Below are 127,248 nucleotides of genomic sequence, written 5' to 3'. Positions count from 1 at the left end.
CCGTTAAAATTCGTTGGTTTGGCAACGATTTCTTTTTACTTTTGCAGTTTTTTTAACAGTGCCAAATTGCCGGTGTTTAACTCTACTTTTGATTTTTGGGTTATCAAAATCTGAACATAAACTTTTCGCAGAGGATTCTCAGAATGGAATAAAGATTGGTAAAAGGCCTAAGGTGTCCAAATTTCAGCATACGTTTTACGATTTCCTCTTTTACGTCACGTTGTCATCATTAGAGATTGCTGCCTTCTGGTTGAAGACGTGAAAGTACCCGACATCAGGGACTGTCCTCTATGGGCCAACCTTTGGGCAACGTGACTATTTGCCATCATTCGCATCTGAAGAAAATTTTACGTTGTTTTCTCCTCCGTACGATCTGATGACTAAGCTGTGGATCATAGAGAAGAAGGAGGGTACGTGAATTATAGATTTGTTACTCCATTGCCTCCCTTTCCGAGCTTTGCTAATAATATGAAATTTGGGTTTACGATTACTGAGCCGGTTGTGCCGACATTTGTTTTGTTTCTTTCTTCGGGCCTCTTATTGGACCGAGGAGTAAGCCGTGAGCAATTCCGAATATGAGCGGCTATTAGGCTGAACGATGTCGTCTGTCGTGGTGAACGGATATTGTACAAGAGCCTCTCGGTGGTTTAGTTTTGTGCATGGTCATGGGTTGGCAGCACTGCCTTTTATGGCACAGGGCAGATTTTTCCTGGTTATTGAACTATTTTTGTTCTTTGCATCGCATGTTTTTCAACAATTCTTAGTTTTGATGTTCTTAAACTATATTTTCTGATTTGAGCAATTCTCTACGAAATCGGCCGATTCAGACCATCTTTACTTTCTGTATTTTTTATTTAGCTCAAACTTTGTATGGGCCTTCCTATGGCCAAAAAGCTATTTTGTGTAATTGGTTTACCCATACAAGTCTCCATACAATTTTGGCAGCTGTCCATACAAACATGGTACGTAAATATTCGTAAATCTGTAACTTTTCTAGGCATTTTTGATTGATTTTGTGTCTTCGGAAAAGTTGTAGGTATTGTTGAGGACTATTGAGAAAAAATAGGTACACGGGAAAAATATTTGCCAGTTTTTTTTATTTCCTATTTTACAAAAACTTAATTTCGCAAAATACGTTTACTTTCGTGTTTTTTATATGTTTTAGGGTGCAAGAACCCACAACTTTTGAGCCATAGCTAACAATTTTTGAAAAAATAGTAATTTTGCGAAAAATTCGAATTTCATACATATATTTTGTTGACCTTAATTATTAATGTATTGAATATACAATCGAAAAGTACTTCACAGATTTTTGATACAGGGCCCTGTTTTCAAGGTATATTCTCTAAAAGACATTGAGGATTGGACCTCTAGTTGCTGAGATACAGCGGCATAAACAAAGAAACAGGAAAACTGAAGTTTTCTAAGTCTCACCCAAAAGACCTATAATTTTCTTATGTCGATATCTCAGCAACTAATGGACAGATTTTCAATGTTAAAATATGAAACATTTGATCTCTTTGAAAACAATATTTTAGACTTTTTAAATCAAGACTAACATTTGAAAAGGGCATAACATAGAATATTTGGCCCTTCTGAAATGGTCTCTCATTGTCAATATTTAAAAAAATCGAAAAACTGCAGATATTCCGCTGAAATCCAACTTTTGATGGCTAGAAAACAGGTCCTATATAAAAAAATCTGTAAAGTACTTTTTGATTGGAAATTCAATTTTGAATTAAAAATTTTGGTCAGAAAAATTATATGTATGAAATCTGATTTTTTCCAAAAATCACGATTTTATCAAAAATTGATAACTCGGCAGCCGAACTTTTGACCATACTTCTTAATGGCTCAAAATTGCTGGTTTTGGTTCCTTAAACATATCAAAAATCTCGAAGATAAAAAATACGTATTTTGGGAAATTGAGTTTTGTGCAAAAATTAATTAAAATCGGCAATTTTTTTAACGTGTGCCTATTTTTTCTGGATATTCCTCAACAAAACCTCAACAAATTGATCAGAAAATTCTTTTTTTTTTCGAATATTTACGTACCATTTTTGTATGGACAGATGCAAAAATTGTATGGAGACTTGTATGGATGAATCAATGACACAAAATTTCTTCTTTGGTTATAGGAAGGACTTTGTGGGGGCCAAATCAAAAATACAAATATAATCCATTTCCGGTTTTGGTAGAGAATTGCTCATTTGAATTTTGTCTTTGTATTAACTAACCCTTTCAAGCTTGATGGGTCATATATGAACCAAAAATCAAAATTTACACTACCCTTAATTTTGTGTGGGGTTCATCAGTTCATCACTTTTTAGTAAAACCATCAAGGGTTCAAACGAAAAAGTGATTGAAAACCGGGTTTGAGTGTACACTAGGGTGACAATAAAAAAAATCGACATCAGAGATACCATCTGACTCGATTCCTAATGCAAAAATAAGTATCTGTGCCAATTTTGAGCCAAATCGGTTAAGGCTAAGGGGTCGCTTTTCATCGTTGAAGTTTATATGGGGAAAATCACGAAAATGTATGGGGAAAAACATCGTTTCAGTAATTTTCTGCTAGGTGGCGCAGGTCTCGCCCAAAATTTTCCAAGTGTGAGATTCTTGTAGAAAATTGAATTCCCTACAACTTTGTCGAAGGGTGCAAAATGATCCGAGTTGATCCTGATTTTTGGTGGTTTTTCTAGAAAAAAAAATATTTTCTTATATACTTCCTATATACCCCTTGTATACTTTCAAGTATATAAGCCGATTTCTTTTCATCGCATTGCAAATAACTCATCAGGATCAACTCGGATCGTCTTGCGTCCTTCTACAAAGTTGTAGGTAATTAAATTTCCTACAAGAATCTCACACTTGGACAATTTTGGGCGAGACCTACGCCACCTGCTGCAAAAATCCTGAAGCGATGTTTTTCCCCATACATTTTTGCGATTTTCCCCATATGAACTTCAACGATGAAAAGCAACCCCTTAGCCTTAACCGATTTGGCTCAAAATTGGCACAGTTACTTGTTTTTGCCTAAAGAATCGATCCAGGGGGTATCTCTTGCGATTTTCCGAAATTTTCATTTTTTCTTGTCACCCTAGTGTACACTCAACCCCCGGTGGTTGGTCTCTTTTTCTTTTGACACTTTTAGTTTGTACCAATTGATTTGACAAAGTCAAACTAAAAAGTGACGAACGCGGTTCGTTTGACATCAATTGGTGTCAAACCATCGAGGTTTCAGTGTTTACAGTGTTACAGTGTGTTTACAGTTCAAATTGTATTTATTCCAGTAATGTACTTATCGCAAACTTAATCCCACTCCATGTCATGTTATCTGACACTTGACATGAGTTTGACATGCGTGGCTGCCTGGCGTGATAAATGTTGTGAATCCAAACATTCTTCGCGTTGCCTTGCTTCTCGCAGGAGGCCAGATTTTTGCAAACAGACAACACATCCAGACAACTCGTCGACTGACATCGAAAACAACAACAATGACCTACCAGGAAAAAACGCCACGTTAGGCCATGCTATATGGAAGAGCAGCTTGGGCCCAAAAGCTCGCTTAGCTAAATCAACAGTTTTGCGACCCACAACAGCAAGGCAACCAACCCAGCAGAGTCGTTATGATAGAGTGAATCAGATAAGAGAATGTTTACTTCTATCGACGCGGGTGCAAAACAGAAACACGGAACATGACGTACGCGCACAGCACAAAAGCTTGTCTGATGAGAACATCCTTTTGTCTGCACACGGAAAAGAGTGGTTCAAATTTGACTTTTCGCCTTTTATTACTGGGCGTAATTTTCTGGGTATTTAATTTTAATGGGAGTTAATCCTTATGGAGACATTTTTCAGAAAAGACACTTTTAAGGCATTCCATCTTAAAAAATTCCGTTTGAAAACAGAGCAAAAATTACTCAAATTGAATTCAATATTTCTGCAGAAAGCGAAGCGCTCTCTCGTTACAACGCAAAAAACAATACAAAAAGCACGAGTGACAAGTATGCAAAATTACGACGCATCGATCGAATCTATTAGGTTGAAATCGTCCTTTCTTAGTTTGTAGCACAAACTCCTTTAATGAATCCCAGTGTTTTTTCTCTCTCTCTCTATCTTCGGCACGAAAACTTCAGTCGAGCAGTCAAATTCAAGTTTATCCAAGAACTTTGCCCCAGTTTCGGGCAGAATCTTCTCCTGCGACGCAAAAACTATTCCCACCACCTCCCCACCAAATATGCGAGCGACCTCGTCTCAGCTCATTCAATATTACCCACCATCATGCGCTCAATCATCATTCCCCGGAATATCCGGATGAAAAAGGTTAAAAGGAAAAAAAACCCGGGGGTTGTCCTTCCTTGTTTCAGTAATGTGCGAAATCTGTCTCCTGTCTTCTCGACGACATCGAATCGCTGACTGTCTTGTTATTGGTTTTCGAGACTTTTTCTCCTAAGCTTCTTCGAGGTTCTGATTTCTTACTCAACTAGGTACTGGCACGCATCGGATCCGGAATCCGATTTGTCGTCGTTATAAAGAATACAGAATGGAACCGGAATCGTTTCACGGAAACGATTCCGGAAGGAGGAAATGTAATCAAATTATCGAAGCAATGAGTTGTGTGCGAAGAAAAAGAAGAAACATCCAAGAAATGAGAAGGGCGATGCTGGAGACCTCCCCCCTTTGGAACCACGTGGCCAGGATGGAGAACGAGCCACGTGAATGCTCGTAAAAAAGATGATTGTGGATTTAATTTGTCGTGCACTATTCCTCCGCCTTAGTGTGCAACTATTCATCGCGTTGTAATCTGAAAGTGGATCCGAAATTTCAACCGGAAGTGATGCTTCAAAAGAAAAGGAAGAAATGACGCACGTTGCACGGATGCAAGGACCTGGTCTCAGAGGCGGAAAATGAGGTGATAAAAACGTGTCGGGTCGAATAATAGGTCGGACGTGTTTGGGAAATGCACAGGACATTCCCCACTATCCTTTTTGAAAGGGCATTGTTTTGCCGGAAATGTTAATGTTATGAAAAGGTGCTTTTAATTCAGTAAATTGAGCTACAATTTTAAATATTTTTAATGTTTTAGATTCATACCTTTTGGGAGGTTTAGAACATATTTAATATGGAACAAAACAGCAGTGAGAATGTATTTACCTGAAAAGAAATAGAATGAAATCAGAATTAGAAATTTTGAAATTAACGATTTTGATGTTTGAGTTTGAATAGCGGTGAATCGGGACAATAGTTTTAGAGCACTCAAAAGTTTCAAATTTTAAAATCATTGTGCTATTTTGTTGTTTTGTACCACTTCTTTCCAGAATCAATGAAAATAAATTTGCAGATATAAGGTAGAAACTAATAAGAAACACTTTACCAAAACATTCTTGAATTAAAATGTGTTCTGATGGAATAAAATGCACAGAAAGATTGTGTTCTGCATAGTAAAAACATGGTAATACTACATCTGGGAATGAGTACATCGTTTAGGTCAGAAAAAAGTGTAATTTCGTTTAGAAAAATGTGTAAATTTACCCCTTTTTCGCTGTAATGGAACTTTTTCAGCCAAATTGGGTACTAAAGCCCTATGTAAATTTTTATGTACAACGGTAAAAAACACGATTAAAAACCATTTTTGATCACTTTTTTGCATTTTAAAGCAATTTTTTTTTGACAAGACAATATTTTTTCGATGGATCAACTATGGTCCTCTTGGAACAAGCTGTCAAGTAGGAGCTTTTCTGTCAAGAAGGACCGCGAGGTAAATTTTTCAAAATTGATTTAAAAATCCATTTTAAATGCTTTGTGGTCGTACAAAGGGCCATTGTACTCAGAAAAATAAGCTTTATCGCTGTAAACAATAATATCAGCAATCTAAGCTTCATTTTAGGACCCAATTGAGGTAATAGAACATCATAAAAGAGGCTATTTCAAATCAGCCAAATTTACACATTTTTTTACTATGTGGACAAAATTCATGAAAAGCGAAAAATAAGGGTTGTATTAAAAAGGATAGGGTTGTCTGATTTGAAAAAATCACGTATTTTGGTTATTCTGATGATAAAAACTTGCAAACTAAATTTGCGCTTTACAGCCAAACAATGTATTGATTTGGAAGGTGTAAAATTAGAAGGATTAAAATTATTTCTTTTATGATGTAATATGTGTGATACACAATCTAGACTGGCATTAAAACGAAAAAGTTGTAAATTTACACATTTTTAAAGGTAAAATTGCAATTTTTTCTGACATAAAAGATGTACTCATTCTGTTGCCGACGCTGTAGAGCTGTGCCAAACAAACAGACAGATCGGCGGCGATGGACGACCCACGACTTGTCAACGTGGAGCGAGACGTCAAACGCCGGAAGTAAAGGAGAGGGGGAAAAAAGCTTGATCGATTGGAAAAAGACGTGGTTCTCCTGCGGGGAACTAGGAGATTCATTATTTGAGAGTTTTTTTTTTGAATGTCTTTTCGTTCGCTGCTGTTAAGTGAGTAGGTTAATTGAAGAAACAATTTGTTTTCGTTTATTTGATTTTCGCTTAATTTTGCATAGGAAAAGCAAGCACACGAGGTGCGATCAATTACAGATTGATTGTTGGAATCGTCAACAATCAAAAGGCCGTAGGCCGGGTTATTGTAAGTTAGTCAAATAAATTACTCCTAAATCATTACTAATCGCATCTAATCTCCCAGTTATTTTGCGATCATTATTTTTCAAAATATCCAAGTATTTTTGCGGTGCTGTACATTGGTTGTTGTGGTTTATTTTATTAACGTGACTTTAAGCTAGAGAGGTCATTCGTCACTTGCTGAACACTGGAATTCCACAAAAATTGAAAATATTTCTGATCGATTTCAGACATGCTAAATATGATAACGCGTGGAATTGCATTTAAAATTGTTTTCAGTTGATTAGATATATGTTTCCTTTTAAATTTTGAAGTTTTTTTGAAAAAAAAATTGTCCCTCGATTTTTTGGAGCGATTTTAAAGGGAAAGGCGAAGGGGGGGGGGGGGGGCATAAACTTTGAAAGATATTTGCAACGGTCTAACTGAAGTTAAAAAAAAATAAATTATCCTTAAAATGGTAAAATTACACAAAAATATGCATTTTCTGAAGCAACAAGACATCTGGAAATAAATTCATCTTTCCTGGAATTTTGAATCAAAAATGATTCGCCCAGTCCAAGTTGTTATTTTATTTCAGAACATGTTAAAATTACACATTTATGTGTTTTTTCTACATTTTAAAATTAGTATTTTAACTGTTCTTATTATTAAGGAATCATTATACATACAACAAGGAGCTTAAAATTATACACCTTCCACCAAGTTGACTTTTTGTAACTGTGAAGTTTTTGAACTGATATAGCCGATGTTTTAGTTTGCATCATCAAACTCTATTTTTTAAAGCATCATTCTTCTACTTGAACTGTAACAATTATTGAAAAAACAAGATTTATATTTTGAAAGAACTTACAAACTTATCAAGGTTTTTTTCAAAACAATTTATTTTTTGCATGATGGACTGCTTGTTTACCCTTCTTCTTTAGCGCAATTACATAATTTTGCTTTAGTTATTTGGCACTTTCAGCCAATTTCATGCATGTTCGTTTATTTTATTCTGATTTACCAAAATAGAGCAGCTTAACAAAAGTCCTCTTATTAAGTTTTATTTTCGCTTCAATGTTTTTGAATGCAACACGCGGAATTGCGAGTTAAATTTATTTTACTCCTTGACAAGCCCGGCTAGCTCAGTCGGTAGAGCATGAGACTCTTAATCTCAGGGTCGTGGGTTCGAGCCCCACGTTGGGCGGATATTTTTGCTCTTGTTTTATTGCTACACGATCGTGATGCAGAAAACATAAAATTTAAGTAATTATTACACTAATACCATGGTATAAAAAAAACTTCCCGCCCAACGTGGGGCTCGAACCCACGACCCTGAGATTAAGAGTCTCATGCTCTACCGACTGAGCTAGCCGGGCACACGTACGATTCATTATCATTATGTTATGCGGCTCATCCCAAGATTCCTCGCACACGATCCTAACTCTAATTAAGTCGACCGGCGGCGTTGCGTGAAAAATTGCTCACCACAGGTCCGGTGATTAAATTCCACGTATCAACTAAGCGCCAGAGACTAGGCCAGAGCTCGAAATGCTAGAGTTTAATTCATGCCTGTGCCCGGTGAGTGTGTGATATTTTGGGTGAAACTTGAAAAAAATAGAAGGTGATTAATTTTACACACCGACGCAATATGTTCTCATCACGACTTTTGATGGCTAGCCAAAATATTCGTGGCACTGCAAGCAGAAATTAAACAACATTTTGGATGTAACATTCGAAAAAAAATATGTGTAGATCTGGACTAGCAGCCGCTTGAAGTTTGAAGTGCGCCGTTGAAAGACGATGATTTATTTCGGACGAAACGCAGACGGGATGGACTTTAAAAGGAAAGCGTAGATAATTGGACGTTTGATTAGGAAATCTGTACTCGCAGACAAGTGTGTCTTGTAGGGTGAGTGCAGCTTTACTTGAACTTGATCATATCTCGAAAGAATAATTTACATTTTAATTTGATTTAGTTCTTATGAATAGAACATGATTCTGATAAATGGTAGAAAAATATAATAAAAATTGAAAAGGTAATTCAAAAATAGGCCCACATATCCAACAACCATCTCCATCTGTTTGGCCGCTGGATCGCCTCTGTCTGGGACTGAATCTTGATGTCTGCCTAGAGGAGCTTCGCAGGGTGGGGCTGGGGTCAGCGAATGCTGAACTGGGAGGAGTGATTTGTTGGCACTTTAAACAGGCCCAAAGTGCCACCGCTGCTGGGGGGAAGAACGTTTCAATTTATTATGTTGGGTAATTTAGTTAAACGTAATTTAGTGTTGCGAGATAATACAGATGTCAATTGGGTTCATTTGTCAGATTCATTTCAGATGGCTTGTTGACTTGATTGTTGTTTGAATATTCTTGTTACTTTGGGCCCGAAAAGTGTCAAGTATCATTTGAATCCTTAATGACCCACTTCGATGGATCAAAAAGGAAAAAATGAGGATGTTCCAAATTCATGCTGTAATAAATTAAGGAACATTTCTGAATCTATCTTTTTGTAGTATAAGCGTCTAGATCTACGTTGGCAGCTGGAATTAATAGACTCCCCGTAGTCAGTGTAATTCTCTCTTGATGTAATCGCCAATTTGTTGAATGACGTTTAATAATTCCACTAATTCAACAGAACAAGAATTACATCTAAACAATCCCAATCCCAATCCCAATCCAAATCCCAATCCCAATCCCAATCCCAATCCAAATCCAAATCCCAATCCCAATCCCAATCCCAATCCCAATCCCAATCCCAATCCCAATCCCAATCCCAATCCAAATCCCAATCCCAATCCCAATCCCAATCCCAATCCCAATCCCAATCCCAATCCCAATCCCAATCCCAATCCCAATCCCAATCCCAATCCCAATCCCAATCCCAATCCCAATCCCAATCCCAATCCCAATCCCAATCCCAATCCCAATCCCAATCCCAATCCCAATCCCAATCCCAATCCCAATCCCAATCCCAATCCCAATCCCAATCCCAATCCCAATCCCAATCCCAATCCCAATCCCAATCCCAATCCCAATCCCAATCCCAATCCCAATCCCAATCCCAATCCCAATCCCAATCCCAATCCCAATCCCAAAATGTCAAATGCATTACGAGAGCACACGTCAACATCCAAATTTCAAATTCACAGCCAGAGTCGAATTTAAATACGCCTACGCCGCCGCGCCCAATTGCTGTTGTTTGTGGACCGACACCCTCCTCGGCAGAATCAAGCTGAGAGCGTTTTGTTTTGGCGATTTGTTTGAAAACATTCGTCACTTTGACGCCGGACTATAAATTACACATGTCGACGCGGGGATATCACTTTTCAACAGCTGGGCGATTTGGAGCAGGGACAGAGAGCCAGGGCTTGGAGCTAATTAAAAGTGGGCAGAAAGGCGACGAGTGGATTGGTGGAGTGCGAGCGGAATGTCAAGCGGTGAAATGGAGAAATGGGGCAACATTTATGTTTCACGTGGTTTAGGATTTTTGTTTAGTTTTTCTTTGAAATGCTGGACATGATATATCTGAAAAATTATAAATAACATTTTAATTTTCGGTCATAATATCAATATGAATGATATTCAGAAAGTTCAAATAAAATAATCATATCATATCTAATGATTTCGAAATGTCAATCCTTTTGAAACAAATGAAAATTTCAAAATTGTTCAGTAATCATAAAAAAATGTGTTTTGACGCAACTCTGTAGGGAGGTTTTTAAAATTGTGTCAATATTTTGCGAATTATCGTGATTTTATTCGAGTTTTAGAAAATTTGATGATTTTGACTTTGTTGACAAATTTTTTAGGCTTTCACCTCTTAAACTCAATCTACGCACATGAACATGGTTTCAAACAAATTGAGATCAATTGAATTCTGCTGCATGTTTGCTTTTTTAAATATTTATTAATTTTTAAAGTTAATTTGTTGACGGTCTTCAACTAGTGATAATATGGTATCATTATTTGAACCAGATAATTTATAAACATTGTTATGCCTTTATTCATTAATCATTGAATAACATATTCCATTAGCTCCGATCATCAGCATAGGGTAGAGTAGTCATCAATGAGACACGGGGAACAATGATAAAATGGCTCTAACAAGTCGTAGTTTCAACCAATCAGGCTCATATTTGGGGGAAAGGTGTGTCTACTGGATACACGTCTGCCATTATAGTGGCTTTGGTTATGGACGCTCCCTTGAAAAGTTATTCATAAATGTTTGATTCTGGGGTGTAAAAGTAAATTATGGACAAAAATTATTTTTTCGCTCGTAGGCTGCCATTAACACCAAAACTAATATTTCTTCAAATTTCTTTCGACGTTCCATAGGGATTGAGTTGGGCTACAATGTCCTTTCATTAGGTTTGGCCTAAATTTAGAATATACCCAATATCCAGGACTGTCTCATTGTTCCCCACTCATTTCAGCTCATGGGTAACAATGAGACACTTTGATTTTTCTTCATTAAACTTTTCAAAATCTATGGAAATCTTTCAAAACATGAATTAAAAGTGATTTTTGGCATATTTAAAGAGTTTTAACTTCAATTAACCAAAAATACAAAGTTATTTGGTATAAATATAAGAAATTTTACAAAATTTAAATACTTTTTAGTATAACTTTTGTTAATTAAAGTTTCTTGTTGGCAAAATTGCTCTAAAATGTTCAAGGCAAGTCACCTGTAATAGAACAATACAGAAACATGATGTTTTACTAGAAAAGTAATGATTTTCGTAGAGTGTCTCATTGTTCCCCAGCTGTCTCATTGTTCCTGCCAAGTGCGTCTACAATGAGACAGTTGAATAACTCTGGCTGTAGATGTCGGATCGATCTCATATTTTGGTCAATGTTAGAACCCATTAAAAGAAAGAAAATGCAACAATAAGCTCATTAAAACATGCTGATGAAAAAATGAGAAAAATCTTTGAAAGTTGAAAACCAAAAGTGTCTCATTGATGACTACCCTACCCTACTTTTCCACGCGGCTCGTTTTCTGGTGCTCACTCACAGGCAACCGTTCACATTCGATTAGCCCCGACAAGTTAAGCCCGAGTTATACCTTTCTTCACCTGTGCGCGCGCTGTTCACTTTTTCCACACTTGTTGTGAATAGTACAACGCACAAAAAGATTTACTCCTAAGCAGCGACACACTGAAAAAAGTGTCCACGGCCAAACCGGTCCTCACGGATCGATCCACATTCCAAACTAGGCCACCACGAGACGACAAATACCGAGCTTTATGAGCCTGGCCTGGCCTGGGGACACCTCCCGGCGCAAAATTTTCTTGTCCACCACAATCTGCTCAATCACAGCGACGACGACGACGAGTCTTGTAAAATGCGTATCCAGTAATGCCATAAATTTCCCAAACCTGGCCATTCCCATATTTTCCACCACGCGGTATGTCATTGATAGACTTGGTTCCTTTTTTACCTACAGTAAAACATTGTTGGGTAGACAAGGAGTTTTTAAATTTACACTCTCTTTAAACAATGCAAGAGGTTAGCCAAATGCATCACTTCCAGGATTTCATTTGTATGACAAGTGGCAATAATGCATCAAGTTTTAAAGTTTCAATTGTATATCTCAAATTAAACCGTTTTTTAGTACAACGTATAACCTACAAACTGAAAGGTGTCCCACCATCCAGGTTTCACTGTACGGCGCAAAAGCCGTACGTGTGCGTTCATCACTCATGTCCAAGAGAATTCATAATCGTACAAAAAGCGCGATGGAAAATCGTTGACGGACACACTTCAATTCAGTTCCACTTCATTGCGAATGCGAATATTTCTCTGCGTGCCAGAAAAGCTATTTTTATGCATCAAAGCATCATCGTCGGTTCATATTAAGCGAATGATGATGATTATTCATGAATTGTGCGAGTGAGCTTTCGATTGGCGCAGAACTGTTTTCCAATTATGGAACAGAGGTAGATGCAGGCAGGTACACATCGTGGAATTGCTGGCAAGATTTGCCCAGCGAATTTCCGGGGGGTTCCAAGCGCCATAAAAACAGTGACTGTTTGGACAACCTGAGAGAGTACATTTATCATTCGGGAACATTGTTCGTTTCTTTTGGGTAACACAAAAACATTTAGGAGAAGGATGTATTTTCTTATGATATTTAAGTTTGGCTTTTTCTATACATCGTTAAGGTGACGACTAACATCATTGTGATTATATTGTGTTTGATGATATAAATTTAGCTTCGTTTACAATATGTTTACCAAATTATTTGTACAATAGTCCATTATACTGCGGATCATTGAAAAAAAATCTAATTGAAAGACGCAACTTTTGGTATCCAAACATGTATAGGTCATCGCTAAAATTTGCAAGTTTTCGCAATTTTAGTGAAAAAAAGTTGATTTCTGCCGATTTCGTCATTTTCCCGTCGAAAAACACGGATTTTATTTTTAAAAAATCATATCTCGGACTCCTGTTAATGAACTCCTCCCATTTTTTAGTATATTATGTAAAATTGTCCGAGGAATCTGATAAAAATATTTCCAGACATAGGCTTTTTGGTCCCGTCACCGTCAAAACAACTTATTATAGACCTTTTCATACGCTAGGCTAGATTTTTGAGACTTCACACTATTTTTCTATGAAAATCCAACTTGCGTATAAGACAGTCAAAATCGGTTGACCACTTTTTTCAAGAAAACATAACTCTCCGCCATGAGTTATGTTTTCTTGAAAAAAGTGGTTTTCACTAAAATCTACGAAAATGGCAATTTTTCGGACTACCCTAAAACGGCGTAGGTCACCCTTATGGCCAAACAAAAAAAAAATAGGGGTCTAATTATTTCGGCCATGTAACCCCCCGAAAAATTTTGAGCCCCACCCGAGCACTTTTGTTTTTTTCTTGCTGTTTTCGTGGGGAATTGCTGTAAACAACCCACCTAAGGTCGATGTCTCAGCAACTAATAGTCCGATTTTCAAAGTTAAAGTATTAAACATTCGTGAAATTTTTCGATTTACAATGTTAAAATATGAAACATTTGTGAAATTTTCCGATCTTTTCGAAAAAAATATTTTCAAAATTTTCAAATCAAGACTAACATTTTAAAAGGGCGTAATACTGAATGTTTGGCCTTTTTGAAATGTTTGTCTTGATTTGAAAATTTTGAAAATATTGTTTTCGAAATGATCGGAAAATTTCACAAATGTTTCATATTTTAACATTGAATATCGGACCTTTAGTTGCTGAGATATCGACATTGAAAAATGGTGGGCTGTGGGGTGAGACTTAGAAAACTTTAATTTTCCTGTTTTTAAACCTTTGCATTGCAATATCTCAGCAACTAAAGGTCGTATCAACAAAGACCGAAGAAGCAAAATATAGAGAATTTTCTTGGCTTTTCAAAAATATTTTTTTCAAAAGTGGGCAAACATTTGCACTAATTTAAAAAAATGAAAAACTGCGAATATTTTAAAAAAAGTCACTTAAAAATGGATTTAACTTGAAAACGGTGCACTTTATCAAAATTTCACTAAAGTATTTTTTGATTGCAAATTTGATTTTACATCGAAAAATGAGGTTGAAAAATTTTTGCGACCAGAATTTCGATTTTTTCAAAAAATCAGTTTTGATTAAAAAAATCATAACTCGGTCAATGATTTTTTGCACAACCTGGAAATTTCTGAAAAGTTGGCATTTTATGTTCTCTAAAACATATCAAAAAATAAAAGAATTAAAAATAGTGTTTTTTTGCAAATCAAGCTTTTGTGATAAAAAGTCAAATAAAAAAATCACCAAATATTTTTTACCGTGTATCATTTTTTTCCAGTGTAGTCCGTATCCATGCCTACAACTTTGCCGAAGACACCAAATTGATCAAAAAATCCCTTCAAATGATACAGATTTTTGAATTTTCATACATCATTTTTGTATGGACAGCTGCCAAATTTGTATGGAAAATCATATGGACAAACTAATGATGCAAAATGGCTTCTTTGGGAATACCGAAGGCACCAAAAAAGTTTCAGCCGGATTAAAAAATACAAAAAAAAAAATCGAATGACTGAAATCCTAGAGAACTGCTCTTCTGTGGGCTACCGAAGGCACGAAAAAAATTTCAGCTGGATTAAAAAACAACAAAAATCTAATATCCGAAATCTCAGAGAATTGCTCATGAAAGAAGTTTCAATCTTGACGTGCTATCTTGATACATCCTGAACATTGCTGTAAGTCCGAAAACTGACCAAATGAATTTCATGTCAGAACGCGTTTGACACACGTACATGCCCGACTACCGTAAACAATTGTAATTACACTCAAAAAACTGTTCACCACAATGCTGCATGAAAAGGTATGTGGATTTTTTCCAAACCTTTTCTCATGCGATTGTGTCATGAAATTCATGCATACCGAAAACCAGCTGACACACACATTGAAAGCAAGTTTGCATGCGCCTATGATGAATTTCACCGGACTTTCATGTAGCTTCCACCGCATTGTCCTGTGCTTTTTATTGGATTTTAACGTGATCCTCATGTGCAGTAGAATGTATTCGCTTGATTTTCATGCGTTTTTATTCGAGTGTCTTGTGATTTGTTCTAGGATTTGTTAGTAGTAATCTTTTTTGCGTTTTGTGATTACTTATCAAAGAAAAAAAAGGTTGCTCTTTTGACATTTTTTTATTTACCAAATTTAATAACACTTCAACATAAAATCTTGTTCACTTCACATAAAACACTATAAATCACAACATACTTTTCTGCTATTTTCTGGTTCAGGAAACATTTTCAAAGAATAATTTCACACAGCACTCTTGGTTCTTGTTTCGGTTTATCACTTGCGGAACGCGGATCCAGGGAGGCTTTCTTAGCGATCCTCACCTTCTGCCGCACGCGACCAGTGCCTTTATTACCTTCTTAGCTTGTTTGACTCCCATGTCCTGGACCGGGTGAGCCTAGCTCACCTCCGGCTTCAAGTTGCGCTTGGCTTTGTTGTCGGTGATTTGCACCGACGTTGTTGCTCTGGAACTTCGGTTTTCGTGGCCTAGAAAATAAACAAATAATATAAAAAGTTAAGCAAAACACGATGGCATTGTGGGCAAAATACTTACTATTGCACTTCATAATCTCACTTCGAAAAAACAGCGCTAGATTGTTCCGGCACAAACAGAAAAAAAAACTGAAACCATGTTCAGTTGATGACAATCAGCAGCTAACTGACTGTCCCAGACTTGCACGCCCGACTCAAAATTTGCAGACAGAATTTTCACGCAAATTCATTCATCACCATGAATTTTCACTTCAATGTTGCATGAAAATGCTAGTGATTTTTTTTCCAAAGCATTTTCCACGTGGATATAACAAGAATTTCATGCAAACCAAGAAACAGATGACTGCATGCCACGCCCCCGATTTTTCAGGCATGAGTTTCACGCAGCATTTGGTTGTGTGGGTGAAGGCTGCGTGCAAATCAAGTTGGGTTGACATGAATGCACTGCGACAGTTGCATGATTCATGTAAACCGTTGTTTCGGACTGAAAATTATCTGCCACCGGAATTTTCATGCAGCATTGTGGTGAATAGTATTTTGAAACTTGAATATACCTAAAATGTTTTGATGGAGAAAGTTGGTTAAAATGTCCCCTTTCGGAGGAGTAGGCCGCTTGTTTACATCTATGGATATGCCCTATTGAAAAGTTAAATCTTTTTTTTGCGTTACGTAATGAAAGAACGCTCCCTTACATTTTTAAGAACTTTTTTTAAAAACTACTTTTCAAATTCATCTTGAAACCATGTGGCATACGCAACTTGAAAGTAACTTTCTTTGTTTAGATTGATATTTTCGGGTAATAATAACACGATTTTTCAACCCAACAGGAGGAGTAGCAGCTGGAAGAAGGGTTTTAAGATTCTGATGATGGCCGAAAGGAGAAAAGTAGGCCGAAACGTAAGAAAAACTTTTAAAAATCGTGTTATTATTCGCCGAAAAATATCAATCTAAACAAAGAAAGTAAAAATACTCAGCGATCAAAAATAGAAAAATAACTTGAAAGTAATGATGAAGTTTTGAGGGACGATGAGCACAAACAACAGATAATAATTCAAACCATGTTAAGGAAAGGTTAAAGACGGTAAAGATGACTAATATCAATCTAAACATTAGAGAAACGTAGATTAAATCTGTGATCGTTTTCATAAACTCTGCCCCATGAATCGTATTAAACAAAAAAACGATCTAAATTCATGCCATATTTTTTCAACCATGCCTTGCAGGAGGTTAAATTAAGGCCATTTTTCAATGTTGTCCTTCATAAAATCAGTCAAAACTCTATTACGACATTTGGCAAAAATAGACGGTCCAAATTAAAAGAACAAATAGTTATGGAAATTATGTTTCTTTCAAACGTGAGCAAAAAGATTAGTAAAAAAACAAATAAAACTATAAAATTGACAACATCTGTCTACCTTCCAGCTTCGCTTTGTATCTTTCAATCAAAAGTATCTTACATAATCGCTCAACTACGGTGGCGGTTGCTTGTAAATTATACGGTTATTTATTTGCAGAGTAAAAAATAAAACTCGATCCCAACTGCACCAGTCGAACTCACGTGTGCGTGTAATTTGTTTAATAATTCATTAGGCTTGGCCACAATATTTATCGTATTTGTCCATATTTTTTGCCTCGACTTTAAGGCCCGGCGTGGTCCGCACAAAAAAGCGTCTTTTATTGCTTTATTAATACCACATTAAAAACGGGTGGAAAACCTCTCCGGCGGCGTCCAAGCGTCCGACCCGCGCCGTGTCATTTTGCGCTGCTGCTGGCAAAAAAGTGATTTTTAAATTATACATAAATCTCCACTCGCGAAACGAAACGCGTCGATGATTTTTACTCTTTTTTTTTTTGCTGCATGGGACAGCTGATCCCGGGCGGGCGGCGCGGCAGGTTCGGAACATGCGATGTGGCCAATTGACCGACGCAGTCAGCTCAAATTGCACACAATTTGCAACATTTCGCACCCTGATGTTCGTTGTTGGTTGGGTCGAGAGTGCAAGTGCTTAAACGATAAGTTATAAATTAAATAAATAAAATATAAATAAAAGCCATTTTTTTCTGCAGGGAAAAAGTACCTTACTGGTCCATGGAGCACACGAGGGAGTGGGGAAAGCTTTGTCACGGTGGGCTTAAATTTGTTTTCTTGAACAAACATATAAGGCTTTAAAGTCAGAAATTTACCAACACATTCAAAGTATGTTTACATGTCAGCTGCGGGTTTGTTTGCAACCACGGCGTGTTTTCTGGGCAACCTTAAGGAGAAAAAATAGTCATCACTACTTTCAAAAGTGTCTCATAGGAAATTTTCTCAGCTTTCCAATGCTTCTAAGTGCGAAATGTTTCATCGGGAAATTTCTGAGATATCTCTATTTTAAGTTTTTTCTTTTAAAATCCTTGATCATTTATTGGAAACTTTTAAATAACAGTCCAGGAAACTTGTCAAATGATGTGTTTCATGTGTATTTTACTGACCAAAATGTGCAAAATAAGACAAGAAACAACTTTGTAGAAGGTTGCAAACCGATAAACATTTTTAAAATTTAGTTTTAACCGAATTTTTGAATATGTGGGATTTATTCAAATAATAAAATAATAAAACCGTATTGAAATATTATTTTTACAAGAACAAATAGATTATTACATCATTGTTGTGTACAAATAACATTGATCTGCTCTGATTCAGCTTGGAATTAGCTGATACAACCGAAATTTCTACAGGTTTGAGATTGATAGGGTATTACAAGAATTTTAAGAATAAATATCATATTTCCTTAAGTGGTTACATACATATAAATAGACAAAAAAGTCAGAGGTTGTTGTGAGCACACATTTAAGTTAATTTAAAATCTGTTTTCAGGGCATTAAAATATACATTTTCACCTATTATCAAAACAAATTTGAAGATGTTTGGTTGTATAATTGTTGAGATATAGCTATTTTAAGCTAGCAGTTTCAAAAAACGGGTGCCATAATATCTCAACACTGCCTTGACCAAATCGGCTCATAATTTTAGTGAAGACTTTTTAAACCGGTCCTGTGTGCATGACGAAGGCCGATTTGCAAAAAACTTATTAAAAAAAAGATAAAAATATGTTTGTGTTTTTTATATACAAAATTGTCAGTTTTTGATTTTTGTATTTTTTATAAAAGCAAAATTTCAAAATCGGGCTTCGTTACGCACACGGGATATGTCTTGAGAGTCTTCATCCCAAATTTCAACCATATTGGTCCATCCGATCTTGAGATATCGTGGCACCCGTAAATCAACTCGGTGTTTCGAGAAAAACGCTAAGAAAGTATAGCAGTCCGCTTTGCGCACGGCAAAATGTTGAGCTTAAAATCGTCTCTAACTCAGTTTAAGCTTGTAATATCTTCATGAAACTTTCAGGAGTGATTGAAAATATTCTTTTTAGTGGATTCAATAAATTTTCTGTAATATAAAATTTTGTGATTTTCTACATGTATGTTACTCCTTAATAAAACACTAACTAGTTGCATGGATACAAAACATGTTTTATACTCGAAATTATACTGCAAATTACTGTAGCTCAGTTTTTTTTGTATTAAATGATCAAGGAAATAGCAATATTTTAGAAGTTTATAAGACTCTCATCTTCAATCTCATCTTAAAAAAATATATGTGTCTTGATTTTTGTTCAAATAGTTTGGAAATAAAGTTTCTGTAAGATTTTTTTTGTTAAAATACTATTTATTAATAATTTCGAGAAAAATTAGAATCCTGCGCTTCAATTAATCGCCGCAGAAAGATATCGTCGCAATGGGAAAGCCCTGGAAAACCTAGAGATGGCAGGAAAGTAGGCCTAGACAAATTTTTAAAATAATTGTTGACTGTCAATCTGAGATGTTCGTAGGGACTTTTTCTACTGGCTGACGGTTGCTGGTTGGTTTTGGCTGCGGTTGTCTGGTTTCCGGTGGCGGAATCTACGGTTCTGAGACCTTTCGGACGGCTTTATGGAACCGGGTACCGGGTCGGATGGACGCACAGCGGCCATTGTTGGCTCCGTCGGGCAGGTTTCCCCATCGTTGCAAAACTTGGTGCCCACTCATACGCTAATCCGGGCATGCTTAGAAGGGACACTTCCTGACGGTTAAGGTCAGCGGCCTGAGAGATGTCGGCCTAGATTTTGATGACGCTAAATGGCGCAAGACGATGGGTAAATGTGAAAATGACCAAAAATTTACCGAAACATTCTACCAAAGTGTGCGTCTCTCTGGTTCCACGTAAACCATCAAAAACTATCAAAAGCAGGATCTGATGAAAAATCACCACACAGACCGGTGGCCGGAGACGGTCCACCAAATGGTCCAGATTTGTCAAAATTTTGACTTCATTTTTATATCTTTTAACATGAAATCTCATGCAAAACTATCCTAGAATAGCAAAAATAAATCCATGAGATTGAGCATCGGAACCGGTTCCACGGTCTTCGGTGGTCACATCAGAACCTTATCTAAGAAACAGCGTTAACTCGTCGGTTAACTGGCTATGCGACGTATAAAACTTGTTGATTTTGAATTCTTTAGTGTATAAATTCGGCTCCTGGCCGGTTCCCATATTCCCGGTGGTCACATTCGGAATCCGTTTTTGGCAAACAAAAAGTAACTAAGTCTAACTGCGTTTCATAATAAAAAGAACGCTATTGTGATGAAGCCTCTAGATGGAAATACAATTTCATATCAAGAATGATCCCTGCAATAAAAGGAAAAAGTTATATTTTTATATAAAATATTTTTATTTCCATTAAAAACGCTCACCATATTTGAAAAAAATCTAAACGAAAAAATAGCATAAACAGTTGAGCTGAACTGACAACGATATAAAGCGAAAATCAAAACGATTGCTGCGATTAATTGAAAAACTCTTTGCGCTCCTATATTTGAAACCCCCTCAAGATAATCACCAAAACTGATTATTTCTCAATACGCGCAATAATTTTTGTTCAAACAAAAATAAATTTTTGTTATGGTGTTTTCAGAATTCTGAATTGGAAGACTCGAGTTTTATTGCTACTTTTAAGTGCATTTTCTACAGAAAACATTTTATAAAATTTTATCTTTATTTTATACTCATGAAAATATGACTTTTGAAGCTTGCTACAGTAATATGTAGTACATTTTCGATTTCAAATCATAGTTGTATTTATGTTCCTGGTTAATGTTTGCTTAAGAAAATATCAAATTTATTCATTAAAATTCAATAATACCATTAACAATCACAAACCTGCAATTTTCGGTTGAACAAGCTAAATCAGAGTAGACACGTGATATTTGTACACAAAAAATATGTAATTATCAAATAATTCTTGTAAAAAATACATTTTTACACTGTTTTATGATTTTAATTTCTGAATAAATCCCATATATTCAAAAACTTAGACAAAACATAATTTTCAAAATGTTTAGCGGTTTGTAACCTTCTACAAAGTTGTTTCTTGTCTTACTCATCAAAATGTGCAAACATTTTGATGAGTAAATGACTCATGAAACACATCATTTGATAAGTTTTCGGAACTGTTAGTATAAAGTTTCCAATAAATAATAAAGGAATTTAAAACCAAAAAACTTAAAATAGAGATATCTCAGAAATTTCCCAATGAAACATTTCGCTTTTAGAAGCATTGGAAAGCTTAGAAAATTTCCTATAAGACACATTTGAAAGTAGCGATGACTATTTTTTCCTGATAAGGTTGTTCTAGAAAACACGCCGTGCAACAGATCTGCTATTTCTTTCTAGCAAATGTTTTTTTTGTCATGCGACTTCTAGCTTGTTTTTTGACTGACCGTCCGATATGTCAGTCAACATATTTCGCAAGGACTGTGAGAGCTCGATCGATGTTTGCATTAGGAGTTATTAATTTTTGAGTTAAATTATATTTTTCTACACTGGGCCTAGATTACTGAATTTCATTTGCAGATGCACGTGGATTTTGGGCAAAACTTAGTTATAGTCCTCATAACTAGTATTTCAACACACTCAAGGGTGCGTAAAGCTTTTCAAACAGTAGATTACCTACACATTTTTTTTTCAAAATGAACGATTTTGAAACACCGTGACCGTTGAAACAACGCCAGCGAGATGGCAAAAAAGTGCAACTTGTTGTGATTTATCGCCGGTCTGCTCTCTTGCTCACAGCCCCGGGGTGGACAAGCCCGGCGGTGGCTGTACGGGAGTTTTATGAGTGAATGGACAGCATAAAGGGATGACTAATCAAACGGTTGGCCGGAGCCTTTTTCTCCACGTCCTCCTCCGGAACGGGCATCTGCAGGTACTACATTGGTAATTATGGACTTGCTGGGTGCAACTTTTTTGCCCTCTTCCCTTCCCTCCTCGCAGGGCGATAACTGATATTTTTAATTGAATCATTTTCATCATAATGTGTTCATTAGTTATGACACACCGTTACGTGTACGGGATGAAGTGTTTGCTGTTAATTTCATTGCATTGCCAATGAGATATTACACTTTTTGATGCTGTTTTTTTACGCAGGTTTAGCACAGATGCAACATGCATTTTCTTTTTAAAATGTTAGTTGCAAGTTTGTTTAATATTTTTTCGAAAATATTTGACAATTTTACAATTGATTGTAAAAAATTGTATCAATTCAATTGTAAAAAAAATCTGGGGTTGCTGAATTTGTAAATTTTGAAATGTTTCCAAAAACCTCAACATTTGTTTCAATTTTGGACGTTATGTTGTCGACTTAGGAAAATAGATAGAGCTACCGGATTTGTTTACAGGATTTCTATCCGTGTAAAGACACCAAATCGATCTGAAAATACAGATTTTAGAATATTTGCACGTCCTTTTTTGTATGGACAGCTTCTTAAATTGTATGAAAACTAGGGCGTCCAATTTTCCCGGGTTTTGAATTTCCCGGGAAACGGGAAAAATATTATTAAAATCCCGGGAATTCCCGTGATCTCGGGAAATTTTCAAAATAGTTATAAAATCTATGTTTTCATAATATTTGTTATATTTTTCAAGCTTAAAATCATAGAATTGGCTCAATAATATTTATTGATGATAATCTAAACAAGGATGACAGTTTATAAACTGCTTTAAAGAAATTAATAATGGTTGTTTTTGTTCTTTGTTGTGCATTGGATTTTTAATTCCAATCTGATTCAAATTAAAAAAAGTCTTTCATAGATATATTTCATTTACAGTCCAGACTCGAGTTTAAGTATAACACCTAAATTACTCTAAAGTGATTCAACATTTTTAAATACAACATGGCGACCCGAATGGCTGTGATGAAATATTAAAAATATGCTATTTTTCAATTTAATTCTTTGAAAATGTCTACAAAAAACAAGAAGCAACAACAAATAAAATGACACCAGTCAATGTAAAATTTTAAACATATTTTACAAATTATCTTAACGTGAAGACTTCCATCATTTTCATGATTTTTCGTTCAGAGATATAAATTTTGCGTCGCTTTCAATATTTTGACAAAATTCCTTCAACAAGTTGTTTAGAATAGTGCCCTACACATGCTGATTCCTTTTGGTAACAATTATTCCATTCCAATCAATGATTGCCAACTAGGATGTCAATGATTGTACCACAAAATTATATAAATTTTGAAACACAATTGGTTTAGATCAAAAATTCTTTCAGTGGCTTCAAGAAGGCAACAACCAGCACATGCTGATTCATTTTGGGGCTGAAATTCGTTAAATTGAATTTGATACAGAATATTTTATAGTGATGATCAGATCGAGAGAGAATCATGGCGGCGGTGCGGACGCTTGTCATTTTCGTCATTTTAATTCGGCTTTTTCAAGGTGTTTTCGTGGTGTTTCGGGAAGGAAAAATGCGTCTTCTATTAGAAAAACTAAGTGACTACCCGGGAAAAGTGAAATTTCAATGGTTTCTGTCCCAGAAGTGAATTTCCGTCAAAACAGATTTTGCGACCGGAATATTTTGGAGGTCAAACGTCATTTTCTGCCATGATGTAAATTCTCAGAGAGAACTGGCAGGAGAAGATTAGAATATTTTATAGTGATGATCAATTTTCTTCGAAAATAATCAACGGCTTCACCTTAAAACTACTACCGCCAACTGGGGACTACAGTCTGAATAGGTCTGGAGATTTTAGAGCAGTAAATTTGGAAATTGGTGTACTACTGTACTGATTTGTTATGTTCCTGTTTAAATCAAACGAATTCAAAACATTATTAAAAAAAATGGCTTTAACAGGTACAGAAAACATGATGGTAATATTCATCAGGGAATGGTGAAAGATTTTGTGTCAAAAATATTGTAGGGTAGAGTAGTCTTCAATGAGACACGGGGAACAATGATAAAATGGCTCTCACAAGTCGTAGTTTCAAACAATCAGGCTCATATTTGGGGGAAAGGTGTGTCTACTGGATACACGTCTGCCATATAAGTGGCTTTGGTTATGGACGCTCCCTTGAAAAGTAATTCATGAATGTTTGATTCTGGGTTGTAAAAGTAAATCATGGACAAAAAATACTTTTTCGCTCGTAGGCTGCCATTTACACCAAAACTAACACTTCTTCAAATGTCTTTCGACGTTCCATAGGGATTAAGTTGGGCTACAATGTCCTTTCATTAGATTTGGCCAAAATTTAGAATACACTCAGAATCCAGGACTGTCTCATTGTTCCCCACTCATTTCAGCCCATGGGTAACAATGAGACACTTTGATTTTTCTTCAATCAACTTTTAAAAATCGATGGAAATCTTTAAAACACGAATTAAAAGTGATTTTTGGCATATTTATAGAGTTTAAACTTCATTTAACCAAAAATACAAAGTTATTTGGTATTAATATATGGATTTTACAAAATTTAAATACTTTTTAGTGTAACTTTTGTTATTAAAAGTTTCATGTTGGAAAAATTGCTCTAAAATGTTCAAGGCAAGTCACCTGCAATGGAACAATACAAAAACATGATGTTTTGCTAGAAAAATGTTGATTTTCGTAGAGTGTCTCATTGTTCCCCAGCTGTCTCATTGTTCCTGTCAAGTGCGTCTACAATGAGACAGTTGAATAACTCTGGCTGTAGATGTCGGATCGATCTCATATTTTGGTCAATGGTAGAACACATTAAAAGAAAGATAATGCAACTAAAAGCTCATTAAGACATGCTGATGAAAAAATTAGAAAAATCGTTGAAAGTTGAAAACCAAAAGTGTCTCATTGATGACTACCCTACCCTAATATTTAGCTTAGCTTAGCTGGGTTGACCGTAGTCGAGCATAAAGCTCGCAATAACTAGGTTGGCGCCGATAAGGAAAATAAATGTGTCAGGAATGTGCCGAATGACACATCACCATTCATTTGTCCTTTTGGTTGACTCCTCACGATCAACGGGGGAAGTGGGGGAGGGATGTGATGATTGGATACCCTATAGAGATGCCTAAGAACTTAGACGACCTCCAAGATATCCGGATTTGGAAAGGAAAAGGGTTTGAAGGGATACTTCACCGACGAATGAAGTAGTGGGCATTGGTTGGTACATATCAGTAATTTGAAAAGCAGTAATAAATAAGTACGAAATCAAGACGGGCTCACCAAATTGGAATCAAGTCCTGGTCCATTTCAGTTTTCAAGAAATTTGAAACACGAACTTCCGGCTTTCATTGTAAAGATTTCATCGTCTGTGACTTGAACCGCTTCCAACGACGGTTGTCTTCTCCTGTTGCTGCTGGGTTGAGGGATTCCGTGTTTCCTCCAAAAAAGGTAAATCATCCCAGGATCTTGGCATGCATTCAGATCTATCGAGAACTGTTCTTTAAACTCTTCACTGATTAGATCCGGAACCACTTTTAAGGTGAAGCCGTTGATCATTTTCGAAGAAAATTGATCATCACTATAAAATATTCTGTATTAAATTCAATTCAACAAATTTCAGCACCAAAAGGAATCAGCGTGTGCCGGTTGTTGCCTTCTTGAAGCCACTGAAAGAATTTTTGATCTAAATCAATTGTGTTTCAAAATTTATATAATTTTGTGGCACAGTCATTGACGTCCTAGTTGGCAATCATTGATTAATGACGATTTCCATAACTTCACAAGTAATGGGATAATCGTTACCAAAAGGAATCAGCATGTGTAGGGCACTATTGTAAACAACTTGTTGAAGAAATTTTGTCAAAATATTGAAAGCGACGCAAAATTTATATCTTTGAACGAAAAGTCATGACAATGATGGAAGTCTTCACGTTAACTTTTGGAACGAAAAAAATCAATGGCAAAAGCAGCAGCGAAAATTTTGACGTCTTTCTCCCCACTGAGAAGTTTGGCCCGAGCCTCGACTCGATTCAAGCTCGATCTCGAGCCAGATCGACTCGAGGCTCAAGCCAAAATTCTCAGTGGGTCTGATCGTAGACTACTTCGATCCCGTCACTCAAAAAAAAAATGTGTAATATTTCTTCAGGAAATGGTAATTTTTTATCAGTTTTTGGAAAATTTTCATCAGATTCACATTTTTAATCGTTACATTTGTCCTGATTTGCCCAAGATGCCGGTGTTTGATGAAAAATAATTTAATATGATATTTTTTTAAAATTAAGAATTATAAATATACGTAAATCCCAGTCTTTAATCAAAATATATATAAAACAAATAGACAAAATACCAAACAATGTATTGTTTGGATTATATATAATTAATCAGATTATCAGGAATTATGATATCAGAATTATTTCTAATAATATTAATTTTTGAAGCAACTGGGAAAAGGTCTTGCTTAATGAGTATTAAATTATTACAATTAGGTAAGCATTAAACAGATTGATGTTATTTCATCAAAACAATATAATCTCCTTACCTCCAAATTATAATTGAGATTTTTTACGTTTTTGTTTACCGTGATCAAATGAGATGAAAATCGAATTTGTGCAAAAATAATTAATTCAATTGGTTGAATACCTAGTACTAAAGTAATTAAAGTTAAATGTTACAAAATAGAGGACTTTTTGTGGAATGATGTTAATTTATCGTATGATTTAAATCATGTTGCATAATAACACAAAAAAAATCATTGAAAAATTACTTTCTATTGTTTGTTCTAAAAAAATGCAAAAACATATTCAAAGTTTGCTTCAAATATTTGAAAACATTGGGTTGTTTGGAGTGAAACCAACACTAAAAAGCTTTACCATTTGTTCAAGAGCAGAAACCAGTATTTGTCATGAAAAACATAATTTCTGCATGTTTTTTTTCTCATTTCAATAAACTGGTCACAGAGGCTAGTTTGGATTCATTTTACTCACAGTTTAAACACATTGATAAAAAATATTTCTCATCAAAAAATACCAAAATACATTTTCTTGTAGTTGAATGATTTTTTACATGCAGTCAAGCTGTTAATTGATCTTCACACATATTTAAACCATTAATGTTGACGTCCTTTACAACTTGTTGCATAATATTAGTTAAAACCAAGATCATAACAATTTTCAGAAAAAAAAATCCCGATTTTCGTAACCCCGGGAAATTGGACGCTCTATTCCGAATACAAATTTTAATGCTTTAAATTTCCTATCGATTAATCGGTTAATTGTGCTTACTATGTATGTAGACCATAATTTGTTTTTTTTTTTCAGTTTCGGGAATTTCCGGGACAAATTTAAATAAAAATTCCGGGATTCAGGAATTCCCGGTTTTGGAAAAATCCTGAGAATTTTGTCCCGGGAATTCCCGGGATGTACGCACTCATGGAAACTTTTGTTTACGAATCAATGGTGCAAAATGACTTCTTTTGCCAAATTTAAAAAAATATATAAAAAATAAAATCTAATAGAATCGTCTGACTTCGCGCAGAAATGCTTCAGCGCCATTGTTAACTTTTTAGATAATTTATAATATTTTAGTATAAGATTATTCAAAAAATATACATTTTTCAAAAGTTACAGGTCTATTGCTATGCTCATTTTAGGCTTTTCTCACCGACAAGTAGCAGCTCAAATTGACGTTTGCCAGGATTATATCTCGTATACGGAGGCAAAACGATGTTCACGCGCCATCAAGCACGACTAATGGCCTCCTTCGATAGAGCCTTGGGTAGCATTACAGTACTGTTCGAGGCTTGTGGATCAATTTCATTCGGCACAAACGGAATCGCGAATTGTTACTTCATAATTATTAGATATCAATACAAGGTTTGTTTCTGGGATAATATTCTAGTGATTCGTTACTTATAATTTATTGTAACATTTTCCACCACAGCATTTTGCTGCCTACTGTAGGCACAAGCATCACTCACTCGAAAACCAAGTCCTGTCGAGCTGTCAATGAAATGGCTTGACACTGATGAAGGGTTTTATTTGCATCCATCGTGTCTCCCATTCCACCCCGAGAATTGTATGCCCGATACACACAATTATTGACTGTCGTCAACTTTGCTGAGGCGTTGCGGTAGGATCAAGAAAACCCGACAGGAACTTTTTGAGCTGTGCCGATTCGGTCTACTTTTTTGTCCATTGGAAAATGCTAAATCACCGGTTTAAGAGTTGAAGTTTTTAGAAGGGGGAAATTTTGACGATGCTGGGAATTTACTGATGTTCATTTTCAACTCAGTTTACATCGACTTGCCTTAATTATTTTTTTTAAAGATAAGGTTTGTCAATATTGAATCTCTTTGGACCACATTTATGGGATATTCCGGGTCGTCGAAAAAAAAACTGTTCATGAATACAGATTGGGAGTCTATCGTCTAAACAACATGATTCTACCAAAGTCGCAATTGTGATTCCTATTCAGTGATGTCCCTAAGAGTACTGGAAGACCCAGAACTTCACAAAAGTGGTCCAAAGAGTTCATAGCGTTGTATAATGCAGAATCCTCTTTTAAAATCTTGGTATAATCATGTTGTTATGGCGGTAGACTCCGAGATCTGTACTCTAGGATTTTGAGGACCGATAACGTTTCGAAAGTGTTCAAATGTTTTCAAAAGTTCATCGAAATGAAATCATTCAAGTTCTAAATATTTGTTTTATACTTTCAGGATTGATAAATAAATTAGGAAATTTATAATAATATTGTTTTTGTCAGTTTTTTCTTCTTTTCAAAATTTAGCCAACATGTTCCGAATTATTTTGGCATCAAAAACCTAAACGAATCAAGCTGTAAAACCGATTTCCTCTTCCAGTACCCAAGAGCTAATCTAGTGAACATTAGTCAAATAAATTGATCTAAATGGCTCGATAAAGGCACCGCCATTGGTCGGGTTTTTGATGTAGCACTGTTTTTTGCTCTCCTCCTAATACCACATGATGTCTGGCTTCTGGTTTGATGCTCTTGTTTCGCTAAATCTGGCCGTTCGAAGCTGCTCCGTTTTGGCGCGCGCGCGCCCGTTTGCTTGATGTTTGTTTAACATTATAAAGCTCATTTCTCGGTTTTGAATAATTCATGAATTATTCAGGCGCTGCTCGTCGGTTGGCCACCGGGCTGAAATGTTTTGCACTTGTGGATTTGTGAGTGGAGGATGTGTTTTTAAAAATGTTTGTTTTCGTAAAAGTGTGATTTGCAGAAGGTAGGAAAAGATATTGCTGTTTACTTTGTGTAAAATATTTACATTTTTGAGTACCGTAAATAAATCATGAACATTTCACTTATTCTAATATTTATGTTAATAAAACCTCCCAATTTTAAGCAGTTTATGTTTGTTATACGATGAGTAGTTAAAAAGTACAGCGGATGTTCCACTTTTGTAATTCAAATTCTCATTTATCCATCGTAGCCCGAAATTAAATGTCCGTCAAGATTTATGACCATTTAGAATCCATATACTGTGGGGGTCACAGAGGTGGTCCAATGCCACGTGACTGCAGGCGGTCCGCATATTGACCACGCGATGCAGCAAAATGCAGCCAGCCATTTTCATTGTGTTGTCGAGCAACCGTGCAAAATCGCTGTCATCGTTGCAAATGAAACGGTTTTATACTGGAGCCAACGGTGATGTATGCTCTTTGACCCGTTATTCAGTGTGTGTGTGTGTCAGAGAGCGGGCACAATTTATTGACGTTTACATGGGTGGTGTTTAATGATTAACAATAAATTTTCTAGGGTAGATTTTATCCACAAGATTAGAATTTGTTGATGGAACTTCAATCTTTTTTTCTCGGTAATTATTATTAGAAACCAAAATACAAGTGAAACCTGTCAGACTTTTTGAGAGATGGTTTGATATACACGCCAACCTCAAAATATACCCAAACTTAGGCAGCCAACCGTGTGATTGGAGCAAAATATTATTGAATTTTTTTTTTGATTTCTTGTACGGATTATTAACTAACCTGGCCTTATCTTTAATCATAAAATATTTTTATAAAATAGATTTGTAGAGAAAATTCTTACTTTTGAAATCATTTTTAAGATTTGTTGATACATTTTGATTGTCAAAAGATATTTCAATTGAAACACAGCCATATTTAAGCATTTGAGTGACATAGGGGAAATATAAATACCTATCTTCGTCATATGCTCGATTAATGGTCTAAAAATACTATTTAGGCTATAAACTTACCAGCAACAGCACCGCCACGAGTAAGTACGCAAATTTATACCATTTACTGGTCAAAAAGATCAAATTAAATACACTTTTGATCACAATTTCAATTTTGCGAGACCATTTTTCATCATTTTGTTTGCACACACATCCACACGCAAGATGAGAGCTTAACGAAAGTCGCCATCAATATCTTTTTACTTGCGCTAACGTTTTCATAGCGCCTAAGATATGAAATTGCTTCCAACTAGCGGCAACATGTTCTTTTGCACATTAGTTGGTGACTCACTTGAAAAATAATCCCGAAACATGTAACTTATTTGCAAGCGCTATCGAAAAAACAAACGCGCCGAGCTTTTTGACGTTTATACCCTTTCAAATCGAAGGCTGAAGAAAACCGAGCGAGAGGCGAAGGCAAATAAATAACAAAGGTTGGCTACCAACACCACCACCCAGTTAACTCAATCCGAATTCTGAAACGGAATCTAATTAGAATCGTATACAAATGTCGCTTAAACGCAACAACCGGTTCCGAGTTCGAACCGGTTGTTGCGTTTTAAACGGAATTTGTGTTCGATTCTAATTAGATTCCGTTTCAGAATTCGGATTGATTTGACTGGGCAGCAGCGCCTGTTGGAGTGAGGCAGTGATGCCAGGAAACTTTTCTATAAATGATACTTCTCGTGAGTGTTCGATTAAAATTTCGTCACAAATGGCAGCATTAAGAAGACCCAAAAGAGCGCTGAAAGAAAACAGAACTAAGCTGAAAATTGATAAATGGCATGGCCCAGTGCATTCTCATTCGATTAGAATAATCCTGGGAAATATTTTTTTAAGTACTTGTAGAAGGAATAGAATATTTTTTAGTAAAAGTGAAAATATACAGAAATGTTCACAAAAAGTTGCTCTACTCTATGGTAATCTTGGTTTTAGTAAGTTTCAAGGAACACTCCAGATTATCCAGCATCATTCAAACACAATCGCTTATTAGGCTTAAAATGGGTATATTTCCCCTACATAATCTCAGAGGATTCAGGACAAAGTGGACTATCATTTGTCAATCAAATTCTTTGAAAAGGGTTTTAGAGATACGCATTTTTGTCAAGATTTATCCACCTACAAGGCCAGGTCAATTAAAAATACTTACAAAAAATCAAACACCTATTTTTTCAAAACGCATTTTTTACTGACAAAATATTTTAATAGGGACCAATACCTCTCAAAACTAAAAAATAGGGTGATTCTATTCATATTAAAGTGATCCAAAAATTGCATATTTTCGGCGATTTTCCCCAAAACGGTCTATCCTATTTTATATTTTTATCAGTTTATTTTTTCTGTGCACAAAAAAATGTCACTAATTATACACTTTTTTAGGCCGGATTTCTGATATTTGGATGAAAGTGATGTCCGGATCTACCTTTTAAATCTGCCTCAATGATTGAAGATCTGACAACCTTTTTGTGTTTGTACTTTATCATTTGTACATCTGAAAACTCTTATGAAAACTTCGCACAAGTGTAGGAACTCTTGTCAAAACAGTTATGTTACACATACTGCCGTTCTATAGACGTATACGCATAATTGTCTCATGTCATTTTTGGATGATTTTGACTTTTTTGTATTGCGCGTATTCCCGAAAGGGACACGCGGCATACCAGCCTCGAAAAAACGCGCCGCACTTTCGGCAAATGCGCGCTGTCAAATCCCATACTGTGCGTTTTGTTTTTTTTATCTTCTTCTTCAAATTGCATGGCATTGTTACCGGGAATGTTTTTGATTGCACCAAAAGTGGAGAAAATCGTTGAGAAAATCTTTGAGAGAAATGGACAATAATTTTTCAATTTGGTTTGACATATACTTTTAGAAAAACACATGAGATCCTGTACAGTAGTTGTTCGGTAACGTAGCCCAGTCACCGAATGCCGTTCGCTAACTGGGCTGAACGAAAAATAACGGGGGGACTACCGATGCATAATATTTTTTTGATGAAGTAAAAAAATAAAAGTTACTCAAACTTAATTACAATGATTACTTTTCATATTTCTCTAATTGTGACTTGAAATGACATAAAAGTATGAAAAAAGTTTTTTTTTATTTGTTGAACATGATTTTTGCATCCATTAACCCCTCGGTGATTTCGGTTTGTTTTGGTTTTTGACTTTTGTCTGCTATTTAACTGGGCTACGGCTCAGTTATCGAGCCCCCAGTTAAAAAGCAGCCCAGTTAAACAACGCCCAGTTACCGAACAATTACTGTACTTTGTTCGGAAACTCATTAAAAACAACACCAAGTCTGTTTGTCCTATCGTTGCATTTCTACGCATAATTGTCCCGCCAAGTATTTTCTATCACGAAATCAATAGTTTGGCGAAGCATTATGTCTTGTTTACCAGTTGTTTTGCAAGATAATTACAAATGAGAGTGATAAACTGCTAACTGGGGTGATTAGGGACACATGGGGCGAATAGGGACCCCCGGGACAATTATGCGTAGAATCGCAGAAATCAGTCGAAAAATTTCAATCGCGTTTTTCTCAGCTGCACTTTTTTGAACATGAGACATTTATGCGTAGAACGGCAGCATAGTAGTAAAAAGTTAAAAACTTACTTTAACATATTAGGTATGTGTACAAATTGTAAAAGAGAAATTTCAACTTTGCAACATTGTGACTTTTTTTTAAACAATTCAGACCACGATTTTTTTCATAAAAATAAATAAATAAATCAAACCTACCTGCTGCGACTGGTTGCTGGCGAAAGATGGCGGCCATTTCCATCATAAACACCCCCGCCGACAGGTGCAACCCGTGGCAGATGCAGTGGATCGTAAATCCGATCACCGTGAGCAACCATCCCCAGCCTCCCTCCGGGTAGTAGTGCTGCCGGAGGGTCATCAACTGGCGCAGATCGGCCACCAGCCGGGTTCCGTACGGAATCTTCACCTCGTTCCGGTAGTGCCGGTGGTGGTGGTGCCGATGGTGCCGATGGTGATGCCCTCCGGAACCGGCCGACGACTCGTAGCCGATGTTGTTGATTCCGCTGCACGACCCGGTCCCGCTGAGGCCCACGCCCGAGTCTTCCCGGGAGTTGAGCTGGGGCAACGACTGGGACCGCTGCAGGGCCAGTGGCCGCATCGTGTCGTTCGACGAGAAGGACATTATTTTCTTCGATTTTTTATCTTCACTTGAACACTTTGGAATTTCACTTAAACCGGAAGTGCGATCCGGAATTGGAACCGTTTTTCACTGACACTATTCATGTTGGACTTTCAGTAACGTCCTCTTCTTCGTTTTCTCTTCCGATCTTCAGGTGCTACGGCAAAATGATGTATTCATGGTAATTTTATAGCCATGTAGCCACGACTGACGATAATTATTTTCGCGTTGTTTTAAATTGCCTCGTGATTGCACCGCAACACAGTGTTGCCGTTAAAATGGAAATTATTTCTTCAGGCGTTTAACCTTATCATACGCAGGACCTTGGTGTTCGGTGCGTTGTTTCATGCTTATTTTCAATTATTCAAAATGTGTGCCCCAAGGAACAAAAATATGTGATTTCATGCTGCACAGGTTGAGATTTGTACCGTTACTGAAACGGGTGGCCACTCAGTTGCACGTGATACTTATAGATTTTAATCTCGAGATAATTATAAATATAAATGTTCAAATTTCAAGAAAAACGTGTATGGTTCCACCTTATCCACGATATTTAGAATTATCATTTCGACGCTGTCGTGCTATTTTGTCGTTTGTCACTTATTGACGTTTCGAGAAAAACGCGTTTTAATGTTTGACCTTGAATAAGCAAAAACAAGAGCACGCAATGTAAACAATAACAAACACGTTTTGTTTGGTTGACCATTTGGTCGAGCTTGTACCTGTGTCAAACGCGTTCTGACCTATAATCTCTTTGGCCAATTGTCGCACTTACATCAATTTTCTTGCTGTTTCAAGATAGCACGACAATATTGAAACTTCTTTCATATGAAGAGCGTCAACAATGCACGAAGTTTTTTTGGTTTTTATTGAATATCTCAGGATTGAAATCGAATTTTGGGGATCTGTGAAGGTCAAAAGGCGAGGCATTGTGAGCTGCACAAAATGGCGTACTTAACACAAGTTGACCCAAAATGCACGTACGACAAGTTAACACGACAGCGACGATTTGTCAATTCTAGATTAAATTTTCAAAAGGAAACTAATGACTTATAGGTTGTTTTGAAAATTTACTGTAGAATTATATTTTTTCCTTCCAATTTTGTTTGATGAATCTCTCACAATCAAATTTCTGTGTTTGCAATATAAAATGTAAATTTTTTGAAATTTTCCGTATCGTCGCCATCGTGCTAACTTGTCGTACGTGCATTTTGGGCCAAATTGAGTTAAGAACGCCATATTGTGCAGCTCACAATGCCTCACCTTTTGACCTTCACAGATCCTCAAAATTCGATTTCAATCATGAGATATTCAACAAAAACCGAAAAAAACTCCGTGCATTTTTGTCACTTTATATATGAAAGTAGTTTCAATCTTGTCACTCCATGAAAATTGATGTAAGTGCGACAAAAGGCCAAAGGGATTTCAGGCCATGGCCTGCAGGAAAGTCAGGATGCGTTTGTCGCACGTACAAGCTAGACTACCGTAAACATTTGTATTTATAACTCAGGACTCCAGCAACCAACTTCAACCAAACTTTGGGACAATGCACAGAATGGTCAGCCAAACAAAACGTGTTTGTTATTGTTTACATTGCGTGCTCTCGTTTTTGTATATTCAAGGTCAAACATTAAAACGCGTCGGAACGTCGAAATGGCGGGTGCGACAAGATAGCACGACGACGTCGGTATGTTGATGAAAAGGAGATTTGACATTTTCAATGCTAGTTAGCTAGAGTCTTTATCATAGAGTTTTTCAGCCATAAACGCTGGTTCGGCTCGGATATTTTTAATCGACTGAGTGTAGTTTGATGTGTTTGTTGTTAAATCTGAGGTATGAGAAGTTATTTCAGATTTTGCAAAAGTTCTGCCCATGGAACGAATTCAATTGCAACCCAAAAAACAATGATCAATTTCACAGTCACCATATCTGATAAGATTCCACTCGAAAATAGCGATGGAAACCGAACTAAATTTAGCCCAAGTGTTGAAAGGACAAGCCAAAAAAAAAACTTCAACCCGTTAAGTAAAAGCGCGAGGTAATTTGAGCCTAAAGTAAGCAATTTAGCTTTTTTTTTCTGCTGCGCCGTGGCGTCAAATTTCGCCTCCAAAACTGATCAAAGGATGGCCACTTTTTTGCTGTGCTATGTCAAACCTCCATAGTTTCTTCCTCCGCCCCTCTCGTCGTGGTCTCGGTTTTGGGATGAAATATAATGGATCCAAAAGTATTGGCGTGTTGACAGCAGCGCGCCCCGGTCGCTCCGGAGTCCAAGTCAATCATTTTAATGATATTGATGGTGCTACTTTCATTCCGGGCAACCGTTTTTATTTTGCTGGGTAGGAGAAATTCGGAAATTTTTAAATTTACACTTAAAAAAATCTGGTTACAAAATATTTCTAACGCGGAATTTGCTTCAATATATAATAATTTAATCATTAGTAAACTTTGAAATTTAAGTCTTAATTGAAAAAAATGCATGATAAATGAACCAATTTTCAATCAAAATGTAGCAAAAATACATAAATACATACAGATGAGATTCCATTTAATGTGAAAATTGAGTTTATGAACATTCATTAGTGTTATTTTAATAAACCATGCAGTTAAAACAAATGCCCCAGGATCTCCTATGGTGCGAGTTTTTTTTTGGGGGAAAGGCGATGAAAAAGGGAAATTCGATGCCAGTCAGTATCTTCGATATGATTAATTGATCTTCGGTAAAGGAACACTCTTCCTTGCTGGCGATGCTGGGTCGTGAAATGGTACTGGGTAATTTTTCTTCTCCACTTTTTGTGCGAGGGATAAATTGGTATCGTTGTGCTCCAATTAATTACATGGCTAATCTTCGTAATCTTCTTCGGAAACTGTGATCGGCAAGGTCAACTTTTTTGCATGTCATTTATAAAAAGATAGGCAAAAGTGGATTATTAACTAAGATTATCAATACTTTACAAGTTTTACAAAATATTGATGATTACTTGAAAATTTTGTAAATAAAATATTTTATTCAAAATTTTAAAGTTTTCAGCCCGTTTTAAATACAAATATTAACGATGTGTATTCTATTCCACATGCGCAAAATCAATTTATCGTTCAACTTGTACCTTTATAAAAATCAATTTATCCTTTGATTTGAACTTGCAAGTCCCAGAAATGTCTTCGGGACAATCGGTAACTCATCGTCGTCGTGCTATCTTGTCGCACCCGCCATTTCGACGTTTCGAGAAAAACGCGTTTTAATGTTTGACCTTGACTAAACAAAAACGAAAGCACGCAATGTAAACAATAACAAACACGTTTTGTTTGGTTGACCATTCTGTGCATTGCCCCGAAGTTTGTTTGTATTTGGTTGCCGGAGTCCCGAGTTATAATTATAAATGTTTACGGTAGTCTAACTTGTACGTGCGTCAAACGTGTTCTGACCTGAAATCCCTCTGCCCTTTGTCGCACTTACATCAATTTTCAGGGAGTGACAAGATAGCACGACAAGATTGAAACTTCTTTCATATGAAAAGTGACAAAAATATGTGAAGGTCAAAAGACGAGGCATTGTGAGCTGCAAAAAATGGCGTTCTTAACTCAATTTGGCCCAAAATGCACGTACGACAAGTTAGCACGACGGCAACGAACTGATGAAGTCGGCATGATCTTAGATCAGGGGTGACTTAAGTAAGGCCCGCGGGCCAAAATGAATCAACATGTGCCTTCTTGAAGCCACCGAAGGACGACGATTTCCATAACTTTGCAAGGATAATCGTTACCAAAAGGAATCAGCATGTGTAGAGCACTATTCTAAACAACTTGTAGAAGGAATTTTGTCAAAATATTGATAGGGACGCAAAATGTATATCTTTGAACGAAAAATCATGGCAACGATGGAAGTCTTCACATTAAGTGATTTTATAATTCCTGGAAATTAAGGTTAAGTTTATGCCACGTTTCGTAACAGGTTTAAATGTGGTTAAAAAGAGGAAAAATTTTGTTTTTCATCAAATATTTATTGAAATTTTACTACCATTGGAGGAATAATTTTCGATAAATTCTTAAGCAAATATTTATAATTAAGATTGCACAAAATTTAAAAACTAAATTGCACACTTTTACAAAGTTTTTGTCACCCCTTTTAAAATATTATTGAAAAAATAAATTTAAAAAAATCAATTTAAATAAAACTTTAAAATTTTCATTATATTTGTGAAATCACGATTTTAACCATCGTGATTTCACAAATATAACGAAAGTTGCAATGAAAAGCAGATGAATAATGTTCATGCTGGTATTTTTTTATTTCTGATTTTAATCAAAAAATCCAATTGATTGGAGGCTTTTTTGTTCAAAAGTGTTTTTTTTGTTTTCTTATATTTTGTTTTTAGTTTTACAGATTTAAATTGCAGGCCAAGGATTGATACCTAAGAGCATGCAATGGCACTGACCTTGTTGCGTGCTCTTCGGTTGACGTCCACGTAAGGAACATCCTGGAAGGAGCGTAACTAACTACATCCGTAGTTCTGTTAGATCATCCGAATCATCTTGATCAGAACAGTATATCTCTGGTTCCTTGCGAGTGTCCTATTTTCTTACCTCCACGTTGGCTTGGTTTTCATGATGACCTAGCTGGTGGCCTGTGGAAACGGATCGTAAACCTTTAACCATCGCGGGTCAGAGTCGAGACGGCTAAAAGAAAGGGGCGCGACAATGTGGGAAAGGGAAGTAATTTGTGATTGTAGACGGTATTGTTTTGATTCGCAGTATGTTGAGTCAACTGCTGTGGATGTACCTGAAACATCGCACAACGGGGTTTCTCTTCTCTTCATTCTCAGCTACCACCTATCTCCTATTTTTATTTTGCTCTTCTGATTCCCAATTCTTCACTGATTCTTTTATTTAATATCCAACATTTGATTTTAATTTTACTAACTTTTGATTCTCTTATCTCTCAAAGATTTTCCACTCTTTTCTATCAATTGATACTGCTGTAACAAACTTTGTTTTGTTTTTTTTTCCTTAAAAATATACTTTTCCTTAATGTACTAGTAATATCAAGTCTATTTATCATTCGCCTAATCTTTTTTGATTTTATTGCGAATTTATTTATTTGAATAATTCTTTATCTTTCCTATAAATTATCATTACTATAATCTAAGCTTGTTTTGTATCTCTATTTATTAACTATTGTCTAATTTTACGTCTAATACATCTAGCTTCTCATTTTATTCTTCAAAATACGCTCATCATTCTCTTACTATTGATACTTGATTTTTATAAAATAAATTCTCTTTTACTGTCTATTGTTTTCAATTTTCACCCTTTTTTTCAAACAAGTGAGGTTTGAGCCCTTACTCAATTTATGGAATGGTTAAAGGATTAACACAAATATTACTATTGTATTTTTGGTAAACTTTTATAACATGCTTAGGACCAAAAATTGTAACAAAACACCGCGACAAAAGAAATAGCAACAGATAAACACGACTTAACAATAGGGAAGATTTCAGGAGAAAACAATACACAGTAAATAACAATTAGTTTTTGAATTCAAACTAAAAATAAAACAGTTTTTGCTTTAATGAAAGTTGATAGGCACACTATAAATGGTTAGGCGCTTATACTTACATCAAACCCTACTTAATGTACCACCCCCGGCCGAGTTAAAATGCGTAACCGGAAAAGAAGGTGTGCATGCCTGGCACGAACACTCAAAGCGTGTTCTAGCGTGCTGCTCGTACTGACTCAGAGCAAGGGTGAGATGTAGGTGTAAGGGCAGTGCGTGTTCGTCGGGAACCTAGTGCATAAGATCGGTCAAGGCCCGTTCTTACACTGAAAATTGCGAATTGCGAATTTAGTTTTACAGATTTAAATTGAAGAAAAATCATTTTTTTCTCATATGACCCGCAAGCTCATGTGAGCTTCAAATTTGGCCCGCCATTCAAAAACTTTGAGCACCCCTGTCTTAGATAGTCATACAGCCCAGACTCGATTATCCGAAGCCTCGATTATCCGGAGTTTCGATTGTTCAAAGTTTGATTATCCAAAGGTTTGTATGAGACTCCGGATAATCGAATCACGAACAAACAAAAAAAAAACGTTTTTTTCTTTTTCTTGTTTTTAACATCAAATTCAAGTTCTGCGACCCCACTTTAGTCAAATTTGAACAGTCGATTGCCTATTAAAAAATAAAATATATTTTTTCAATATTTCGTCACCGCCATATTGGCCGCCATCTTAGATTTTGCCAGTCGCAGTTTTTCTCATAGTTTTTCAATTTTTCTATTACAAAAATTTTACAACGTTAGTTTTTGCCCTGTAGGCTTCCATAGAGGCACTTTTTGGTCTCAATCTCAATCTTCGGAATCCTCGGAAAATTTCACGTTAGTTAGAAGTATTGGAGTTGTAAATTTGATTAAAATCACAACTCCAATACTTCAAAATTGATCAAATTTATAACTTCAATACTTCTTACTAACGTGAAATTTTCTGAGGATTCCGAAGATGACAAAATTGAGACCAAAAAGTGCCTCTATGGAAGCCTACAGGGCAAAAACTAACGTTGTAAAATGTTTGTTATAGAAAAATCGAAAAACTATGAGAAAAACTGCGATTGGCCAAAAAGTTAATACCATAGGCTTATAGTCCATAAAATTCCCTAACTTTCGACCGATAGGAGTATAAGTGTTGGAGGCTGCTGCAAAAAGATATTAAGGTTTAAAAAAATCAATTTTGAGCAGTAATTTGCAAAAAATATGAGAAAAAGTTAAACCAATCCTGTATGTCCATGGCACATTTTAAAGGGTTTCAAAAGACCTTTCGAATGCATCTAATAGAGTTGGAATTGATGAAGTTTTACGGAAATGCGAGCAATTTAAAGTTTTTTCATGTTTTTTGGACCTCAAACTTCAATGCCCGTTTTACCCCACTTCCCTTTGTCGTAGAGGACTCATATTTCACATGAGTTCATCTCATCTATAGACATTAGACAAACAAACGCTGAAAGTTTCATCCAAATCGGAGCACCTCGATACGACTTCTAGAACAAAACGAGCAATATTTACAAAAACTGCCTCTTAAGCGCCGTTTAGGGGTCAGCAAGCTCGACAACCAATAATAAGACAACGAAAAAAAAAATTGATTATCCGAAGTTTCGATTATCCGAAGTGAAATTTTTCCATGGCCTTAGGATAATCAAGTCAAGACTGCACGGAGAAAAAACCGTTCCGAAAATCGTGAACAATGTACCACGAAATCGGGAACAACGTGATATTCCATGGTACGCGAACGTACCATGAACACTTTCCATGAACAAATCGCAAATCGTGAACGTTTGTTCACGCGGTTTAGAAATTGAAGCACTCTAGCGGATAAAAATGGTACTACGTTTTGGGTTGGTGTCAGTGGTGTAGTATTTCTTTGATGACTCTGCCATCTGGTGGCCATTTTTGGGCTCAGGGAAATGCGTTGCCATCTGGTGGCCAGTAACCAAACTACAAAAATCATCATGGCGTTGAAATTAATTAATTTTTTATTGACAAAAACACATCACTTTACAAAAAAAACACTTTTTTTTTCGCTACCTGCAGTAAGAAATCACACATGGCTGGACCTGCAGTGGTTCAATCTGGTGGCCATCCCGATTTTTGTTGCACCGATGAAGACGGGAAGGTTAGAAGATGCCAGTGGCCGCCTGGAAGAATCTGACGCGGGAACATCTGTAAAGTATGTTTTTGTTAACAAAATTTTCAGCATCAAACATATAAAAACTTACCGAAATACTTGATAAGATGGCAATCCGGACAGAAAATTCTGTAGGATCTTCGCCGATGGCCCAAAACAGCGGTCATAATCTGTAGAATCGGATGGTTTCGTCGAAACTGTAAAGTAAGGAAACTAATCAACTTATATCAAAGAAAACATTCTAAAATTTACTTACCTCAATAATTTGCCACATCCGCTTGCCAGCCCCAACACCTAGTTTTTGTTTTCTCCGGGATTCCGGAACAATTTGGTTCCTCCCGCTGCTGCGGTTTTGTTTTCAAGCACGCTCTGACGTTTGAAATGGAACGAGCCGTGGGCGCATTCACAAATGGCGCAGTGTCAAATGAAACATGGGTAGTTCAGATATTACGTTTTCAAAAAGTATTAATATTTGATAAATATTTTTCTCCAACTATAAAGTTTATGTTTATTATGATTCGATATTTTTGCGAAAAAAGTTTTTGCGGTGCTGTACATTGTAATTTCATGTAAGTTGAAAATATTTTAAACTAGTCCAAACATGTTAAATGTGGTTATCAATGCTGAAAAAGGCATTTAAGATTGTTCTCAGTTGAATAGACTTCTATTTCCATTGAAATTTAGATATTTTTTTGAAAAAAATTCTTTTTGCCCCCTTATTTTTCCGACCAATTTTGAAAGGGGGGGGGGGGTGACATAAGCTTTGTTGTTTAATGATTAAATGGTTAAATGTTTAAATGTTTAAATGTTTAAATATTTAAATGTTTAAATGTTTAAATGTTTAAATGTTTAAATGTTTAAATGTTTAAATGTTTAAATGTTTAAATGTTTAAATGTTTAAATGTTTAAATGTTTAAATGTTTAAATGTTTAAATGTTTAAATGTTTAAATGTTTAAATGTTTAAATGTTTAAATGTTTAAATGTTTAAATGTTTAAATGTTTAAATGTTTAAATGTTTAAATGTTTAAATGTTTAAATGTTTAAATGTTTAAATGTTTAAATGTTTAAATGTTTAAATGTTTAAATGTTTAAATGTTTAAATGTTTAAATGTTTAAATGTTTAAATGTTTAAATGTTTAAATGTTTAAATGTTTAAATGTTTAAATGTTTAAATGTTTGAATGTTTAAATGTTTAAATGTTTAAATGTTTAAATGTTTAAATGTTTAAATGTTTAAATGTTTAAATGTTTAAATGTTTAAATGTTTAAATGTTTAAATGTTTCAATGAATAAATGTTTAAATGTTTAAATGTTTAAATGTTTAAATGTTTAAATGTTTAAATGTTTAAATGTTTAAATGTTTAAATGTTTAAATGTTTAAATGTTTAAATGTTTAAATGTTAAAATGTATAAATGTTTAAATGTTTAAATGTTTAAATGTTTAAATGTTTAAATGTTTAAATGTTTAAATGTTTAAATGTTTAAATGTTTAAATGTTTAAATGTTTAAATGTTTAAATGTTTAAATGTTTAAATGTTTAAATGTTTAAATGTTTAAATGTTTAAATGTTTAAATGTTTAAATGTTTAAATGTTTAAATGTTTAAATGTTTAAATGTTTAAATGTTTAAATGTTTAAATGTTTAAATGTTTAAATGTTTAAATGTTTAAATGTTTAAATGTTTAAATGTTTAAATGTTTAAATGTTTAAATGTTTAAATGTTTAAATGTTTAAATGTTTAAATGTTTAAATGTTTAAATGTTTAAATGTTTTAATGTTTAAATGTTTAAATGTTTAAATGTTTAAATGTTTAAATGTTTAAATGTTTAAATGTTTAAATGTTTAAATGTTTGAATGTTTTAATGTTTAAATGTTTAAACAATTTAACAATTTTACAATTTAACAATTTAACAATTTAACAATTTTACAATTTTACAATTTTACAATTTTACAATTTTACAATTTTACAATTTTACAATTTTACAATTTTACAATTTAACAATTTTACAATTTTACAATTTTACAATTTTACAATTTTACAATTTTACAATTTTACAATTTTACAATTTTACAATTCTACAATTTTACAATTTTACAATTTTACAATTTTACAATTTTACAATTTTACAATTTTACAATTTTACAATTTTACAATTTTACAATTTTACAATTTTACAATTTTACAATTTTACAATTTTACAATTTTACAATTTTACAATTTTACAATTTTACAATTTTACAATTTTACAATTTACAATTTTACAATTGTACAATTTTAATTTTACAATTTTACAATTTTACAATTTTACAATTTTACAATTTTACAATTTTACAATTTTACAATTTTACAATTTTACAATGTTACAATTTTATAATTTTATAATTTTACAATTTTACAATTTTACAATTTTACAATTTTACAATTTTACAATTTTACAATTTTACAATTTTACAATTTTACAATTTTACAATTTTACAATTTTACAATTTTACAATTTTACAATTTTACAATTTTACAATTTTACAATTTTACAATTTTACAATTTTACAATTTTACAATTTTACAATTTTACAATTTTACAATTTTACAATTTTACAATTTTACAATTTTACAATTTTACAATTTTACAATTTTACAATTTTAAATTTTACAATTTTACAATTTTACAATTTAACAATTTTACAATTTTACAATTTTACAATTTTACAATTTTACAATTTTACAATTTTACAATTTTACAATTTTACAATTTTACAATTTTACAATTTTACAATTTTACAATTTTACAATTTTACAATTTTACAATTTTACAATTTTACAATTTTACAATTTTACAATTTTACAATTTTACAATTTTACAATTTTACAATTTTACAATTTTACAATTTTACAATTTTACAATTTAAATTGATTTGCTTGAATGTTAAAATTATTGAAAAAATAACTAAATTCATTTATGTTTGATTTATTTGAATTTATCTTAATGACCCAATTTGCTTAGGGACCCTATTTGGATTCACTTCTTTGACGTCATCCGAAGGCCAAAGTCGGGCGCAACGAAACATGTCTGTGCGTGATTTCGTTTGCTCCTTCGCATGCAGCCGACGAAATTCCACCTGCAGATAGCGCTGATTCCTTGACACAAACTCTGGTACACAACGCCATCTAACGAAAACAATGTGTAAACTTCTAAACATAAAATGTGTTCCCGATTTTGTGAACACTGTTCACGATATCGTAAACATTTCAACATGATTTCGTGATCAAGTTCATGATTTCATGAACATTTAATGTACGCGAAAACATGAACATTTTTTCACGAATTTCGGAACGGTTTTTTCTCCGTGTGTAGTTATAAATTTCATGAAGTTTGATTTGTCACATGATATGGTTTCTTGCTTATTCCGGAAATGTCCCCACCCTCTGAGAAATGTAACGACCAGATGAGTCTGATTGTAGAACAAAATCGGTCTTACAAGGTCTGATCGGGGCGTTAAATTTCTCAGTGGGCAGGTGTCCACCGGTAACATGTTCCGGATCAACCGGGCTGGGTAAAATGACGTAGGCATGGCCTGAGACGGTCAATGTCAATGCACTCAAGTGTATGCTGAAAGTTACTTTTTAGTACTGTTATTATTGGTCAAGAAAAGAAGGTTGTTTCGTTTTCCTAAAAAGACAAGAAAAGTAGGTAGTTTCACATCGAAGTTGCAAAAAGATCCTTTTTTTTACTGGCTTTCCTCAGTGACGAAGGCAAAACTGTTATCAAAAAGGTCCTTCCCCCAAAAATCCTTCGCTTAGACATTGTTCTAGCAAATTAGAATTTTACGAACCGGAAACCGCTTTTCCACTTCACCGGCTAATCCGGTGAGAGTTTTTCTACGGCCTCCGGAAGGAAAATCCCGTCCGTCCTTCCGAAACCAAAAACTGTCACAATCCCGGCGAAGGCTTCCACAAACCAAAAGCCGTCATAAAAACTAAAACAATAATAAAATAATCTGGCGGCAGTGCTGCCAGCACGTGAGTAACACAAAAAAGGACTCCGCTGTCCAAACCATGCCAAAGTAGGTCAAATTAAACCCGCCACGCGGACAAGTGGAACCGACGACGACGTCAGGCCCGCGAGCGATCGACACAAACAAGCCAAAACCGCACAAATTTATTGGCAGCTTGCTTCTAGTGGATATGTTTTATGGGATGTTGTCGACGTTCCGAACTTTGTTTCCCCCCTTTTCGGGGGACAGCCGGTGGACAAACAAACCGATCTTTTGTGAGGAGCTTTTTTTAGGGTGGCAAGTTTAACTTTAAAAAAATTAATATTACCGTCACCAAGCATGTAAATTTCAATCTTTTCGACGTACTTTGATCTACAATAATTTTGCTTTTTTAAGTATTTCAAGTATTTTTAGTAGTTTTAGGAATATCAATTCAATGTAAGCTTGCAAATGCTCTCAATGACCACCCTATTGCTTAACTTTTCCCACTTTTTTGTTTGCTCTCGAAAGCGTCAGCTTTGATCCAGCTTCCGCCGTAAACTTACTTTTTAATAGCACTTGCCACGAGTGTGTGTGTGCTCAGGAGCAATAAGATTAAGTGCGATTCAGCTCCTGAGCGTGCGCCGCCACCAAGAGACTCTCAGAACCAATATCGTCGTCGTCGTGTGATTGCAGATGATGGCTGTTTATGGGCCGAACCGGTACGTTTCTGTCGCTATATTAATTTATATTTTCGTTCGGAATTGTCAGCGGGTCCAACTTTTATGGACACCTCTCACGTCGAACGCCATGTCGATGGGGCCAGGCCACGTTTTTCCCCCTGTTGCAGGAGGCAATCAAATTCTCAACCTGATAACGCTCACATGTGGGCTGCCGTAAAAGAAGTGATATTTATGTTATGATTATCGCATCTGGATATGGCATGATGATGGGATGGGATCGACCGCGGCCGGATACCTTTATTAGCTATTAACTTGGTGTGGCTCGGTTTGATCCGCCGATTTCACCGAGGGAAATTGTTGCATTCATTTTTGTTAGAGGGAGTTTAGAAAATCAGAGCTCAATCGCATCATGCTAAACTAGTTGCTCTGAAAAATAAACTGGTTTAAAGGTTTTGGTGTCACATTCAGCGATATACTGAATGCAGGTTTTATAAGTAATTTAAGAAAAAATCATCCTTCAGTATTTACACCTATTTTTTTATATGTTCATCTCAGACTTATTATCTCAAGGCATTGTTTCCATAACATTAAACCAAAATTTTAGTTTTTGCTTTTTGGGTGCTTTTTACTCAAGGCTGTTTAAAAACTCCAGAATTGCTATTTTGATAAAAGTGGTGTTTTTTCGAGTCTTTTAGGATAATTTCTGACTATTTAGTTGTTTTCCTGAAAAAAAAGTCTGTGGGGGTGACTAAGGGTCAAAAAACGATACACTTCTCGTAATTTCTTAATAACAAAATCAATTTAAATAACATCGAAAATCTTTCAACGTAGATTTGTTCTTAGATAGTTTACTTAGAGAGCCTATGTAGGTCCCTAAGTTTACTAACATTTTCCCAAAATATGGTGGATTTCGATGAACACTAAATTAAATGCTCCTTAGAGGGGGTGACATTGGGTCAAATGAAACTAAAATGATGCTCAAATACAATGATATGGTAAAAACAAGTCATCTAACAGTGTTTCTTCTTCTTCGAGGGAATCGTATTGACATGCTACAATGTTTGAAGTGAAGATTTTCAAACATTTGGGTAGTTTTCGATCAATTCGAACAAAAATATTAGAAAAATGATTTTTCGAGAGGTAATTTTTGGCCAAAAACGTACCTCAACTTTAGACAGCTGCCAAAATAACAGGATTTTGTCTAGGAACGAGATTTTTTCAGCGAAGTCATCTTAAGATGTCCCCTATAAAACCCTTTTAACAGATTTCAATTTCATTGAGAAGAACCTGAGAAATCGACGTCGTCGTGCTATCTTGTCGCACCCGCCATTTTGACGTTCCGAGAAAAACGCGTTTTAATGTTTGACCTTGAATATTCAAAAACGAGAGCACGCAATGTAAACAATAACAAACACGTTTTGTTTGGCTCACCATTCTGTGCATTGTCCCAAAGTTTGGTTGATGTTGGTTGCTGGAGTCCGAGTTATAATTACAAATGTTTACGGTAGTCTAGCTTGTACGTGCGACAAACGCATCCTGACTTTCCTGGCCTGAAATCCCTTTGGCCTTTTGTCGCACTTACATCAATTTTCATGGAGTGACAAGATAGCACGACAAGATTGAAACTACTTTCATATGTAAAGTGACAAAAATGCACGGAGTTTTTTCGGTTTTGTTGAATATCTCAGGATTGAAATCGAATTTTGGGGATCTGTGAAGGTCAAAAGGTGAGGCATTGTGAGCTGCACAAAATGACGTTCTTAACTCAATTTGGCCCAAAATGCACGTACGACAAGTTAGCACGATGGCAACGAATTGTTGATAATTATTTCGACGTCATCGTGCTATCTTGTCGCACCCGCCATTTCGACGTTCCGAGAAAAACGCGTTTTGATGTTTGACCTTGAATAAACAAAAACGAAAGCACACAATGTAAACAATAACAAACACGTTTTGTTTGGCTGACCATTCTGTGCATTGTCCCAATGTTTGGTTAAAGTTGGTTGCTGGAGTCCGTAATTATAATTACAAATGTTTACGGTTGACTTGTACGTGCGTCAAACGCGTTCTGACCTGAAATCCTTTTGCCCTTTGTCGCACTTACATCAATTTTCAGGGAGTGACAAGATAGCACGACAAGTTAGAAACTTCTTTCATATGAAAAGTGACAAAAAATTTCGGAGCTCTTTTGGTTTTCATTGAATATCTCAGGATTGAAATCGAATTTTGGGGATCTGTGAAGGTCAAAAGGCGAGGCATTGTGAGCTGCACAAAATGGCGATTCAATTTGGCCCAAAATGCACGTACGACAAGTTTGCACGACGGCGACGATTTAGCAGTAGTAAATATTTCAAGCAGTAGTAAATATTTCAAAATATTTCATCCCATTTTCATGAGTTAAATTTGTAAAATTGTGCAGCAATTTCAACAACTTAATTTAAGATTCAGCTGTACTAATTCAACTTAGATTTTAGAAATTTTGATAGCAAAATAATTTGCAAAAATATCGTCAAAACTAATTATATTCATTTAAGGATGCACAGCAATCAAAGAAGTTGCTGTCTTCTTATTCTATAATTGTCAAATTTACGGACCAAATCCTGCAAACATCTGATTGTAAAAATAATCAAACTTTGGTATAAATTATATTGTAGACAGTACTTTAGGGGATGAATAAAAAAATATAGTTCCCGTAGTTTTAAAGATACTGAAAAACCAAAACCACTTCAACGAATTGTCTCTGCAGTAAACTTTACGCAGTAGGCCTGGCCGCATTAACGTTCGTGCTGTTTCAATGCATTTTCACGCAGAAAAATGTTTTGTTGAACCAGCCTGTACGAGGTTTGATTCAACAAAATTTGTGTTGAATATAATCAACGCCGATTTTGCGTTAACACAAACCTTGATTTTCTAAATTCCACAAAAATCTTTTGTTGTTTTGAAAAAGTTGATATGACGTTTACTTTGATTCAACAAAAATCTTGATTTTCGAATCAACAAAACGTTTTGTTGATTCGAATATGCCTAATTTTTCTGCGTGTTAATGCAATGGCACACTGTAAATCGATGCCTCTGTGCTCTCTTGTACTTAGGTTGCTAAGATTCCTATCAAGTTAGCATGAGAGAGCAACGAGGCATCGAAATCTTAATAATTTACTAGAAGAGGGCTAGGCGTAATCTAACCTAAGACTCTTTCCAGGATCTCTTCGAAAGATTGGATGCACTAGGGTTTGATTTGATAAGGTTAAAAGAATGAGTTTTACAGCTTCCGGATGTTCGACAAAGTTTCAGAGCATTAAATTTCCATTGAGAACCTCACTTTTGGGAATATTTGGATGGAAGCAGTGCATCCTGCAGACAAAACCGTAAGGAAATTGGATTATTCATTCATCTTGTAGAGATTTGAAAAAAAAAGTCCCTTATTCTGGGCATTCTGGGTGTCCTTACAAAGTGTGTACAAAGTACACGTACGCGTCTGCCAAAGGGTTAAAAAGCTTAACAAACGTGCGTGTTATTTTAAACCAAATTGGGTACTAAAGCCCTATGTCAATTTTTATGTACAACGGTAAATAACACGATTAAAAACAATTTCTGATCACTTTTTTTCATTTTAATGCAAAAATTTTTTTTGACTAGACAACATTTTTTCGATGGATCAACTATGGTCCCCTTGGAACGAGCTGTCAAGTAGGAACTTTTCTGTCAAGAAGGACTGCGAGGTTAATTTTTCAAAATTGATTTAAAAATCCATTTTAAACTCTTTGTGGTCGTACAAAGGTTCATTGTACTCAGAAAAATAAGCTTTATCGCTGTAAACAATAATATCAGCAATCTAAGCTTCATTTTAGGACCCAATTGAACAAAAAACTTAATTACCAGCTAAAACATTCAAATCTTTTTTTTAACTCCTCACGTTATAAGAAATTTGTTTATCGTTATGGTTATAACTGCTCTTCGCTTGAGACTGTTTGATGTGTTTTTGTGCCAAATTGATATATTTGGATCAGTTTACACATCGCCCAAAGTTTAAATTATTATTTTAAATCTATAATCGACTTGCTCCATCCTTCATTACAAAAATTTATCGTGATATAACGATTGATGACAACAGATTCTAACGTTCTATCTGAAAATTAGCAAGAATTACATTTACCCATGAAGTCTTCAAGTTTGGAACACCCTTTCTTAGCGATATCATCAAAAAATGAATAACTACAATCGCTGACACCAACAAAAATCAAAGGACTTAAACTCAAAGGACAACTTTTACTAGTAAAATTGCAAGACAAGTCCCTGAAAATAGTAAGGTCGGCATAAAACGTTGCCTTATGGAAACTATTGACAAATTTCCGCAAAAGTGATCCAAGTTGTTCAAAAGTAAGTGATCTGATGCTTTGCAACGTCTCGAACTCGTTTTGCCTGAATTGATATCGACTGATACTGGTTTGAGGACAGTCCCACGTAAAGCAACCTTTCCTTCACATAATCTCATCCCTTCACTTTTCATGCCCTGCAATCGTTCGCACTTATCGCTGTTAATTATCTTTATAGGTTTTAAAGCTTTTTCTCCATCGGATCACCTCCAGCCTGCTCAGAAAACAACACAAAAATTGGGCTCGTTCATCTGCAGACCACCTTTCTTCAAAGCTTCTGGAATCAAAAGTCAGCAGAGCTAAAGTACATCAGTTTGAAATATTGCTGCTTTCTCCGCTAAAACGAATTGGTATTGACTTAAGCTCTGACCTTTCGCTTTTGTAGAGTCACGTGGGGGTTTGCAAAAGCCACCTGCAAGTCGTGATCACCATTTTTTGTCATGTTGCTTCGCTTCTTGAGTTTGCCAAAAGTGACCTTTTGCTAATATAACGCCACATAAAGTTCAACATAATAAGAAATTTTCCACGATTTTCTTACCCAACGCTAGTCTACTTCTACAGTTTGCAATTTATCGTTTTATCACACACGGCACACAGAAATAAATTTGTACCATTTATGCAATTCATGTTTCACGCTGTCCTGACCGGTTCAACATGCGTACACAAAACACAACACACAAACACTCATGGGTCTCTCCTCTAATCTCTGAACACAGTTCAAGCTCTCTTTCACGTTCGAGCTTTTGCATCTGCATGGTCCCAAGTTGCGTCCAACCACCTGGGCGCTAAAATTAAAAACAAGAAGAACGCCAACCCCTTGGTCACTAATACAGACAAACAGCAAATTTACACACTTTTTACATTTTCACTTTCAAATGCGAAGAATTGGTGGCTTGTTTTTTATTCGTTTCGTTTGCACTTTCATCGAACGTTACTACTACACTCAGTTGTGTGGTGAACGCATCAGTTTTCATTACTTTTTACTGACTTCCCCAAATCGAACGAAATTTCAATGGGTACCTATAAAAAATATGCTTAATAAAAGTATGCTAGAAAAAAAAAGAAATTGCAAATTAAAGTCTCCGTTCAGTTTTCAATCCATAGCCCAAAAATCCTCACCATTTTTCAGAATTTAAAATTGGGTAATTCTCTACCAATTCACACGAAATCGGGAAAAGTTGCCCCGACCCCTTTTCGATTTGCGTGAAACTTTGTCCTATGGGGTAACCTTGGTCCCTGATCACGAATCCGAGGTCCTTTTTTTGATACCTCGTGACGGAGGGGCGGTACGACCCCTTCAATTTTTGAACATGTGAAAAAAGAGGTGTATTTGAATAATTTGCAGCCTGAAACGGTGATGAGATAGAAATTTGGTGTCAAAGGGACTTTTATCTAAAATTAGACGCCCGATATGATGGCGAACTCAGAATTCCGAAAAAAACGTATTTTTCATCGAAAAAAAAACACCAAAAAAGTTTTAAAGATTCTCCCATTTTCCGTTACTCGACTGTAAAATTTTTTGGAATATGTCGTTTTATGGGAAATTTAATGTACTTTTCGAATCTATATTGACCCAGAAGGGTCATTTTTTCATTTAGAACAAAAATTTTCATTTTAAAATTTCGTGTTTTTCTAACTTTGCAGGGTTATTTTTAAGAGTGTAACAATGTTCTACAAAGTTGTAGAGCAGACAAAAAATTTTGATATATAGACTTAAGGGGTTTGCTTATAAACATCACGAGTTATCGCGATTTTACGCAAAAAAGTTTTGAAAAAGTTACTTTTTGCGTTTCTCTTTGTTTCGTCGTCCGTGTCTGTCGCGGGTGACCATGAACGGCCATGATCGACGACGACCAACTTTTTCAAAACTTTTTTTCGTAAAATCGCGATAACTCGTGATGTTTATAAGCAAACCCCTTATGTCTATATATCAAAATTTTTGTAATTGTCTGCTCTTCAACTTTGTTGAACATTGTTACACTCTAAAAAATAATCCTGCAAAGCAAGAAAAAACACGAAATTTTAAAATGAAAAATTTTGTTCTAAATGAAAAAATGACCCTTCTAGGTCAATGTAGATTCGAAAAGTACATTAAATTTCCCATAAAATGACATGTTCCAAAAATTTTTACAGTTGAGTAACGGAAAATGGGAGAATTTTTTAAACTTTTTTAGAGTTTTTTTCGATGAAAAATACGTTTTTTTCGGAATTCTGAGTACGCCATCAAATCGAGCGTCTAATTTTACATAAAAGTCTCTTGGACACCAAATTTCTATCTCATCACCGTTTCAGGCTGCAAATTATTGAAAAACACCTCTATTTTCGCTTGTTCAAAAATGAAAGGGGCCGTACCGCCGCTCCGTCACGAGATATCAAAAACCGGACCTCGGATTCATGATCAGGGACAAAAGTTACCCCTTAGGACAAAGTTTTACGCAAATCGAAGAAGGGTTGGTGCAACTTTTCCCGATTTCTTGAGAGTTGGTAGAGAATTACCCATATTTTAAGCAGTCTTTTGAACAATATTGACTATTTGTTTCATCAATTATTTGCTTTTGTGGAGAAAAAAAGTCATTTATAAAAAAGTTGTTTTGCCAGTTATGGACCCCCTTTTCCTATGGTGGACCCGGGTCCATAATCCGATTGTGGATCCGGGTCCATTATGGAAAATTGTTGTTTTTATATCAAATTAAACCGATATTAGATGTTTTGATGCATGATGGGGGTAAATAAAAGATATAAAAAATAAAAGTAGGATTTTGTTAACTTTACGTTGTAAACAAATAAATTTTGTTAACAGATATGGCTTAAAACAACATAAAAACTTAACAGACTTTTAAACTCATATTATTCCGAAAAATATAAAAAAAACGTGTCAAAAACCACTTTAAACATAAAAACGATAAAAAAAAGTAATTTTGATGCAAATTTTTTCATATAAATTACTTAAACAATTACAGTTGTTGATAAAACTGCGCATGTTTATTTTCAAAAAAGGTTTGTGATTGATTAATTATTATAAAATACCATTTCAAATTTCAATGATGATGCTTCAGTAAAGTTCAATTACCGTAACCTGGAGTCAATCGGGACACATGGGGCGAATTGGGACAGCAGTTTTAACCATGTTGGAGCACAATATTTTGATTTTTCTGGTTGGTTTCGGTTAAAACAGACTCAGACCAACAAAATGTGTACATCCATTTCCAAATTTCAAAGCTTTAAGTGCTCCAAACACTGCTGTCCTTATTCAGAATGTAGTCCCGATTCACTCCAGATTACGGTAACTAAAGTTTTTAAGTTCTTAAGGTTTCAGAAACTTTGGTACTTTTAATATGAAAACAACTTTTTTTATACTCATGATAGAAAAATATGCAATTAGGTTGATAAAAACAAGCATTTAATGTATGTTTAAGAGAAACTTTTGCTTAAACAGACAGTTTTCTTCATTTTTGAAGGTTAAATTAACAGGGGTCCACTTTTGGAAAAGTTTGGATTTTCGTTGTCCTTTATTGGACCCCCTAATTTTTGCTTGAAAATGAGCAGTTTTTCGTTTTATTTTAGTGAAGTTCCTTAAACATACATTATTTCGACTTACTGAAGTGAAAAAATGATTGGATAGTTAATACAGTCATAAAATGGAAATGCTGTTTTGTTGTGAAAATGCTAGTGGCCATTGCTGATTCCAGATGTCGAACTCAAAACACTTATTTTGACGAAAAGGACACGTCAATGTCAGTCAACCTTGTTTAAAATGGTGCTGAACATGCCAAATAAAAAAATAGATAAAAACACGCTTTTTATTGTGATTTTATTGAATTTTTCATCAACAAACCTTCAGAGGGTCAACTATAGGGAAGGGGTCCGCTAATGGATAACGTACCCTACTGTGACTATTTTAAATTTTTCAGAACTAAATGAAATGTTGGAAAATATATATTCATATGCATAATATGAACTCATTTTCTTCCTTTTTTTTGTTTATTTTTACCTAATAGATAGTAAAAATCTGTTTCCATAAAGGAAATAAAGTGACTTTGTTGTTGCAATTATTCCTTATTTTTGCAATACTTGAGTTTTAGTTTTTTTTAAAGTAAACGAAAGTGCACTTGTTTTTTTAGCAAAATATTTTTGGTTTTTGACCTGATCTTCACACTGAAGAAACGTTTAGTTATAAATCGTATTTAAACTCGTTGCAAGACTCGATTTATTCATTGTCGAAAATGGTATCGCTAGGCGACCACCTTTTCATCTAGGTTTCGAGCTACATTAAATATAACTAAGTAGAAAATTTCTACTAGAAATTCATCAAAGTTGACCTCCAATATGACGTATGGACCATAGATTTGTGTTGGATTTGTGGTCATGGATCAAAATAACCCAGCGATTTCAGTCTAATCCCAATAAAGATACATTTTCGCATAATTTCGTAGCCGCCTTAAACATAAATCACTCCTTTTCTCCTTTTCGAAACACCCCAAAAACATACTTCAATTTTGATCATTTTCTAATGCCCCTGAGTGTACTACGCTAAACTATCGTGACACTTTTTCTTCCATTTGACAATCATCACTTTTGGATCACATCACAATTTGGCGGTGCTCTGGAGCCCGCTCGCCGTCGTCATCATTACCATTTCGTGGGACACTTAACAACAATTGAACAGCACTTTAAGTAGGGACGGCGAGCAAGAGAGCATGCAATCATAACCATTATTTTAACGGGCTCGCTTTTGGGACCTCGGCGGGGAACCCGTTTTTGGAGTTTACAGCTTCAGCTGCTTTTCATTCATTCTTTCAGCATATTTTGGGGGCTCCAGGGGATATTCCCCATTCTTTTTTGCAAAATACATAAACCGACGGTGACGACGATCAACGATGAAACGAAACGAAATGTGTTTGGGCTTTGGGTTTGTGTCCCTCGGGGAAAAGCAGATCACGACTCGGTCCCGTCCGCGTTGGTTAGGGTAGGTTACATTCGATGGAACGACGCGAACGGGGACTGTTGAGCGCGGCTTGGCGAGGCTCTCACCTATGGGTTCGAGAGTGTCGGCTGCGGGAGGCAGTGTTGCCAGATGACTTAATCAGAAAAATGAAAGCAAAAAACCTGACTTTGATTCGCGATTAAAAGCTCAATAATTCCACCAGATGGCGCGAATCATCGAAGTATGACGATTCAAATTTTCCCAGTGTGGTGGCATAGGAATCAAAACTTAAAATTTAATTTCCAGCTCTTAGAACAACTTTAGAGAAAAAAAAATCAAGTAATACGAGTGTATACTTTTTGCCCTCTTTGAATTAACCCTCTACGGCCCATTTTTTTGAAAATTGTTAATTTTCCCGTGTTTAGGAGATCATTTTGAGCAACTTTTGTTCTACGAAAAACTTCACTTCTCTTTTTTTATGTTTTTCTTGCTTTATTTTTAGTATTATAATTTGCATTTATCTCGTTTAGTTTATGTTTGTTTTTGGTAGTTTTTGGCCTATTCTACCACCTCCTATCATTACATTTTGCCTATATGAAATAATATCTAGTATGTAAGAAAATTGTAAGTAGTCTACATAAGCTTGACTAATAAACAATAAACAATATCTTATTTTTTCATGTTTTTACGGTCACTTTTTCAATGCTTGTTTTTCACATTTTCTGGTATAAAATGGCACCATGAATATTTAAATTGCAAAAAAAATGCGTAGGGGCATAGTCTGGGACACTAGAAAAATTACTGCATAATTCTTTTTACTCAAAGTAAAGGAAATGTTAGTAAAAAATAAAGTCAAAGTTTTAGGGGTCAACAACTCAAGTACATTAAAAAAACATTGGCAAAGTCACATAAAACAAGTGAAACTTCAAACCCATAATTTTTCTAAAATTTTAAGAGTTCTTCTTTCTAATGCTTTTTAAAGATCAAAAAATTGGATGAAAAATTGTTTTTTTGCAATTCCGTCGTGAAACTACTTACTTTTCCTGTCATTCTTGAACGACGAAATAGCCTTCTTTTCTGTACCAAAAATAACAGAATCGAATAGCAACACTTTTCAAAATAAATGCTGAAAAGTTCTACTTTTCAGCACTCAAATGGGTGCTGAAAAGTTGAACTTAATGCAATAAAAAAGATTTAAAAAAAATATTGTGTAAATGATAGAGCATCAAAAGTTTACACAGGATCAGCTCGAATTTTTGCTCAAAAGTAGTTTTGAACGCTGAAATTTAACAAAACAGAATTCACATACATAACCTTAAAGGGTGAAAATTTCAATCGATATACTTCACTCTGTTCTACTACTCAACACTGTACTCAACAGGTGTCGCATGTCGTTTGACTCTTCAACGCCAATAAAGGTATTACTGAATGTTACATTTCAGCGAGAATTTCTAATATATTATTGTTGAGATAAATTTGTTTCTGACACCAAAAATATTTTTTAATATTATTTTGTCAATAACCGGGAACCGTGGTGCAGGGGTAAGCGTGGTTGCCTCTCACCCAGTCGGCTTGGGTTCGATCCCAGACGATCCCGGTGGCATTTTTCGATACGAGATTTGTCTGACCAGGATTTACACTTTGTTTCAGGATTCATCAAGTTTGAAAAAGATTTGTTTCTTTGAATGTGTTTCGCGATTTTGGGTTGGTACTCGCAGCAGGTGGTTTTATAAGTGTCTTAAAGATAATTGTTTTGGCGCATGATTTAGCAACCAGAAGAATGCTAAGGATAAAAACTAGAAATGCTCTGGAAACACAATAGTGTATTTTAATTTTGTGAAATTTGGTGACGGCGTCACGCCGTCAAAAAGTTTCGAAATATTTTAAATGATTTTCTCTGACAATACATTTGCCTTTGTCATAATGATTGTTTGTCATAAAACTTTGTAGTTTTTTATGAAAAACTGTGAAATTTTCATCCCACTTGTTTAAATTTTTTTGTTATTTAATTTTTCACATTAGCTTAGGTTAATTATTTTGAAACATATTTTTACAGTGTGAAGCTAGTTGTTTTTTTTTTCAATTATTTTAAAGCATAGAATTCTTCAACATCTGTATAAATTCAATAGTATTACCTTGTTGAGTAATGAAAGCATTATCATCAAGTAAACCCCTCTATGCAATTCAATGAAATTTTAAGGCAAATTCGATTCAAAGAAAACGAGAGCGCTTTTGTTTTGAAGATATTTATGATCTTATGATCTTCAATTTGTATTTGTAATGTTTTTAAACAATTGTGGTTTGCCCAAACTAATGTGTGTTAAGTTTGGCATCATGTATACAGCAATTCCATTTGAAAAGAGTCTAAACCGAAATAAAAGCGGTAAATCAAGCTTTTGAGTTAATATTGCTTAATTCTCCATCAATCATCTGGCAGCACTGCCGTTTCATTCAACTTCGCATTGGGACTTTCTTCTGGTATGTAGTTCACCGCCGCCACAACTTGTATCACCACCTGGAGGCTGTGTGCTCTTATTTTTGGCCTGGCTCTGGTCGTGGCAGACAAGCAAACGCATGCAGGCTGGTTAGGTTCCCACAACAACAGTCGAACCTATTCACACAGCGCGAATGGACCCATCCCACCATCGCGCATCCGACGACCATCAGTTCGGGTCTCTTCTATACTAACATCAATTAAATCTACTGCAGCTCCACAACCCGATGTAACGACGACGACGCCGTCGCGACCAATCCCGAAACTACGTCCGAAAAACCCGTTCCACGCGGTGCAAATTTTTCGCGCGCGGTGAACACGCGTGACGCAAACCGAGGACACGCAAGCGAAAACGGGTCGGTCCCGAAGCGCGCGCGACGACCGTTGACGACCAGAGTCATTTACGTACTGGCCGGCCGCTGAGGCCGTTTTTGCTCTCTCCCTGCTGACGACACGACGGTCCACCAAAAACAACCCTCCCGTCTCCCTTGGCCAGCATCCCCCTTCGAAAGATCTTGGAACCCCGCACCTGAAAGACACACTCACACACGCCGTGAAGTCTCCGAAAAACGTGTTTAGAGACCCACTCTGTAGAGACTGGGTCTTCCCGCGCCTCGAAAGCTCTCACCAGCGAAGGTCTATCGCGCTCTCACGTTCACTATTAGTCTCTTTGATTTTCGATTTTCCGCTCTTTCACTCGGTGTCGCATCTCATCGCGGGTTTGGATCTCCTGGAGTGAGTTTTGGCTGTGGAACTACAGCATCCTAAGAGCGATTCTTTGGAGTTCGATGATTGATTTGTTATAATTTGAAAAAAAAAAAAAAACATTCGCTTTAGAATGAACCATTCCTCAGAAATATTTATTGTTGTTGTTTTAACAAAAAAACTTAAATTTTTGAATTTAATTTTCTTTTTCGTACATTTAAATCTTCAGATCAAATCATTATATTCAAATCTTCAAACCTTATAAGAAAGAAGGGAAAATTTTGTGAATAGACAACTCGACTTTTTTAGATGTCAGTAAACGATAAAGTTTCGACAAGGTATGATAGATTTGTATAGAGCCTCAAATTTTCCACGTTTACAAAATACCGGGAAACGGGAAATGTTCAACAAAATTCTCGGAAAATCCCTAGATTTAATCATAGAGCTTGTAAAAAAACTTAAACTTCAAGAAATTGGACAAATTGCCACTGTGAAAAATTTGAGTGGATCTAAAGTATCAGCTATTCGATTATTATTTAGACAACAGATTTGGTCATAGGATAGCAACATTACTTGATCAAAATAACGATTCAAGAAACAAATTAATGGCATAGAGCTTGTAAAAAAACTATAATAACTTCATTATTGAATTTTGGCAGATTTTATCAAATTTTCAAAGTAATTTTTTGACCTTACACAGTTTAAGGAAAAAAAAACGATGGCCGAAATCATGGAGAATTGATCTCATCCATTTACAGGCAATTGAAGTATCTGTTTGCAAAAACGTGAATAACGCAAAAATCCCAATGAATTAAATATTAGAGTATACCGTAATCTAGGGCGGATCGGGACTTCAGTCTGAATAGGGACAGCAGTTTTTAGAGCACTTAATGCTCTTAAATTTGGAAATGGATGTACACTCAAACCCCGATGGTTTGACACCAACTGTTGTCAATCGAACGCGGTCGCTTTTTAGTTTGACACCCCTTTTACACGGAGTTCACACACACTACCAAACGTTTGTTTTGGTAGTGTGCGTGAGCGCCGTGTAAAAAGTGACTGTTCGTCACTTTTTAGTTTGACTTTGACCAACCAACGGTGAACAAACTTAAAAAAGTGTCAAACGAAAGAGTGACCATTCACCGGGGGTTGAGTGTTATCACTCTTTGGAATGTTTTGTTATGTTCTCAATCGGTTAAAATAATCAATGTTTTAATTAAAAACTGTCCAACGTTTCGACGAATATTAATTGAAAGAATAAAAAACATTTTTTTAAACACACTCCAACTTTTCAAAGAAAAGCTCCCTCTTGTTTTACACGTTCCCACTCGCTCCCACGTGTTCTCTCTTTTTTCCCTCTCTTGCAATCGGTTGGTGGTTCCGTGACTCCTCGTGTGTTGTTGGCGTGGTGATTTGGTTTCCGCGGAGATTTTTGTTTCCGTTGCCATTCTGTTTTTGCCCGGGTTGACTGTTTTTGTTGTTGACGCTTTCTTTCTTATCTTTCTCCGAGTTTTTTTTTTTGCTACGAGTCGCGAGAAACCGGCTGATGTGCGAGCTTTTGAGGTCTTGGATTTGGTTTTTTGTAGGTGCTACTGTTTTATAGTCACCAAAGTTTAAATTGATTTAGAACTAGAATATTGAAGAAGCTTTATTAAATTCAGTTTGTTTTTGCTTTACTTAAACTAGGCCACAACATTTCAAAGAAACGATATTTGAAAGTTTCTTTGCTCAAATGACATGTGGTTGGTCACTTTTTCGTTTGACACTTTTTTAGTTTGTACCCCGTTGGTTGGTCAAAGTCAAACTAAAAAGTGACGAACTGTCACTTTTTACACGGCCCTCACGCACACTATCAAAACAAACGTTTGGTAGTGTGTGTGAACTCCGTGTAAAAGGGGTGTCAAACTAAAAAGTGACCCCGTTCGTTTGACAACGGTTGGTGGGTCTCGTGGCGCAGGGGTAGCGGCTTCGGCTGCCGATCCCGATGATGCTATGAGACGCGGGTTCAATTCCCGCCTTATCCACTGAGCTTCTATCGGATGGTGAAGTAAAACGTCGGTCCCGGTTTCTCCTGTCTCGTCAGAGGCGCTGGAGCAGAAATCCCACGTTAGAGGAAGGCCATGCCCCGGGGGGCGTAGTGCCAATAGTTTCGTTTTTCGTGGTGTCAAACCATCGGGGTTTGAGTGTATTAAATTGTAAAAAAAGTGGAGAATGTTTTTTCTTTCACAGGTGAATTCAAATAAATGTTTGTGCCCGAATAGAGTCTGAGTCAAGAAGGGTATCTTAAACTAGTTATGTTGGGGACGAGGGGCGCGACATTGGCCTTAATGAATTAATTTTAGCAGTTAATATATTAAGGAATTAAATACCTCACGTCATTTGACATCTGACAGCGCCACACCTGCATTCTAAACATTGGTTTTGTTTGTTTCTCTTTCGCGCGCTCAACTGTCAAGTTTGTTTGGATTCCGTGAAGCGTTGGAAAAAAGTGGTGATGGATAAAGTGAAATTTACGGAGAATGCAGAAAAGATGTGATCCGCTGGTAGAGTAGATGCTGCCGGAGGAAGAGATTATTTTGCATTCATCATTTGCATCATTATTTTGCTTCCAGAACGATGGCTTTGCTGAGGGGAACGGAGAATTATTCTTTAAGCATGAACCCAACCTGTTCCGCGCTCGGATCGCACACAATCTACGCCAAAATCCCGTGTCCCCGCTGGACGATGCCCATCAGCCGGCTGCTGACCGAGATGACCGGCCTAGATTCGAGCGAGTGCCAGCCGCACTGCTGGCCTCCCGGTATCTGGTCACACAGCAAACGAATAACGGTTCCGCTAAAAAAGGACCTGGACGGTCCCATTGAACCGGTTGTGATAAAGGCGGCGGTGAAACGACCGGAAATGAACGACGTTTGCCAGTGGATGATGACGGCGGGCCGGATGGGCGGGCGGTGCCCTTTCAGAAGAACCTGGACAGGCAGCAGCTGATGCAGACGTGTTGCTTAATGGGAATGGGTGGACGCAGCAGCAGCGAAGCAAGAGGCAGAACAATTTGGACGAGGAACGGCTCCAGATGGACGAAGCGGAGATTTTTTCTTTAAGCATGAACCCCACATGGCAGAGTTGTTGCGGATGATTACGGTGGAACCTATGCTGAGGATTCTGAACCGGGCATGGTGAAGTACCTGACAAAATGGCGATGAGCAGCTGGAGAACAAAACGGTGCTGCTTCCCGAAGGATTGAAAGGGCAAACCGAAGTTTCTTCTCAATATTGTTTCTTAGGACTAGACAAAATCAAAATAAAGCGGAATAATATTCTTTAGTGTTGTGTGGATATTACGTTGCGTGGTGAAAATGCATTTTTATTAGCACAAATAAAAATAAGATTTGGTTGTTGTTTTTTTGTGTTCGCTTTTTATTACCCAAATAATTTTACCGAAAACTCTGCTCTCGCAGGCATTTTCCGTCCTAACCACTTCTCTGGAACCAAGTCTGGAACAGTTACGTAATTTTACATCGTTACATAATTCGCCACAATTGGCTCTTGGTCCTGGCCCATCCTCATATTCCGGGTCTTCCGGTCACAAAACGTACGTCCGCTGGATCGTCTTCGATGGCTTCTTCGTTGATGTTCAGGTGCAGGCGCTCTTCCAAGACGAAATCCATGAAATCGGTGCTGTAAATGTTGGGAAGGCAGGGTTGGAGGCCAGTTTGCACTCGAAAACAGACACGGCGATTTGTCGAAGCCCCGTGAATTCATTTGCGATCATCCAATGGGGACGAGTCAGCTTATTTTCCAGAGTTAATCATGTCGATGGAAATGATGTAGGACGTTGTCTGCCTGGATCCGGTTGACCACGTTCAGGAGGCAGGTTAGGATCTGGAACGCCACAGTTCCAAGTGAACTGGCATTATTGTACTTTCCGATGCAGTAAAAGCGATGTACATCTGGCAGGAGTTCAACCAGTTGGCTTGTTGGAGCAGATTCCTGGCGAGCAATGCCCTTTTGTTTGGTTAACGCAAATACGCAATCAAAACAAAACAAAATTTGACCAAACACAACAACAAATATCCCGCGCAATGTCAAGCTGCCAAATCAATGTGGTGTGAAAAGAGGTGGCGTTGTTTTGGTCGTAAACAAAAGTTAATTTTGCCTTAATTTGTTAATTTTGACCGTTAATTAATTAAATTATTTAATTTCTTACTATTGTCCCGCCCCTCGGTTGGGGATTTAATTCCTGTTCACAAAATATTGGCAATTCCCTAATTGAAAACTAAATAATGTTAAAACTCTTTGTTAACACTCTTGGTCTAATAGTCAATTGGTATTTATTTTTAAAATTAAAACTAAATTCGGTGGCATTATGATTTTCTTTGAGGACCTAACATCATTGTATCTCAAGGTTAGGCTAGGTCTCATTTTCTAGCAAAACCTAGTTGAACTTTCTAGGTTAACACAATGTGATCAGCATCGGCTTGCTTTCTTCTTCTTGAAAAAGCTTAATCTTGATAAACACCTGAAAACCGTGCCATGATTTTTTTTCCGACGATCTTTAAGTTTCTATTTTTAAACTTTTGGAACCGGTGTGATGCTTCAGTGCTATTTTTGGTCCATTCCAATTGTGCTTTTGTGAGTTTTTTTTTATTCTTTTCACTTTCCACACAAGGTTCAAAATAGATCCCCGGTTGTTGCACCAAAGCCGCTCGACCAAAACAGAGACCCAAAAAAGCTATCCAGGTTTTTAAGCGAAGATGGCGTTCGAATTGTAAACGTCCGAAATGTCAAAATCGCTCAGTCGCACCAACTTTAGAAAAAAATGTGGCTGTTATGCCTTGACACACTTTTTTCGGAATATTGGTACCACTATGTGACTGTGACATTTCGGGCGTTCACAATTCGAACGCCATCTTCGTTAAAAATCTGGAGTTCCCTCTGAATTGTGTAAATCTTAAGTTCAAGCAATAACGGTTGAGCCCTTTTGCCACAGCCAGCCGGCGATTTGTGGTTTTTCGGGCTCCACGCCCGCCATGTGCCATGAAGCATAGCAAATGTTAGCTGTGTGTGTGTGTGTGTGTGTGTGTGTGTGTGTGTGTGTGTGTGTGTGTGTGTGTGTGTGTGTGTGTGTGTGTGTGTGTGTGTGTGTGTGTGTGTACACAAGCTCGTCATACTTGTTATCTTGTTGCTTTTTGCACTTTCTCTCAAGCTCCCGTTTCTTGCGCTGGGTTTATTGGGAAGAATTTTCAATTATAAAAAGTAATTCTGTAAGATTTATTAAAAAAAATTGCTATGCTTTTCATGTTATTACTTTCTACAAAGTTTATTTTTATTGTGGAAACTGTTGCAACAAGTATTGTCCGTTTCTCTCAAAGTACACGCCGTGCGGCATTTCAGAATGTGCCGTACTGCCCACCATTGAAAAAACGGCTAATATCCACTTTTGGCAAAAACGAGATAATAGCACCAGATGGTAGAGGATGTTCCAACGCATCTTCTGGAACTTGAATTTTACTGAAATAGTATTTAGACTTGGCTGCCGATGCGAAAAACCAAACGGCTAATATAGAACAGACTCAGACCAACAAAATGTGTACATCCATTTCCAAATTTATAACCTTTAAGTGCTCTTACAACTACTGTCTATATTCAGACTGTAGTCCCGATTCACCCCACATGACGGTATGCGATTTGACAGCGCGCATTTGCCGAAAGTGCAGGGCGTCGTTTCGAGGCTGATATGCCGCGAGTCTTTTTCGGGAATACGCGCAAATAACATGTCTGGAGCAACATTTGAATTGGGGCGGTACGACATTGCTCTTACGGCTTTTCATTACATGCGCATAAATGGGACGAAAGGCCGTAAGGGAGCTAACTTTTATTATGTGTTGCAATGTAGAACTCCCGACAATAAACACATAATTTGCCACAATAAATTTAACAGACTAAAATACGAAACTATTTGGCACGACCAGAGTGCACTGGCGTTGTGCTCTGGTCGACGAACGACAATAGAATGTCGAACACAACAAATGAAGACGACGACAAGCTCCTCACTGCGTGCGGAGAGCATCGATCAGAGTTGGCTGTGCCAACACAATGAGCCACCGTCAACGTCCACGTCGTCGTCAGGGTGGTCCTCCCAACACCTCCCCCCTTTATGTGAATGTGTTGTCGTATCTCGTTTGGCCCTTCTGGTTCAGAAACAGGTACGAGACAGAGCTGAAGCTTGCTGAGGAGTAGCACTTGGTGGATGTTGAAGTGGAACTCGCAGGACCTCCCTAGGTTGATGATCTGGACTCGAATTTGGACGAAAGCTTGAGCTGCTGCTGGCGGACGTCACCGAGAATCCAGAACGGTGAATGTGTGTGCCGGCTGCCTGCTGAACTTGAAGAAGTGTTGATTGGCAGTGGTGCTGTGCAGTACTCGGCGAACCCGACTTGGTTGGCACTCGACCAGGGTTCCAGGGCCAAATACCGTAGCGAACGAGGATGTTGTCTGAAGATTAGCGCAACTCCGAGCCTTGATGACGTCACGCCGGTTGAGCTGGCCATCCTGCTTGGAGCATGCTGACGATCGAAGTTGGCCACTAAGCATTTCTGCTGGTGCTACGAGGTGTACTTCGAAACGAACGTTGAACAATAGCCAGTGTGCTGATTGTTTACGGAGTCCCTCTTCCCCCGTTGAATTTGAGTGCTTGATCGGATGATTTACACTCGGCGAGCTCGGTGAACTGCGACTCGCAGTGGCCGGACCTGGTGTGACAGGCCAACCGGATTGCGCGTACTGGGTGTTTGGGTTGAGTACGGGACCTGGGCCGGGTTGCGTGCTTTCCTCGACGAGCGACGTACCGGATCGGTGTGACGATGTCCGCTGATCGTACTCTCCAGTGCGCTGACCATCAACCAAGATGTCATCCCCGTGACGCAAATCGTCGATGATACCGTCGTTCTTGCTGCCCACCAACTGCTGGAACCCCCTGGAGCAGACGTGACGCCCGGGGTGCGTTTGATGGTGACGAAGGACAGTTGGGTTGGGGCGATGACTGGCAGGTTGATGTGATCCGCCATTTTGTTGTTGTTCACCGGTGAAGATGGCGGATGCCGACAGAACTGAACGATGTTCTGCTGATGAGGTGCCGGCGTGTGGAGGTCGCGTGCAGTCCAGGTTCCCGCGGAATGCTCTTTCCGGCGGCAGGTGATCGTGCTCCTGGTGGCTGAACCGAACTGGTTGAAATGCTTCCTCCTGATTGACACACGCGCGGGGAGCGCGAAATTGTCGCACATAAATGCGATCAATTTGCTCCGTTCTCGTCGCCACTGTTGCAATGTAGAACTCCCGACAATAAACACATAATTTGCCACAATAAATATACATTTATTTACACGGACAGAACTACATTTAACAGACTAAAATACGAAACTATTTGGCACGACCAGAGTGCACTGGCGTTGTGCTCTGGTCGACGAACGACAATAGAATGTCGAACACAACAAATGAAGACGACGACAAAGCTCCTCACTGCGTGCGGAGAGCATCGATCAGAGTTGGCTGTGCCAACACAATGAGCCACCGTCAACGTCCACGTCGTCGTCAGGGTGGTCCTCCCAACATTATGTAACGCAGTTGGGGAGGAGGGGGGGGGGGTCGGAGGCCGCTTTACGCTCCATACATTTTTTTTTTAAATTTGTAAGGAAATTTTGTTACGAGGGGGGGAAGGGAGTCAAAAATCCGATTTTTTGCGTTACGTAATAAAAGAACGCACCCTGAGAGCAATGTCATACGCCCCTTTCAAATGTGCTCCAGATATTCAAAAGAAAACAAATTATAAGTACCTCAACAAAAACTAGTTCATTTCAGCGATCTCAAATTTGTGATCAAAAATCAAACAAACCCATCTCAAATTTGAGATCGCATTTTGCTTGAACGAACTTAAAAATTGAGTTCCCCCAGTAAGCGTGCATACCATCGTCTGAAATGTCAACGCTGATGGAAAGAATAGAATTTATTAACTGCGGCACGCGCACAGGGTGACACATTCTGAAAGAGATTTATAGAATTTAATTTGTAATTTAATGTTGTATTAGGTTTTACAGCGTGACGTCACCAGCGCACACGCACACACATTTTTGCTGAGACACACGTGCAAAAAATGTAAACAGTGCGGCCAAGCTGTCAAATTTCTAACCTAAAAATTGAGTCAGCGTAAAACCTAATTGGATACGATAGCCTGTTAGTATAAACTGTGCATCAGGTCAAGGATTTAAACATAACGACGAAATATTTACTTAATTCAGATTTCAGAATAAAAAAGCAATAAAACTTTTCAAAAACAGAAATTTCAATTTGACACTGTTTACCGGATTAGCCGAGCACCGACGGGGGGAACGCGGGAACGCGAGAAGCAGGGACAGATCCGACTTTGACTTAGTCGGAGAATAAAAAACCGCGCGAGTAACAACTAAACGTAAATTTATTGTTGCGAAGTTGGCTTAAAAACGTTACTTAATCCACCTTAAGGTGGTTGGTGTCTTCCTCACATTCATAAAGTCAATAAATTCAGTAAAAATAGCAACATTCCCTCTTAACATGTTTAACAAATCAACTTTATTACTCATCGCTTTTGATAGGGTTTGCAGACCTTCAATATTTCTGGCACATCGGCAAGGTCTGATAAAAATCGATTCAACGATATTTCGCATGGAAGATTCAGACAATATTTCTATCCCAATATCCGGCCTCCAAAAAGTGTATAAATAACACAACAGTACTGATAACTTCATTTGAAAGGTCTTTCGATTATCTAACTAACGATAGGTCGCATGATGGACCCGGAAATCATTTTTATAGAAATATCTGAAATCTGGCCTCCAAAAAGTGTATAAATAACACTTAAGTGCTGATAACTTTTGATAGGGTTGTCAGATCTTCGATGTTTTAGGCTCATTTGAATGGTCTTTCGATTATTTAACTAACGATGGGTCGCATGATGGACCCGGAAATCATTTTTATTGAAATATCTGACATCCGGTCTAATAACTTTTGATAGGGTTGTCAGATCTTCAATGTTTTGGGCTCATTGGAAAGGTCTTTTTAATATCTTTCTGAAAATGTATAACATGATAGGTTTTCTAGCAAAGACCACCCTTTTTACAATCTTCTGTACATACGCCAAAATCGTTTTTTAGTATAACTTTTGAAGTACTTAACTAAACTTGCTGATTTAAAAAAGAAACCTATGGGACCCCAAGACGGCCTCAAAAAAGTGTATAAATAACACTTAAGTGCTCATAACTTTTGTTGGGGTTGTTAGATCTTCAATCTTTTGAACGCGTTGGAAAGGTCAAATACGTTTCAAACAATATAGGGGAACAGCTTCTAATTCCAGCGTGCCTCTAATGTTGGCAGGTAAGAACTTTGCATTCAAATAAAGGCAATTAAAAGCGTTTTCAACTGAAATCGAGTAATAAATAGCTCAATGAGAAGTGAGCAAGCAAGTTTCTATCAAAAGTTTTGCAATATTAGTTGTTTAAATAGTGAAAATCAGCAAGTTGGATGGAATTAGGAGCGAGTGCTTAACCTGCCAAACATACGAGAATATCTTACAAATACCACCCTTTTTACATTCTACCGAAGTTTAGCTAAAATTGTCTTTTACCCTAACTTTTAAAGTACTTTTCTAAACTTTATTAACTATGGTCTTGTGGGACCCCAAGACGGATCGAATGAGACCAGACGGTCGTATTTATCTAACTCGGTCAACCTCGTTGGATAAATGTTCGACTCGTGCTGAAAAAATCTGCTTTTTGCAACTTGTTGCATAAACTGCCTTCCTTCCCAAAATTATATATATTATTATTAAAATGTTCTTTTTTTCAACTTTTGTCAAACATTACTGGAGTTTTATTTTTATTTTTGAAAGGTCCAATAAACCAAATTTCCAGTTTTTGTTTTTTGAGTGTTTTTGAAACCACCTTGAGTCAGGTATATTTAAAACACCCAAAAAGCAAAAACTGAAAATTTGGTTTATTGGACCTTTCCAGATTAGTTCCTGCCCGCCACTCCTTCATAAAAATCAGATCTGACCCGCAGGGCCAAAAGGTTGGGCATTTCTGCTTTAACGTGTTTGCCAAAAATAAATCATTTTCTGATACTTTCTTAGCAATCTTTCATGTTTTCATATGAATCACAAAAGTTCTGATCAGTTATTAAAATATTTGAAATACATTTATTTTTAAAGATGGATGGAGATGGATTTTTTTTTTGCAGTTTGTCGATTATTCATTTGTGTTTTTCTTGTTGTTTCAATCTCAGCTGCTCTTAAAAAAATACATGTGCCACCGTCTTGGAATTGGTTGTGGCTCAGTTTCATCCTCTTGGTCTTGAAGAACAGCGTTCCGATTTCGCTCACAGAGAATCACCACCACACGCTCTTTGGTTCGTTCAGGCAGAATCTGGCCTCGTGCCGCAGGAGGCACTGTAGACTTTAATCGGGTTGTACTCGCAGCTGATAAAATCAATACGCCGTTCTTCCCTGGATCTTCTTTACTCACCTCTCCAGCTCGTCCCGTAAGTGCTGATGGCCAGCGCACAACCGGCGCGTTCGGCGATAAAGCCGTCGTTGTCCAAGGTAGGCCGAACGAGATCGGCAAGCTGGTTTGATTCTGGGTGACGAGAAAAAAAAAACGATTATTCTAGGGAATCAAACACCCACGAACAACCAACTCACCACTTTATGCTCCAGGCAGTGTACCTGGCCGCTGACCGACCACGTCCACCGTCCCCACTTGTCCTCGTGCCGGGCCGGATAACTTCCGCTTGCTGGGACGACGCCCTCGGCGACGGGTCGCATCATTGGCCGTTGAATTCCTCATGCGCTGCCATGGTGGTCGCCTCTTGCAGTTCTTTCGAAGCCTTGTACGCGGCCGAATCTTCTTGCGGCTCGCCCACACCTGCTCATCCAGAAAGGGTGAGGGCCTGTGTCCGATTGCTAAGCGAGAAGGTTTCTTATGGAAGTAAAACGTTACTTTTGACAAATACCAGCGAGTCCACACCGATGGCGTTGACGGGATACCGGAGCGCAATCGCCCAGTGACGGTACACTTGGGTGTGTCGGTTCTAACGGGGGCAGAATTCTGCGCCAACGAGACGCCGCTTGGTCACGAGGACGTTCTGCACATATTTTCACACTTTGATGATATTTTACACACCTTGAAGTAAAATTTCTTTAATCATAATATTTTCAGTAGGCCTCGAAGATCTGCTCGCCGGGCGCAATCTGTCGCTACGATGGCAACTCTGTCCCAGGGCAGCCCCACCGGCATCACGTTGGCACTGCAGCCATGGTTGATCATACTGGCCAGCGGGTACGCCCCGAGAACCGCAAGCTGGTTCCAACCGTTAGCGCACGATGGTGATTGTTGTCCAGTTGAACATGAACGGATGAAGACCTTTGCGGTTGATGTGTTCGCCAAGGGCGTCCAGGTCGTCGTTGAACGCAGTGACTGCGGTGAATCCATGCGGCCAATCTCGTCTAGGGTGTAAAGGCCTCGCAGGACGGGACATTCGAAACGATGTTACCTCTGTTGAGCGAGTTTGGCACATTCCGGCGAACAGAACATGACTTCAACACAGTCAGGACACGGAAGTAGTTTCAGCGTACAAAACTTGAGACAGTGGTGGCATTGGCGGTACTGATGGTCAAGATCGGCCACCACAACGTACGGATCGTCGCTCAGTAAAGTTTCCCCAAAGTCAAAGTTCTGCTTGGCCACGAGGTGCCTTCCGTAGACATCGCAAATCTCACGTTCAATCCCCGCTGCAACGTTCGGAATGATCGGATTCGCCGCATGACTCAGCGTGGCCTATCCCTCATTACCTTGCTGCTGTCCCTCGTCGCGTCCCAGAGAGGCGAGCGGCCGTTGCCGGTGTGGGTTGCTACGTGGTTGCCACTTAAGTCTGGGTAGATTTTGTGCAGCACGGAGGCCCACTTTTTGTTGAACGCTTGTAGATGGTCCGGCGGCGGTGAACACAGCATTTTTGGCTGAAGGTGGTTCAAAATTTGTTTGGTTTAAAAAAAATTTGTTTTTTTAAAATGAATACTTAACTTACTGATATCACAGATATACCTAAGTAAATATCTGTGCTGATATTTACTATTTTCAAAAGATTCAGAAAAGCGCGAGAACACGTTTTGTGAATGGTACCGCTGTGAACAAATCTTTGACTGGTGTACGAATTCAAGTAAAACAATGTAAATGGGTGGCATTCGTAAGAAAAGCCGTCCTGTTAAATATTTCTAGAAAGGTACTGAAAAGACCTTTCTAACTAAACTAAAACATTAAAGGTCTGACCACAAAGTTATAAACACATTTATTATACACTTTTTTAAAGCCGAATCTCAGATATTTTGATGAAAATGATGTCCTTATCAATCACACGCAAAATCTGGATAACACAGATCTGTGTAAAAAAATTACACAGCTTGAAGATCAGTTCTAGCTTTCAAAATCTGTGTAGTTTCCTGACACAGTTCTGTGTAAAATATTACACAGATTTTTGAACTAACAGATTTCTTCTAAATCTGTGTAAAATAGAGTTGGCGTCACTGTCGTTCATTTCCCGCACTTCTGCTGAGCTGAGAAGGTTGAAAAATTTTCGGTCGTCTTTTTCATAGATTTTTTTTGCGATTTTTAACTGAGTTTTTATGGTTTTATCATGATTGTAGATTTCTTAGTAGAAAACTTAGTTTTACAACAAATTTCACCAGATTAAGTATAAACTAATTCCATAACCTAACTTTCTTTGTTCGTTTAGCATATCTTCGCGAGTACAGTAAAAGAGTGAACCAAACTTCCAACTCCTCCGGCAAGAACACCAAGCTTTGAGCTTTTGAGATTTCCTAGCCATCGTCGCTACAGGTTCGGACCAGAAAGCCCTCCAGCAAGGAAGCGCCAGCAGAAATAGTAACCTGATTCGTGATCTTCCGCCGATTCGCTGCCCCGGTCCCCGCGACCAAGAAAGGATTCGCTGCTCCGGTTCCCGCGGCCAAGGAAGGATTCGCTGCCTCGGTTCCCGCGACCAAGGAAGGCCAGCTTTTGCGGTAGGTTTCTTTTGATAAACTTTGTTAGATTAAATCTAATTCTTATTTTTTTTAGATCGCTCGTGCACTACCCAACTTCTTCGAACGTCTCGGCCAGATTCGGACCAAAAAGTCCTCCGGCAATGAAGCGCCAGCCGAAACAACAACCTGATTCGGGATCTTCCGGTGATTCGCTGCCCCGGTTTCCGCGACCAAGAAAGGATTCGCTGCTCCGGTTCCCGCGGCCAAGGAAGGATTTGCTGCCTCAAGATTGAATTAAAAAGGTTCATTGTTTTTGTTTATTTCCGTTTTTCCATCCGTTTTATGAAAGAAAACAGGTTTGCAGGGGAAAAATCGGGGTGGAATTTTACCCAGATCTGTGTAAAATTTTACACAGATCGCTGGCTTAAAATATATATTTTTAACCATTTCTGTGTTATATTTTACCCAGATCTGTGAAAAATTTTACTCAGATCTGTGTAAAATTTTACACAGATTGCTTTTATAAAATTACACAGATTTGACAGACAACGGCTGAACACAGATCTGTGTACAAGGCTTTTACACAGATTCTGTGTATTCCAGGTTTTGGGCAATCTGTGTCAAATTTTACACAGATCTGTGTTATCTGAATTTTGCGTGCATGCAACTCATCGTTAGATGTGTAATCAAAAGACCTTTCCAACGAGTGCAACAGGATGAAAATCTGACAACCCTATCAAGAGTTAACTAATGTGGGGAAGGCGCCATCCACCTTAAGGTGGATTAAGCAGTGTTTTGATTTCAATCATGGCTGGAGTAAGAAAACGTGTAAAAAGAAATCCTATTAAATTTCAATCGTAGTTTATTGCGTGTATTACCTTTAACACATAAATGAGCCACTTTTCCTGCGTTTAGATAACTGGAATGGACAAACTTTTATATATGAGAAACAGAGTCATTGCATTGTCAAAAATATCATAAGAAGCTGGTTTCACGAATTAAGAAAAAAAAAAGATGAAAAATGGTCGGATAAATATGCTATTTCAAATGTTGAAAAACGATGACACCCTCGGAACCGAAAACCGAACCCGCAAGTTGCGCGTCCTCTGCAAGATCTCAATCACGTGCATCGAGCACTCTGTCTCGATCAGCCGCAGTTCCTCGAGCGAATGGGCGTACTGGATGATGCACATGCCGCCAATGTCCGTTACGCCAACCTGATTCAGCTCCAGTTTCCAGAGCCCGGTGGCCCGTCGACAGAGCACTTCGACAACCTGGTCGTCGACGTGGTCCATGCGGGACAAACGCACCTGCTCAAGCCGTGGGCTGCCGTTGAAGATAAACAGCAGTACCTTTCGATCGACGTTGCAATAGTGCAGGGCGAGATTTCGCAGGTTGGGGAACGTCGTTGGGGCGATGATCCGATTCTCAAAGCGACAGTCTTCGAGTTGGATGTGCTCGAGGAGCGTACATTGCTGCAGATAGTAGAGGAAGTGTACGAGATGAACGGACCGCAAGTGCAGCTCCTTGAGCCGCGGATGGAACAATACGTCGTGAATCGGATCGTTTCCCAGGTTGTTCCCGTGCACCTTCAGAAACTCGAGCTGCTGGAAACTGTTGAGATACTGCAAGTTCATAATACACACTGGATGGAGCTCCAACACTCGGATCTTTGGCGTTAGCTCGGCAATCCGTTTCAATCGCTGTAAAGAGGAAATTGTCATTCAGTTTCTCTTTCATCGCTAATTCCTACAGCCAACTAACCCACGAAAAATCCACGTACAAAATCAACTCCTCGATATCGGGCTGAGCTTGGATCAACCGTTTCCAGTCCTTTTCGTCGAACGGATCGGAAACGTCCATCGAGACCCGCTTCAAGCGCAGTCCCTGCAGTATGCACATATCCGCCACCAAATTCTCCGGAGGGTGTTGTTCAATGGGGTAGGCCTTTAGATCGTTCTCTCGACGCTTCACCTTCACCTGAAACTTTTCCAGCGTAGTTTCAAATCGCCGCATAACTTTTTGGAGAATCTCCATCCCGACCAGCATCCGCATCGCAAAGTCCTTCACCCGAGGGCACATCACCGTCAACACCTCAATGACATCTTCTACGCTAAACGCTTCACAATAGACCCTTATCATCCAAAGCTTCTCCACATGTTCCAGCCGGAAGTCCGGCGCCACGGGCCTGCTCCCCTCGAACGACATAACGTCCAGCTCCAAACACTTCAAATTCGGCGTCACTCGCAGCATCGCCACGAACACCTCGAACCGAACGGTGCACGCGGTCATCGTGAGCACCGTTAACTTCCGGCCGAAAGCTGGCCACCACCCGTCGACGCCTTCGATGCCCCAGCAAACAAACGCAAACGACGATACCGGAACAAGCGGCGGAGGCTGGAAATTCTGGCCCATCCAATAGCTGCCCTTGCCATTGCCTCGCTTCAGCCGGAGAGCGAGTCGTGTCGCCAGGGCCCGGTAACTGCTCACGACACACCGCCAGCGGTGACAAACGAGCCGCACCTGGCGCAGCGCGTTCCCGGACAGGAATTTGAAAATGTTCGCCAGCAGTTCCGGCGGAAGCGAAGCGATGCGGTCCATGATTTGACCGGCGGAGATTTCGACGGGGGTTTTTTTCACGGAACACGCGCGGAGGAAAAAACGGTCCGATTCGCGTCGACTTGCGAGTGATTTTGAGCGGGCTTTTCTGAAGTTTGAAACGTACACTCAACGAGAAAACTGGACTGATTTCATGAGAACAACATTTTGCACGCTGAAGACAACTTAAACGATTATAATATATTTATTACGCAAAGTCGCAAACAGTCAAACTAAAAAGTGACGAACTGTTACAACTCGGTTTGGTCCGGGTTCCTCCGGGGATGTCCCGCGTTGAACAAGGGGATGATGAAACGAGAGGAATCGAAAACGCGATCAAAACTTAAAGTAGAAGAATAAGGCTTTTAACTGCTTATTTAATTGTCGGTGTACAGGCCGCCGCACTGTTCAATCATTTTCTGGCGTACAATCCAGGTTTTTAAGAGAAGATGGCGTTCGAATGGCGAACATCCAAAATGTCAAAATCGCGCAGTAGCACCAACATTAGAAAACAAATGTGGCTGTCATGCCATGGCACACTTTTTTCGCAATATTGGTACCACTGCGTGATTTTGACATTTCGGACGTTCACCATTCAAACGAATCGGCCGACCGGGCAACAGACTTCTGTGTAATCTTTACATAAGCGTCTGGTGGAAAATCGGTTGTTTTTTACCGGGTTCTTACACTCTCACTTTTAATTTCTCGATTATCGAGAAACTAAAAGTGCAACATGGGGAGCGTTCTTTTATTACGTAACGCGAAAAATCGGACTTTTAGACCCCCTCCCCCCCCTCGTAACAAAATTTCCAAACAAATTTTAAAAATTTTGTATGGAGCGTAACACGGCCTCCGACCCCCTCCCCCTACTGCGTTACGTAATAAAAGAACGCTCTCATGGAATTAAACTTTCTGTCAAGCTTCTGTGAAGTTTAACATGACAGTTGCGAAAGTTTAACTCCACCCAAGTAACATTTTAGGCTTTTTTTTTTTAATTTATATTTATTGAAATTTCTTTTCCATGTACATTCATTCAGTTAAAATATTATTGAGTGTCCAATCACAAACGATGACTTTTCACCTCAATTTTAAATACTAGCAACTTTCATTTATTCATGAAATATTGTTGCTTTCGCTATTCAGTGATTTTAAATGTAGGCGGTCCTACATGTACAAAAGAGAAAAGGGATACCTTAAAACTAACTTATAAACTATATAAAGAGCGGATCAATGCAGCTGAAGACTGCAATGATTTTTGTCGAAATGCATCAATTATCTTATTGGACATAACATCCAAAGTGTCAACTTCGGCTAATTGATGAAGTTCACTGGTGCTGAACCAGGAGGAAGTTTCAGAATCATTTTCAGAATTTTGTTCTGAATCCTCTGAAGTTTTCTTCCTGGTTAAGCAACAGCTTGTCCAGATCGGCACAGCATAAAGCATGGCAGGTCTGAAAATTTGTTTATAAATTAACAGTTTATTCTTGAGACAAAGTCTAGAATTCCTGTTTATAAGTGGATACAAACATTTAATATATTTGTTACATTTAACCTGGATACTTTCAATGTGATCCTTGTAAGTAAGGTTTTTGTCAAAAGCAAGTCCAAGATATTTCACTTGATCCTCCCACTTTAAATTTACCTCATTCATCTTTATAATGTGATGACTTTTTGGTTTAAGAAAATCAGCCCTTGGTTTGTGAGGGAAAATAATAAGTTGAGTTTTTGCAGCATTTGGAGTAATTTTCCATTCTTTCAAATAAGAATTGAAAATATCCAAGCTTTTTTGTAATCTTCTTGTGATGACACGAAGGCTTCTGCCTTTGGCGGAGATGCTTGTGTCATCAGCAAAAAGTGATTTCTGACATCCAATCAGGCAAGTCAGAAGTAAAAATATTGTATAAAATTGGACCCAAAATGCTTCCTTGAGGGACGCCAGCACGTACAGGTAGTTGATCAGATTTGCTATTCTGATAACATACCTGCAGAGTACGATCCGTCAAATAATTTTGAATAATTTTCACGATATAAATCGGAAAATTAAACCTTTTCAATTTCGCAATCAAACCTTTATGCCAAACACTGTCAAATGCTTTTTCTATGTCTAGAAGAGCAGCGCCAGTAGAATAGCCCTCAGATTTGTTGCTTCGAATTAAATTTGAAACTCTCAACAACTGATGAGTAGTTGAATGCCCAAGGCGAAATCCAAACTGCTCATCAGCGAAAATTGAATTTTCATTAATGTGCGTCATCATTCTATTAAGAATTATTCTTTCGAATAATTTACTAATAGATGAAAGCAAACTAATGGGCCGATAGCTTGAGGCTTCAGCAGGATTTTATCCGGTTTCAAAATCGGAATTACTTTGGCATTTTTCCAACTACTGGGAAAATATGCCAAATCAAAACATTTGTTGAAAATTTTGACCAAGCTACTTAAAGTTGCTTCTGGTAATTTTTAATTAAAATGTAAAAATGCCATCCTCACCAGGGGCTTTCATATTTTTAAATTTTTGATAATAGATTTTATTTCATTCAGATCCGTATTAAAAACTTCATCTGATGAAAATTCTTGTTCAACAATATTCTGAAATTCTATTGAAATTTGATTTTCAATAGGACTCAAAACATTCAAGTTGAAATTATGAGCACTCTCAAACTGCTGAGCAAGTTTTGAGCTTTTTCCCCATTAGTTAATAGAATATTATCACCATCTTTTAAAGAAGGGATGGGTTTTGAGGTTTCTTAAGAACCTTTGAAAGTTTCCAAAAGGTTTGGAATAAGGTTTAATTTGTTCGACATCTCTTGCGAACTTTTCATTTCGCAGGAGAGTGAATCTGTGGTCAATAACCTTTTGCAAATCTTTTGAATTCGCTTCAGTGCAGGATCACGAGAACGTTGATACTGTCTTCGGCGAACATTTTCAGACGAATCAGAAGCTGAAGATCGTCATCAATAATGGGAGAATCAAATTTGACTTGGACTTTAGGAATAGCAATATTCCTAGCATCCAAAATTGCATTAGTTAAAGATTCCAAGGCTGAATCAATATCAGCTTTGGTTTCTAAAACAAAATCATGATTTAAATTATTCTCAATATGATGCTGATACCTGTCCCAATTAGCTTTGTGGTAATTAAACACAGAACTATTGGGTCTGGTAACTGCTTCATGAGAAAGTGAAAAAGTTACTGGAAGATGATCAGAATCAAAATCAGCATGAGTCACTAAAGGACCACAATACTGACTTTGATTTGTCAACACCAAATCAATTGTTGATGGATTTCTAACAGAAGAAAAGCAAGTTGGCCCATTCGGGTATAAAACCGAATAAAGACCAGAAGTGCAATCTCTGAACAGAATTTTACCATTGGAATTTACTTTTGAATTATTCCAAGATTGGTGTTTGGCATTAAAATCACCGATGATCAAAAATCGAGATCTATGCCGAGTAAGTTTATTCAAATCCCCTTTGAAATAATTTTTATTTTCCCCAGTGCATTGGAAAGGCAAATATGCAGCTGCAATCATAATTTTCCCAAAAGAAGTTTCAAGTTCAATGCCCAAACTTTCAATAACTTTTAACTTAAAGTCACGTAACGTGCTATAAGTCATACTACGGTGGATAACTATTGCAACTCCACCGCCATTTCGATTCATTCGGTTATTAGTTATAACTTTATAATCTGGATCACTTTTCAAATAAGTGCCAGTTTTTAAAAATGTTTCGGTTATAACAGCAACATGCACGTTATGAACTCGTAAAAGTTGAAAAATTCATTTTCTTTCGCTTTTAAAGAGCGAGCATTAAAATTCATAATATTGATGGAATTACTTAGATCCATGATTAAACTTCAGGGTAAGAACAACATCATTCGCAAATTTTAATCCAATCTGGATAGCTTCCATCATGGATGTAGCATTACTCATTGTTTGAATCAAACCAAACAGTGAGTTTTGCAAAAGTCATTTTTCAAACGTAACATCGCCGAGATCAGAAGATCCCAAAGCGTTGCCAGCAGAAAAATTTTCAAATGAGATTTGAGGTACCTGCCCAATTTCAGAAAGATTGGTAGAGGATTTAAAATTCGTGGATGAACCCGAAACGACGTTAGCATAAGAAATGCCATTGTTGTTACCAACTTTTCCACGGTAGGGGTATTTCTAGAATTGTTCGAGTGAGACAGCACGAACGTTTGATTTAAAGATGCAGGTACAACCTGACTTTGAGAAAATTTCGGTTTGGATTTCGGCTGATGCTTAGCACGAGAATCCAAAACCTTTTTCTGATGGGGCAATCCCAGAAATTTGATTTGTGATTTCCACCACAATTTGCACATTTAAATTGGGTGACTTCTTTCACGGGACAATTGTCCTTGTCGTGAGAAGAATCCCCGCAAACCATGCATTTTGGAACCATGGCGCAATGATCAGTACCGTGACCGAATGCCTGGCAACGCCGGCACTGGGTCAGATTCTGGCCATTACCGCCATGTTTCTTAAAATGCTCCCACTTTACCCGTACATGGAACAAAAACTGTACTTTGTCCAAAAGTTTCAAATTGTTGATTTCATTTCTGTTGAAATGAATCAGATAAAATTGTGAAGTCAAACCAAAGCGAGAAATATTCCCGTTTGATTTTTCTTCATTGGTATTACTTGGGATGGGGCAAAGCCAAGCAACACCTTAAGTTCGTTTTTGATCTCATCCACCGACAAGTCGTTGGAGAGACCTTTCAAGACCGCCTTGAATGGCCGAGCATTCTTGGTCTCATACGTGTAGAAATTGTGTTTGTGGTTTTCAAATAACCAACAAAAGTTTGGTGATCTTGTAAAGATTCCGTCAACAAGCGACATTCTCCTCTTCGACCAAGCTGGAACGAAACTTTCAAATTGCAAGTTTCCTTGCAATTCTTCAGTTGCGTTCGAAAGCTGGCCAAATCGGAGACGGAAGTCACTACAATTGGCGGAGCCTTTACTCGTTCTCGACGGCAGAAGGCTCAGTACGAGGAGAAGGTTCCTTGTCATCAGTTTCGGATAAAACACCGAAACTGTTTGTCAATGGAATTGGAGGATTGACCTCACATTCAGAATCAGAATCAGACCTCAGAAGAGGCTGTTTTCTTTTCTGTTTCTGTTAGCCGGTTTAGCGTTCAAACGCTTCACCGACGTAACGACCAAATCTTCAGAAGATTTGCGTTTACCTTTGTTTTGACGCATTTTGCAAGCAAAGTTCTCTTAAAAGATGGCTTCGTTTGTAAAATACAACAAAATTTCAGGTGGTGTTAGTCTTGAAAAGACTGTTTAGAATTTTGGAAAATAACTCAGGTAGTCTTTAAAAAGACTGTGAATTTTGTTTTGAAATAACTCTGAGCTTAGGTAGTAAAAAATACCGCAGCTCTAGTGTCCGTTCACCACGAAGGTTCGCAAGACACTGACATTTTAGGCTTTATCAAAGCTGTCACAACCACTATAAAACCTATCAGCCAAAACCAACATTAAAACCCCTTAGTCGTAACAAACTCCCCAGAACCTTGATAAACCCCACTTAAAACCCAAAAGGAAAAGGTTGTTACAGCGGCCTATTTATAAAACCTACATAGGACTTCAAGGCTTTACTACTGAATCCTAACAACATCCTCAAAGCCTTGATAAAACCATTGTTAAAACCTAGTCAGGAGTTATGGAAAAATGACATTTCATACGTCTTCAAACGACTTATGCCAAATAGGTTTTATTTTGTGCAAAAATAAGCCTTCGTCTTGCCAAATGAAATTATGGAAATGAAATTTAAATCAAATTTTTCAGTTTTTCATTTTTTCAATCAAGATGGCGGTCAATCATATTCAATCAGAGCACGCGTTTAGCGCCATATTTATGCACTGCTATTTGGCCGCGATAAACGCTCTTTTAGGAGCTATGGGTTTACGTGAGCTTTTCACATGCCTAATGGCACTTGACAGCTACAACACCTAGGTTTTAATAAAGCATGCGATAAAACCGTTTGGCATGGCATTGCCATCTGGTTTTCAAGCCTCTATTAAAACGTTCATAAAACCATATTGAAAGCCAGTCGGCTTTTATTTCCACCCGGTTTTATGTCCGAGGCATACAACCCTGTTAGAACCTATTAATAAGCTCTTGCTTGTTGGTTGCGGTGAATGCCCAAATAATACTATTGAGCAATCAAGATGCTACAATAAAACCTCAATAAAACTTGGTTGTGGCTAGTTGGTTGAAAAATGTTACTTGGGCATGTTACCGAATTAAAAAGAGAGATGTGAGCCGGTAACATGGAGTTAAACTTTCGTAACTGTCATGGTAAACTTCACAGTAGCTTGACATAAAGTTTAACTCCATGTTGCACTTTTAATTTCTCGATATTTCTATCGGGAAATTAAAAAGAGAGATGTGAGCCGGTAACATGGAGTGAAACTTTCACAGCTGTCATGGAATATTGTAAGATCAGTTCCTAGCTGGACTCGGTCACTGGAAACGACCGGCGGCTCAACGACCGACGAAATAGGCGGCGGGCCATATGCGGGCATAAAAATGTCAAAATCTCTTCCCCCCTCACTTCGTCTCACCATCCAGCTGCAGCTTTGTTGACAAACAAACGGAGCACGCGGTCGCATGATGGCGGCATCGAGCCAGAATTAGGGGTGATCATGTGATTAAAAATGAAAGTTTTTTCAAAAAAAATAATATTTTTCCGACCGAATAAAAAAATTGCGAGCATGTTCAAACAATTATTCCTGATGTCGGAGAAGTGATAAAAAAGCGAAATTTTAATCCATAATTTTTCTATAAATTGATTTTTTTCACTTCAACTGGGAACCCCTAGATCTATCCACGACCATTTCCAATGGCCGTGAGAAGATGCCAGAAAATCCAGCTACGAGCTAAATCCACAATACTTCACAGCAGCTTAATTTCTCGATTGTTTCTTTTGTAACACGAAGTGTGTTATCCTGGTTGAACTAAAAAGTCCAGTGCAAATGTGTAAACGCAAACTGAAAAATGTGTAATGTTGATTCTCAGTGTTCGGAGGCGCAGTTTGATCGACAAAAAGAAAAAAAAAGGTAAACAGAAAATCACTTTTTCCGATATCAATATCCAGTAGATTGGGTACGGATTTTGAAAAGTTCTCAGATCAAGTTCTGGTGTGGTTCCCCTTGTAGGGCATACCAATAGGGACTCTCACGCCAAATTTCAGCTCATTTGGATGAAAACTGGCTTGTCTCAAGCGGGTTCAAGTTTACATGGAATTTACTATGGGAAATTTTGAATTTTCGTTCATTCGCTCCTACAGGCCTGGGGAAAACATGTAGAAACTTCTAGGATGGCCAGAAATTTTCCTTAGCATGCTATGAATGCTTACAATACAGCTAAATAGTATCAGGATCACCATAAATTTTAATTCTATGGTTCAAAAAGTAATAAAAAGTATTTTTTATATGCAATGCTAGTCCACGTGGTAGCTGTTTGACATGTGGCGTCGCGGAGTTCATGAAGCATTCATAGCATGCTAAGGAAAATTTGATGCTTTTCTGGGGAAAACCGTTGGTTCCGGAAACCCCGGATGTATCGCCGTTGAGCTCGATGGGGGTTAAACGAATCGACCTGGTCTCTTGGAAAAGTTGTTCTCCAGACGATTCCGCTCATTTCTGGCCATCCTAGAAGTTTCTACATGTTTTCCCCAGGCCTGTAGGAGCGAATGAACGAAAATTCAAAATTTCCCATAGTAAATTCCATGTAAACTTGAACCCGCTTAAGACAAGCCAGTTTTCAACCAAATGAGCTGAAATTTTGCGTGAGAGTCCCTATCGAGAAATTAAAAAGAGAGATGTGAGCCGGTAACATGGAGTTAAACTTTCGCAACTGTCATGGTAAACTTCACAGAAGTTTGACAGAAAGTTTAACTCCATGTTGCACTTTTAATTGCTCGATTGGTATGCCCTACAAGGGTAACCACACCAGAACTTGATCTGAGAACTTTTCAAAATCCGTACCCACCCTAATATCCAGCCAATAATGGAATTGAATTTCCAAGAATATAATAGAAATTGCCATCAGCAACACAATTCATGTGATTTTTCATGAATGTACCGTTTACATTGCGAAAAACTTGAACATTTAAAATCAAAATATTGAATTGTTATGGGCTACCATTTGACAGCTAGTGCTTTTGTTGTGGGCTCTCATTTGACAAACATGATTCATTAGTTGAGAAGCGAAATTGTGATTAATTTGTTAATTAATTGTTTGTTGGAAGGTAAATTATGCAAATAATTAATCTCAATCGCTCCACTCAGTCGCCAGCCAGCGACAAGTTAAGACGTGTTTTGCTCGTGTTGTCATCTCGCGTGCTTGGAAGTTTTTGACAGATGGAGGTGGAGGAATCTTCCGAGGAGGAAGATTTTCGTCCCGTCCGCGGGAATCGGAAGCGGAAGAAGTCCAGCGAGGTCATTGGAATCGGCATTGAAGGAGAAGACCCTGCTCAACAACAACAAGTTCAGCCCGCTAGCGGCGTCGAAACCGAAACCGCCGGCAAGGAAGGCGGAGAAGCAGAGTTCAGCAGTTCCGGCGTTTACGCCGGCGGAGTTCCCTCCGCTACCGGGCGCAGTTCCGGACGGAAAATCCAAGGATCGCCCTCGTCCCGCAGGAAGCAGCCAAGGTGGCCCCGAGACGGTGGAGCCACGGAGAAGAAAGCCGGGGAGGTACTCTACAGTTCGGCTGAGCTGTGGGGGATTTTCTCCGAGTACATCGGCAAGTTCAAGACCTGCAAGACCCGCTTGGACCAAGTAACCCTCGTCAGTTACATGATCTCCAAGTATGGAATTTAAGGAGTTTTTTTTGTTATTATATATTGTTTTACTGATCCTCGGTCCCAACCTGGTCACAGCACCTAAAAGGACCTAATAAAAATAAGTTAGGAAAAAAAGGAAACTATTTTAAGTTTCGGTCAACCATTTATGTAATTAATATGGAAAAAATTGCATCAAGATTACTTTTTTTAATTATTGTTATGTGTATAGTGGTTTTTGAAACGTTTTCTCTGATCTTTTTCGGAAATAAATGTGTTTAAATGTCTGTTAGGTTTTTTTTTGTTGTTTGAAAAGTCAAATTTGTTAACAAAACATATTTGTTTATAATGAAAAGTGAGCAAAATCCATCTTTTATTCATTGTATTTATCATTAGACCTACACCATGTATCAAAACATCAAATATCGGTTAAATTTGGTATCAAAAAAACAGTTTCTCTATAGTGGACCCGGGTCCATAATTCGATTGTGGACCCGGGTCCACTATAGGAAAATGGGGTTCATAACAAGGCAAAAAAACTTTTTTTTAAAATGGCTATTTTTCTGCTCAAAAACAAATAACTGATGAAACAATTAGTCAAAATTGTTCAAAAGACTTCAGATTTCATTGTTTTGTACATAGGGTTATGAAAAAGTGCTTAAAGTATTGAAAATTTGGGAAAAATGTGCTTCGGCTCTACTAGGGGGTCCACTAATGGTTAAAATACCCTATACCCAATTTCGTAAAATACAAAGTGACTCTCTACAAAGGTTCTGGATTTAATTCCCATTCAAACGATGAACACTGCCTACTATGACATTTTTAAGGATGAAAACATTTTGCTTAAACATAAAACTTATATAAATTTTGATGAAGTTTATTGAAATTATTTTGTTAGAATCATTAAAAACTCAGTTGCTCTAGACCCCCCGACAAAATATTTCGCCGGACCCCGCAAAATGTCGGGAAAGAGCCCTTCTTTCATGGTGCCAAATATCAAATTTGCCGAATGTTTTATCACAGACAAACAGACGGGACACTCGAGTGCCGAACCATCGTCCTCCAAAAACGGTTATTTCAAATGCAATTTTGTTTCGGCATCCACCCACCCGGCGCTGATGGCGCTGCTGTCGTGACAGCTCGCCCGTTTATTCTCAGTGTGTATGAAGCGTGTTTTTGTTTTCAAGTTGAGCGTGAGCACGTGCGCAGCAGCAAATGAGTGCACAAATATTTATGGAATTCTGGAATTCTAACCGTGAATCACAATCCAGGCTTTCCAGGACAAAGTTGGGGCAGTCTTGGCCATAGCCTCTTGCCCCACAATTAACCCGGTAGGCCTGCTCAACTGCCTGCCGATGTCGAGGTTGCTGCTGAGGCGCCGGCTACAGCGGAGGAAACCGGATCCTGTGGTGGAGTCATCTACTTCGGAGCAACCTGCTTACCCTCCGTGGACTGCTGATCATATTGCTGCTGCTGCTGGTTTTTGGCCGCATGATTTGGCTTATGAGGTTCTGCTATTGGAAACGGAACCGATCCACCGTCATCTTCGGCCTTCGTTGTTGATTTTTATTCTTTTCATCGAGTAGCAACAACAAAATTATTTCGACCAGCTGTTGATGTTTACAATCGTTTAGGCTTGATTGTCTCACGCATACAGTGACGTGGCACATGACAGTAATGAGTTAGTATTGGTATGTTTAGGCTGCGCCTCGGCATCAGCTCACCAGGCAGCGCTGGCGTCGCCGAGATTTGGCGATTTGATGAAGGACGATGGATTTCAAAAATAATTTGTATGGAGAGTCACGTCTGTTTGTCTGTGGTTTTATCTTAATGTTTTCGGAAAAATATATCGTGTTTAGTGTTCAAAAGTTAATTAAAAATCACCAATTTTTTCTACAGTTTATTTTTTTTCAGTGTAGTCCATATCCATACCTATAACTTTGCCCAAGACACCAAATCGTTTAAAAAATTCCTTCAAAAGATACAGATATTTGAATTTTCATACATCGTTTTTGTATGGAAAATTATATGGACAAACTAAAGATGAAAAATGGCTTCTTTGGGCATACCGAAGGCACCAAAAAAGTTTCAGTCGGATTAAAAATACAAAAAAAAAATCGAATGACCGAAATCTGAGAGAACTGCTCACAAAGGGTTATTGTGCTCAGAAAAATAAGCTTTATTGTTGTGCACAATAATATCACAAATATTAGCTAAAATTTAGGACCCAATAGTAATATCGAGATCATCTTCCCTGCCTAACACACACATGGAATAAAGTCACGTATAGAATATTTATTTATGGTAATGCTGAAAGAGATGCCACCCTTCTGGTATTTTTGGTATAAGTTTTGAGTGAAATGATGCATGGTTGGGATGATCATAAAGTCTTATCGTCCTTTTCTGTGATAAACATTTTTTGATTTATTTTTTTCAGTTAAAAACCATAACCATTTTTTTAAATTTACTTTAACACTTCCAACGATACATTTTGTCCGTCTCAAACTGAATCCAATCAGGGGATCAGTTTCGAAAAGGTTTTCAAAGCAAAACAAAAATGCTCTGTCGGTCCCTTTATGGGTTATCAAATTGCACTTTCATGAAGAGGAAGATCGTGATCGTGAAATAATTTTGCAGCTCGCACGCGATTTATGGCGGTTGTTGCAATTCGAGATCGATGCTGGTAGATAACGTGAAGGTTTAGCGTTTAAGTAAAAGAAATCGACGTCGTCGTGCTATCTTGTCGCACCCGCCATTTTGGCGCGTTTTAATGTTTGACCTTGAATATTCAAAAACGAGAGCACGCAATGTAAACAATAACAAACACGTTTTGTTTGGCTCACCATTCTGTGCAATGTCTCAAAGTTTGGTTGAAGTTGGTTGCTGGAGTCCCGAGTTATAATTACAAATGTTTACGGTAGTCTAGCTTGTACGTGCGACAAACGCATCCTGACTTTCCTGGCCTGAAATCCCTTTGGCCTTTTGTCGCACTTACATCAATTTTCATGGAGTGACAAGATAGCACGACAAGATTGAAATTACTTTCATACGTGAAGTGACAAAAATGCACGGAGCTTTTTCGGTTTTTGTTGAATATCTCAGGATTGAAATCGAATTTTGGGGATCTGTGAAGGTCAAAAGGTGAGGCATTGTGAGCTGCACAAAATGGCGTTCTTAACTCAATTTGGCCCAAAATGCACGTACGACAAGTTAGCACGATGGCGACGAAATGTCAAAAACTTGGTAACCTTGCTTGCAAATTTTTTCATGTTCTCTGTATTTATTTTTAAATACCAAGTTTTCTAAAAAACCGTTGTTACATGCATTAGACACAAAAGTACGTTTTCTGATTTTCAACCAAATTAATCAAATAAAAACGATATCTCATAATCTCAAAAAACACATAACCATAACATCGAGAACTGTTTGTGGTACCGCGCCACAGGCCAACATAAACGGCCACTGCTTCTTAAATTTAATTTGCCAATAATCGATTTTGTCCATTTTGGTACAGAAACAAAAGTCAGCGGAATATTTGTTTATTTATGCTCGGCCACTTTGCCTTGCCGAGCGCAAAACCACCGAACCGAAATGCCAGGACCGAAAAAAGGGCTCGAAAAATAACTGCACGATTTGGCTTTGTTTTGTGCCCGAAAGGGCCCCAAAACTGTTGGAATCTGGCAAATTGTTTAATTGAAAAAGTTATGTGACCTCCGCTGGTAATTACTACGCGAGCTGGCGAGATAATATTTGGGAAGGATAGGGGGGGGTATGGAGCGAGGCGAAAGAGTGGTTTTGTTGCATATTTTTGCTGTTATTTTTTTGGCCGATGGTTGATCGGTAAGTTTTTTTGTGTGCCGCCCCTTCGATCTGGATTGCACGTGGGAATGGACTGGGAAGTGAAAAGTTTATGGCTTTTTGCACGATTGTCTTGGGAGGAGAAATATGTATACTATATAGCTATAGCATTACATCAGCTTATGATCTTTATAATTTATTTGGTCTTTTGAAAAATCAGCACTTTGCTTTATAACTAGGGTTAGTGAATTTTCGTGATTTCGCGGACAGCATTCATCAAATCGTCGCTTGTGTGCTATCTTGTGACACGTCCTATCTTTTGACAGCAGATGTGTCACAAAATAGCACACAAGCGTCGAAATATTGAATCCACAAAGTGTTTTCATTTATAGTTAACATGAAAAGTGTGGTAAACTACTGATTTGAAGAATTGAAAGAAAAATATACATCAAAATAAAATTGTTTCAACATTTGCTAAAAACTTTATGCTAAGAACACCTACTAGGGGACCAGCATCTAATTCAATCTTGTCATGGAATCGAGTGATAAATAGCTCAATAGGAAGTGAGCAAGCAAGTTTCTATACATAGATTTGCAAAATAATCTATTTAAATAGTGAAAATCATCGAATTGGATGGAATTCGGAATGAATACTTAACCTGCCAAACATACGAGAATTTCCCCTATATTGCAACGGCCTAAAAATAATTTAAGTTTGCGTGAATTTTAGTTATTGAATTTTCGGAAGAGTTTTAAAATTTACTTTTTTTTTATTTTAAAACTTTTTTAATGAGACTTGTTAACCCTCTAACGCCCATGGTTACTCCAGAGCACCACTATTTTTGGTGTTCAAAATTAAATTTCTCTGCAACCTTGCATTTTTTCAACCTGGTTCAACCTTCGTTAGTTTATATAGAATGTTAGCTTATGACTATTAAAATTTCATCCAATTTGGTCTATCCAATTACGATTAATGGTGAAAAATGTAAAAAATCTCGATTTTGCTCTGGGATTTGTTTTAAAAAGATTTAGGTATTTTTTTATTTTTAATGATCGAATCAAATTTAATATTCTTGTGAAAGTAACAAAGATCAGTCGACTTTCTCTAATTCGATTATACAGGGACCGATGTGGGAAGAAAGATTATCAGAAAACTTAATAAATGAAAACATATTTCATATTCGATCCATCAGAACAATAATTACAGTAGGGGGACAGGGGGTAATATGCACCCCCTAAGGGAAAACTTTGATTTCTCATCCATTACAGCATTTCTGTGAAAGAATTTCGTTAGATGTTCATAAATAACTATTATTTAACGTCATCCAAGTGAAAAAAGTCTCTGAAAACCTCAAAATTGTTTAAAAATAGCAGATTTCTTAAAATGTTTTTGATTCATTTCAAACAACCATGCGGCGCAATATGCACCGCAACATTGGGGCAAAATGCACTACAACAACAGGGCAAAATGCACCACAACATGGGGCAAAATGTACCGGGTAAAAGCAGTTTTCACTAGTCACCACTAGATGACACCGCTGTTTTTACAAAGGAGCTTCACAGCGGTGCATTTTGCCCCGACCACGCTTTTTGCAGAAAATTTAATTAAAAATGCATTTTTTTATGTTTTTGGACTCATCTACATTGAAAAAAATATGTAAATTTCCATGTCATGTAAACGATGTTTTCAACGTAAACTTCAAACATGTAATGTTTAAATCGTATGTAAATTGCTAAATCATATGTAAAAAGCGATCATGTAAAAACTGTTTGCATGTAATTGACAAATCTCATGTAAATATAATAGATATTGCAAATTATATACAGATCGGAAACATGTAAATCTTGAATCCAATGTAAAAAAGAATCAATGTAAATTCGAAACATATGTAAATTTCCAAAACAATGGTTGTTTGTTGAGTGACAACAAATCAAAACAAAACAGTTCCAATCAGATGCTGTTTGGAAGTGGTCGTTTTAAAATGGTTTTAATCGAATGCGCTTGCATTAATGCAAGAATCGGGAAAGATTATGGTCCACAGTGTTGTTTCTCTTTGGTTTAGGGTAATCAGATGTTTGGTAACTGTTGAAAAGATTGAAAGTGATTGAAAGGAAGTGTCGGCTTTAAAAGCATCTGATCTCGAAATTTATTTTGGTAATTATATAGGCCCCCAAAACCAAAGCGTAAAACTCTATTCGCCACCTACATTCGAGTAGGAGAACTTTGGTGCAAGGTTACGTTTACGGTTTTGCGCGATATGTGCTAAGGGGAGTGAAAACTATTCTAAGATTTTTTAAAAGAAAATTGATCTTTTGGCATAAAATAAAGTTAACAGGAGGTAAGAAATAAAAAGTTCTATCGACTGACTTTTTGATTTTTTGCTAAGTTGCCTTTTCATTGAAAATTCTGAGATCCGGATTGAAAACGCGAGAATGAGGTTAGATTGCTAATTTTGAAAATCAATCCAATTATCATTTTTCAAGCAGATCTTTGCTTTTATGGTAGAAGTGACTTTAAAAAATAATTGTCCACTTGAATAATCTACATTCTCAATTGATTAGTTATGTTTTGGTTGATTAAAACATTCCCTTATTTTGAATCAGATAATGAACAGGTTAAATCGACCATCACAAAAATATTTTCGTTTATATCAATTAAGCTATTTATTTCTTACCTGAAAATGGTATAATTTGCTATTAATGTCGATTTTATGATGAAATAAAACAATTTCAAATTTCAAACCAATTTACTCGCTGTAGGTTATAATGAAAACATCACCCCAAGTTTGAGCGCCCTCTAGTGGGGGGTAATTTTGACGTTTTATTGCCTATTGGCCTTCAGTTAGGCAACATACATAAATAACAGCCATAAACAGAACATCCACACCCCCTCGTTTTTGCCACCGCCCGAACCAAGACGGCGCCGCCGCGGTTCCACGAGAAACGTCAAAACGGCGCCGCCGCGATGCCAGGAGAAACGTCAAAACAAAGCTGCAGTCAAATCACACCAATCAAAACATCTTGCGTGGAATCTTCCTTTAAAATTTAATGTTTTTTGATGTTTTTTGAAGTTAAAAGGTAAGCCCGTTCGTGAAATTGTATGTTTAGCAAGAAAATGTTTATTTTGTTTTGTTTTAGCCGTTTATTTATGCTGCTGCTGCCTACAAGCCGATCAGGACGAGCAAGTACTAGGGGCAGATCGGAAATCTGGCCTGTTTCTAGGTGAGTAGTGCGTCGATCTTGCGCAGCCTGCATCACTGGAGCAATTCCGGGATCGGTAGCACCACCAGTGCTTGATCTACGGTGAAGGCACATGCAACGGTGTCCTGGTGTCCTAGTTTTGCCGTTCGGGTGGTAGATTTATCCACATGTACGTTCCTTCAGAGCTGATCGAGAAGCACTGCAACAGTGGCCACTAGCATACGAGCGATGTCGGCAAAATGTTGAGGGCAACCCGTACGCAACTTTCCAGATTAATTATATCGAACACGAAGAACCGGTGCCGTCGGAGGAGCAGAAGCGCGGGTTGTTCCGTGCAGCGAAAAGTTGGAAACCAAAACGCCAGCCTGCTTGTGTGTGAACTTATGAGCTGTTGTGTCCGCAGCCACCGCCAAAGCCCTCCGTGATCTACGGGTACGACGGTTACGCCAAGATCATGTTGCAGTGTTCCTCGTGTGTATAAGGATGTTCGTGATTGGTGCGTGCCTGTGCCTGAACGGCGGAAATGGTGTCGGACCAACTGCAGGATGTACAAGGGTTCCGCTTTCGCCTTACTTCAAAGCCGCAGGATGCAACAGTCATCGGAGGGACAAATAAGCACCAGAAGTGTGATCAATATCATACCGACTGTGGAGGGTTGCTACCAACCTTGGTGTCCATGGCTAGATTCCAACCGAGAGTCCTCTGGAGTCGCAGGGAGAAACAGTATCACCGTTTAATTTTTGATTCTTTTACTAACAGTTATTTCTTTCTTTGCAGGTTTGCCTTAATTTTTTGCTAATTCTACCCACTGTCTACCCACAATGTGTCCTGCACGAGGGTACCTGTGATAACTTCGAGTTGACCTGGGTGCCCGCTATGCTGTAGGTGGTTAACTCACCTCTCCTCGCGGCAATGGCTTGTCTACACTCGACATGCGATTTGGGACAGCCGATTTCAGTGCAGTACTGCTTTTATTTTGGAATACTCCCATTTCAAAATTCATGCACAAGAGCTGAAGTCAGAGTCGCTAAATTATCTAAATCAAGATCGTCAAAAACTACGCAAACTATGCTATCTGGGATTAACACAAAATGAAGAAGGATTTTGTTTCCTGCAAATGCAAAATTTGTCTACTGATGACTTAGCGAAAACAAATTGGGAAATTTATCATAGAAGAATAATGGCAAATCTGTTTTGAATTTTCGAATATCTTGGAATCCACTTTTGCGGCACGTAAAGTAATTTGTTTTATAGTGAAATTTTCATTTAAAAATGCAATTTGAATTAACAAAATCCTTGTTCGAGTTGGTATCGCTCCGTTGGATTTAGAATCCTATATTAAGAAGGGATTCTAAATCCAGCGGAGCAAAAAAAATTTTTGCTTTTGTAAATTTACATTAGATTCATTGGAAATTTACTCGATTTCATAATATTTTGATTCGAAACGTTTACAATGAAAAACATGTAAATTTCCGATGAATATAATGTAAATATACATCATTTATCATGATACCTTTTGGTACATGATAAATAATGTAAATCTACACGAATATTTTTTTCTGTGTATCTACAGAATAATGAAGATTATGGCAAAACAAATATGCCTCAACACTTACAATAACAATAAATGCTTTTTATATTGTTCAAAAATCATATTGAATGTTCAATGAAAATTAGATGAAAACACAACAATTTAAAGTTTTGCAAATAACTTAAGCTGTTTTTAAACCACGATGCTTAAATTTTTCCAGCATGGTTTAGCAGTGTTAAGCTTACAATTTCTATGATTTTTTCCCCCGAAAATTCTTCTACCGAGAAAAGCAGGGAGTGCATTTTGCCCCGGGGGTGCATATTACCCCCTCTCCCCCTAAGTCTTCATTTTCCATACAATGTTTGGCTTTTTTGACTTGTGAAACGTGGACCGGCTCGGATGCCAGCGGATTTCCGACGACGTAATTCGAACGAAAAATCAAATCTATCGATTCAAAGACCCCCAAAACGGGGTTATATTCACTCCAAAATGTTTATTTATTGCCTGGAGGTAGGTAGATGGAGTTGGTGTTAGCTGGAGAATTTGCGGACGTCAGTTTGTCAGTGTTATAGCATTTTTGACATTTTTGCAAAAAAAAAAAACATTTTAAAATTGTTCAAATCGGCTCGATTTACTGATTCTGTGTCAAAACATAGTTAATGTTGGAAAATCTTCGAAGGCCGTAACATATAATTTTCAAAGTTTAGTTTCCCTTTAACATTTTCTCAAAAAATTAGGGGGATAAAAAACATCATTGTCCCATTTGTTGTTGTTTTTTGCACATTTCAATGAGCATAGTTTTCCAATTTAAATCCGTTTTCACAATCATGCGTTTCCACGATCTGAGTTTGCGAACGGTGGTGAACAAATTTCATCCACCAGAAAAGCTTCGCAAAACGAACACTCACCACGAGGTTTATGCTATCCCCCACTAGGTGGTGTCTCGTGGATGGAGCGCCACAATCACGAAAGCATTCCCATTTTCGCTATAAAAGCTGAAAGCTCGTGTGAAGCATGATTCTGCTTAATGTTGAAGGGATGTGCATTATAGCAAATGAAGATAGGGTACGTTATCCATTAGTGGACCCCTTTCCTATAGTGGACCCTCTGAAGGGTTTTTGATGAAAAAAGCAATAAAATCCCAATTTAAAGCGCGTTTTTGTCTGCAAATCTTTTATTTGGCATGTTCAGCATCATTTCAAACAATTTTGACTGATATTGAATTGTCCTTTTCACCAAAATAAGTGTTTTGAGTTCGACATCTAAAATCAGCCATGGCCACTAGCATTTTCACAACAAATCTACATTGGCGTCATCCATAAAGTATGTCACGCTCTAGGGGGAGGTTCTGAGAAAGTGTGACATTGCGTGTTATAAGTATAGGGAAAGCGTGACAAAGGGGGGGAGGGGGGTAAATTTTAGCTGATTTTAGCGTGACGTACTGTATGGATGAAGCCATTTATATTTTATGATTGAATTAACTATCCAACCATTTTTTGACTGATTATTTAACTTCAGCAAGTCGAAATAATGTGAGTTTAAGGAACTTTACTAAAATAAAGCGAAGAACTGCTCATTTTCGAGCAAAAATTAGGGAGGTCCAATATAGGACAACGAAAATCCATTTTTTTTCCAAAAGTGGACCCCTGCTAATTAAACCTTCAAAAATGAAGAAAACTGTATATTTAAGCAAAAGTTTCTCTTAAACATTCAATAAATGCTTGTTTTTTATCAACCCAAACGCATTTTTTTCAATTGTGAGTATAAATATAGCTGTTTCATGTTAAAAGTACCAAATGTTGAAGCCGTAAAAAAATATAATTTATCAAAACTATAGTCAATTAAACATAACTGAAGCATCATAATTGCAGTTTGAAATGATATTTTATAATAATAAATCAATAACAAAACATTTTTTTAAATAAACATGCGTGGTTTTATCAGCAACTTTAAACAAATCTATTGTTTAGTTTCGGCCAACCATTCATGTAATTGCGATCTCGTGGCGCAGGGGTAGCGGCTTCGGCTGCCGATCCCGATGATGCTATGAGACGCGGGTTCGATTCCCGCCTTATCCACTGAGCTTCTATCGGATGGTGAAGTAAAACGTCGGTCCCGGTTTCTCCTGTCTCGTCAGAGGCGCTGGGGCAGAAATCCCACGTTAGAGGAAGGCCATGCCCCGGGGGGCGTAGTGCCAATAGTTTCGTTTTCATGTAATTAATAGTCAGGACCCGGTGCCTGCAATCCCCGTTACAGTTTATATGGAATTCCAATAAGATTGTAACAGAAAAATCAGGCTTCGGGTCCAGACTGTTAATATGTGCATCAAAATTACTTTTCTTTAATTATTTTTATGTTTACAGTGGTTTTTGAAACGTTTTCTCTGATCTTTTTCGGAAATAAATGTGTTTAAATGTCTGTTAGGTTTTTGTTGTTGTTTAAAGCCAAATTTGTTAACAAAACATATTTGTTTATTATGAAAAGTAAGCAAAATCCATCTTTTATTCATTATATCTATCATTAGACCTACACCATGCATCAAAACATCAAATATCGGTTAAATTTGGTATAAAAATAACAGTTTGCCTACAGTGGACCCGGGTCCACAATCAGATTATGGACCCGGGACCACTATAGGAAAAGGAGGTCCATAACAGGCAAAAAAAAACTTTTTTTTTCGAATGACTATTTTTCTGCTCAAAAACAAATACACTGATGAAACAAATAGTCAAAATTGTTCAAAAGACTTCAGTTTTCATTGTTTTGTACAAAGGGTTATGAAAAAATGCTAAAAATATTTAAAAATTTGGGAAAAATGTGCTTCGGCTCTACAAGGGGGTCCACTAATGGTTAAAACACTCTAATTTTACACTAAAACCCCGGTTTACGCTCAAACGTTACGCAAATTGCTTTCAAAAGAACACTGGTTTCGAAAAATCAACCAAATAAAAAACTTAACGCCTGCGCGTAAACGGGAGTTTTAGTGTATGCGGTATAAAAATATTTTTTGGTGTAAATGTATTTATGGCACAATAATATAGACTTATTCAAAACAAATAAAGATTGAATCGGACAAATAGTGAAAATCAGTTAGAGTCAGGAGCGAGTGCTAAATCCCGCCTCTAGACGGGCTTCGATCTAAAAATTCGCCGAAAATTCATTTTTCAACCAATTTTTGATCTGTTTCAAGATCAAAATTAGAAAGGAAAACTCTCAAAATTTTAGAAAAATTTTGGGTTGGAAGTTTGATTTGTTTTATAAGGCTTTACCAAATCAAAAAAAAAAATCAAGCCATCCACATTAACGACCCCCGGGTCTTTTGTGGTCTCTATTGCAAGTTTCTGCTCGACCTAGGAGTCCGAAGACTTGAATGGAGAGAGCACCCAAACCTCTTTTTACTCCAAGGAACCTTCCACCCCAGTGTTTGAACTGACGACCTTTGGATTGCGAGTCCAACCGCCGCCAGCGATTCCACCGGAGTAGGCTTGGTTTGGTGTGTTGTTTGTACTTATGGCATGGAGACGACTCCTACACCTGGAATGACTTAACGGCCTAACAACCAAGGCCGGGACCGACATTTTACTTCCTCATCCGATGGAAGGTTGCAGCAGATGGGAATCGAACCCAGAATCATCCGCTCACAAAGCGGACAGCGTAATCATTCGGCCACGCACTGCCACAGACTTTACCAATGTTTTTAAAATGTCATATTTTTGGGAGTCAACTTTGGCTTTGGTTTTTAGTAACATTTTTTATATTTTAGGTAAAAAGAAATATGCAGATTTTTTTTGGTGTCCCAGATATGGTGCCATTCTACAACAGAAAATGTGAAAAACGAGCAAAAATGGAAAAATTTACTGTAAAAACATGAAAAAAGTTGATAGGCAAAATGTAATGATAGGAGGTAGTAGAATAGGCCAAATACTACCAAAAACAAACATAAACTAAACAAGAAAAATGCAAATTAAAATACTTAAAATAAAACAAAAGAAAAGTAAAACAAGAGAAGTAAAGTTTTTCGTAGAACAAAAGTTTGAATTGACCTCTTGAACACGTGGAAAATAAAAATCATCGAAAATAAAATTTGGGCACTAGAGGGTTAACCTACCACACATACGAGAATTTCCCATACTCAAAAGGGAAAAAAAGTCTTAAACGGTTCTCTCAGCTAAGTAGACTGAAATCGGGTATATTTTCCCTTCACAACGTTTTGGTAAAACAACAACAGCAGCCAATGTAGCTGGGCAGCAACATAATTATAAATGATAACTATCTTTATAATACAGCTTGACAAATCGAATCGGCTTCGCCGAAATTAATGCCTGCTGAAATAAAGCGTCCGCCGATCGGAGTGATTAAAACGCACCATCTGTCCGACACCCTTTTTAATTCCCCTTCTCGATGCGCGCCGCCAAAAATGTCTTCAAAAATGTTTATATCACGTGGCATCTCGTAAAATTGAAAGATAGACTATCAATTAATTAAAACGCCCCGCTGCACCTTTTTGGCTGATGGGGTGTTCGTAAAAACGGTTATTTTATGCATCAATCCACCCTGTCCCCCACCTTCCCTAAACCTTGGGTGGGCCACCTTGTTCCAGTGCAGTTGGGGGCAGCGTCAATCTCTCAACCATTCAACAATCAATTTAGCCTGGCAGAACGACACCGCCCTCTCTCTCCAATTTTCACGCATGTTTGGGCGCAAAAATGCATGTAATTTAGCGAAAAGGAAATGCTCGCAGCGGCGTTGACCGACAGCCGGGACAACTCGATGATGGGGTGGAGGGCACAGTGAAAAGGATGGGACATTTACACAAGTTATGAATAACAGACACGACTTTTCCATTTTATTGCTTAAATGAATAAGATTTTTAAAAAGTCGTTTTGCGAGAATAGATGGAGCAAACAAAGTTTCTTTCTAATATTTTATTGATTTTATATTGCAAAATTTTACACTTCATTGAATTCAAATCTAGCAAGATGGTCGATCTATCATATCTTTCCAAAATGCTTAATACAACTACTTTCTACTAATATTTCAAAAGTATTTTTTATCGATTCAACTTTTGCAACATTTTTACTGTCCCAAGTCTAAAAATCTTTCTTCTCAGCAGCGAATAAAAAGGACCCAAGTAACTCAAACTCTGCTTGCTGCGATCATCCGGCAAGTGGGGGGTTAAAAACAAAGCAAAGATTAAATTTTAATCACAGCCCACTACGCGGTGGTTATCGAGTGACGTGACGTGGCATTTTGGCGAGAGGGGCTTGCTTATTTTCTGGCTAAAAAGCTGCTGAGATGTTGTCTGGGTTGCTGGTCTTGGACCGGGAAACGACGGAGCTCATCTGTCAGAAGGTGACGTCCAGAGTGACAGGCTGCACGGCACTGGACAGGACTGCAGCGGACCTTTGGGCCCTTCGATGTGCCCAATTTAGATCATAAATTTCCGGTCCTGTCACACGGGTGACGGAGTGACCTCCCCTTTCTCCTCTCTCCTCGCCCTTTTGGAAATGACTGACATTTATCTAAAATGGTTCTCAATATTCAGAAGGGACTGGGCAGGATAATGATTAAACGTTTTTAAGTCCTTCTTTGCTTTATGGAGCAGGGTGAGTTGCTTGTTTGACGAAAGGATTTTCCTCTTTTCCAGTCTGTCAGTGTGGTTGAGTTTAAACACTGGAGTTGGTATTAAAATAATAGCTTGATTTAACGCCGTGACACGTACTATTTCAACATTTTAGCTTAATTTTTTTCCTGTTTGTCTGGAATGTTTGCTTTGTAATCATAGCCAAAATAGACAGTGGGGAAAAAACTGGGTTTGGGGCGAAATTGATTTCATACACTGAAATAAAATAAGTACCAAATTCTTAAATTCTAGTAATTTTGGCTCCTTTCCTTATTTAGTAATTGGGTTTTTTGGATTAGTTAATAAGAAAAGGTGGCGAAACTCCTAGAATTTTGGAATTTGGTGCTTTTTGATTTCAGTGTACGGACTTTGGAAATATCTTGAAGGAGAAATAACACCACCAACAAAATTTCTGCGCAGACTTAACTCGAGGGGAAGCATGAACTTTGGGGAAGAATCACGTGAATTTTGATTAATTTCAAAAATAGTTTTTTCTGGACCGAATGGTTTTTCTCCAAAATTTGTATGGAGAATTAGGACGGTTCGGTTCTCCTACAAATTGCATGCATTTTTTGGGTTGTATGCAAGAGCGACGAACCACCCTTATTCTTCATACAAGACAAACTATTTTTGAAAAATTCAAAATGCACGTGATTTTAGGGACCCCAAACGAGTTGAGGTAGGTCAGTATGTGTGATAAGTCAAGGGTTCGATAATGTTTTCCAACTTTTTTTAGAACTTAAGAAAACTTCCATCGTATCCTAATTTTGACATGCTACCTACCAATCATTGTCCAGATTATTTAAATATACTACAGCTAACACCTTTCACTTAAAATAAATCCAAATCAGGCAATGCATCAATTAACAACGTCGACCTGCTATCGGGCCATCAGTTTCATTGGCACGCTTGACCAAATTAAGAGGAGGCCTTTTTTTATGCCATAAAAACATCACAAATTTGATCGGCTGTAAAAAAAACGACGACCACCTTGTTTTCAGTCCCGTGGTCATAATTTTACGAGCCAAATTATTATTATCTTCTTCCCGAGAAGAAAAAGGGCGAGAGACAGAGAGCTGTGCACAATCCAATGATGCTAATGATATGCGTTTTAAATTAATTTTGCATGCTTATCGTTGAGGGCCTGTTTTTTTACTCATTGTTTGATTTTTACCTTAAAACGCACGTGTTGTGGCCTGGGCGGGAAGGGGCGCCTATAAAGGGGGCTTTGATTATTTAATTATGAAATTATAACTTTGGACGCCGCTGGTAATGATAGCCCCAGTGTGAGAGTCTCGTGTTCTGTGTGGACAGATGCATTGTGAGCCCAAATCGGTTGGACAAACAGAAATCTCATCAGTAAACAGCAGGACTTCGAACAAGCGACCATAAATTAAGCTTTCTTCCAGCATGAATTTGTGGCAGGGAATAAAGAATAAAGAAAAACTTTTGAACGAGAAAAAAGAATAAAATGTGCAACAGATCCGATCGAAGAAACGAATAAAATATAGTAATTTTCAAATTAAAGAAAAAACAACCAACTGTCGAAGAAGCCAATAAAAATATGAGTGGTTTACCACCGCAAGATTTGCCCAAAAAGAGAGATATAATAAAAAGATGCTTAATGACATGCCCCCCTCTCAGAGTCCCTTAAATTGTCCCCCCACCACGAATCCAAAAGCCGAAGGTGAAGGGAGAGGGTACTTAATGAAGCATAAAAATCGGAGAACATCATAAATTTGCTTAAACGAAGTGCGTTGATAAATTTGGGACCTTTCCTTTGTTGTGCACTGACCACATCCACCACCACCACCACCAACACTACTCTTCCCCTTAATTGATTGTGAGGTCATCCACACCGGTTCGTGGTCAAGGCAGTGTCGTTGGGGTTTTATAAAATGAAGGTATGAATTTATTTGTCTCAAAAAGCTGGCTGAACTTTTCTCTGAAAGAAAGGTGAAATAAAGTTTTTTTTATGTTCCGTTCAAAATTTGTATTTTTGTATTCTTTTGTAATAAAATTTATTTATGCAACTGAGTGTAAATTGCCAGGCCAAGTTAATTCTGTTTGATTTTTGGTCAATTTTTCCTGGTAAATCTTTTTCGAACATGATATTTACCCAATTGGCCGCCAATGGTCGTTGCGAGGCTTAAATTTCACGGTAGCCAAATGATTCCTCCTGCCAGATGCCTGAACTTCAAGCCCCAAATACCTCGTGTAAGTTAAAGATATTTATAAATTTGTTTTTCGAATCCCAGTCTCCATCACGTTCACAGGAAAAAAAGTCGCCGTTAAGCCGGAGTCTTTCGATTTAATAAATGTTTATTGACTGACAGTGACGACGACGACAATTTGCAACCGGCTGGAATAAATTTTGTGGACCAAAAAATGAGGAATTTTCGCATTTCTCGCGCGTTAACTTTATGGGAGCTTGATTGCATCTTGCAGCCGCTTATAACTCACCTGAAAAAGGAGAACCTCAGTTTGGATTATACTTCACGGTGCGATACAAGTGAGGTCTTAATGATAAAGTAGCCGATATTTTAAGGCTTAGTTTTGCGGACCAACGGGGCATGTCGTCTCTCAAAACCGCCCGAATGATGATCCGCGGGAATTCCCACGCGTGGAATTTGGCAGTGACGGTTGAAACGCGATACTTCGTATGGAGTTGAAGTTATGATGAAGTTGCAGTCTGTTTATGGTGAGAAATATTTTCATTGCTGACCAAAAAGTGTTTAAAGATGTGGTAATGTTTGGTTCATTTTAGCGCATAAACTGCTCATTTTTTATGAATTCTTTCACTTAGGGGGAGAGGGGGTAATATTAGGGTGTAATATCAAAATCGATTTTCCAGCACAGCACTTTTTCAGTTCCTTTTGGGGTCCTAAACAACTCCACAAAGTTTGGGACCGATTGGTTTAGTCCTCACTTTGCGCAAAGCGATTCAATTTTCCATATAAATTTGTATGGGGAAAACCATTTTTTAGGATTTTGATATTTAACAATTCGACGTTTCATGCCATATCAAAACCGGACTCATATTCTGATGCTCTGGAAGGTGCTCTGCAACTTTGCCGAAGAGAGTATGGTGCTAACTTGCACCTGAAAGAAGATATAGCGTCCTCAAAACTCGTCTAAAACGTGATTTTCGAGCAAAAAACACGTTTTAGACGAGTTTTGAACACGTTGTATTTTTTTAGGGGCAAGCTAGCACCATACTCTCTTCGGGAAAATTGTAGAGGACATTCCAGAGCATCCTATTATGAGTCCAGTTTTGATATAACATGAAACGGGGATTTGATAAATATCAAAATAAACAAAAATGGTTTTCCCCATACAAATTTATATGGAAAATCGAATCGCTTTGCGCAAAGTGAGGACTAAACCAATCGGTCCCAAACTTTGAGGAGTTGTTTAGGACTCCAGAAGGAACTAAAAAAGTGCTGTGCTCACTAAATTTGGACAACTTTATTTTTTTCCATACAACCATATTACACCCTAGGGAGTTTTTCCGTGCATACGAAACGGGTCGGTTTGTTCGTTTAGTGCTCTAAATTTCGATTCGATTTTTTCAATGTTTTCGTGACATTACAGTATTATTTAAGTGTTAAGCATTGAGTTTGTGATTCATACTTTATGAATCAAGTGATGTTTTTGCCCAGTATTACGATTAATTCTCAGAATAAGATGTTTCATTGGTGAATGTTTTCATTTTGATTTTCATTCTTTTGACATTCGATGCGGCGGCGTTTCAGTTTCCGTCGTTCCGAATACAATTTTTCCAATGGGCATGAGTTACACAGAAGTTTATGTCGTAACTTGGATGCAAGTTGAAGCGACGCGATCTTGTTTCTGTACAGGGGTCGCTATTCTTGTTTTTTTTTTTTGTGAAATTCGATATGTTGAATGTTTTGCAATCAATAGAAAAGTGTGAGAAATAACGAAGCTTAGTGGGTCACTGTTAAGCTAATTTTTCAGTGGTGCAACATAGTACTCAGTATCATTGAAGGATCATCATCAAGGAACTCGGTGAGGACTTTCCAATTAAATATTTTTATTTTATGTTATATTATTTATACATTTTATATATTGTATTATCATATATCATCACACTTGACACATTCTACACAATTAATGCTATCATAAAATGAAGCGTTTGGTACGGTATGTCCACGCATCCTTCCTCCCCTGTAGATTCTGTGAAATGTGATCCGTTCTCAGAATCCTCTCTGCGGTAAACACAACGCAGTAGGGCTGGCCGCTTTAATTTTTGCAATACATTTCGGGTATTCTCGGATGTACTGCAATTATTAATATTGACAAGAAAAGTGCTTGCGGGCGTAATCTAATCACAAGACTTTCCAGCATGCTTTCATCGGACTGGCTGCGTTTGTGTTAGATTAGATAGATTAGATACAACCATATTACACCCTAGGGTAATATGCACCCCCTAAGGGAAAACTGTGTTTTCTCAACCATTAGAGAATTACAGTGGAAAAATTTTGTTCGATGTTCTAAACCAACTATTATTCTCCGTCATCCATGTGAAAAAAGTCTTAAAAAACCTCAAAATTGTTCGAAAATATCAAATTTCTAAAAACATTTCTGATTCATTTCAAACAACCATGCGGGACAATATGCACCGCAACATTGGGGTGAAATGCACTACAACAACGGGGCAAAATGCACCAAAACAGGGGCAAAATACACCGAAGTAAAAGCAGTTTTCACTAGTCACCACTAGATGACACCGCTGTTTTTACAAAGGAACTTCACAGCGGTGCGTTTTGCCCCGACTACGCTTTTTGTAGAAAATTTAATTAAAAATGCATATTTTGGACTCATCTATCTACAGAAAAATGAGGATTATGGCAAATACTATCTACCTCAAAACTTACAATGTCAATAAGTGCTTTTTATATTGTCCAAAAATCATAATGAAAGTTCAATGAAAATTAGATGAAAACACAACTTTTTAATGTTTTGCAAATAATTTAAGCTGATTTTATACTACGAACCTGAAAATTTTCCAGCATGGTTTAGCAATAATAAGATTCCTATTTCCAATTTCCTTTTCCAAATGACCAAAATTCTTCTGATTTATTATGGCTTACCTGAAAAGAGAAGAGAAAAGCAGAAAAATGATTTAAAAATGGTTTTGTTTTTGTGTTTTGAAGTTTTTTTTTTCAATCAAACTGCAGTGTGTTGTACTAAATATTTCCCTTTTCATTAAATTAAACACCCAAAACCAACCTAAAATGAGCTGTCCCACATTTTCCCAATCCGGGTCAAATAAGTCCCCTCAATCTCGGGGGCACTTTAAATCGAGCCCCCTCAGCTTAATGATTTAATTAAAGTAATGCATTTCCATGTCGCCGGGCTGCAATTTCTGCTGCCACCGCGCGATGTTGTTGTCGTCGGACGAAATGGTTGACGATGTGTTTTGGGTTGCAATTTCTCCTTGCGCTGGGACGATTCCCCTCCGACATGATATGATAATTATATGAATGCGTGCGAAAATTCAATTAGAGATGTGTCGGTCCCCAGCATGACGGGGGGGCTTTCGTGCTGCAGCTCAGCCAGACCGCTGAACCGCCGCCGGTCGATAAGGATCTTCATCGAGTCTGGTTCGGGTTAGTCTGCAGCATCCGAGAAGTACCCCGAGAAGAGATTAAGTGCTTTGTCGTGCAATTTATCTGATTTATCTTATCACGTTGCGTTGGGAGTGAGGGGATTCGCTCAACGGTCACTCTGCAATTACACTCGGTTGCCTGCAAAACATAACACTTAAAAAAAGCTCTTTCAGCAAAAAATCAGCCAACCACAACCAAATGCAATTTGTCTGATTTGGAAGCAAAATCTGATGTTCAATGCAACTGAGTGTACTCTACCAGCAGTAGTTATAGCCGAAGATTTGATCGGCCACCAGATTAAGACCAATTTCGTTTTGTACACGCTCCATTTTTGGATGCTGCCGCCGAAAGTATCCTCCAAAAATTATTAAGTACTTTCTCGTAAGATAATGTGGGAACAGATTCGTGCGAGTGGAATTATTGAGTGTAGCTTTGGGTATGATGCTTCAGGTTTTGATCTGCAACTATGTGATTATTGTGAGGAAAAAAAGTGATGGGATCTCTGCAGTTGAATTTTCGCAGTGCAACATGCTGATAAGTAGTCCAGACTGTTACGTTTTGCATACGAGCGAGAGATCCCTTTAAGTGACGTTTTATTTTTATATTTTTCCTTTTTTTTAAATTTATAATTTTCTGAGAATTTTAATATAAATTATTTGAAGCATTTGAGACTTGACTGAAACACTTCTTCAATTACCAAAATAGTAGTTAATGAAAAAGTTTTCCAGTGAAACGTTTGACTTCCTGCTTGAAGGTTATTTGTTGTCAAAATAAGTTTCAAGCTTCAAAACAGTATCGAAAATACTTACTTTTCCTTTTATTTCCGAACGACGAAAAGGTCTACTTTTCTCTACCGAAAATTAAAGCATCGAAAAGTAACACTTTTCGATATAAGGGCAGAAAATTCACGAAATGGGTGCTGAAAAGTTGACTTTACCCTTTTCATGGAATTGCAAAATAGTAGTTTATACAACAAATTGCAAAAAGAAGATTTTTTCAGCACGAGTCGTACATTTGTCCAACGAGGTTCACCGAGTTAGATACATACGACAAGTAATGAAAAAATCAACTTTTGCAACGAGGTCTATACAACGCTTTTTGCAATTCCGAAAAACACCTTTTGAACAGAATTATAGGACAAATGTCCAAGCATTGAGTCAATGAATCGTGTAATTCAAAAAATGTTGAAAATTACAACTTTTCCAAACAAGTGCTAAAAAGTTCAACTTTTCAGAATCCATTTAAGTGCTGAAAAGTAGAACTTTTCAGCATTTGTTTTGAAAAGGGGGAATGGAACAGTACTGTTATTTTTGGTACAGAAAAGTAGGCTGTTTCGTCGTTCAAGAATGACAGGAAAAGTAGGGGAAATCTACCCATTTTAATCCTAATAAGCGGTCGTGTTTGAATGATGCTGGATAATCTAGAGTCTCCCTTGAATTTTACTAAAACCAAGTACACCAACGAGTAGAGCAAGTTTTTGTGAACATTTCTGTTTATTTTCACTTTCACTAAAAGTTATTCTATTTCTTTACCAAGCATTTAACAAAAAAAAAAATTCCCAAGGGTATTCTAATCGAGGCGAATGCATTGGGCCACGCCCATTTTGCTAATATCGGCTTAGTTCTTTTTTCTTCCAACACTCTGTCGATTGTTGCCATTTGCGCTGACAGTTCAAACGAACACTCACGAAAAGTGGCATTTATAGGGAAAGTTTCCTGGCATCGCTGGCTGTGCTGCTGGTGGTGTTGACGGCCAGCCTTTGTTCTTTTTTGCCTTCGTCTCTCGCTCGGTTTTCTTCATCCTTCGATTGGAATGCAAAGTGAAAATTGAAACGTCAAACGACTTGGCGCGTTTGTTTTTTTGATGGCGCTTGCTAATTTATTACATTTTTCGGGATTATTCTTCAAGTGAGTGCCTTACTAATGATCAAAAGAACATGTTGCCGGTAGTTGGAAGCAATTTCATATCTTAAGCGCCGTGAAAAAGTAAGCGAAAGTGAAAAATTAATTTTGGCGATATTCATTAAGCGTTTGAGGGATTCTCGTGTGTGTCACTGTGTGTGCCAACAAAATGATGAGAAGTGGTCTCACAAAATACAAATTATGATCAAAAGTGCATTAAATGTGATCTTTTTGGCCAGTAAGTGGCATACATTTGCGTGCTTACTCGAGGCGGTGCTGTTGCTGGTAAGTTTATAGCCCAAATAGTATTTTTGGAGCTTTAATCGAGCATCAAACTCTCCATATGACGAAGATAGGTGTTTGATTGGAAAGGGTAGATTTCCCCTAAATAGTTTCATAGTGGAATCGCACAAAGTCCTTGCCAATAATTTCGTCAATTGATAATGCTAGCAAAAAGTATAAGTTGTTTGACAATGGAATTGCATAAAAATAAATTTTGCTTGATATTTTGTTCTATTGTTATTACTGTTATTGATTTTGGGAGCTGTCTATTTTTGTGACAATAATTTGGTTTCTCCATTTTTTTCGTTTTTTTTAAATGAAAAAATAAAAAAAAAATATAAAATTGAAATAACAAGCCATAATCTAAACATTTGATTGAAAAAAGTAGAAATCATTAGTAAAAGAATGAAAGATTTGAGAAAAAAAAACGTAAATTATAACAAAAAAAACTTTTTGCTGTACTGTACTTCGAAAATTTTCAAAAATTTTAAGGATTTTTGAATAAACCCATACATGTTGAAAATGATTTTGAACGAAGGGAAATGCATTGATTGCCCTTAAACAGGGGTGTGCTTATGGGTAGATTTGAGTAGATGGCATCTACTTAGCTGTTTGCTTAAATTTAATTATTTTTTAAGGAAAAATATTCAAGTTAAACGATATTTTTGACCATAAAAGGGCTTGCACCAAGTTTCACCAATTTCTTGGCTCAATTTTGAAGCGCCCTTTTCTTTTTCAAGTCATATGCACTCTTTCTGGAAAGTCAACCAAACATTTCAATGTTCCAAGGTAGTGCTGTCGCAGTCAGTCGCAAAGTCGCCAAGTCGAGGAGCGATATTTTTAAATTAAGTTTGTCTGAAGGCGCCCCTAGGATTTAAAATTTTTTATTGAAATTCTCAATATGAAAATTTGACTGGAGGCGCCCCTACGACTTAAAAAAAATTATTAAACTTCTCAATATGAAAATTTGACTGGAGGCGCCCCTACGACTTAAAAAATTGTATTGATATTCTGAATATGAAAATTTGACTGGAGGCGCCCTTATGGCTGAAAAAAATTGAACAGGGGTGTGCTTATGGGTAGATTTGAGTAGATGGCATCTACTTAGCTGTTTGCTTAAATTTAATTATTTTTTAAGGAAAAATATTCAAGTTAAACGATATTTTTGACCATAAAAGGGCTTGCACCAAGTTTCACCAATTTCTTGGCTCAATTTTGAAGCGCCCTTTTCTTTTTTTCAAGTCATATGCACTCTTTCTGGAAAGTCAACCAAACATTTCAATGTTCCAAGGTAGTGCTGTCGCAGTCAGTCGCAAAGTCGCCAAGTCGAGGAGCGATATTTTTAAATTAAGTTTGTCTGAAGGCGCCCCTAGGATTAAAAAAAAATTATTGAAATTCTCAATATGAAAATTTGACTGGAGGCGCCCCTACGACTTAAAAAAATGTATTGAAATTCTCAATATGAAAATTTGACTGGAGGCGCCCCTACGACTTAAAAATTGTATTGAAATTCTCAATATGAAAATTTGACTGGAGGCGCCTACGACTTAAAAAAATGTATTGAAATTCTCAATATGAAAATTTGACTGGAGGCGCCCTTATGGCTGAAAAAAATTGAACAGGGGTGTGCTTATGGGTAGATTTGAGTAGATGACATCTACTTAGCTGTTTGCTTAAATTTAATTATTTTTAAGGAAAAATATTCAAGTTAAACGATATTTTTGACCATAAAAGGGCTTGCACCAAGTTTCACCAATTTCTTGGCTCAATTTTGAAGCGCCCTTTTCTTTTTTTCAAGTCATATGCACTCTTTCTGGAAAGTCAACCAAACATTTCAATGTTCCAAGGTAGTGCTGTCGCAGTCAGTCGCAAAGTCGCCAAGTCGAGGAGCGATATTTTTAAATTAAGTTTGTCTGAAGGCGCCCCTAGGATTAAAAAAAAATTATTGAAATTCTCAATATGAAAATTTGACTGGAGGCGCCCTACGACTTAAAAATGTATTGAAATTCTCAATATGAAAATTTGACTGGAGGCGCCCCTACGACTTAAAAATTGTATTGAAATTCTCAATATGAAAATTTGACTGGAGGCGCCCCTACGACTTAAAAAATGTATTGAAATTCTCAATATGAAAATTTGACTGGAGGCGCCCTTATTGCTGAAAAAAATTGAACAGGGGTGTGCTTATGGGTAGATTTGAGTAGATGACATCTACTTAGCTGTTTGCTTAAATTTAATTATTTTTAAGGAAAAATATTCAAGTTAAACGATATTTTTGACCATAAAAGGGCTTGCACCAAGTTTCACCAATTTCTTGGCTCAATTTTGAAGCGCCCTTTTCTTTTTCAAGTCATATGCACTCTTTCTGGAAAGTCAACCAAACATTTCAATGTTCCAAGGTAGTGCTGTCGCAGTCAGTCGCAAAGTCGCCAAGTCGAGGAGCGATATTTTTAAATTAAGTTTGTCTGAAGGCCCCTAGGATTAAAAAAATTATTGAAATTCTCAATATGAAAATTTGACTGGAGGCGCCCCTACGACTTAAAAATGTATTGAAATTCTCAATATGAAAATTTGACTGGAGGCGCCCTACGACTTAAAAATTGTATTGAAATTCTCAATATGAAAATTTGACTGGAGGCGCCCTACGACTTAAAAATGTATTGAAATTCTCAATATGAAAATTTGACTGGAGGCGCCCTTATGGCTGAAAAAAATTGAACAGGGGTGTGCTTATGGGTAGATTTGAGTAGATGACATCTACTTAGCTGTTTGCTTAAATTTAATTATTTTTAAGGAAAAATATTCAAGTTAAACGATATTTTTGACCATAAAGGGCTTGCACCAAGTTTCACCAATTTCTTGGCTCAATTTTGAAGCGCCCTTTTCTTTTTTCAAGTCATATGCACTCTTTCTGGAAAGTCAACCAAACATTTCAATGTTCCAAGGTAGTGCTGTCGCAGTCAGTCGCAAAGTCGCCAAGTCGAGGAGCGATATTTTTAAATTAAGTTTGTCTGAAGGCGCCCCTAGGATTAAAAAAAAATTATTGAAATTCTCAATATGAAAATTTGACTGGAGGCGCCCCTACGACTTAAAAAAATGTATTGAAATTCTCAATATGAAAATTTGACTGGAGGCGCCCCTACGACTTAAAAAATTGTATTGAAATTCTCAATATGAAAATTTGACTGGAGGCGCCCCTACGACTTAAAAAAAATGTATTGAAATTCTCAATATGAAAATTTGACTGGAGGCGCCCTTATGGCTGAAAAAAATTGAACAGGGGTGTGCTTATGGGTAGATTTGAGTAGATGACATCTACTTAGCTGTTTGCTTAAATTTAATTATTTTTTAAGGAAAAATATTCAAGTTAAACGATATTTTTGACCATAAAAGGGCTTGCACCAAGTTTCACCAATTTCTTGGCTCAATTTTGAAGCGCCCTTTTCTTTTTTTCAAGTCATATGCACTCTTTCTGGAAAGTCAACCAAACATTTCAATGTTCCAAGGTAGTGCTGTCGCAGTCAGTCGCAAAGTCGCCAAGTCGAGGAGCGATATTTTTAAATTAAGTTTGTCTGAAGGCGCCCCTAGGATTAAAAAAAAATTATTGAAATTCTCAATATGAAAATTTGACTGGAGGCGCCCCTACGACTTAAAAAAATGTATTGAAATTCTCAATATGAAAATTTGACTGGAGGCGCCCCTACGACTTAAAAAATTGTATTGAAATTCTCAATATGAAAATTTGACTGGAGGCGCCCCTACGACTTAAAAAAAATGTATTGAAATTCTCAATATGAAAATTTGACTGGAGGCGCCCTTATGGCTGAAAAAAATTGAACAGGGGTGTGCTTATGGGTAGATTTGAGTAGATGACATCTACTTAGCTGTTTGCTTAAATTTAATTATTTTTTAAGGAAAAATATTCAAGTTAAACGATATTTTTGACCATAAAAGGGCTTGCACCAAGTTTCACCAATTTCTTGGCTCAATTTTGAAGCGCCCTTTTCTTTTTTCAAGTCATATGCACTCTTTCTGGAAAGTCAACCAAACATTTCAATGTTCCAAGGTAGTGCTGTCGCAGTCAGTCGCAAAGTCGCCAAGTCGAGGAGCGATATTTTTAAATTAAGTTTGTCTGAAGGCGCCTAGGATTAAAAAAAAATTATTGAAATTCTCAATATGAAAATTTGACTGGAGGCGCCCCTACGACTTAAAAAAATGTATTGAAATTCTCAATATGAAAATTTGACTGGAGGCGCCCCTACGACTTAAAAAATTGTATTGAAATTCTCAATATGAAAATTTGACTGGAGGCGCCCCTACGACTTAAAAAAATGTATTGAAATTCTCAATATGAAAATTTGACTGGAGGCGCCCTTATGGCTGAAAAAATTGAACAGGGGTGTGCTTATGGGTAGATTTGAGTAGATGACATCTACTTAGCTGTTTGCTTAAATTTAATTATTTTTAAGGAAAAATATTCAAGTTAAACGATATTTTTGACCATAAAAGGGCTTGCACCAAGTTTCACCAATTTCTTGGCTCAATTTTGAAGCGCCCTTTTCTTTTTTTCAAGTCATATGCACTCTTTCTGGAAAGTCAACCAAACATTTCAATGTTCCAAGGTAGTGCTGTCGCAGTCAGTCGCAAAGTCGCCAAGTCGAGGAGCGATATTTTTAAATTAAGTTTGTCTGAAGGCGCCCCTAGGATTAAAAAAAAATTATTGAAATTCTCAATATGAAAATTTGACTGGAGGCGCCCCTACGACTTAAAAAAATGTATTGAAATTCTCAATATGAAAATTTGACTGGAGGCGCCCCTACGACTTAAAAAATTGTATTGAAATTCTCAATATGAAAATTTGACTGGAGGCGCCCCTACGACTTAAAAAAATGTATTGAAATTCTCAATATGAAAATTTGACTGGAGGCGCCCTTATGGCTGAAAAAAATTGAACAGGGGTGTGCTTATGGGTAGATTTGAGTAGATGACATCTACTTAGCTGTTTGCTTAAATTTAATTATTTTTAAGGAAAAATATTCAAGTTAAACGATATTTTGACCATAAAAGGGCTTGCACCAAGTTTCACCAATTTCTTGGCTCAATTTTGAAGCGCCCTTTTCTTTTTTCAAGTCATATGCACTCTTTCTGGAAAGTCAACCAAACATTTCAATGTTCCAAGGTAGTGCTGTCGCAGTCAGTCGCAAAGTCGCCAAGTCGAGGAGCGATATTTTTAAATTAAGTTTGTCTGAAGGCGCCCCTAGGATTAAAAAAAAATTATTGAAATTCTCAATATGAAAATTTGACTGGAGGCGCCCCTACGACTTAAAAAAATGTATTGAAATTCTCAATATGAAAATTTGACTGGAGGCGCCCCTACGACTTAAAAAATTGTATTGAAATTCTCAATATGAAAATTTGACTGGAGGCGCCCTACGACTTAAAAATGTATTGAAATTCTCAATATGAAAATTTGACTGGAGGCGCCCTTATGGCTGAAAAAATTGAACAGGGGTGTGCTTATGGGTAGATTTGAGTAGATGACATCTACTTAGCTGTTTGCTTAAATTTAATTATTTTTAAGGAAAATATTCAAGTTAAACGATATTTTTGACCATAAAGGGCTTGCACCAAGTTTCACCAATTTCTTGGCTCAATTTTGAAGCGCCCTTTTCTTTTTTCAAGTCATATGCACTCTTTCTGGAAAGTCAACCAAACATTTCAATGTTCCAAGGTAGTGCTGTCGCAGTCAGTCGCAAAGTCGCCAAGTCGAGGAGCGATATTTTTAAATTAAGTTTGTCTGAAGGCGCCCCTAGGATTAAAAAAAAATTATTGAAATTCTCAATATGAAAATTTGACTGGAGGCGCCCCTACGACTTAAAAAAATGTATTGAAATTCTCAATATGAAAATTTGACTGGAGGCGCCCCTACGACTTAAAAAATTGTATTGAAATTCTCAATATGAAAATTTGACTGGAGGCGCCCCTACGACTTAAAAAAATGTATTGAAATTCTCAATATGAAAATTTGACTGGAGGCGCCCTTATGGCTGAAAAATTGAACAGGGGTGTGCTTATGGGTAGATTTGAGTAGATGACATCTACTTAGCTGTTTGCTTAAATTTAATTATTTTTAAGGAAAAATATTCAAGTTAAACGATATTTTTGACCATAAAGGGCTTGCACCAAGTTTCACCAATTTCTTGGCTCAATTTTGAAGCGCCCTTTCTTTTTCAAGTCATATGCACTCTTTCTGGAAAGTCAACCAAACATTTCAATGTTCCAAGGTAGTGCTGTCGCAGTCAGTCGCAAAGTCGCCAAGTCGAGGAGCGATATTTTTAAATTAAGTTTGTCTGAAGGCGCCCCTAGGATTAAAAAAAAATTATTGAAATTCTCAATATGAAAATTTGACTGGAGGCGCCCCTACGACTTAAAAAAATGTATTGAAATTCTCAATATGAAAATTTGACTGGAGGCGCCCCTACGACTTAAAAAATTGTATTGAAATTCTCAATATGAAAATTTGACTGGAGGCGCCCCTACGACTTAAAAAAAATGTATTGAAATTCTCAATATGAAAATTTGACTGGAGGCGCCCTTATGGCTGAAAAAAATTGAACAGGGGTGTGCTTATGGGTAGATTTGAGTAGATGACATCTACTTAGCTGTTTGCTTAAATTTAATTATTTTTAAGGAAAAATATTCAAGTTAAACGATATTTTTGACCATAAAGGGCTTGCACCAAGTTTCACCAATTTCTTGGCTCAATTTTGAAGCGCCCTTTTCTTTTTCAAGTCATATGCACTCTTTCTGGAAAGTCAACCAAACATTTCAATGTTCCAAGGTAGTGCTGTCGCAGTCAGTCGCAAAGTCGCCAAGTCGAGGAGCGATATTTTTAAATTAAGTTTGTCTGAAGGCGCCCTAGGATTAAAAAAAAATTATTGAAATTCTCAATATGAAAATTTGACTGGAGGCGCCCCTACGACTTAAAAAAATGTATTGAAATTCTCAATATGAAAATTTGACTGGAGGCGCCCCTACGACTTAAAAAATTGTATTGAAATTCTCAATATGAAAATTTGACTGGAGGCGCCCCTACGACTTAAAAAAATGTATTGAAATTCTCAATATGAAAATTTGACTGGAGGCGCCCTTATGGCTGAAAAAAATTGAACAGGGGTGTGCTTATGGGTAGATTTGAGTAGATGACATCTACTTAGCTGTTTGCTTAAATTTAATTATTTTTAAGGAAAAATATTCAAGTTAAACGATATTTTTGACCATAAAAGGTTGCACCAAGTTTCACCAATTTCTTGGCTCAATTTTGAAGCGCCCTTTTCTTTTTCAAGTCATATGCACTCTTTCTGGAAAGTCAACCAAACATTTCAATGTTCCAAGGTAGTGCTGTCGCAGTCAGTCGCAAAGTCGCCAAGTCGAGGAGCGATATTTTTAAATTAAGTTTGTCTGAAGGCGCCCCTAGGATTAAAAAAAAATTATTGAAATTCTCAATATGAAAATTTGACTGGAGGCGCCCCTACGACTTAAAAAAATGTATTGAAATTCTCAATATGAAAATTTGACTGGAGGCGCCCCTACGACTTAAAAAATTGTATTGAAATTCTCAATATGAAAATTTGACTGGAGGCGCCCCTACGACTTAAAAAAAATGTATTGAAATTCTCAATATGAAAATTTGACTGGAGGCGCCCTTATGGCTGAAAAAAATTGAACAGGGGTGTGCTTATGGGTAGATTTGAGTAGATGACATCTACTTAGCTGTTTGCTTAAATTTAATTATTTTTTAAGGAAAAATATTCAAGTTAAACGATATTTTTGACCATAAAAGGGCTTGCACCAAGTTTCACCAATTTCTTGGCTCAATTTTGAAGCGCCCTTTTCTTTTTCAAGTCATATGCACTCTTTCTGGAAAGTCAACCAAACATTTCAATGTTCCAAGGTAGTGCTGTCGCAGTCAGTCGCAAAGTCGCCAAGTCGAGGAGCGATATTTTTAAATTAAGTTTGTCTGAAGGCGCCCTAGGATTAAAAAAATTATTGAAATTCTCAATATGAAAATTTGACTGGAGGCGCCCTACGACTTAAAAATGTATTGAAATTCTCAATATGAAAATTTGACTGGAGGCGCCCCTACGACTTAAAAAAATGTATTGAAATTCTCAATATGAAAATTTGACTGGAGGCGCCCCTACGACTTAAAAAAATGTATTGAAATTCTCAATATGAAAATTTGACTGGAGGCGCCCTTATGGCTGAAAAAAATTGAACAGGGGTGTGCTTATGGGTAGATTTGAGTAGATGACATCTACTTAGCTGTTTGCTTAAATTTAATTATTTTTAAGGAAAAATATTCAAGTTAAACGATATTTTTGACCATAAAAGGGCTTGCACCAAGTTTCACCAATTTCTTGGCTCAATTTTGAAGCGCCCTTTTCTTTTTTTCAAGTCATATGCACTCTTTCTGGAAAGTCAACCAAACATTTCAATGTTCCAAGGTAGTGCTGTCGCAGTCAGTCGCAAAGTCGCCAAGTCGAGGAGCGATATTTTTAAATTAAGTTTGTCTGAAGGCGCCCCTAGGATTAAAAAAAAATTATTGAAATTCTCAATATGAAAATTTGACTGGAGGCGCCCCTACGACTTAAAAATGTATTGAAATTCTCAATATGAAAATTTGACTGGAGGCGCCCCTACGACTTAAAAATTGTATTGAAATTCTCAATATGAAAATTTGACTGGAGGCGCCCTACGACTTAAAAATGTATTGAAATTCTCAATATGAAAATTTGACTGGAGGCGCCCTTATGGCTGAAAAAAATTGAACAGGGTGTGCTTATGGGTAGATTTGAGTAGATGACATCTACTTAGCTGTTTGCTTAAATTTAATTATTTTTAAGGAAAAATATTCAAGTTAAACGATATTTTTGACCATAAAAGGGCTTGCACCAAGTTTCACCAATTTCTTGGCTCAATTTTGAAGCGCCCTTTTCTTTTTCAAGTCATATGCACTCTTTCTGGAAAGTCAACCAAACATTTCAATGTTCCAAGGTAGTGCTGTCGCAGTCAGTCGCAAAGTCGCCAAGTCGAGGAGCGATATTTTTAAATTAAGTTTGTCTGAAGGCGCCCTAGGATTAAAAAAATTATTGAAATTCTCAATATGAAAATTTGACTGGAGGCGCCCCTACGACTTAAAAATGTATTGAAATTCTCAATATGAAAATTTGACTGGAGGCGCCTACGACTTAAAAATTGTATTGAAATTCTCAATATGAAAATTTGACTGGAGGCGCCCCTACGACTTAAAAAATGTATTGAAATTCTCAATATGAAAATTTGACTGGAGGCGCCCTTATGGCTGAAAAAAATTGAACAGGGGTGTGCTTATGGGTAGATTTGAGTAGATGACATCTACTTAGCTGTTTGCTTAAATTTAATTATTTTTAAGGAAAAATATTCAAGTTAAACGATATTTTTGACCATAAAAGGGCTTGCACCAAGTTTCACCAATTTCTTGGCTCAATTTTGAAGCGCCCTTTTCTTTTTCAAGTCATATGCACTCTTTCTGGAAAGTCAACCAAACATTTCAATGTTCCAAGGTAGTGCTGTCGCAGTCAGTCGCAAAGTCGCCAAGTCGAGGAGCGATATTTTTAAATTAAGTTTGTCTGAAGGCGCCCCTAGGATTAAAAAAAAATTATTGAAATTCTCAATATGAAAATTTGACTGGAGGCGCCCCTACGACTTAAAAAAATGTATTGAAATTCTCAATATGAAAATTTGACTGGAGGCGCCCCTACGACTTAAAAAATTGTATTGAAATTCTCAATATGAAAATTTGACTGGAGGCGCCCCTACGACTTAAAAAAATGTATTGAAATTCTCAATATGAAAATTTGACTGGAGGCGCCCTTATGGCTGAAAAAAATTGAACAGGGGTGTGCTTATGGGTAGATTTGAGTAGATGACATCTACTTAGCTGTTTGCTTAAATTTAATTATTTTTAAGGAAAAATATTCAAGTTAAACGATATTTTTGACCATAAAAGGGCTTGCACCAAGTTTCACCAATTTCTTGGCTCAATTTTGAAGCGCCCTTTTCTTTTTTCAAGTCATATGCACTCTTTCTGGAAAGTCAACCAAACATTTCAATGTTCCAAGGTAGTGCTGTCGCAGTCAGTCGCAAAGTCGCCAAGTCGAGGAGCGATATTTTTAAATTAAGTTTGTCTGAAGGCGCCCCTAGGATTAAAAAAAAATTATTGAAATTCTCAATATGAAAATTTGACTGGAGGCGCCCCTACGACTTAAAAAAATGTATTGAAATTCTCAATATGAAAATTTGACTGGAGGCGCCCCTACGACTTAAAAAATTGTATTGAAATTCTCAATATGAAAATTTGACTGGAGGCGCCCCTACGACTTAAAAAAATGTATTGAAATTCTCAATATGAAAATTTGACTGGAGGCGCCCTTATGGCTGAAAAAAATTGAACAGGGGTGTGCTTATGGGTAGATTTGAGTAGATGACATCTACTTAGCTGTTTGCTTAAATTTAATTATTTTTTAAGGAAAAATATTCAAGTTAAACGATATTTTTGACCATAAAAGGGCTTGCACCAAGTTTCACCAATTTCTTGGCTCAATTTTGAAGCGCCCTTTTCTTTTTTTCAAGTCATATGCACTCTTTCTGGAAAGTCAACCAAACATTTCAATGTTCCAAGGTAGTGCTGTCGCAGTCAGTCGCAAAGTCGCCAAGTCGAGGAGCGATATTTTTAAATTAAGTTTGTCTGAAGGCGCCCTAGGATTAAAAAATTATTGAAATTCTCAATATGAAAATTTGACTGGAGGCGCCCCTACGACTTAAAAATGTATTGAAATTCTCAATATGAAAATTTGACTGGAGGCGCCCCTACGACTTAAAAAATTGTATTGAAATTCTCAATATGAAAATTTGACTGGAGGCGCCCCTACGACTTAAAAAAAATGTATTGAAATTCTCAATATGAAAATTTGACTGGAGGCGCCCTTATGGCTGAAAAAAATTGAACAGGGGTGTGCTTATGGGTAGATTTGAGTAGATGACATCTACTTAGCTGTTTGCTTAAATTTAATTATTTTTTAAGGAAAAATATTCAAGTTAAACGATATTTTTGACCATAAAAGGCTTGCACCAAGTTTCACCAATTTCTTGGCTCAATTTTGAAGCGCCCTTTTCTTTTTTTCAAGTCATATGCACTCTTTCTGGAAAGTCAACCAAACATTTCAATGTTCCAAGGTAGTGCTGTCGCAGTCAGTCGCAAAGTCGCCAAGTCGAGGAGCGATATTTTTAAATTAAGTTTGTCTGAAGGCGCCCCTAGGATTAAAAAAAAATTATTGAAATTCTCAATATGAAAATTTGACTGGAGGCGCCCCTACGACTTAAAAAAATGTATTGAAATTCTCAATATGAAAATTTGACTGGAGGCGCCCCTACGACTTAAAAAATTGTATTGAAATTCTCAATATGAAAATTTGACTGGAGGCGCCCCTACGACTTAAAAAAATGTATTGAAATTCTCAATATGAAAATTTGACTGGAGGCGCCCTTATGGCTGAAAAAAATTGAACAGGGGTGTGCTTATGGGTAGATTTGAGTAGATGACATCTACTTAGCTGTTTGCTTAAATTTAATTATTTTTAAGGAAAAATATTCAAGTTAAACGATATTTTTGACCATAAAAGGGCTTGCACCAAGTTTCACCAATTTCTTGGCTCAATTTTGAAGCGCCCTTTTCTTTTTTTCAAGTCATATGCACTCTTTCTGGAAAGTCAACCAAACATTTCAATGTTCCAAGGTAGTGCTGTCGCAGTCAGTCGCAAAGTCGCTAAGTCGATGCGCGATCGCTGCGCGATGGTTTGTTGTTTGTTTTATTTAAATTTAGCTTTGTCACTCTTGCGATGCATAAGTTTCTTTTTGTGGTTTGGTTGTTTTTTATTTGACTAAATGATTTTTGGTTGTTGTGCGCACGCAACTATATGTTTCCCAAGAGCGAGAGAAGCCGACTCGCTCACCAAAATGTATCAAATTTAGACCAATGATTTCAAATGACTTTCTCAGATTGAAGGAGTAAGCCTACCCTTCAGGTGAATCGATACTCCGAATTGGTAAAAATGTTGGAGCTCGTTTTAAAAGCACAATCGCATTGATTTATTTTTTATTTGTTTGGAAGTGCGCAAAATCTAATTCGTCATTCATTTGCGTAATGCGTTTTATTTTTTGGCACGATCATCAATGTTTATGAGAACATTATCATCTTTCATATTGTAAATACGTGCTATTCATCCTTTAATTCTGTGCTTACAGTATTTAACGGTGTAGCATTCTTGAACAACCACTTCGCAGCAACAGCCTCACAGGGCATGCAAACCTTATGCATCGCTTTGTCAACATGTTTCCAACAGATGACTTGTGTAGGCTGACTTACTTTGTATCCTCTAACAGAGGATGATTTTTGACAGGTAGAGTTTTCGGAACATTTACCCCGAAGCTTTGAAAAAAGAATACTTTTGAAATCAGTACCATTAATATTAATTTTTTTATTGCTGTTTTATTTTTTGATGAAAGAGATCTTCGCTTCTGGTTAAGGTTTTTTTCGAAGTGATAGGGACTCAAAATAAATCGCTCTATGTGGCAACTTTATTCTAGTAGAGGACTTTACTAAATGATTTCGTTTACTCTATAGATCGAGAACTGATATGGGAAATGAAACATAGTTTGATTTTTATTAAGTCATACAGTGTACAATGTACACGGTGTGATTATTTAGAGTTCTCCTAGATAAATAAGGTAGGTCTGATATTTTGCACCTTGTAAGAAAGTCTATTTCCCGAAATTTTGAGGGGTAAATTGAAATATAATATTTAGCGCCAAGTGCAACTTCTTCTAAGAATCTCAGAATTTTATAACGATCTTATCAGATTTTTCTTTGGAAAGTCACTGAAAATTGATTGAAACAATATGCTTATTATATTTTTTAAGCACTTTGGCTACTGAATCGTAAAAAAGATATACGTCGCATCTCGCGGCGTCCGAGACACTATTTGATTATGCTGGGATCGATTTTTCGAAAAAATGCCAAACTTTTAAGGTCTGTACCGAGCTCCGGGGTGCCCCAAAAATCAATGTTATATATACCAAAAGATGTGGAAGAATCGGGCCTACACGCCAGTGATGTTGAAAATAAGCGCTTCAGTGGCCAAAGTGCCTTAAAAAATTACATTTTTGAAAAAAAAATCTTTTTACGGGTTAAATCCCATTTAAAATTCAAATGCAAAGCACCAGCTCCTGTTACATCCAATCAAGCTCATATTTGGAATTTGAGCTCAGTATGACCACCGGAACAAACCTCTGAATGTCCGCCAAAATGTAATTTTTGTTACATCCTAATACATATACATAATCTATGCAAATTGCACATATTCTTCTAAATTATCTAATTTGATTCCACTTTGTATAATCTAGACTTTATCAATTAGATCTCTAAGAACAATTTTCGGAACAAGTTATCATAATAAAATATCAGTATTTGTTCGTTACTAGCTGAGATATGCGAATTTCGCTTAGTTACACAATAGGAAGCGTTAACTGAGACATTTTGAATGCTCATATTTATTTTTAAAGAAATTAAATAAAATTTTGATATCAATTTTTTGTCTCAATAAAGCAATGCCGTTAATAGTAACGATAATTGCACATAATATAGTTTCATAATTTTCTTAACTTTTTGGCACATTTTTTAAATTTTCAAAAAAATAGTAATGAAAAACTTAATTTTATTTTATTCATTTCGATTTATTGTTCTTATAACCATTCAGTTCGCCTGAAAATTTCATATCAAAGTATAAATATTTCAAAAAATATTAGTTTCTGAAGCTTTCACAACTGGGATCTTGTTTATTCGTTGAGCAACAAAAATTACGATATTATGAAATGAAAATTAACTATTATAATTCTGGTTAGCTTTTTAAACAAAAATTGTTGTTATATCCTTTGAAACTTAGGTATCCTGTTCTGCCAAGATCAAATTATGTTTTTACGGTTTTGTTTACCATGGCCAAATTGGATGAAAATTGAAAAAATATCAATTGATGTCTCAGAGAGGGTCATTCCAAATAAAAAAATTGGCAAATTTGTTAAAAGTGTTAACAGTTTAATATCAAGAAAAAAAACTTGAGCTAACAAGAGCGTAAGAGATTTAATATGAACTGAACTTCTTTTATTGCTATGAAAATTCTTTTAGACGAAATCATTTATTAAGCTGAATCATTAAAAAAAAAACTACTTCGTATTATGTAGAAGGTGATTTTATGAAAATTATATTTCAAGTGAAAAAGTTGATATTTAAGGTGAATTCAATGCTTATCTATTTATTCATGAGCTCAAAGAAGTAAGATTTGTTCAAGAAAAAAGATTTGCCAACAAATCCATATTTTCTTCATTATTTTTTATTTTCATTTCAACGTCGTCTCAATATTATTCTTTATCATATTCTCTCAAACTGTTCACAGAGCCATAATGCATAGCAATGTTATGGTTTTGAAGCATGGATTCATGTTACTCGCCGTCAAAAGACTGTGATTGGAAAAATATCACTGCAAAAAAAAAAATACTAGTAAATTTAGAAATAGTCTATAGATTTAGAATATCAATATATTTTCTTGAAAATGTTTTTGCAAGCAGTTAAGACATTAATTGACCCTCGCACTTAATTTGATCATTTAAGTTGCTATTTTATACAATTTTGTTAAAGAATATTAACCAGAACCAATATAAGAACAATTTTGGATAAATTTAAAATTTACCGTTTCCCGGGAATTTTGTAACCCTGGGAAATTGGACGCTTTAGGTAATACTAAATCGCATCAGATTATTCTATTGAGAGCTAGTCAATCTGTTTTCTCCGATTTGATTGCAAAGATAAAGTTCAAAAGCCATACACTGAAATAAAAAAAAGTACGAAATTACTTTACTTTAAGAATTCTGCCTCCTTTCCTTATTAAGTAATTGATCCGATCGCTTACAAATGGTCAGTTCCCAGATGTGTGGAAAGTTGCTGCCATTACGCCAATTCATAAATCTGGACGAAGGAAAGATGTTCAAAACTACAGACCGATCTCAATACTATCCTGCCTGCCAAAAGTTCTAGAACAACTGATTCACAAAAGAATGTATGCTGCCGCAGTCCCCATCATATCGGAGTTTCAGCATGGGTTCGTGAAGAAACGATCCACAGTCTCGAACTTGATGCTGTACGTTAGCTCGATAAATTCCAGCCTTGAGAAACGGTGTCAGGTTGATTCCGTGTACGTGGACTTTGCCAAAGCCTTTGATAAGGTGCCTCATAACTTGGCAATTGAAAAGCTGAGACGTATGGGATTCCCTCGCTGGCTCACGGTATGGCTCTCTTCCTATCTGACCGGCAGAACAGGGTTTGTTCGCATAGGAAGCTCACGATCGCTCCAGTTTGCCGTGACATCCGGAGTGCCGCAGGGAAGCCACCTCGGCCCATTGATCTTTTTACTGTTCGTCAACGACATTTGCACTCACCTCAAATCCCAAAAGTTGCTGTATGCAGATGACCTCAAAGTGTTTCGTGTTGTTTCCTCTGCCATCGATTGCGTCGCCCTGCAGCAGGATATCTGCGCCATTAACGAATGGTGTGTTAGGAACGGGATGAAGGTGAATGAAGAGAAATGCAACGTCATCAGCTTCTCTAAGAAACAGGACACGATTCACTACCGATATGAGATGAATTCACACTTGTTAACTCGTGTCGACTGCATCAAAGACCTCGGCGTAATGATGGACCACAAGCTCACCTTCGACAAGCATGTCGCTGTCACTTCCGCTAAGGCCTTTGCAACGCTGGGATTCCTTCGACGTAACACGGTGGACTTCGAGAACATTCGGGCACTTAAAACGCTGTACATCTCTCTGGTACGAAGTATTCTCGAGTATGCTGTGCAAGTCTGGGCACCACATTACGCAGTTCTGTGTGACCGCTTGGAGAAAGTGCAGAAAAGCTTTACACTATACGCTCTACGTCGCCTGCCCTGGAGGAACCCTGCGTACCTAACAAGTTACGATGACCGCCGAAGATTACTACAATTAGAATCTCTAGGACATCGCCGGATTTTCCTGCAACGTCTGTTTGTGTTTGACGTTCTTACAAACCGAGTAGACTGCCCGAGATCCGTCAGAAAATGAGCCTTCACGAGCCCCAACGTGCGCTGAGAACCTACCTGCCGTTTAGGATCACTAGGCACACTACCGTTTACGGACAAAACCACCCGATCGATCGCTGCTGCCGTTATTTCAACCCAGTTTGGTGCTTTTTTAATTTCGACATGACAAAAGAACTATTTAAAACTAAAATTAGAAACGTGTTGTGACGTACCTTTATGTTTTTAATGTTTTATATCTGTTTATACGTTTAGTTTATAAGTATATACAGTCTGTGCGGCATAATGCCGAAGACGGTGACAAATAAATAATTGTGTTTTTCGGATAACTGAATAAGGATTTTTTTATATGTTATTTTCAAGTTGGGACCATCCATAAATCACGTGGACACTTTTTTGGGAATCTGTTACCTCCACCACCCTCCCCCCTCCCCTTGTGGACAATTGTCCATACAAAAAAAAAAAACTTTTTTGTATGGATCGTGGACAATCACCATACCCTCCTAAAGTGACCACGTGGTTTATGGATGGTCCCGTTCAAGTCATTCCAGGCATGTTCATGACAAATTTGATAAATATGAATGTACGTGTTTCTATCAATTTCATGTGATTTTTCCATAGAAATATACATTAAATCGATAAAATTTTTTCACTTTTATCTTAGATTTGTTCTCCGAAACTTACCGTGGATCTGGATACCCTGTTGATATATAATTCTGACTTCTGGATTGAATACGCGAGAGTCAGTTTTTATTATCAATTCCAAAATGGATCAAATTTAATTATGTGTAGATAAAGTTATCTTTTATGATAGGTGCGACCTTAAAAATTTTAAATAACTAAAAGATTCTATTGTTTCATTGCAATGGGTTGCGTTTTTCCACGCTGCAGACAAAACATTTTTATTTGTCCACGTTGGGGATGGGCATTTTCATTATCGAGTAGGACGGGACAAAGAAAGGGTTTACGACTAGGTTTAGAGTCAATTTTATGAATTTTCAAAAATAATGTGAAGTTTGTGTATATTAAGGGCAAAAGTCACTGTTTGTCTGTTTTGATCTTATATTTGAAGTTTACTAAATAATGTTTTCAAACCTATAGGTTCTTGAAATCTTTGACACTTTCAAGCAAGTGTTTAGCCAAGCGAATTACCTTACTAACCGTTAAAGAATTTTTGAAATTCTTTTTATTATGTTTTCCTAAAATAAATTTGCGGGAAGGTGCTTACATTTTTGAATGAAAAAAAAAATCAAAAACATAAAATAACTTTTATTTCTGATAATGTGGAATCGACGTAACACCTTATAATCTAGCCCTCTTAAACCTTGCGGTTTCGGCAACGGATTCACAGGCGTGTATCGTTCTTTTTGCGACAAGACTTTTTTTTAATTTCTAATAATATTGATTCAAAATCACAGAAAAAAATATCAGCAGAAATCGTACCAAAAATAAAATTTATGCAAAAATAGTAATCTTTAATCCCAAAAATTAAACTTAAGTTATGTATGTACTACTTTGTTAAAATAGGTAAATTTACCATAATTTTTTTTTAATTTTTAATTTAATCTACGCTTTGTTTATTAACCATCAAGAACCATGTGTATGTTTAGGTACTTAAGGATTTTGTTTTATTTTTAAGTTTAAAAATACGTTTCCACTATAAGCGCCTCACATATCAGTTAGTGACTGTCAGCGCCCTAAAAATCATATATGCACTGTAGGCGCCCTCAGCCAAATGCGCATCTACCTAGCTCAAGCCCATCAAACACACCCCATATAGTTTCATAGTGGAATCGCACAAAGTCCTTGCCAATAATTTCGTCAATTGATAATGCTAGCAAAAAGTATAAGTTGTTTGACAATGGAATTGCATAAAAATAAATTTTGCTTGATATTTTGTTCTATTGTTATTACTGTTATTGATTTTGGGAGCTGTCTATTTTTGTGACAATAATTTGGTTTCTCCATTTTTTTCGTTTTTTTTAAATGAAAAAATAAAAAAAAATATAAAATTGAAATAACAAGCCATAATCTAAACATTTGATTGAAAAAAGTAGAAATCATTAGTAAAAGAATGAAAGATTTGAGAAAAAAAAAACGTAAATTATAACAAAAAAAACTTTTTGCTGTACTGTACTTCGAAAATTTTCAAAAATTTTAAGGATTTTTGAATAAACCCATACATGTTGAAAATGATTTTGAACGAAGGGAAATGCATTGATTGCCCTTAAATTTCCATTGAAATCTCAAAGTTTTTTGAAAAAATATTTATTTTATCCCCTGATTTTTCGGGACGATTTTGAAAGGAGGGGAAAGAGAGAAAAAACTTTCAAAACTGTTTGTACTAGTCTAACTGCTCGTAACTTTGCTCAGTGATGGGAATTTTTTAAATATCTTAAAAATATAATAAAACATAAATCTGTCTTGAGGATTTCAGCCATAAATATTGTTATAGTGAAACTTTTGATATACTTTATCAAGCTTATATTTTCCAACATCTTTTTTTCTCAACCCTTTTTTTCTTTAAAAAATAAACTAGAGCTGAATTATAAATGAACATAAGACATCTTTAAAATTCGGATTTCAAGGTTTATATGCAAGTATTAGCGTAATATTCGTTACGTACAATGAGCCGTTGCTAATATTTTTCAAAGATCCCTCCCCCCCCCATTCAAATTTGGTCTGAAAAATCAAAGGGCAAAAACAATATTTTTTTTTTCAAAAATTACAAAATGTTAACGAAATAGAAGTTTAATCAACTAAAAAAATTCTAAAATACATTTTCCTGCTTTGATAATCCTATTAAGCATTTTTAGGCTCGTTTAATAGTAGTTTATGCAACAAGTTGCAAAAAGAGGATTTTTTCAGCACGAGTCGTACATTTATCCAACGAGGTTCACCGAGTTGGATAAATACGACGAGTGCTGAAAAAATCAAGTTTTGCAACGAGTTCCATACAACATTTTTTGCAATTTCAAAAAACATCCATTGAGTGAAATTTTAAGTCGAATTATCATGTATTTTGTCAATAAATCGTTTAAATCAAAAAAATGTTGAAAAGTGTTACTTTTCAGCATTTATTTTGAAAAGTGTTGCTATTCGATTCTGTTATTTTTGGTACAGAAAAGTAGGCTATTTCGTCGTTCAAGAATGACAGGAAAAGTAAGTAGTTTCACGACGGAATTGCAAAAAATATTTAGTATTGTTATTAAATCTCGATTTCGTCAGCACTTAGACATTTTGGAATAAATCACACTAAACTAAATGACATAAACTAAATATTTGCAACGGTTATTGACAAAATGAACCTGCTTCATATTTCAACCATCTTCCGCCAAAGGGTTCGTGACAAATGAGTCCCAGCTCTAGCATGGCAGTTGTAAATGCAGTAGGGTGTGATACATGATAATTAAAATTTAATTTTTTGATTATGTGAGAAGCAAATACATGTGACGGAATGGACGGAAGACAACATTATTGCCGAGATGCCATCGGCGAGTGGAAAATTTGTTTGACGCGTTTTCCCACTGACTGCTAGCAAAAAACGTGACTGAAAATAAAGTTATTAGTTTGTCTCTGAGGTGTGATGCGATTTTTTTAGAGCGTATCCTAGACATTTCACCTTCCCAAAAACTGTCAAACTCCAAGTGAAACTAACTTGGGGACACCTTGGAGATTTTCCATTGTCCCCTTAAAAAAATAGAGCCGGTAATGGATGAGAATCTAGTTCAGGTGGAATTGATGCTTTTCCCAATTATCTTTTCCTAGGCAACGTAGACAAGCATCACATAACATGGCGAAATCCGGCTGAAATCCGATTTAAAGAGATTTTTTTTCCTATTTTCAAGGTTATATTTGTTAGAGAAAATATTTGCATTTCAACTCAAAAAGATCATCACAATCTAATTTAAACCGATCAACCTGTGTAAACACTCTATTCAACGATAAAAGAGGTGCCAATAAATCTCAGCATAACCGATCAAACAACCTGTTATCCAATAATAATGGTTCAATCGCTCGGCGAGAGGTACCTCCCAGCAGCGGTAGCGGAAATTAGTTAGGCATATTAAAATTAGATTAACGCGGCATGTGTCTATTGAATTAATTGGATTTCCCGGCACTATGAGTAGAGTCAGAAAAAAGCTGAAATGCAGCATTCAGCACCACTGCCAAATATGAACATTCACAATTAACGGGCTTTTGTTGGCGAGGTGCGTGATGCTGGAAGAGATTAAGCAAACATTCATCATTTGCCACCGAGCTGTCAATATTTGTTCCCCTTCTACCCCCACCCCCTGGAAAGACCCGGCTGGGACGTGGTGATGATTGATATTAATCCGAACCCGCGCCGCGGCTGCTTGCGTCTGGCAGGTATCGAAAAGATAGCGACAGAGTGAGAAACAGGTGCCACCTCCTCAACGTGGTAGATCATGCCGTCAAATGGAATTGCGGAACGGTCAGGTGCGTTGCTGAGGGTTAGATTTTAATGAGGTCGTTTAGTTTACCCAACCTTTTTGATTTTTGTCGAAATTTCAGGATTTTTTTTCCCAAGGTTGTTTAAAATTAGTCGATTTAGAATCGACTTTGATTCGACTCCAACTCTTCCCGAGCCTTCCAAATGTATTACACTCATAAAAGTGGCTGGGCCAACTATGTTGCATTCACTGCAGAGAGGATTCTGTAAACGGATCACATTAACAGAATCAAAAGGGGAGGAAGGATGCGTGGACATACCGTATAGAACGCTCTCAAACGAATCAGACGTGAAGCGTGTATTTGTAAGTTTATTGAACTTATGCAATTTGAGTACATGAAATTTAAAAAAACACTCCCTCGTAACGTTCCTGGTATTACCCGAAAACACAGCTTCCAGCAGACACCCGTCGACTGCAGGGCCGTATCTAAGGGGGGTGTTATGGGTGTTCAACACCCCCCATGGAAAAAATGGCTTACACCCCTAACGTCCCAAAAAAAACACGGCCCGAAGGGCCGCCATTTTTTTTGATCATCCACATCTAGACTCTAGATACGCCCTCATGGAAAATTATAGACATTAAAAAAAAGTGATGTAGATGGATGAAGCCTTCTACATAACTAACACTTAAAGAAAAACATCACTATCACTAGTACGCCATCATAAACATGTTTAAAAAGGACTTTGATCGCTAATTCCCATAGAAAAACTCAACTTTCACTAGATACGCCCTCATAAAAATATTAAAAGAACGACATTGATCGTTGACGACAAGAAAAAAAACTCAACTCTCTTTAAATACGCCCTCATAAAAATATTAAAAAAAAACTTTGATCGTTGAAGCCAAGAAAATAACTCAACTCTTACTAAATACGCCCTCATAAAAATATTTAAAAAACGACATTGATCGTTGACGCTAAGCAAAAAAAATCAACTCTCACTAAATACGCCCTCATAAAAATATTAAAAAAACTTTGATCGCTGACGCCAAGAAAAAAAAAACAGCTCTTTCTAAATACGCCCTCATAAAAATATTTAAAAGAAACTTTGATCGTTGAAGCCAATAAAAAAAACTCAGCTCTCACTTAATACGCTCTCATAAAAATATTTAAAAAACGACATTGATCGCTGACGCCAAGAAAAAAACTCAACTCTCACTAAATACGCCCTCATAAAAAATATTTAAAAAAAACTTTGATCGTTGAAGCCAAGAAAATAAGTCAACTCTCACTAAATACGCCCTCATAAAAATATTTAAAAAACGACATTGATCGTTGACGCCAAGAAAAAAATTCAACTCTCACTAAATTCGCCCTCATAAAAATATTTAAAAAAAACTTTGATCGCTGACGCCAAGAAAAAAAACTCAACTATCACTAAATACGCCCTCATAAAAATATTTTAAAAAAACTTTGATCGTTAAAGCCAAGAAAAAAACTCAACTCTCACTAAATACGCCCTCATAAAAAATATTTAAAAAAAACTTTGATCGTTGAAGCCAAGAAAATAAGTCAACTCTCACTAAATACGCCCTCATAAAAATATTTAAAAAACGACATTGATCGTTGACGCCAAGCAAAAAAAAATCAACTCTCACTAAATACGCCCTCATAAAAATATAAAAAAAAAACTTTGACCGCTGAAGCCAAGAAAAAGAAATCAGCTCTTTCTAAATACGCCCTCATAAAAATATTTAAAAGAAACTTTGATCGTTGAAGCCAATAAAAAAAACTCAACTCTCACTAAATACGCCCTCATAAAAATATTTAAAAAACGACATTGATCGCTGACGCCAAGAAAAAAAACTCAACTCTCACTAAATACGCCCTCATAAAAATATTTAAAAAAAAACTTTGATCGCTGACGCCAAGAAAAAAAACCCAGCTCTTACTAAATACGTCCTCATAAAAATATTTAAAAAACGACATTGATCGTTGACGCCAAGAAAAAAAATTCAACTCTCACTAAATACGCCCTCATAAAAATATTTAAAAGA

The 127,248-nt window shown here is 37.0% G+C and overlaps 3 protein-coding genes, 1 long non-coding RNA gene and 2 other non-coding genes across 6 annotated transcripts; 1 reads left to right on the top strand and 5 right to left on the bottom strand.

Moving 5' to 3' along the window:
• The first annotated feature begins 7,745 nt into the window (after positions 1-7,745).
• Trnak-cuu lies at positions 7,746-7,818 on the top strand. The gene has a single exon. It is a non-coding gene; the product is annotated as a tRNA-Lys (tRNA).
• Positions 7,819-7,917: 99 nt separating this feature from the next.
• Trnak-cuu lies at positions 7,918-7,990 on the bottom strand. The gene has a single exon. It is a non-coding gene; the product is annotated as a tRNA-Lys (tRNA).
• Positions 7,991-15,516: 7,526 nt separating this feature from the next.
• Positions 15,517-15,849, bottom strand: LOC119765596. Its single transcript, XR_005276836.1, has 2 exons — positions 15,698-15,849; positions 15,517-15,630 (listed from the first exon to the last, which is right to left on the bottom strand). It is a non-coding gene; the product is annotated as an uncharacterized LOC119765596 (long non-coding RNA).
• Positions 15,850-24,870: 9,021 nt separating this feature from the next.
• Positions 24,871-57,810, bottom strand: LOC6038502. Its single transcript, XM_038265379.1, has 3 exons — positions 57,615-57,810; positions 32,886-33,463; positions 24,871-24,911 (listed from the first exon to the last, which is right to left on the bottom strand). The coding sequence occupies exons 2-3, from the start codon at positions 33,307-33,309 to the stop codon at positions 24,871-24,873; spliced, it is 465 nt and encodes a 154-aa protein (XP_038121307.1). The 5' UTR covers positions 33,310-33,463; positions 57,615-57,810.
• A 10,580-nt stretch (positions 57,811-68,390) lies between these two features.
• On the bottom strand, positions 68,391-69,365 carry LOC119765393. The gene is made up of 2 exons (XM_038249163.1): positions 68,850-69,365; positions 68,391-68,784 (listed from the first exon to the last, which is right to left on the bottom strand). Exons 1-2 carry the CDS (start codon positions 68,973-68,975, stop codon positions 68,431-68,433), a joined length of 480 nt encoding a protein of 159 aa, XP_038105091.1. The 5' UTR covers positions 68,976-69,365; the 3' UTR covers positions 68,391-68,430.
• Positions 69,366-72,062: 2,697 nt separating this feature from the next.
• Positions 72,063-73,879, bottom strand: LOC6038503. Its single transcript, XM_038266962.1, has 2 exons — positions 72,948-73,879; positions 72,063-72,886 (listed from the first exon to the last, which is right to left on the bottom strand). The coding sequence occupies exons 1-2, from the start codon at positions 73,782-73,784 to the stop codon at positions 72,227-72,229; spliced, it is 1,497 nt and encodes a 498-aa protein (XP_038122890.1). The 5' UTR covers positions 73,785-73,879; the 3' UTR covers positions 72,063-72,226.
• Between the last annotated feature and the right edge of the window lie 53,369 nt (positions 73,880-127,248).

This window comes from Culex quinquefasciatus, chromosome 1, assembly GCF_015732765.1.
Source record: "Culex quinquefasciatus strain JHB chromosome 1, VPISU_Cqui_1.0_pri_paternal, whole genome shotgun sequence".
In the NCBI taxonomy this organism is placed as follows: domain Eukaryota; kingdom Metazoa; phylum Arthropoda; class Insecta; order Diptera; family Culicidae; genus Culex; species Culex quinquefasciatus.
This window is presented reverse-complemented; position numbering and strand designations above follow the sequence as displayed.

Bases quoted from the DNA above. Each gene is read 5' to 3' on its own strand.
- LOC6038502 (XM_038265379.1), bottom strand. From the start codon at position 33,309: ATGTCCTTCTCGTCGAACGACACGATGCGGCCACTGGCCCTGCAGCGG. The intron at 24,912-32,885 runs GTAGGTTTGATT...GCGCCAACCTAG, and splicing joins CCAGCAACCAGTCGCAGCAG to TTATTGCGAGCTTTATGCTC.
- LOC119765393 (XM_038249163.1), bottom strand. From the start codon at position 68,975: ATGATGCGACCCGTCGCCGAGGGCGTCGTCCCAGCAAGCGGAAGTTAT. The intron at 68,785-68,849 runs GTGAGTTGGTTG...CTCGTCACCCAG, and splicing joins ACTGCCTGGAGCATAAAGTG to AATCAAACCAGCTTGCCGAT.
- LOC6038503 (XM_038266962.1), bottom strand. From the start codon at position 73,784: ATGGACCGCATCGCTTCGCTTCCGCCGGAACTGCTGGCGAACATTTTC. The intron at 72,887-72,947 runs GTTAGTTGGCTG...TCCTCTTTACAG, and splicing joins TGTACGTGGATTTTTCGTGG to CGATTGAAACGGATTGCCGA.